The 137,357-nt window shown below is 38.5% G+C and overlaps 3 protein-coding genes, 1 long non-coding RNA gene, 1 other non-coding gene and 1 pseudogene across 6 annotated transcripts; 2 read left to right on the forward strand and 4 right to left on the reverse strand.

Moving 5' to 3' along the window:
• Positions 1 to 1,278: 1,278 nt before the first annotated feature.
• LOC114477893 (ATPase family AAA domain-containing protein 2-like) lies at positions 1,279 to 20,017 on the reverse strand (annotated as a pseudogene).
• LOC114478671 (small nucleolar RNA SNORA5) lies at positions 9,922 to 10,056 on the reverse strand. Its single transcript, XR_003675893.1, has one exon. It is a non-coding gene; the product is annotated as a small nucleolar RNA SNORA5 (small nucleolar RNA).
• A 17,562-nt stretch (positions 20,018 to 37,579) lies between the features above and the next one.
• On the reverse strand, positions 37,580 to 42,266 carry LOC114478328 (proteasome subunit alpha type-2). The gene is made up of 8 exons (XM_028471327.1): positions 42,172 to 42,266; positions 41,649 to 41,725; positions 40,876 to 41,008; positions 40,488 to 40,610; positions 40,337 to 40,418; positions 40,187 to 40,260; positions 38,432 to 38,489; positions 37,580 to 37,873 (listed from the first exon to the last, which is right to left on the reverse strand). The coding sequence occupies exons 1-8, from the start codon at positions 42,261 to 42,263 to the stop codon at positions 37,757 to 37,759; spliced, it is 756 nt and encodes a 251-aa protein (XP_028327128.1). The 5' UTR covers positions 42,264 to 42,266; the 3' UTR covers positions 37,580 to 37,756.
• Positions 42,267 to 43,295: 1,029 nt separating this feature from the next.
• mrpl32 (mitochondrial ribosomal protein L32) lies at positions 43,296 to 46,888 on the forward strand. The gene is made up of 3 exons (XM_028471328.1): positions 43,296 to 43,475; positions 44,325 to 44,506; positions 46,529 to 46,888. Exons 1-3 carry the CDS (start codon positions 43,379 to 43,381, stop codon positions 46,778 to 46,780), a joined length of 531 nt encoding a protein of 176 aa, XP_028327129.1. The 5' UTR covers positions 43,296 to 43,378; the 3' UTR covers positions 46,781 to 46,888.
• Positions 46,889 to 49,220: 2,332 nt separating this feature from the next.
• Positions 49,221 to 113,041, forward strand: dnah2 (dynein, axonemal, heavy chain 2). The gene is given in 89 exon segments (XM_028470712.1): positions 49,221 to 49,317; positions 50,938 to 51,013; positions 51,193 to 51,354; positions 51,612 to 51,846; positions 53,142 to 53,252; positions 56,704 to 56,942; positions 57,048 to 57,239; positions 58,411 to 58,568; positions 58,758 to 58,845; positions 59,004 to 59,209; positions 61,374 to 61,503; positions 61,628 to 61,810; positions 61,891 to 62,102; positions 62,196 to 62,342; positions 62,429 to 62,585; positions 62,755 to 62,864; positions 62,988 to 63,117; positions 63,258 to 63,446; positions 63,549 to 63,693; positions 63,782 to 63,974; positions 64,063 to 64,263; positions 67,602 to 67,758; positions 67,962 to 68,136; positions 68,793 to 68,956; positions 69,088 to 69,249; positions 69,417 to 69,520; positions 69,966 to 70,122; positions 70,286 to 70,368; positions 71,491 to 71,671; positions 71,751 to 71,889; positions 72,815 to 73,032; positions 73,187 to 73,279; positions 73,386 to 73,511; positions 73,656 to 73,766; positions 73,938 to 74,126; positions 74,936 to 75,048; positions 75,238 to 75,427; positions 75,513 to 75,693; positions 75,805 to 75,932; positions 76,029 to 76,181; positions 76,494 to 76,619; positions 76,729 to 76,947; positions 77,175 to 77,292; positions 78,975 to 79,111; positions 80,222 to 80,359; positions 80,889 to 81,047; positions 81,143 to 81,295; positions 82,541 to 82,632; positions 82,720 to 82,915; positions 83,317 to 83,541; positions 83,611 to 83,715; positions 83,793 to 83,981; positions 86,161 to 86,246; positions 86,380 to 86,510; positions 86,640 to 86,789; positions 87,809 to 87,877; positions 87,880 to 87,975; positions 88,059 to 88,219; positions 88,355 to 88,494; positions 90,730 to 90,862; positions 91,049 to 91,188; positions 91,357 to 91,567; positions 91,737 to 91,853; positions 91,975 to 92,116; positions 93,216 to 93,385; positions 94,001 to 94,117; positions 94,221 to 94,385; positions 94,584 to 94,706; positions 94,795 to 94,943; positions 97,001 to 97,067; positions 97,409 to 97,559; positions 98,954 to 99,102; positions 99,244 to 99,377; positions 100,377 to 100,521; positions 102,581 to 102,780; positions 103,013 to 103,139; positions 103,215 to 103,401; positions 103,551 to 103,699; positions 103,819 to 104,002; positions 104,146 to 104,336; positions 104,442 to 104,633; positions 104,886 to 105,070; positions 105,994 to 106,228; positions 108,467 to 108,618; positions 108,992 to 109,106; positions 110,171 to 110,347; positions 111,231 to 111,302; positions 112,368 to 112,518; positions 112,613 to 113,041. Coding segments are annotated over 89 exon segments (13,371 nt in total). The 5' UTR covers positions 49,221 to 49,309; the 3' UTR covers positions 112,768 to 113,041.
• On the reverse strand, positions 108,968 to 113,746 carry LOC114477973 (uncharacterized). 2 transcript variants are annotated; one of them, XR_003675800.1, is made up of 3 exons: positions 113,644 to 113,746; positions 113,452 to 113,559; positions 108,968 to 109,212 (listed from the first exon to the last, which is right to left on the reverse strand). It is a non-coding gene; the product is annotated as an uncharacterized LOC114477973 (long non-coding RNA). The 2 variants fall into 2 exon arrangements; XR_003675801.1 differs by lacking the exon at positions 108,968 to 109,212 and adding an exon at positions 113,318 to 113,356.
• Positions 113,747 to 137,357: the final 23,611 nt, after the last annotated feature.

A 137,357-nucleotide genomic window follows, 5' to 3' on the forward strand; every position in this document is an offset into this window, starting at 1 on the left:
TATCACCTTTACCTGCCTTAGGACAGTGGATGAAATTTTGCTACTGTGGGAACTCCTGCATATATGTTGACACTGTTTACTGACACATTGACTCATATGTAATGTTCTAATTCAAATAAATCAATAAATGAAATATACTGTATGTATGACTTGAACACAACAGCAAAGTGAATCCTGCATGAATCATTGAACCATAGACATAAAAAGACTGTATTAAACTATATACAGGCATCACTACTTGTGCAGAGCTGTATTCATATTAACAGAGTAGTAACGGATAAGCCACTACAAAGATATTCTAACTTTTAATTACACAAATACCAAATAAGACGACACATAGAAGTAAAAGTTGAGGAGAAAGTGATCGTGTACATCTCATGGTGTCGAGCTGCATGGATCCTGCCTAAGTTTCCCAGTCGGGGTCCTGAGCTCAAATGTCATTTTATTGCATTTTCCCGATTCGTTGCCAGATTTATCCAGGTTCCGAGTGCAATCAAACACAGCATACTTTAACAGCTGACTGATGTTAAATGTGAGATTAATAATAAAAAATCTAATTCTTAACTAAATATAGGTTTGTAATCGAATAGGGAAATTGGGCTGATTATCCACCCCTACATAAACTGTCCTCAATTTAAATAAAAAGTTACAGGTAGTCACAAAATGAAGGAAATTTAAAGTGAAGATCCTGCATAGACTGATATCTGTCACTTGTTGCTTGGATGTTGTGAGTGCTTTACTTTATATATAATTTAAACTCAACAAAAGAAAGTACAACACAATGTTGAAATAGCTTGCTTTCCCACTTAAAATCTGTGACCCGCCTGAGATCAAAGTGTTCCGTAATTTTTGTCCCTTGAACTAAAATGACTTTGATGCCCCTGAACGACTGTTAGCTCTTTCTTTCTTCAGACAATGTGAATTTCTTTCTCTCTTACTTTTTCTTTAGTCAGCAGAAGTCTTCCATTTTTTCCTCTAACTCCTGATAAAAACAAAACAAAACAAAACAAGAATTCAGCTTCACTTTAAATTCCCTTTGTCACCATTTTTCATGTGGATGCTAAATTAGTCTACGCTCCCTAAATAGTTGTTTCATGCACACTGCCAGTCTGCTTACCAAAGATAACCATATATGGGTACAAACTGTGTACGTCCATAAAATGTAATCATAAACTACTGCGAGGACCAAAGCTTCCTTAATGACGTCACCAACATTCGATTTTCTTTAATCGTGGAAAATGGATGAAAAAAAAACAAAACAGAATTTGCCTCCTAAAACGAAATTATTATCATTAAATATTGTTTGTTTAGTTTTTTTTTTAAAAAAAAACAAACTATAATATGACAGGAACTATACCCTCATATACAATTGGGATAATAACATGCATTAATACACAATATCTTTCCAAATTTGACAGTGCTGGACTACCTGTTACTCTGTCCTCCTCTACCTGGGCTAAGATCTCCATGGATTCCACATCTGTTAGTTCAGCTGGATTGTGCTGCTGTTCCATCTATTCTATGATTTTGATGACTTGGTTGTTTTCTCTCAGTCCTGCAGCCTGTTTGTTTTGTGTCTCACTGTCTGACAACATCAGAGTCACAGAGTGAAGAAAGTCACAGCTCTGCTTATCTACTTTTCTCTGTTTGTGGCTATTAGTGTTTTCATCCTTGATTTCCCAAAGGAAACCCTTGTGTGTTGCGGCGGGTCTTCTTCCATCCTTAGGTCCGTCACCTACCTCTGTTTCATCCTCATCTCCATCTTCTTCATTCAGAGCCCATCATCACCTATCATTTCTTGACTTCATCCTAGTTGAAACAATTCCATGCAACCAGCGATTCTTCAGACGCTTTTTCTGCTGAACTGCAAGAAAATAATAAAAAACGTCTTCTCAGTCTTGTGCTTTGCAGCCAACGACACGTTACCTGTCTTTAGGTGTTGACCCTGGGAGAAAAACTTGTGATGAAATTGACTGGAACTGTGGTTCCGAGTGGCTCATTGTGAGGGCTCATATCACTGAGCTTAGCCTTGGCAGGAGATTTGGGGGGTTTGGGGAGGACGTGATGGAAAAAGGGAGAGAACTGAGCAGTGGGGCAGCCTGATGACAGAAAGAAGCAAAACAATTCACTGGGATGCAACAATCGAACTGTAAAACTCCCTCTCTGTCTTATGTAATCATTGATTTCCATGCAACGCTGTTGGGTCCAGCATGCAAAATATAAAATGAATGCCGTGGAGACAACGTGGCTGTTTTTGCAGCAGCGTACAGGGTTCCCACCAGGAATTATTCACAGTGTAAGGGAATTGTGAGGTCCGGGCGAATCCCCACCCCCTCAGAAAATTTTGAAATTTATAATCCTCTGACAGCCAAATGTTGTGAAGTAAAGCTTAAGTTTTGTTACTGTCTTAGTTTAAAGCCAAAAGTTATTTGTTGAACTGGTGACGAGTCATGAGGAATGGACAGTGTTTGGAATAACGGCGTTTGGAATAACGGCGTTTGGAATAACGGCGTTTGGAATAACGGCGTTTGTTTTTCAGTAACAGGGTAATCTAACTAATTACTTTTTATGCCGTTACAACGCCGTTATCGTTACTGAACGCTAAATGCAGTGCGTTACATGCATTGATTGAATAAACTGTGATCCGAAAGCATCCCCGGCTTCTTACTCAATTGTAGTGAGGAGGTGGGTTATAAACAAGGTGAGCGAGTATGATTGGCTAAGGCGGCGTCATGTTTCATGGTAGCCAATCAGAGCCAGTGTTTTTACACATGTGCCAGCAAGAGGAGGCGGGTCAAAAACAAGGTGAGCGATTATGAATGGCTCAGGCGGCGTCATGTTCCATGGTAACCAATCAGAGCCAGTGTTTTTACTCATGTGCCAACACACACACACACACACACAGACACTACAGATTTGATGAATCAGCAGTGATGGTGAGCGTGGAGCATCTGATGAAAAGTTGTCATTTTTAAGGTGGCGATACAAACACTACTTTAAAGGATACATATCATGCATTTAAATCCTTCCTTTTTTACATATAAATCATGCAGTTGTGGTCTATATTAAGCGGAACTGCAATGCTTGGCTCCACAGACCCCTTTTCTGATGTGCTTCTGAGAGCAACTCGTTTTGGTGCGGCCTCTTTAAATGCAAATGAGACACTTCATTCCCCGCCCCCTCTCCAGGTTGCAGAGGTGACACTCGGTTCAACTCCACCCTGTTCGGCCATTTTTGTAGTTTGATAGAAGAGATACGATTATTTAGCGGCGCAGAAAATGTTTATTCACACGTTATTTACAAAATGTCAACAACAGAATACTTGTTCATCCAGCCTTACATGTTCGAGCCAGAGTCGGACCCGGCGGAGCGAGATGAAAATGAAGATGATGAACCTGCAGAACCCTAACAAGTGAGCTAACACAAGCACCAAGCTAACGCTAACGTCACAAAATGCATTTTAATACAGCCTTTTCGGAGACAAAAATGGCAAAATGAAATGACTAATGAAACCTTTAGACTTAAATTAAATCACGTAGGTCATATCATCAAGGATCTAAAACGAGCATACAGCGCTAATATATGAAGACGGTGCAACTGCTAATGCTAACAAAACAATGACAGGGACGTCTTATCATCACACTTTTTAGCGTTATTTACAGCTTACCGAAGTGTTCTGTTCGTCGTCTCCAAAGATAGAAGGAATTGAACCCTCAATCAGACAAAGTCTTTCGGCAAATCCTTCTTTATACTAGCGGAGGTTGCTGAAGCAGTCATCCTTGAAGTGCTTAGCGCACACAAAAATGACCTTACCCACAGTGGTGGGTACATTTCCGTAAAAAATAAAACTCAACCAGGCACTTTGAAAAGGTTCTGATGCTGGGAGACGTTGTAATGAAGCGTGTGGGTTACTACATCCAACAACCGAACATTTTGACTTATCCTCTCGTAACTTCGGCATCCTTGAGCTTGGACTACAAAATAAAAGCGAGAAATAAAAATGGCGGATTGCTCGAAGTGTTGGGCCTGGGGTCGATGTCCTAATTTGGCAGTTCCGCTGCAAATACTGTGACGTTATTGGTCAAAAAAACGTAATAGAGAAGAGAAAAATCGAAACAGATTGAAAAATATGACCAAAACAGAATATAAAGATATCAACGGAGCACCTGAAGAGACTAATTTGAACTTTTCTGTACTTCTAAACACTCTAAATATACAACAAAATGCATTTAAGGGCTAAAAAAGTGGATTTAGCATGATATCTCCCCTTTAAATTAATTGTGGTCAAAAACAAGAACGTGCGTGTGAAGTGTACATTATATCCAGGAGTGAAGACTTTGTCGACATCCGTTGTAAGCAACTCAACTTTAATGAAGCACCTCACGACACACGCATCTAAAAAAAAATCTGAATTATTTGACATACAGCAACTTTTTTTTTAACAGTAACGCAAATAGCTACTTTCCTTGGTAATGAGTTACTTTTATTATAGAGTAATTCAGTTACTAATGCAGTTACTTTTTGGAACAAGTAGTGAGTAACTATAACTAATTACTTTTTTAAAGTAACATTCCCAACACTGGGAATGGATTTAGAGAGTTACTCATGCTTGGTATAGGTCCTCCACTAATAAATACGGTACTCACAGACACTGTATGGACAAGAAATAACATCTTATTTAAAAGATTGATTCAAAGAGACTCACTTTTCAAATTTAAATGAGGTATTATGTGGGACCCACAATAATATTGGGACTGTTATGGACAACATATCTTAAAACCTTGTTGCGTTTTGGGCGGTAGGTGAGTCAGAGACATTAGATGAGGTTGTAGTCGGAGTTTGACTGCATTAGAAAGTAAACGAGGATCTGTTGTAACATGTTGACGCTTTTGTGGGAGGAGAACCAGAGGTTGGGTGGCATTACTAACCAGGAAACAAACCAGTTTGTTTATGTTAGATTATACCAAACAAAAATGAACACACCTTCAGAAGAATAAAATGGTTGTCATCGCCTCCTGCTTGCCAGTTTTAAAAGCCTATTTCTAGCCATACCAGGAATTCGAACACTACACAGTAATGAACCAACTATAAAGAGATGATGAAAACCAAACAAACCACTAACCTCTTGATCTGCAGGATTCTTTGATCTCCTCACCCATTTTCTCAGTCTTCATCCAGCTCATCTTTGATCATAGTATGTACAGCGTCTTTCAGAGCACAGACTCTGTGGCGGATCTGATGATCTGGAGGAAGTCCAAAGAAAAACATTCACATCTCATCAGTCAGATTGCAAACGGCTTACAAATACTTAGTTTATCCTTCACACCTGTGATGGGTGGTGCTGTACATAGAGTGTACCATATGTACCTGAAGGTTGTTTATCTGGATACTCCAGGGCTTTCAGCCAAATAAGATCCACGTCATGGAGAAACTCTTTAACCGTTTGGTACGGATTGAAGTCTACTTTACAGAGGACTGTTGACAAGTACTGAACTGACATGATAAATGAAGAATACAAAGACAAGGAAGAGAGTTATCACAAGGTAAGTTGTGAGAGTGCCTGTTAATGTGACAGAATACAAAAAAAGCATTCACATTTTAATCTTCAACTATTCTAAGAGGATGAATGTAAAAGCTTTTCTTTCTTTTCTATTAGTCGCTGTTAAACTGAAATGCTCTACTGATTATATTTTTGATTTGTTTAAATAGGCAAAATAGAGAAGACATAAATCAGCCACCTCCTTCAAATCCGTCTGCTTTGTAAAGGCCTTGAAATGCTCGTCTTGTGACAGACGATTTGTGACATCACGAAGAAAGACGAAAGAGGCGGAGCTCCCTCAGGGTGGCCTCTTCTTGCTCCTCTAATTGCTGGATCTCCTCCACAGTCAGCTGATGAGGAGGAGGTGGAAGGGTGACTGGGAGCACCTCTAAGGCATGAAGCACTGAGAAAAGATATTATTATTTCATTATTCATATCTGTAAGTGCAAAACTTACAGTAAAACATCCACATTCTCCCCAAGACATTACCCTACCTTAGCTTTCATGTGTACACTCATGGACTATATCAAATACATTGCATATACTCATAATGGCCCTCATTTATTAACTGTTTGTATGCTCAGATCTGTAATAAACTAACCTCAGCTGTCATTTACGCATAAGCAGACACACATTCAGAACAGATCAAAACGGAATACTAAAACAAATTAAAAGTCCAGTATTATGCTTTTTTTTTCACCCATCTCCATTTGTTCTAAAAACCCCAACAACATAGTATTTGAGGTATTTTTTCCCAAACTCGCCTGTTTTCTGGAGTTTTAGCCCTCTGAAAAGTCACTCTCAGTGCGCTTCTAAAATCAGCCTGTTTTTTGGCCCTTCATGCATATGCATGAGTGGGTGTAAACACATGCACTGCTTCAGGGTGTGTGTTCATCACATTGACTGTAAAAAAGAAAAGGATGGGACAATCTCCCAGGTGGAGTGAAGCTTTTATTTTTAGAGCTCCCCCTGCTGACTGGCTGCAGTATAGGTCATAACACTCTCTCCTCAATGGTAACAGATGGGATGTGGGTCAAACTGTAAAGTTAAAATACTTGTCACATAATTTATTTCCAAACCTAAACTCTGCTGTGATCGTTAGTTATTATCACCCTACATTGTGTTCAAGTGCTCATTTTTCTGTGAAATTTGTTTTAAACAAGTTATTTGAGGTTGAAAAACACAATTTTACATCATATGTGACGATTGACAGCCGCGGATCATGCATAGCTCTCTTTGTGAATAGCAGTTACGTCTTGAAGGAAAGCCGAGACGTGTGATTTTCTTTATTTTTAAATAGAGTATGTTTAGATATTTGAGTTGAAATATATTGTGGTTTTGTACTAACCTCTATGATCTGAACAACTCGAATTTCCAGCGGGAAAGATACTTAAGTTCTTGTAGTAGCTGGGCATAAGTCATTAGGGTAGTACGCTAAATGGGCGGGGCATCTTACCAGGGCTCCTCCCGCCGGACCCTACTGCACAGACTCTTGTTCCAAAATTGCAAGATGGCAACGCCCCTAAGAGCCGTATTTTGGCTTCAAGAACGTTGAGTGGGAACAGCTACAGTGCACGCCCACTGGTTTACAACAGCAGCAGCAGCAGCAGTAAATCAGTCTTCCTTCACTTCCTCACCTCTACTGACCACAGAACTAGTTCATTTAAGATGATAGTCCATTATTTTCTGACTTTTTACAAAATGTGAAATGACAAGGGAGAGAGGAAACAGAAGCTTTTCAACTTTGGTCCTCTGAATGAGGCCAAAGGAATGTATATCACTATAGCAAAACCATTATAAAGTCATTTTTTATAATACTGCCCCTTTAAACTAAACACATTTAATTTTTAAAAAGCTCACATTACAGATAGCACTTTTTCTGGTTTTGCTTTCACGGAATACTGTATAACCCACTGGTAACCTCTGCTACCGGAGCGCATGGATTCACCAGTGCTGCTATGGTCTGTCTTAGAGAATGAGTTCCTATTTCCTCCATACAGCAAATCACAGGGAACTGTAGTTTTAAAATATAAATAGCTCCTTAAACTTTTACCCTAACCAAGCTCCAGTATCCCTTATATTTTAAGACAAGTGTACAAGAAATCTAAAATAGCCACTTGTCAACCACTGACTAAATACAATGATGCGATTCGAATCTAGTAGGTCGACCTTTATTAACATTGAAATGCTGTGAACATTCCTACTAGGGCTGGGTGATATGGACCAAAACTCATATCTCAATATATTTTCTCAAAATGGTGATATACGATATAAATCTTGCTCTGGCTTAGAACACACTCATTGATACACCTCACTGTGCTTTACATACTGTTCTGAGAAGTAAAAGCAGTGACTCCTAAAACTAGTTATTTTATACAAAATAAGATATATATATATATATATATATATATATGCAATATTGTAATTTTCTATATTGCCAAAATAGAAAACTATTATATTTCCAGAAATCGTACCAAACATGCTAAATAGTGTTAATAGAGTCAACTACGGTTATCAATTTGCCATTTTATGATTAAAAGTATTGAAGTTATCTGAATGGTTTACACTGAAATCACACAAGATTTCCTGTAGCAAGAGTGACATTAGCCACTCTGCTAGACCTTCAGCCACCTGTTAAATGGGATAAATATCACGGAAATGTGTGATATGATCCCAAACCATTATTTATGAAACCTTTAACTAGCGCCAGTCGGCGAATCACATTAAAGTTTTGCAAACAAAATCCCACGAAGCTGTGATGATTAGAGGTGTGATGTTCTGCTGTGATGTGTCACCAGGTAAATTCATCACCAGTTCAGCTAACACACCACCACCTAAACCTGTCTTTGTACCAGAGTCTTTTCAGATTTCAATGGGGTCATGATAATCTGAACCACCTGTTCATCATATCAGAATAAAAGCACACTTTAGATGAAGCTCTGTATGTATTTCAAACCACAGATAACACCATAACTAGACCCTGAATGCAATTATAGGCAGAATTAGACAGATTTGTCCATTTGTCACACTTTCGAGACATTCAGTCACCCGTTTCCTGTGAAAAATGGCGTGTAAAAACATGATATTTTCCCAAAACATGCATGTGAGGCCCAATTCTGAATAAAGAGAGAAATAAAAGAAAAGGTTAAATTGCTTTCTCCATTTTAACATGTGAATTGCATAAACTGTGTGCCACCAAATCATCCCAGATAGGCTTTAAATATTCAAAGCTGGTAATTGTAGATGAACCTTGTCATGGTAAGCAAATAACAGTGTGATGAACCGCCAACATAGTTGACATTCTGGCAACCTGGTTATGTAACGCCAACATATTATTAACGAGAACAATCCAATTATTTTTGATGGTTTCACAATTATACTACAAAGTTAATAGACTATTCCAGCTGTTCAGACATGTCCATCCACTATAAGTACATTTGGACACTGTGGTGTTATATATTTGGCGTGATAAGTGCTTCAGTTGCATCATATATCTAAAACCAATTTGTCCAACCTTTCACACCAATTAAGTGCTGATGTCAATACGTGTTGTTAATGCTTATCCTCAAACTTGTATAATCTTAAAAGTTTGAAATGTTCAGCCACCAAAATGAGCCAAGTTACTGTCCAACAGTAACGGACTCATTTATTGCCTATCAGCTTTCTTTCTGGATGCTGGTGCGTTGGCAGCTGTGTTGAGAATCAGATGCTGAAAGAAGTCGCTTCTTTCTGTAATGGTGGGAACCTGAATGTGGAAAATCTCTCCGTACTCAACCCAGAACAACTCTGGCACCTAAGAGAAGGAAAGGAAATAAATACTGGTAAAAATGTCAAGTACACAGGGCGCGCGCCCCCCAGTGGCTGGAAATCCTTTCCTCTTCTCCACCCTGGACCTTGTCCCCAACACTCCACCCTCCTGTGTGTTCTGTGCTCCAACTACCAAGTTAAATTCCTTGTGCTGTTTTTTAAACTGTTCTTGGCGAATAAAATCCTTTCTGATTCTGAAATAATTGAAGTCTAATGGCGACCATGGCTGGTTTTCCCTCCATACCTCTATGCTGAGTTTGTCATAGCTGAGGCTACATGGATTCAGCTGCAGAATAGGAGCGAAGGCTGGGATGGAGCTGAGCAGGCTTGGGAAGGTGGCTTTTAAAGCAAGGCTTACAGTTTCCCACCACGGTCCAATTTGAGGGACATACAAGATGCTGGGAAAGGTTCGCTTGGCCTCAACAAAAATCTGAAAGGGATTAATAGAATATTTGATCAGAACCACATGTGCATTTCTGATGTAGGTCAAGCTGCAGACATTACACAATACATGATCAAAACTACCAAGAGCTGAAACTATTAGAGAAGTGATTTTGCTAAGCTGAATATGAAGCTCTCGTCAATAACACATTTTTATCCTCACTGTCACAGATGAAGAGCGGCAAGGCCCATGAGCTACATTTTATGTTCCAGCTATTTTGGCCAGTAGGGTCAACTAAAGGTGACACACTGAATTTGACAAAGCTGCAGAAATAGAGAACCACTCTACATGCCATGATGATGCTGCCTCTATGCATTTATGTTTGTTTGAACATCTTCTTTCACCTGTGCACAGGTTTCCTCTGGTGAAGTGGCAATGGATCCGTACAGCATGGCTAGGTCCAAAGAACTTCTCCAAGGCGTGGAAGACAACAGGAGCCAGGTGGGAGACCTACCCCGAACCTGGTCTCCCCAGCAGCAACAGCCTGGGGCGGTATGATGTGGGCTGACTCAGCACATTCCTAGAGGATGTAAGGAAGTTAATTTCAGTTAACTTTTTATATATATATACCCAAGTTCCAGAATGTTCTGTGGTAAGATCTGTATCAATAGGAATGAATCCATGTACAGGTTCAGAGCAGGCAGCTAAATGAGGGGATCACAAAAAATGCTCAATAGGTTTAACCACATAGAGTGATTGGTTTAAATTAGGGTTCTGTGGGCCCTGTTAGAGCCTGATATACAACAACTGTTAGCTCTTGGTTTTATGTTCACCTTCCATGCCCTACAGCTAGGAGGGTCTAGCGCTCCGTTTACTGGGCACATGTTGTACACATCCGTGTTGACTGGGAGTGGTTCAGTTGTAACTTGTATCTGGACGTGGAAGTTACAGATTTTTTTCTTGAATAAAAACCTAACGTGGAGTTTATCTTTGACTAACATTGGTAGCAGAGGATGGTGAGTAACTACAGAGTTCCGCCACCTAGTGTTGTAGTAGTCGTGACCGGTCTTGAGACCAAATTTTAAAGGTCTCGGTCTGAACCCGGATTTGGAAGAATTCTGAATCGGTCTTGTCTCGGACTCGGGCTGTCCGGACTCGGGATTTTCCTTCAAGACCGTTCGAGACCAGCACTAATTCCTGCTAATTTTAAACTTTTTTATAATGTGATAATAACAAGGAGAAGAAGGGGATAAAACAATCCTTTATTCATTCTTTAATCCACCCAGTATAATGACCGCAACCTTCCTTAATGTGACAGAGTGATGTGTGTGACACACTCACACACACAAGCAGGAGAGAGAGGCGGGACCTAAACATGTCCGCTAACTTGTTGGTTGTGAAATTTGATTTCACGAACCACAAAGAATACATTTGTAAAAGCACAGCAAAGAGGAAACACTCTGCATCGTGTAGGTGACCAGCCATGTTATTTCTTGGCAGAAATACTTTTAAACACTTGCTGTACATTCAGCTGACATAAAAATCTTGGTTTTCAAATATAAATATATCAGTAGCAGTAGTAGTTTTAATATTTTAGTTAATTTTTTCCAGGCACCTTTTTTGTTCATCAAATGATTTGAAAGAAACTAAAACTAAAGAGAGAATGTTATTTAACTGTCAAACCTTCTCATAATTTTATTTATTTATATATATTATTTAATTAAAAAAAAAAAAAAAAAAAAAAACATGTTTATGGTCTTGGTCTTGGTCTCGGTCTCGGCTTGTCTCGGTCTTGGTCTTGATTCGGTCTCGGCTCCCGGAAGTCTTGGTCTTGGTGCATTCTGGTCTCGGGCAAGTCTTGGTCTCGGATAGTGTGGTCTTGAACACAACACTGCCGCCATCAAATGAAGTCGGCATCTGGGCCAGAGTCACGGACTCTGTCGCTATCGGGCAGAGCACGGGAGACAACAATGGAAATTCCGGTAGACGATTTAAATAAATACACAGGAATTGACACTCTGCTTGGTAAGCTTGACAGTTAATTTGTTCCTAAAAGAAGAGAAAGACCGGATCTATGAAACATACACTGATTTTGACAGCATTGTTAATAAAGAAAACGTGTCCATGGCAGACTACATTATTGATTTTGACCAGCGGTGTTCACGTATGCGCAAGTACAAAATGGAGCTACCCAATGCAGTTTTAGTTTTTAAGCTGTTGGACACTGTGTGCTTAGATGTGACAGACAAGCAGCTGGTTTAACAGAGTGCATAGATTTAACATTTGCCTCGATGAAGTCCGCTTTGAAGAGAATATTTGGCGAAAAAATGAATGCTACAGAGGGAATCAGTCAAGAATCTGTGTTTGTGATGGAGCAGCGGCAGAAAAAAGCAAAACCTGGCAACAAAGCAGCAGCCCTAAAACTCCACAGCCCGGTATAAACCCACTGGACAAGTTCGGACGGCAATCAAAGTGTGCAGTGTGTCAGAGCACGTTTCATTGGGCCAAAGATTGTCCACACAAATGTGAGTGTTAATGTAACTGAAGATAAGACGGACGAGTGTAACATTATGCTTTACGCTAAAGAATCATCAACGGATGCAGGAATATTCATGACGGAATGCTTTGACTCAGCTATAATAGACACTGCATGTACAAGAACAGTATGTGGACAAGAGTGACTAGACAACTACATTAGTGTGTCCGGAAAGAAAAACAAAAAGTCAATGAGAGCAACAGAGATACAAAGTCACAGGCCCTTCAAGTTTGGGGATGGAAACGTGGTGTACTCTGTTAAAAATGTTAAAATACCAGCCAAGATTGGCAACACCAAGTGCAATATTGAAACCCAGTTAATATCCTCCTGCTTTTGAGTAAAACGTCTTTAAAAAGGGCTGGAACCGTTCTGGACATGAAAAATGAGTGCAGTGATGTTTGATCAAGCTGTCAAACTGGACTTTACAACTTCAGGACATTACTGTGTGAACATGGTGGATAATCATAGTACATGTCCTACAAGTGTTGATCAGGTATTAGCAGCAGCAGCAGCAGCAGCAGCAGCAGCAGCAGCAGCAGCAGCAGAAGAAGAAGAAGAAGAAGAAGAAGAAGAAGAAGAAGAAGAAGAAGAAGAAGAAGAAGAAGAAGAAGAGCTTACAAACAGAGACAAATGAACACAAACGAGAAGATGAAAGTTTAGGAGAAACTACATAAACAGTTGGGACATGCTTCAGCTGACAAGCTACATAGACTTTTGAGTAGTTCTGGCAACAAAGACAATGAGTGCATTAGCTTACCACAAAAAATAATAGGTCAGTGCGTGAAGCGTGTCAAAAATACTGTAAGACCAAACCCAAACCTGCTGTTGGCTTACCACTGGCTTCAACATATAATGAGACTGTAACGGTAGATCTGCATGAACTTGAGCCAGGGGTGTGGTACCTCCATAATATTGACCCGTTCACTCGATTTAGTGCAGGAAGTGTCCTGACCACCAAGAGGTCTTCTGAAATAGTCAAACATTTTATCCACGATTGGATAAGTGTTCACGGCCCAACACAAAAGTTGTTCAGTGTTCGAGGAGGTTGAGGACAAACGTGCATTTCCACCTGATGGGTGTGCACTCTGAAAGAGACATACAATGGATTAGTACCAAAAGCCAGGCTTGTTGCATGTGGATTTGAGGAGCTACAAGTTTCTGAACTACAAAAAGACTCTCCAACCTGTACCTGAGGCTCCTTGTGGCAGTGAGTTGTCAGAAAAATGGCAACAAGAACTAGAACTGTCTAAAGACATTTTCATCAAACCTCCCCCAGAGGCCAATAGCACAGGGATGCTTTGGAAACTGAAAAAATGTGTGTACGGTTTAGCTGATGTCTCATTGTATTGGTATAGCAGAGTGAAAAGCATAGTGATTGAAGCAGGGGCTGTCATATCTAAAGTTGACCCTGCAGTTTTCTACTGGTTAGACAGGGAAAAGCATGTAACTGGTATACTAGCCTGTCATGTTGACGATTTCATTTGGCGGGTACACAAATGTTTACTATGAATGTCATGCCTCACCTCAGATCCAAATTCAATGTAGGTTGTGAAGCTCTGGATAGCTTTTCATATGTGGGTGTTGATTTTGTTACTTCAGGAAAAAAAGTAAAGATTCACCAAGAGACATACATTCAGCTTATACCTCTTGATCGCTCACAGGCCACAGAGCCAAGCTCGCCCCTCACTGAGATAGAGAGAGATCTGATCAGATCCAAGATAGGGCAACTTTTGTGGGTTGGTAGCATCAAATCTCAAACAGGCTACAGTACAGACCATTAATGAAGCAAACAGAGTTGTGTGTAAACTCAATGCCAAATCAGTGGAGTTGAACTTTCAGCACCTTGGTAAAGACAGTAACTTAAAGATAGTTACTTTCACGGAAGCTGTCAAATGGGGGTACTCAGGGTGGACACCTTCTTGTTTTTATGGGTGACAATGGGCACTTCTCTCCAATATCACGGCAGTCAAAGAGAATAAAGAGAGTTGTCAGAAGTACACTTGCAGGAGAAACACTAGCAATGTCTGAGGGAATTGATAACGCCATTTTTATTTCAACATAGTTTTCTGAACTTCACAGTGTGCCAATTATCTGTGTCACTGATAACTTTTCTCTTGTTGATGCACTGAAGTCCACCAAGCTTGTGACTGAAAAGAGACTGCGCTTAGAAATCAGTTCTATCAAGGAGCTGATCCAAACCAAAAGGGATCAACAGGTGGTGTGGTCAGATACCAAAAATCTTGCAGACTGCTTAACTAAAAAAGGAGCCTCCTCAGCTATGCTGCTTAAGGCGCTCCATGAAGGACGGTGGGCTGTTGAGTGAAAACTTGAATGTGCTCTTTTGACAAATATTTCTGTTCATTAATGTAATAGTTAATACACACATTTTGTGAGGGTAAAAAAAAAAAAAAAAAGAGTGAGTTTGTTAGCTCTTGGTTTTATGGTCACCTTCCATGTGCTGCATCTAGGGGGCTCTAGCGCTCCGTTTACTGGGCACATGTTGTACACATTGTTGCTCTCAAATAGGATCAAAATCAGAAACTTCATTAATCCCTGAGGGGTAATTAGATAAGCAAAGAGTGGCATGTTTGAAAAAGCAATAACAGACAATATTTATCAGTTTTATGTTTTTAAAAACTTGCAATGCAAATATTTTAAAGAATGTCATGATGACACAATTTGGTTTTAATTTTAGATTGAAATAAATTGTCAGTGTCTGTTTTTAGTTTTGTTTTGCAGAGTGGCATTTTAAATAGTTAAACTGGTCTTATTTATGCTATTGTTTATTTTATTTCCTATTTTCCTATTGAGTTGAGAAGGTCATACCCAGAATAAATATGTGAGCAGGCCCAGAGTTAAAGCCAAACAAATGCATGATTTCCCTTTACAAAAATATTGTGCATCTAGAGCCCATTATTGTCATATTATGAACTTTGTCTATTGTCCCACCCCGATAACTGGATACTGGTACCCTTTCAAAAATTAAATATATAATTTTAGAAACTTTATTCTTTTGTTGTGGGCGGTGGTTGGGGACCCCTGATCTGAAGTGCATTCATGTGATGGGTTGCAAATTAATTTCAAGTTAAAAACAATTTCAACAAACACCTGAACGCGTGACATACTGGCAGAGGTGGAGGATTCCAAGTGGCAGATGTTTTGAGGTGAGAGTGAGAAGACTGTCCTTCAGAGCAGATCTCAGAGTCCTCTTCATCACTGAACATCAGATCATCCTCAAAAAGCCTACAGATCACCTCTGAAAAAACAAAGGATCAAGCTCATGGTAAATATTGTCCAATAGGGAAAGATAGGACAGATATAATCCAACGGGGCTTACTGTTTCTCTATTCAAAATACCAGGGCATTGATTTAGTAAAACTAAATGAAAGCAGACATGTCAGTCTAGGAAACTGATCTGAACAAAGACTAAATATTTGATAATTAAAAGCTTGAGGCTAAAAATGAGACAGCACCTTGTTCTCTTTTACTCTTTAAACCCTGCTCAGCATGTGGGAACAGTTGGCTCACTGTGTGCAGGATGCTCTGCAGGGGTGGATGGCAGGAATCAGGACTTTGGCAGGAGAACCTACAACCCTGAGGAACACATTTGACAACTTATAATAATAATAATGTAACCTTTATTGATCACTGTAGTGAAATTCTTCTCTGCAGGCCCATAAAAGAAGCAGCCCCTTAATACAAGAGCAAACGTACATCAAACACAGCAGTAAAATCAAGGTATGAAAAAAAGAGCAGAAACTAAGAAATACATCATTAAACTTTATCACATCAAGAATAAGTTGTTCTACATGCTTCACAAGAACAAAGAATTTTCTACTTTTTTTGGCTGAAGCAATACAGACTTTGTAAGAAGCCATGAGCATCAGCTGACAGACACACATGATCACTGTATAAACTTTGAGGGAAGGAGGTCAGATATAAAGCTGATGGAGGTATGTGTGGTGTGTACACGTCAGGGCGTGGAACCCCCCCGAAAAAAACAACAAACAGAAAAGAGTGCATTATGGAAGATCTAAGCTTTAATGCTGTGACTTTTTGATGAAATTGATTTGAACCACTTTTTTCAGTTACAAGACAATAAAAGCTCACATTAGATGAAAGCCATGCATTCTTTTTTTGTTTTATAGAAAATTCGTTGTTCGAAAGGGCATCAGTGTCAGAAATCACAGTCAACTGGTATGAGAGCATTACTGCGGGTTGTTTAATGGAGGTATAATAGCCAAACAAACCAAACCTAAATTTAATTTTTTCACCGATCACAAGACTGGACAGAAATGTTTGGCATACAAGAAAGAACAAATATCTGTATTTTTGTTAAGTGTTCAGAAGCTTAGGCCTGACAATCTGATTTTAGTATGTTGGTGTGGCAGGTTTAGAAGCATGGTTTACCAGGGGGGTTGGATGTTGAACCTCTCAAACACTTCAGGATAGAGCAGAGGGAACACCACCATCTCCTTCAGTGACAAGATGTGTCTGCTCAAACCTCCAATGCTGTCAAAGCGCACCTTAAAGCACAACAGTGCAGAATCTGTGTGTTAGGATCAATTCATCCTGATGCAATAGAATACACAATCCTAGACTATCTGCACAGGAAGTGTTAAACATGTGGCTACCGTCTTGTCTATGTGCATGGGATCCACATCAGCCAGACTGGCTCCGATTTACATCCTGCCTTTATGGATCCCAAGTCGGTCTTTTTTGACAATGTTCGTAAGCAAACCTCTACAGGAAGAAAAGTGTTGCCTTAGCTATTCTTAGATACATTAAAGATGCACCCAAAGACCACTTTATACCAATTTACCAGGCCCGTGCAGAGACCTCCAAAGGGGCAGGTGCTCAAATCAAAAAAGGGCAGATACTACTGGTACATATCATGGCATCTTGGCCAGTATCAGACAGTTTCATATATATATAACAAAAGTAGTAGTCATAGAAATTGAAAGAGATTTTTATTTTATCAGAATATATAAAAACAAACAACTTGTAGCACATATTTTAACTTAAGCAAAATGTTTTCATTCAAAATGAACAGAGAGCTCCTTTGATTTGAAGATTATCTATGACTTTAGATCTTACTGGCACTGCTCGGCTGAGGAGGAGAAGAGGGAAAGATTGTTGACTGGGGAGGCTCATGACAAGGAAAGAAAAAAACAAAAGTACATGAGCACACTGTTGATATTTTAGTATATTGTAATAAACCATTAATACCAAATGCTTTGCTAGACTTACAGAGCAGGACAGGAGTACATTCTTAACACTAGCAGCAAACTGGAACATGGAACTGCAGATAAAATAAGAACAGAGGAATCTAACTAAATGTTTTTCCCTAATAAAGATATATTAACATTCCTAATCAGCACTTTATTGATCACCTCATTTTATGATCTACCTTTATGTGTGTTTCATCACCTGTATAGTTTCTTCTTTTCCTCTTCTCTTGTTCTCCTGCTTTTCTATTCTTCTTCATTCGTGGTCTATTTCCAACTATACTTCTTAGTCCTTCAATTTTTTTAAAAGTATTTTTCCAGTGCCTTCTACTCTGACCTTTTCTTCTTTGTTTGTTCTCCATTCTCTTTGTTGCTTCTCTCTTATTTCTCATAAAACCAGTTTCCTGTTATTGCTGACTCCATATCTTCTTCACCGGACCTATCACTTTCTTTCTGTTCATCTAGGATTTAGAAAAGTATGAACAATGATAGACAATGTAAACAATTAATAAATCCTGAGTGTATCTTCATCTCAAAACGACCTTGAAAAACTATGTATTGTTGTTCTTAACGTTGCTCTTTTTAATGCAGCTGGTTAGTGATCCACTACCCTTAGCTGCCTCACGCAGCTCCTTCTTTTTTGTTGAATGTGTCTCTCTTTGCATGGCATCTTTGAACTAAAATTAAATAAATACATTTTAAGGAAGATTAATTAAAAAAGAAAGAAAAAGAAAAAGGGAAATGCTTAAGTAGAGCTAATGGAACAAAAACACAATATGACAGTGACTGACTAAAAACAAACCATCATCTTATTCATATCATATGCTATATGCATATCATATCTCATTCAACACGCATGGTTTGGTATGTGCAGGCTAATTTTACAAAGCCATCTGCTAGTAGGGCTGCACCTAACAATATTTTCTCAAACAATTATTTTTAAACAATTTCATCACTTGATTAAAATGTTTTTTTGTTTTTTTAACTCAAAGTAAATACCAAAAACTTGTGTGAGATGAAAATCCAAAATAATTTATTCAGCTTTTCCCTTTAAACAAACAATATCAACATAAATTGTTCTGCAGGGCATTACTTTGGAATTATTGTTTTTTTCAAAATGTCTCTTCTTTAACATTTCATAATAAACTACATTACACTTTTTTACTAAACACTAACAGTTTTTAACTAAACATGAACTATGTTTTTCCATGTTGGGACAAGTTATAAGTAATTCAAGTTTTAATAAAATTTAATTCCTTTAAATTATCGGATAAATCTTATGACATTTGTAACACAGTGGTTTGACCTGGACTCATTATCAAGTCTTATTATAATGATACATTTCCCATAAATCGAGAGATAGAAGTGGTCACGTCACATTTTCTGGTTGGTTTTTAAACGTGGTTTCCAGTCTAAGCCAACAGTTTGCTCCATTAGACACACGGGAGTCACCATCTTTAACGCTACCTATTGATAAGGTCAATAAATCGTCCCAGCCTGACTAGCTAATAAGTCAAATAACTTACTTACTGGCTCTTTGACTCCCTACAATGGCATTTAAGTTGTCAATTAGGGTCAAAGAAGCTCAAATGCAACCTGGTTAGGTTGTGGTGGTACTGGGCAGCCAGATTGGGTGGGAGGATCGAGGATAGAGCTCAAGTCATGTGACGCCACATTAGAAAATATGTTACACTATTTATTTCTAAATATTATTTTTTTATATAATTTACTTTATGATGGCAAAAAAGAGAATATATATCTTTTATTATCTTGAAAAAACAACAAAAAAAAAAACACTTGACGAAAAGGGCACTGAGGCCAAAGGGGCAGGTGCTCAGCACCCTCTGCACATGCTCATCTAGATACTGTACATTAAAGATGCACCCAAAGACCACTTTATACAGATTTACATCAATATTCCCTAACCCTTAGCCTGCACCAGGTGATGCTCTCACCTGCCGACTGATATGCTCTTGTTCTCACTCTCCGTCTGTACAAGAAGGCAATCACAAAAATTAAGCCTCATCTTGGACATATTTAATGTAAAAATATACAAGTGACTATTGACTGAAAAATGGTGTTAAAGTGTTGATTAGTAACACAAAAAGTCTATTAATGTACATTAAAATCACAGAGGAAGTCAGAGTCACAGACAGTAAACAAAGAGTAAACACTGATAAAGACAAAAAGCAGACGTCTTACCTCGCCAAACTGTTTCTGAGGGTAGAAGGAAGGAGTTCACAAACCAATTATAAAGCTAACCAAATAAATATAAATAAAAGTGATGTTATTTGAATGGACTTAAAAAAACAATGTTATTTTTTCCTAATTCAATGTGGCTACTCCATCTTCCCGTACGTTGCTCATATCAGGCCAGAAAACCGTGCTATTGATCTACTGATCAATAGCACTGAACATTTGACAAATTACTGCAGCAACAGAGAAATCAGTCTGCAGTATTTGAAGATGGGCTACAGAACAACGGCCAGCAGGTCTGAGCTGTCCGTGCCGTGGTAACGCGCCATCGCGGGCGCTCAGCCAGGACCCTTGCGCAATCGCTATGTAAATCTACTCATTAGCAGCTGGTCTGCGCTGCTAATGAGTAGTATCCAGCTGGAGCCCCGGAGAGGGAAGCCCCTGACGGATGTGACCCTGGCTGGACGAAAGAGACGTAGAATACCAGTAACTCTATCCACTGTTCTAGCAACTTGCAATGCCTCTTAAATGTCTGAGGCCTTAACCAGAATGGTATAAAAGATGAGTAGAAAAATGCCAAGAAATATTTTTATAGAAAAGTATCTAAATAGCAAACAAAACAAGCAGCATTGTTTTTTATGCACTTACCATCCTTTCATTGAATGTTTTTGTCATTTACAACCATAATTAACATTTAAAGCTGCACTTTGTAAGTTTTTTTGGGGCATCATTTGGTCAAAAATCCATAATCATCTTTCAGCCTATTGTAATCTAAAGTGTTCTGAGTGGACAGTGAATCTCTTCTTCTTCTCTTGGCCCTGTAAATTAAGTTTATAAATCCAGGAACGTGACGCTCCGAGAATCTGGATGTCAGCCAATCAGGATCTTTCTATGAACACGTGTGCTCCATGAGCTGTTTTGGGCGTTCTATTGGCTGCTCGACTGAAGTCTGGTGCATTCAGGAAGTAAACGTGTAATGACAGACGTTCCAGCATAAGTCCCACAACAGTTACACGGCAAATCAAGCAGAAAAAGACAGACTGAGGTCAAGAAGCAACAGAATAAAGTCACAAACACTGAGGAGGAACGAATCACTTTCACTTTATGTCCTCGCGGACCTCCGTGACTGCGGAGGGTCCGCCGCGCACACACACTGGCTTCAGAGGGAGAGCGAGAACAGAAGGAATAAATCGCATGTAAATCTAATTGGAGCTTATTCAAGGTGAATTAATTTTACAGTCTGAATGCAGCTGCTGCTCAGTCAGCTGTGTGTGCTTGTGGCAGGGGACGAGCCATCGGCAGCACCCGCTGCACAGGACAATAACTACAGAGTGATACATACGTTCATGTCAGAGTCTCTAAAACACCAGAAAAATCTCCACAAACACAAGATAAAGTCCCTACATTTGTCACTAGTCTATATTTGAGAAAAAAGTTGCAAAGAGCGTTCACAATGACACCGGTTTCGGTTTCAAAAAACGGAGCGGAGAAAGGATTCTACAAACAGCAGCTTTAACTTTGTAAGGAGGACATTTGGGATAGTGCTCTACAAACAGTGAACAGCAACGCCTCCTGGGCCAAATTAACAGTAATACAATTCAAGATCTTGCATCTTGTCCACTTCTCAAAATGGCTAAAACTAGTACAGTGCCCGTTGGAAGTACGTAATCATTTAGTGGTAGCCTAAGAAGAGCTGTCAATTATGGCCAAATGAGTATGTGTTGAAGGTTGGATGTACAAAGAGGTGTACATGCTCTGTACTCTGTAGTGTTCTGTAGGGGTTTATTTGTGGGTGCAAAGTAAAAAACGTGTGCAATTTCATGTTGCTTGTCATTCTAGTAAGCCGGTTCTGTAGTTCTGTCAGGGCTAAGATACTGGATAATACTCGTCCACATCATCATCATCCTCTTCTGAGTGGATCCCTGGTGTTTCCGCTGATTTCGAAGTGAGCCTTTTCTTTGACCAAGGCTGCAAAGTCTCTAAGGGCAAATGGTCACACGGCAGCAGAAGATTACGCTGTAAAGTTCTGGACCTGCCCCTACCCCTCTCAGGTTTCAGTTCCTAAACAGGAACTTCCTTGCTTACTTGACGAACCACTGTATGTACAACGTCCTCCCAGTGGTTTCTCAGTTTGCCTGTACTCCCACGTGGAGTCAAGTTCCTGACTAAAACACAATCAACAGGAGACAGGGTTGAGTATTTCACCTTTTGGTCATACAGTCTCTTACTCCGAACTGCAGACTTACATGCATTCTCTCTGGTGACCTCATAAGAATCTTTCCTGCCCTGTTTCCACTTCTGCATGTAATCATGATGGTTACTGTCACCCTGATCTGTGTTTGGGGATAAACTGAACAACATGTCCACTGGCAATTGTGGTGACCTCCCAAAAAGTAAGTAAAAAGGGCAAAACCCAGTCAGTTCAGATTTAGTCGCATTATAGGCATAAACAAGCTTGTTTAGTGAGTCTTCCCGTTACTCTTCTGTTTCTCTGTGAGTGTCTTTAACATTTGAATCAAAGTCCCGTTAAAATGTTCATTTCCTTGTGGGTGATATGGACTGGGCAAAAAGCTGGTTCTCAAATTCAAACCTGATCATGGTGAAGTCTCAGGGGAAACTCAAACTTTAAGGCAAAGTCATTGAAGCTTTTATTTGCTGCTGTTTTGCCAGACTTGTTCGTGGTGTGAAAAGATGTGGAAAAGCCAATTCCACTGATCTCAGAAGTTTATTTTTTTCTCCTGAATTAGTCTCATCTTTCATACTTTCTGAAACGAAGTGCTCAATAACATTAAACCCAATAATTGGACACTTCTGCTGCTCACCTTTCAGCACTAGAACAGGTATATGCAACTCTGAGTCGTTGGCTGTGCAACCAATAACTTGTGACAAATGTGATTAGCTGGCCTCTAGTTTCATCTTTTTTCCCAGTACATAAATTTGTAGTTCATTGCATATTTTTATCAGTTGTTCAACATTCAGTTCGTATAAAGCACCTTTGATTTCTACCTGTACTCATACATGTCAAGTATCCCATTTTGGTTGGGAAACTCCCGTATTTTACCCCTCTTTCCCACCATCTTCCCGTATTAGTATTTTCCCGTAAATATCCCGTATTTTAATGTAATAATAATATTAAAAGATGCCTTACTAAACTGAACGCCGTCACTAGCCTCGCGAGAACTGCCACCTGAAATTGCCTGTGTGACAGTTCTCGCGAGATTAGTGCCGACAGCGGCAACAAACCCGGAAACAACTCAGAAGAGAAATGATGAATGAATGAAACAAAGAACTCTTGTAAATACGTTGTGAAATGTAACAGAGAGTTTATCTTCCTAAAGAGCAGCAGGATGGGACACAGTTACACGTTCTGTTAGATTAATAATAACTGAGATTTTAACGTCTACCACAGCAAAGGAACCACGTAAGTCACCATGAAACATCAGCCAATCACAAGAGCCACAAATATGCTGCGCTTTAAAAAAGTGTTAAAGAATGTAAAGTCTGTAATAATGTGTCTAATAAGTCATTAGTGAATACCAGAGAACCACATGAGTGAGCATGAGAAATTAAAATGAAATATGTAATGAAAATAAAATGTTAATGTCTAACTTAAAGACAAGCAATGTGAAATGAACAGTAAATTTGCAACGTGTTGACTTGTATATAAACTGTAAGTATATTAAATAAACACGTGTGCTTCATATACACATTTATGTTTATATTTAGGCTGTTTTAAAATTTAGGAATTATTGCTGGGCGATATATCGAGATTCAAGATGTATCGAGTTTTCTTTTTGGCAATTATAGTCGTCGTTGTTTTACTTCTCAGAACAACATGTAAAGCTCAGTTAGATGGATTTCTGAGTGCACAAATTGATCAGATTTTGTAATAAATGTCCCTGTGTAGCATTTTGCATCAGCAAATTTAACCCAGAATTGTTTTTCTGGTCAGACTTTATTTGATAAAATTATAAGATTTATATCGAATATCACCATTTTGAGAAAATGTATTGAGATATGAGTTTTGGTTCATATGACCCAGCCCTAGTAGGAATGTTCACAGCATTTCAATGTTAATAAAGGTCGACCTACCAGATTCTGATCACATGACTGTATTTAGTAAGTGGTTGACAAGTGGCTATTTTAGATTTATTGTACATATATCTTAAAATATAAGGAATACTGGAGCTTGGTTGAGCGGGCGGGACGACTGGTAGTGGGCGCCTGAAAAAATCCAAAACTTGACAGGTAAGCCTGTACTTCCTCCAGTTCTGACTCCATTTTCATTGCCAATGACAGTTCAATGTGGGCGTCAATCTACTATGGGGTGTTGGCGCCCTCTAGGGGTGGTTGTGCGCACTAGAGATACAACCCGCTGCATCCGTTGACAGCCACGGTGTGTGTTTGGCGGTGCCTCGTGTCTCCGATGCATGGGTTGAATACAGTGGATGCTTTTAGTACAAAAAAGGGACAGAGAAGAAATGGACGTCCAGCTCCCTCGTTGCTTTATTCAAAAAGGACACACACTTTTCGCGCATTCGCGAATAAACACAACTATATGCACGTCCAGAAGCAGTCGATTCGACAAACCATCGATACGCTCATAAATTGCAAATTACACAGTATTTACTCTATATTAGTAATATTTCAGCAATTATAGAAAAATGATGATTATGAATATATATCTTTTTAACTCTAATTTACAAAGATTCTACTTTTAAACCATATATAATATACGTTTTAAAGTCATTGAATAAGAATTTCAATATTTTACCATTTTTCACTATGTAACCATTTTTAACTTGTCACATTAACACCATTATTTGTTCTATTTCCAAAATACATATATTTTGTTTTATTCATATTCATGGGTAGTTTATTGATAATAAACCATAATTGTTCAATTCTATTGTTACAGCTTGAAATAATCTTTGCAGATCAGTGCAAAACAGGTCTAAAATAAATAAATAGAAATGAGCAACACCATTTATAATCCAGACAGAACAATAACTACAGATGGAAATACTGTTTAATATAGTATATAATATTATTTAAAAAAACAACGTGCCAAAACAGGTTGTAATGAATGAATTCATCTTTATTTATAGATTATAGAAACTCATCAGACAATAAAGACGGCACAACCATTAATATGTATACAGATGTATTCTTTATATGTTTATGACAAAGGATACAAAAATACATTTTAAGGACACATTGTCATTAAATACCAGTTTTGATCAACATCTTTAAAAATTAAAAAAAAAACACACACAAACGCAATTATTGAATAAGTATAAAACTGCATTTTTCTACAGATTATAAGATGCAGTATATATTATACCTTCTTATGTGCTACATAGAAAAGTAATTCCAGCAAGTTCTTTTAGTCGTCTTTTTGACAAAACAACTGTTTTTCAGGAAATTTACTTTGATTTCCTCCCAGTCTTCTTCTGAGGAAGACTGACAGTTGACAGTCAAAACATGTCAGGAGAATAAATGAAACCTTAGCATCTATCTATCTATCTATATCTATAGAGCAAGAAATCTCTGTCTGTGTGTCTGTAGCTCAAATATCTCTGCGGTTCAGGGACAGACAGAGCTGAGACATTCAAATGGCTGCAGCTTGGTCAATGGTGTGCAACGTCAGATTTGTTTGGACGCCCCACTCTTGAATCAACAGGCTCAGTGAGATGTCATCAGCCCTAGCTCTACAGTGATGATGTCATCAGCCCTAGCTCTACAGTGATGATGTCATCAGTCCTAGCTCTACAGTGATGATATTAGCACTACAGTGATGTCATCAGATATAACATTAGAACATTGTAACATTGGTCCTACCTTAAAGGGGACATATGCTAAATCCACTTTTTTTAGCACTTAAATGCATTTTGATGTATATTTAGAGTGTTTAGAAGTACAGAAAAGTTCAATTAGTCTCTTCAGGTGCCTCCGTTTAGATATCTTTATATTCTGTTTTGCTCATATTTTTCAATCTGTTCGATTTTTTTCGATTCTCTTATTACGTTTTTTTGAACAATAACGTCACAGTATTTGCAGCGGAAACTGCCAAATTAGCGACATCAACTCCAGGCCCAACACTGGAGCAATCCGCCATTTTTATTCTCGCTTTTTATTTTGTAGTCCAAGCTCAAGGATGCTGAAGTTACGAGAGGATAAGTCAAAAATGTTCGGTTGTTGGATGTAGTAACCCACACGCTTCATTAACACCGTCTCAGAACCTTTTCAAAGTGCCTGGTTGAGTTTTATTTTTTTATAGGAAATGTACCCACATCTGTGGGTAAGGTCATTTTTGTGTGCGCTAAGCACTTCAAGGATGACTGCTCAGCAACCTCCGCCAGTATAAAGAAGGATTTACAGAAAGACTTTGTCTGATTGAGGGTTCAATTCCTTCTATCTTTGGAGACGACGAACAGAGCACTTCGGTAAGCTGTAAATAACGCTAAAAAGTGTGATGATAGATGTCATTGTTTTGTTAGCATTAGCAGTTGCACCGTCTTCATATGTTAGCGCTGTATGCTCGTTTTAGATCCCTTGATGATATGGCCTACGTGATTTAATTTAAGTCTAAAGTTTTCATTAGTCATTTCATTTTGCCGTTTTTTGTCCTCCGAAAAGACTATTAAAATGCATTTTGTGACGTTAGCTTGGCGCTAGCGTTAGCTTGGTGCTTGTGTTAGCTCACTTCTTATGGTTCTGCAGGTTCATCATCTTCATTTTCATCTCGCTCCGCTGGGGTCAGACTCTGGCGTAACATGTAAAGCTGGATGGACAAGTCTTCCGTTGTTGACATTTGTAAATAACGTGGTGAATAAACATTTTCTGCGCCGCTAATATCGTATCTCTTCTATCAAACTACAAAAATGGCCGAACAGGGTGGAGTTGAACCGAGTGTCACCTCTGCAACCTGGAGAGGGGGCGGGGTATGAAGTGTCTCATTTGCATTTAAAGAGACAGCACCAAAACGAGTTGCTCTCAGAAGCACATCAGAAAAGGGTAGAAAAGGGGCCTGTGGAGCTATAATAATGAGGAATTCAGACCCAAGCATTGCAGTCCGCTTTATATAGACCACAACTGTATAATTTATATGTAAAAATGAAGGATTTCAAATGCATGATATGTCTCCCTTAATACATTGGAACGTGTGTGTGTGTGTGTTCCTCAAAAATCTCTGCGGATCAGCTTCTATAATTACCAGTTTAGATAGTTACTGATGATAATAGTGGTGAAGTTAGATATCAATGACAGCAGACAAATTCATCAACTCTCAACAAAACATAATTTTCATTTGCCAATATTAAACTGAATCCTGTAGTTTTTTTTTTAAATTTTGCAGTCAAGAAAAGATCAGACTGACCTGAGACTTTCAACATGACTGCTGCTTGGTACAAGGGTGTGCGAATTCGGATTTGTTTGGACTGCAATGATACCTTTAATAAATTATTTCATAAATTATTTACAAATTCCGTGTGCATCTAAACTGACAGTTGTGGATTAATGACACTGAACGAGTCCGGAACGAGTCTGCTCCGGTCTAAGGAGATCCGGATCCGTGTGGACAACAAACTGGAATTGGAATAGATGGGGTTCAACTCCCTACAGTGTCCTTGCTAAAAGCCAAAATATATGAAAACACAATAGTTATTACTCTTCATATTTCACAACAAACCTAAACGTTCCTGACGTCCCACCTTCAAACACAACCTCATTTGGCCATCCATGAAAAAGCTACTGAACCTCCCACTTTTCTATAGCAATACATACTTCCTACAGGCACTGCACTAGTTTTATTCAAAAAGAAGACAAAAAAACTTGCTGTACTTTTTACGCAGTGGTCAAGAAAACATCACAGGGATCAGCACACGCCTCTGAAGAACACTGGCAGTTGACAGTCGAATTATGTCAGGAGATCAAAGTAAATTTCTTGAAACACAGTTGTCTGAATTATTGAAACCATAACGTAATATTTAAAAAGAAAAAAAAAAGACTAAAAAACTTTTTGGAAAATTTTATGTGGAAGTCAAGAAAACGTCAAAGCGATCAGCATATGCTTCTGAAGAAGACTGGCAGTTGACAGTTGAAACATGTCAGGAGAACAAATTAAATCTCAACATATTATTCAAAAGTAAGACGAAAAAACTTGCTTGAATTTTTTATGCAGAAGTCAAGAAAACATCACAGCCATCAGCAGACGCCTCTGAAGAAGACTAACAGTTGACAGTCGAAACATGTCACGAGATCAGTGGACATTTCTTGAAACACAGTTGTCTGAATAAATGAAACCTTAACACATTATTCAAAGATAAGATACAAAGAACATGCTGGAATTATGATACAGAAGTTAAGAAAACATCAAAGCAATCAGCAAACGCCTCTAAAGAAGACTGGCGGTTGAGAGTCGAAACATGTCAGGAGAATAAATTAAACCTCAACATATTATTAAAACATATGATAAAAAAAACTTGCTGGAATTTTTACTTGAAAGTCAAAAAACATCAAAACGATCAGCAGACACCTCTGAAGAAGACAGGCAGTTGACAGTTGAAACATGTCAGGAGATCAAAGTACATTTCTTGAGACACAGTGGTCTGAATAAATGAAACCTTAACATATTCAAAAATAAGATGAAAAGAACTTGCTGGAATTATGGTGCAGAAGTCAAGAAAACATCAAAGTGATCCAGCAGACGCCTCCTAAGAAGACTGGCAGTTGACAATCAAAACACGTCTGGGGATCAAAGTAAATTTCCTGAAACACAGTTGAAACCTTAACATATTATTCAAAAATAAGATGGAAAAACTTGCTGGAATTTTTATGCAGTGGTCATGAAAACATCAAAGCAATCAACAGACGCCTTTGAAAAAGACGGACAGTTGATAGTCGAAATATGTCAGGAGAATGAATGAAACCTTAACATATTACGTAGAAAAGTTCTGCTAAAATATGGATCTGGACCAGAATCTGCTCACAATTAGGTCTCACTTTTAACATCATATCTCTTTATCACCTGTAAAATAGTTGATTTTAACTGGCAACACGGCATTGCTCTGGTTTTTCGCAAATACAGCAGAGGTTGGACCAGACTACTGGGAATGCTGCACCAGTAAGACAAAGCCATCAGAACACAATTGAGCCTCAGTTCAAGCAGTTCCATGTGTTTCACCACCAGAAGAACCAGGAAACCAAACAAACTGAACCACTGGATGGCCAGTATGGCCAGAATGGTAAACAAGGCATTGTCCCTGGATTGGTCAATGGCCGCCTTGCCCTTCCCGGGCCCTGGATGAATCAGAACACAGAGAATGCTAATGCTGGGGATGGAAACAAGCACAATAGAGGTAACCAGGATGACCAGTATTGTGACAATAGATATGCGAGGGGAGCTTAAATTACACAAACCGCTGAGCAACAAACTAAGAACCCAGACACCGGACACCAGTACGTTCCTGATCCATATGCCGCGGGCGTTCTTGAACTTTCTGTAGACGAGCGGGTGAACCACTGCCACGTAGCGCTCAAAGCAGGCCAAGATGTGGAAACCTGTCTGTCCACAAAAGACGGTGTACGAAAAGAAACTAAAAAAGACCATCACTGTGACCAAATGGGGACTGAACATACCAGGGATGAACAGAACCAGGTCCATGGCCCCTATCAGCTCCAGGAACACCACATTGTAGGTCAGCACGTCCGAGTGAGTGCAGCCTTGGAAGGAGCGGTGCGGCCACCACCGTCGGTACGCCTGGTGCAGGATGAAGGTGACCAGCGGCAATATCAGGATGGTTCTGGAGAAGATGGAGGCGCTCGTAAAGACCATGTATTCTTTGAACCCAGTACAGGTGACGAAGGTTTGTGACGAGTTCACCGACATGTTAACAGCCGAGGGACACCTGAGGAGGACCAGAAGAACCGATTAGCATCCATTCATTCTGATTCGGAAACCAACCAAACACTTTCAAGATTAGAACCCTACAACATTTCAACGCTGGAGAACATGCAACAACTCACTCAAAAACACCCAACATGACGTGAAAAACCGACCAAAACCCTTTGTTCTTTCCTATGTTAATGCTCAGATCTGGTCATGGTTCTAATCTGACATTAATATTAATCATGAGGCCCTTAGATCAGACATAACAACAGTTGCCAGCTCTGATCTAGATTATAGATTCAAAGCAAGTTGACGTGTTTGGTCAGTTTTTTGTTGAAGACCTAAAAAATGATGATTAGGAATGAACATCCACCTGTAGACGCTGGCGACAAACTGAACTACTGACGCTCTGACAGACGTGCACTTGTCTCTGACAGACGTGCACCTGTCTCTGACAGAAGTGCACTGGTCACTGACAGACGTGCACAGGTAATGGATATGCGTCGGGATGCTGAATGGACATCGGAGCATGTTTGCATGTCCTAAAACAACATGATGAGTATGCATATGTCCCTCTTCAACTACACCAAACTCACCCTATTTTAACGTATTTTCATCACTTTTTCTTGCCATAACTTTGCTCCTTTTAATGCATTTGTGCTACATTACTCCCATTTCTGATTCTTCACCATCACATTTCAATGCCTTTTCTGTACATTTTTTTCACTTTCAAGACATTTTCAGCACTTATAAACCATTTCCACCACTTTTCCACCTAATGTCACATTAGTTGACCCATTATTGTCACTTTTAACCTTTTTTCACCATATTTCGTTATTATTTTTGCCATTTTAACCACATTTACCATTTGTCATGCCCATTTTTTGCCAGTTTATACTAATTGTTCCTAATTTTTAAGCCAACATTGATGCTTTGAACCTTTTTTTTTTTTTCCCCACCACAAATCACACTACAATGGCAACAACTGCACAAAAACACAACTGAAACTCACAAAAATACACATATTGTATTTTAAAATACATGACAGAAAAATACACCAAACGGTGGAAAAAAAAGCAATAAAACTAAACACATTTATCATGCGCATTTCCCATAGCATTAAACCAGGGAAATCGCACGTTATTTTACTTTGCACCCGCAACTATACCCCTTCATAACACTGCAGTGTACTGAGTATATACTTTGTACCTCCCACCTTCAAACACATACTAATTTGGCCATAATTGACAACTCTACTTAAGCCCACACTATATGATTACATACTTCCAATGAGCACTGTACAGTTTAGTTTAAAGCAGTGAACAACAAACATTGGGACAATACAGTCCAACAGGCAGAGCAGGCAGTAGCAATTTCCTTCCATCCATCCATTTATGACCCACTTGTTCCTTTTTCATCTCCAGCTCTCAAAGGCCCTCATTTATTAACCTTGCGTGAAAACGGATGTAAATTTGAATGCACATTTGGTCGTACGACAGAACCAGTGCTTGATTTATGAAGCATTTGTATTTGATAAATCCCAGCCTACAAATGATCGGGTGTTGATAAATGCGGTGGCTGAATTTGATCGTCATTAACACGCCCTTAAATCTATCTCGTTCGGAGAACCCGCCCACTGAGGTCAAACAAACACTGGCAAGGAAAGAAAGGAAATTCACACATCTATGGGGTGCCAAGTGTAAAAACTTTGTATAAAAGTTGTAGCTAACACATTTTCGCTATTTATCTCACTTTTCTCATATTTAGCACATTTTCCTACATTTAACACAACATTTAACCACATATATAGAGGTTAAAAAAGGCATGAAATCTAAATATTTAAATCTAAATCTAAATGGTATATGTTATATCTAAATGTTAAATCTATATCTAAATATTTAATCTGTGTGCAACTGTGTGTCCTTGGAGAGGAGTAGTAGGAAATCGACTCAGTCCTGCCCTGTAGATCTCTAGGTTTTGTGATAAAAAGGAAAAGATAAAAAGGATAAAGCACACTTTTAATTTGAAAGGCCTTCATTGAAATACAATTTAACAGGTTAATTTGATGAGATTTTTGCAGTGTGAGGATTGGCCACATTTTTCTGTCTTTTTCCCTTCTAATACTAATGACAGATAAATGTTTATTTGTGTGGAAAGCCTGATTTTATTATCTTCTTATATTCTTGCATTTAAGAACAATCAGCGCATCAGTTATCATCATCATCTGTCATCAATACGGTACATGTGAGCTCTAAAGTGTTACTGAGTGTGTGATATGCTGGAGGTTTGAGGGTAAGAATGCGAGGTAGTGTCTGCAATCCTGCAGAGCATCCTGCTTTAATACAGAGGAGACATAGATGTTTGCAGTGAAATAGAATCATCGACTTACTATAATACACAGTTTTAAATGTAAATAGTTTAATAGCCCGAAACTGAAGCCAAGCCTCATTTCTAAATATGTGTGGGAACAGTTTCTGGTATCCATCCTCTCATGTGCATTTCAACCTCCGCATATGACGCACACAGCTGCTCACCTAAGTCAGACATTTTGTCCTGTCTAGAACTGTTAAATTTGTAAATGTGAACATATTGAACCCCGTGTCATCCCCATGACAGTGTCAGATTGAATAGATTCTGTCTGGGGGTCTCTTTTACAACATTATGAGTCTGTGCTGCGTAAATTGTAACTTCTCGGGGCGCTGCACTTATTCCAGGTTCAAAAGCGCGTAAGAGAAAAAGAACTTAAGCCAAGAATTTAAGGAAAACGCCCACATTCTAGGGCTAGTGCATAACTGGGACGAAGGCGCTCAGTGACTGACTTAAGTGCAGGGGGAGAAAAGCGCGCAGCCAAAAACAGTAATAGTTTCACTCAAATCTGTATCTTCAAGGGTGTTAAAATCCACTCCTGTATTTGAGTCTGATTTTCTGAACAGATGATGAGGAGGTCTCTGCGGACCAAAGTGGAGAACAATGAAACGGAGAAAGAGAGCCAAGGTGAGGCTAATGTCTTTAGTTAATACGTTTGGGGAAATGTTTTGTATTGTTTGCATGTAAGCACAGTGGTTTCATTGAACATGTAATTTGTTTTAAAAAAAAAAAAAAGGTTAACCAGTATGTATTAGCAGTAAAACCATTTGGTTGGAGAACCATTGTAATATTGATGATGGCATTCTGGTGGTTCAGGTGTTTCAAGAAAATGGATTTTAAAAAAACAACAACATGATTGTGAAAATGATGGCTATATGGTAATTAGGCTGAAATAGTTGAAAAATACTGGTCCAATGATCTGCCTATCCATGCCAATGTTATGTTAATTTATTTTAATTAAATCTTAAATTAATTTTTTTGCTTACAGTCAATAAAACCTCAAAACACAGTGTCTTGGAAAATAGACTGGCACAATTGCGTTCAATTGAATCCATTAAATTGCATCTGTTTAAAGTATATCTATCTATCTATCTATAAAGCAAAAAGGTGTGTGTGTGTGTGTGTGTGTGTGTGTGTGTGTGTGCATGTGCGTGTGTGCGTGTGCGTGTGTGCGTGTGCGTGTGTGTTTAGGCTCTACTTCACAGATGCATCCCATTTGTCTAATTTTCTTTGCACCGTGTTGTGCCACAGTGTGAGTGTTGGTTCCTCCCAGTTCATCAACATTTATTATGGGTGTTTGAATTCAATCGTGTTGATATAATCTGTGAGTTGTGTTAACTATTAAACTGGAATCAAATACATGTTCTCTGTGCTCATTGTTCCTCTTTATCATACCCGTCAAGTTTCGGATTTGAAAATGAGGGAAATTTTCTGGCACCCACTACGAGCCGCCCCACCCGCCCAACCAAGCTCCAGTATCCCTTATATTTTAAGACAAGTGTACAAGAAATCTAAAATACCCACTTGTCAACCACTTACTAAATACAATCATGTGATCAGAATCTAGTAGGTCGACCTTTATTAACATTGAAATGCTGTGAACATTCCTACTAGGGCTGGATGATATGGACCAAAACTCATATCTCAATATATTTTCTCAAAATGGTGATATACAATATAAATCTAGATAATTTTATTTCGAATTAAGTCTGAGAAGAAAGAGAATTCTGGGTTAAATTTGCTGATCCAAAATGCTACACAGGCTCATTTACTAACAAACAGCTGCACAATATGTGCCACTTTTGTTTTTTTCTCTTGTAAGGGACAGCACGTGTGAGTGATATGTAATCTGTAATATGGCTTGTTATGAGGAAGCTCTGAGTTAGGACTCTGTTCTGAGAAGTAAAAGCAGTGACTCTTAAAACTAGCATTTTGATACAAAATAAGCTATTATATGTAATAGAAAACTCGATACGTCTTAAATCTCGATATATCGCCGAGCCCTAATTCCTAAATTATAAAACAGCCTAAATTAAAACATAAATGGATATATTAAGCATGTGTTTATTTAATATACTTACAGTTCATATACAAGTCAACATGTTGTATATTTACTGTTCATTTCACATTGCTTGTCTTTAAGTTACACATTAACATTTTATTTTCATTATATATTTTCTGATAATTTCTCATGCTAACTGGTGGTTCTCTGGTATTCACTAAAGACTTATTAGACACATTTATTACAGACTTTACATCATTTAATACTTTATAAAGCAGTGTATATTTGTGGCGCTTGTGATTGGCTGATTTTTCATGGTGACTTACGTGGTTCCTTCCGCTGTGGTAGACGTTAAAATCTCAGTTATTAATCTAACAGAACGTGTAACTGTGTCCCATCCTGATGCTCTTTAGGAAGATAAACTCTGTTACATTTCACAAAGTATTTACACCAGTTTTTTGTTTTTTTCACCAGAACGTCTTCATTCATTCATCTCTTTTCTGAGTTGTTTCTGGGTTTGTTGCCGCTGTCGTCACTAATATCGCGAGAACTGCCACACAGGCCATTTCAGGTGGCAGTTCTTGCGAGGCTAGTGACGACAGCGGGAAAATACTAATACGGGAAGATGGTGGGAAAGAGGGGTAAAATACGGGAGTTTCCCGGCCAAAATGAGATACTTGACAGGTATGCTCTTTATACAGTTTTAGTTCTTTTAATTTCCAAAGCACTACTATGAAAGAAACTAGAACTACTGATCTAAACACCACAGTCCACCACCGAAAAAGACTTCTATCCTCAGGGTTTGTGTTTCTTCAACAATCCGTAATTTACTCTCTAACTTCAGCCACCAGAGCGTGTCAGCACACTGTTTAAGGGAGATTAAAGGTCCCTTAGGAGAGCTCTTCTTCTCTGCTTTGTTGTTTACTACCAAACCTCAGAGTTGGAACTGTCGCCCAGATTTTTTTCCAGGTCACAACTGTTTTTTTTTTTAATCCTCTTTCTGTAACAAAAGAGGTTTACATCGACATCTTCAACTTTTCCTGTTTTTTGAGAGCAAGCAAAAGCAGCACAAGTTGTCATTTTGACTGAAAAAATTAATAAATGATCTAAAAAGCTGATTAAATTATGTAAAAAGCTGCTAAATGATATAGAAAGCTACTAAATTAAATAGAAAGCTGCTAAATGATCTAAAAAGCTGATTAAATTATGTAAAAAAAATGCTAAATGATCTAAAAAGCTATTCAATGATCTAAAAATCAGGCTGATCGCTTCATTCCAATTTAAAACAATGGAATGTTTACAGGCAGTGGGGCCGTGTGATATCATCAATCACGTGATTTCAAGATGGAGGAACACAGGCTCTAAAACTGTGAAGTAGTCCCATTTTTAAAAGTTAAAAAAACAAATACTGTGGTGTATACTGGTGTATACAGGTGTGAATGAGTTTGGTCCAGAATACATCAGTGAGATGTTAGTCATGTATGAACCCAGCAGGTCTCTCAGATCTATGGACACAGGTCAGATAGTGGAGCCCAGAGCTCACAGTAAACATGGTGATGCTGTGTTTAATTGTTATGCTGCAAAGAAGTGGAACAAACGGCCAGCAGAGCTGAAGTCAGCATCCAATGTGAACATTTTTAAATCAAAGTTAAAGGCACTTTTTTTCTCTACTGCGTATGGTTGAGAGGGAGATTTTTGGTCATGTTGTTGATGTAATGTGTTTGTTGATGATTTTAATTGATTTTACTGATGATTTTTCAAAATAAATTGCCGACTTTAATGCTCTTATAGATTTTAAGCTGTTGAATGTTTTCTGTTGCACTTTTTGATCATGTAAAGCACATCGAGTTGCCTTGTGTATGAAATGTGCTATACAAATAAATTGGCCTTTCCTTGCCTGATAAGTACATTTAGAAGATTTTAGGACATATTTGTAAAATCCGTGGAAGATAATTTAACGTTGCAGGTGCGGCTGGAACTAGTGATGGAACAAATGCTAATCAGAGGTAATGCTGTTATGTTTCATCATACCTGTAGGAAAATCAGCCGTCAGGTCACTCTCAGATGTTTTGCATTAAGCTCACCATACATGGCCCACAAAAACCTTTAAATATCCAAAGTAACACACACGTCAATATGCTTTATGTTGAAGGACAGTGTCTATTATTGTTTTAATCAATTCCACCAAAAATGGTGGAAAAGGTGGTGAAATTTAACCAATACCACAGATATTGGTTAAAAGTTGCAAATTATAGTGGCCAAAAACAGACAGAAAAAGTTGCAAAATAATAAATAAAAATAATGGGCATGACAATTCTTGAATGTGGTAAAATTGGTTAAAAAAAATAAACATGAAATATAACGAGAAGTGACAATAATCAGTCAACATATATGACGACAGGTGGAAAAGTGGTAGAAAGGGTTTATAAGTGCTGAAAATGTCTTGAAAGTGGAAACAATGTGCAGAAAAAGCATAGAAATGTGATGGAGAAGTGCCAGAAATGAGAGTAATGTAGCAAAAATGCATTAAAAGGAGCAAAAATATGGCAAGAAAAAGTGATGAAAACAGGTTAAAATATGGTGAGTTTGGTGGAGTTGCAGAAAAAGGGTAAAAATTTTCAAAAATGGGCTCAAATTGTTCAGAAAATATTCTTAGTTCCTTAAAGACATCAGGGGACCCGCTCCCAGTGTTTTGCGACCCCAAATTTGTTGAGAACCACTTTTCTATTGACTCACATCTGTAGAGACACATTAGCCAACGATCTACACAGAGACTACAAAGAACCATGGTGCTGGGAGTGGTCATCCACATGCCCACCTCCATCAGCCCGCATCTGGAACTCCCTGTCGTATCTGTTGCTTGGTCTGACTGCTTTACTTGAGGCTGTATTGTTGGCCGGCTCAGCCAACAATCCAGCACAGCAGCACTCTGCTACAACTTTTGATTTCTGACACCGTACACGTCATCAAAGGTCAAAGCTGAAAGCTGCTAGACACGACGGAAAAAATAAATCCTCGTAAAACCGCTAATTACAAGCTAACTATGGAATGTAATAAGACAAAATACACAACGGAGCGCGTTTTCGGCGGTGTTGCGTAAGTCAAACTAGTTCTTTAAAACAAATATGGATACAAAAGGGGAGTTTCTGGTGTCTCCTAGATTGTGTGACAGAGCAAATCCCACCACACTCTTTTAGAATAAAAGTCCACAACATAAACAATGGCAAAATACCAGCTCAACATTATTTTATTTAAATGTTTGACAGGTATGAGAAATACAAAGTTTCGAACTGAGTCTAGCATGAAAAAAAAGGAGAAAACATTACAAATTAAAGATAGATCCAAACTGCAAAATCTCCCTTTTCCTTTGAATCCAAGAAGTTATCCTACTTCTTCATGCAATGGTGTACGTTTAAAAGACAGGTGGTGTTATAATTTGAAAAAGTAAGCTTTAACTTTACTAGGATCCAAAGCAACACTTGAGATCTTGAGGTCTTCTCAGTCCACATTTCATTTTTATACACATTAGCCACATCTTATAGTTTTGTTTTATTTTATATTCAGTGTTCCAACTGACAGAAGAATTTTTTATATATCTGCTTATGAGACGTCAATACAACCGGACAGGCAACCTGTATTTTCATGTTAATGATCACAACACTAGTTAAGATACAGCCAGTTTTCAGGGTGTGACCTTGAATATTTTACACTGTGTTGAAGCTCAAGCTGAAAGATGATCTATAAAATGAGGCTAACGTGTCAAGTCTTGTATGAAACGTGACCTGAGTCCTATCTCCCCTGGTCCTACGTTTATGCAATGGCTGCCAGATAATCTTTGACTTCAGCTGGGGTGAGTCGTTTGAAGCCAGCCTCGTTGCAAATACCAACTTCAATGTTCTCCTCCGTCATCTGTCCTTCAAAGCTCTCCTGCAATAAAGAGGGATGTTAATTACAACTGCATCAAAAAGACAAATAGTCAGTTTGTAGTTATGACTAAGCATATTTGGGACAAGCTCAGAATGATTATTCATGCTTGTGTGTCCTCACGGCTACACTACTGCAACAGCCTGTTCAAATGGCTCCTCTCTACATCGCTGACCTAATCATGCCCTACAAGCTCAACTCCAAGACTGAGGTCGTCTGGACAGAACCTGTCGATGGTCCCACAAACTTGTTTTAAAACTGGTGAAGACCGATCATTCAAAGCCACCGCGCCCCGCCTTTGGAATTAACTTCCTTCAGTTCTATGGATTCAGTGGATGCCTTTAAAAGGACCTAAAAACCTACTGGTTTTAGCTTCTATTCTAATCCAACCTGACCTAGTGTTGTGTTTGTTATACTTGATTGCATGCTCTTAACTATTTTATTTATTTTACTACTGTGAAGCACATTGTGACTTTTGTCTGTGAGAGCACTACACAAATACATTTTACTTATATGATAATGATGCATAGAAAGATTTCTAAAAGTGCAAAAACTACTCACCTTTAGTGTCAGAATGGCGGTGTGAATGGCATCCTCCAGCTCCAGTTCATTGTTATATCTAAAGAAAAATAAAGTAATTAAGATTATAATAAGCATTATAAGTAGGAGTGGGTGATATGGAAAATAATTCATATCACATTTTTGTCTTTGTAAAATCACAATGACATGTTTATCGCAATTCAGATCATTTTGACTATTATTAAGTTATTTACCAGCAAAACCAACCAATTCACCTTAAAGTACTTAGTCATTGCCCTAAATGGAGAAATAAAATTACATTTACGATTTTTCCCCTACTTTTTTAAAGAAAACAGAAAGTACAAAGATGTCTCCAAAAAGTTTTGATTTTATTTGGTCAAATTAACCTTTATTTACCTCGTGCCAAAATAAAATAATAATTTGTAGTTTGAAAGGAGACTAAATTGTTAAAGTTCACATTAATAGCTGCACCACTTTCAAACACATTAACAAACATTTATTTCAGTAACCTGAAGAAAAATGTAAAATAATTCATGATTTTTCTAAATCTTTATGGTTCTTTAATAGCTATATATAGCACGTTGTTTAAAATATTTTTTCTAAAATATAAATAAAGTGACTCTTCAGGGAGGCCAAACTTCTTTCTTGAATAAAATACTTCTGTAAATAAAAAGATAGCATAGCACATTGTATGCAAATGATAAATCAGAGATTGATAAATAACGATAATAAACTGCAAACTTAAGACCTTTGTTAAACTTTGTTTTAAAACAAACAGTGCCACTTACATCCCTGAATACATGAACAAGCGTCACATTTTGGTTGATGTGCAGAATATGAAGGTCTGTTATTGAGGTTTAGTACTTTTATGTAACAACTCGTCCCTGGTTCCACTGGACCGTATGTCTCTAGCTGCAGAAAATAAACGTAATAGTTTGGGCTAATGATATCACCACTGTCAGCTTTAGTTTGTTGTCACTGTCTTGTTCTCTTTGCAAAGTGCTGCATTTCTTCCACTAGGCTGGATGCCTCTGTTCTAGATGCTGGAATAAGTTTGTTGTGCTGCTGCCTTTTGTTGCTTTAAACAAACCTTGCAGCTGCACTCGCTTGTTGCACGTCTGTCGCTACAACCCAAACCAATTCCAGACAATTGACGACACTATTCTATTACCATTATACCAATGTTGTTGCTGTGTGTGCACTGAGAGAGACAAGAAGAAGGGGGGAGCTACGGAATCTCACGGGGACAAAAAAATGCACCGTAGCAAAAGAAGAAAAAATTATTATTTCAATTGTCCACAACAATAAACTTTAATTCATCTTTTTTTTTTTTTTAAACACAATATATCGCCAAGGCCTAGCATAATGATTTATTAATTACAGTAAACGTATATGCCTACCATTTGTTAGGGGACAAATAGAGAAGAGAGAGAGAGAGAGAGAGAGAGAGGGGCAATCTCACCTGAATTACAAAATCGGTTTTAAAATATAAAATCCATAACCTCTAAAAGGTGTCGTGATAATCAGTTACAGTATATTCACATCACTTCCTCTTTACCACAAACCGGAGCTTAAAATATGTAAAAATGACCCCTAAAAATGAACAAATGTCACAATCAGTTCTTATTTCCTCCATTATTTGTTGTTCCAAGGATTTTCTTAATATTTACAAAGATGAGCACAAATGAAAAACAGAACAGAAACACCTTATCTTAAAGAGCTGGTAAATTAGGGAACTCGCTGAATAAGACTCATTTTTCTGTCTATCCAACATACCTTTTCTCCAGGAATGTTTTCCCATTAACGTAGTTCTTTCCCATGGCTGTGGCTTTCCATGCAAAATATGCACCCTGTATTAACAGCAAAATGAAACCTTTAATATCGTTACTCATAATGAGGGGGAAAAAAAGTAAGAGAGAAACGTACAGATGGATCAGACTGGAACAAGTAGGGATGGTCCTCATCCCACCCAGCTATCAGCAGTGATACACCAAATGGACGCACGCCACTAAAGAGGAACAAAAGATGAATAAATACACTCTAATCTAAAACATGATGAGTTTTTGTGCATACTCACCCTGACTGTGTGTACTCCTGCATGACAGAGGCCACTCTCTGGACAAGCTGGCCTGTGGGGATTGGCTCCTGGTAAACCAGGAAGTACTGCTGAGCGAGCTTCCGAGCTCGCCGCACCAAAACCCTGTCAAAGCACAGCACAAGTACATTTAAAACTATACGAGAGCTTAGTCACAACAGAGCCAGGGGTCCACAGCAAAAAAAAATAAACCACAAGCTCATTACATAGATCTCCAAAGCTAAAAAAAAAAAAAAAAAAAGTGACAATCGGGAAAGCAGCAACGCCAAGGAAGGATTTACACTTACAAATACTGAGTATAGTTTGAAAAGTATTATCTTTGTTTGACTGGAAGCAATACAGAACAAACCAATGCAGACAGACCACCCACCTGTAGTCTGGACCCATGCCACTGTACACCATGCCTATGTGCTTAGTGATGGGCTCCACCTTGTGGACGCTCTGCTCATCGTAAAGAATGGACTTTTGTTTTTTCTCTGTTGCAAGAACAACTCCATTGGACGCTGGAAAAAAAAGACAGCATCGTCACACTTGCTTAACATTCCCTGCAATCAAAGTTTCAACTCTATTTGTATGTATGACTTCTTTAATAAAGATAATAAAACTCAAATGTTATTTATCCCATGGACCTGCAGGCTTAGGGTACTTATAATAAATATGGTTGTTTCCTTATTGTTTATTAGGGAAACACTGCCAAATTAAACGATGCATTTCGAAATTAACTCCAACACATATTTTGTGCATCCCCCCAAAAGAAATTCCCCAAAAAAAGGTATTTAAAGAAGTTGGAAAGAATAGAACATGATACACAAAATAACTTTATAAAAACGCAAAATGACAACAAGAGGCACAAAAAATTCTCAGCCAAAGTACACAAATATAAAACTAAAACAGAAAGATTTAAAAAATACACAAAATGAATCATAAAGACAACAAAGATGCACATGGTGCATCCATAAAATGACCAAAACTTACTCAGAAAAACCCTTTGCACATTCAAAACCAGGCATATCATATAATATAATATAATATAATATAATATAATATAATAGATCAATGTCTGAGTCAACAGTTCATCTTAGTTTAGAACCTAAATACAGTATAATAATAATAATAATAATAATAATAATAAAAAAAACAAACCTTTGATACCAACTGAGGGAGCTCCGGCTGCTACAGCTGCCAGAGCATATTCGATCTGCACCAGTTTTCCCGAAGGACTGCAAGAAAAACACCAAATGCAAAGTCATTATAATGGAATACAGGCATTTACCGCGTTTTAATCTGAAACGCACGGTGAACTGCTGAGACAAAACTGAAAGTAAAACAAAAAAATTGCGCTACATGACGACTCTTAAACCACGTTTAATTTATAACTAATTTCATGTCGTGCGGTTATTAGTTTTCCCCATACAATAGCTTTCATATATATTGTCTCATTACAATGTGTCATTAAATACTCGTAACTAGCTGCCAGGCTAATGTTAGCCTATTTCATTCAGCCGGGGATGACAGTGCATCAGCCACAGAAACCGCTCAAACAGCATCTTAAAAGATCCACAGAACAAAGTACATGCCCGCATTGTCACCAAAGTCTTTAAATTAATCATAAATTAATAGGTTATGCGCTATTCAACCGACTTGTGGCTGTTTAAACAAAGTTTACCTGAAAGTGGTAAGAGAGAAACTGTAGCCTCGTTCCGCCATCTTGTTCTTCTTCTTCTGATGTGGAGCGTCTGCAGTGCCCCACGTGGACATCCACTATCCTCTGCTAGCTCACTGACGGAATTAGATATCTGCATTAAACTGTCATTACATATTTAAATATATTGTACTGGGTGTATGGGAGTTTAGGAATTTTTTTGCATTATTGTATATTTTAGTTATTATGGTATAAAATTGTTGTTTGTCCGAAATAAATAATTAAAAAATAATAATAAAAAGGGGTGGAATTAATAAAATAAATTTAATCGAAATGAATCAATTCAGAACGAACGTGTTGTACTTTTTCCGATTTGGAAACAAAAGTGAAATAGATACACAAAGAAAAATGTGTTCAGCAAATTTATAAATTAGAAAACATCGTAAGTGAAAAGCGTTGAAATACTTTTTGTCTGTATACAGTCTGTGAAGTAGTTTATGGCTTGTAATGGATTAAGATATTGTGTGAAATTATTGTAGAGATTCAATTCTCATGTATGAAAAACCTGGCCATGGCTTTTTTTTTTTCATTCATTTATTTATATATTTTTAAAGCTCAAAAGATTACTATTTATTTATTATAAACCCATAAAAGGAATTGCATCCATAATTTACAGAGAATCACACTAAATTGCCAATGCTCTGACATAACATATCACTCATATTTGCAAAGGCTTCATCAAAATGTACAACATGTAAAGGCCAAATGACAACTCGAAATAAAGCACTTTGTCAGCACTTAATGGTAAAATCACAAAGAGCCGAGGAAATTATTTTACACAAATCACAAGTGTGGAATTATTATAATTTTTTTTTTTTTTTTTTAAGATATCTGCAATTATGTATTAACTTGTTTTGTTCCTGTTTTTTCCCCAAATGCATCTTCGTCCTGTCAAATACTTTAATCTTTTGGTATTATTATTATTATTATTATTATTATTATTATTATTATTATTATTATTATTATTATTATTATTATTATTATTATTATTATTATTTCATTTACGTCAGTAAAGTTAGGAATGTTTACCGCAAGAGGGCAGTGACACACAAAACAAAGGTTTTCCAGCCCATTATTTAGCAGTCGAAGTACTGTTTGCTCGTCGCTTCCTGATGACGTGTTATTCCTGCGTGACCGTGAGTGTTTGAAGAGTCAAAACGCGGTGACCAACATGATGAACTTGTCTGCGTTAATTCACAGCCTGAGAAGCTCTTTGCTTCACATTGAAAGCAGACTGATACAGGCGGTCGGACTGGACACACAACTACGTGAGTTTGACAACAACGGGTGACACTGAAACCCGGAAACATACCGGAGACAGAGTAAATGTGTCTCCGTACCGCATACACAGGCTGTAATATCACCAAGTTTATCATTGTACCATTTATTATAGCTACTGTCTTTACCAGGGAGCAAATAATTATTTCTGGTTATTGTTGTCTCGGATTGTATTTACCGGTGATTAGTTTCTAGTGCTCGGAATTACTACAACATTTTTTTCTTAAAATTTTTTTTAATTATTATTATTATTATTATTATTATTATTTTTTTCTTAAAATTGTAATCATAGTACAAACTAATCACATGATCTAACCAGCTGATAGTGTGGGTCACATGTAATTACACTTCAGAAGTAAAAACTGACTTCTTTTTATTTATGTTTTAAATATTTTTATAACATTGTGTGTATTATTAAGTTGTATTTATTTATTTCAAAAGGTTGCCTCATTCAGATGTATGTATATGTTCATAACAGGAACTATACAATAGTAAAATAATATTCATAAACTTTTATTATGCAGTAGGAACTACACGCCGGAAAATGAAGCTTATTTAAACTTTGGAAAACAATAACCATGAATAAATATTTGCTCTCTGGTAAAGATAGAAGCTCTAACAACTGGTACAATAATAAACTTGGTAATATTACAGCCTGTGCATGCAGTACAGGGTCACATTCACTCTGTCTCTGGTATGTCTATGAAATGTTTCTGGATGGTTCCGGGTTTTAGTTTCACCCGACAACAACAACATTAACACAGTCACACCCTGACAGGAACTAGTCTTTGTCTAAGTTTCTCTGCTGTATAATCTGTACCACCGTTCCCTATGTACAGCACTGTGTCCGGCCCTAAGCGGCCCCAGCCTGCTGCCTCAGCTGGACCAGGAGCCCCACATCCCGGAGCAGGACCCCAAGCTTACTGACAGCATCCTATGGATGGCAGCACCCAAAAAGAGACGCACCATTGAGGTGAACCGCACCAGGAGAAGATCCGAGAGCAAACTGATTAAAGTTAAGGTAGGCATCATTACTTCTATATCATCATGGTGTAAAGAGTAGTGATATATCCTACTCAAGTAGAAGCATTGTCACTTGATTTAAATTGTTCTCAACTACAAGTAAGTCATACATAACATACTCAAGTACAAGTAAAAAGTAGCTCAACTAAATGGTACTCAAACTAAAGTAAAAGTTATCAGTTACTTTCACCCCCCACATTTATTATTGGTAACAAATCTTGCCACGGTTCCCTTGCATACGGTAAACATCTCATGTATAAACTTAAAAAGAAAGAGACAAAATCTTGCATAATTGGAACTTAATTTATTTTCACAAAGGCATCTGTATAAAATGAAAGGTTTGTCAAAATGTACAATTATTTTTAAAATAAAATAACACCAACGATTTCAATTCAAAATAAAAAAAAACTTTATTTTGAGAAAATAGCCAGCATTCAATAACATTTTGGCACATGCATTATGTTTAATCTGGTTGGTCAACTATCATGTGATGCATTTGATTGTTGTCTGGTTATTTAATTTTTTGTAGTTTCACAATGTCCGTTGATCATTTTACAACAAAAAAATAATAATAATAATAATTTACTCAGTAATGATTGAGAGTAGAAATGTAATGAATGACTTTACTTATTTTAAAACATACTTAAGTACAAGTAAAATTACTAATTTAGAAATAGACTCAAAAAAAGTACAAGTACCTATAAAAGCAACTCGATAACAGTAACGTGAGTACTTGTAATCTGTTCCTTTCACCTCTGTTTATCATCACCATTTTATCTCTTTTTCATCCTCCTGACATCCAGCCTACTCATTTCTGTCCACTACAGTTCACATTAGTTATTGATGTTTATTTTCACCCACGTTTATGTATTTATTTATTAATGTTTCTGTTAGCAGGATTACATCAAAAGTACTTTAGGGCAGTGGTTCTCTACTGGTCTCACTTCGGGACCCATATTTTGCCACGGTCATTTTTTTTTAGATTTCAACCAACCAAATATAGTTTTTCAAAAATTGCTGTTGAAAACACACACATAATCTTTTTTAAAACATGAATCTACTGTATATATTTTCTTGTGTAACATTCATTTCACAGCGTCAAAAGAAAAGTTTCTATCAAAATAAAAGACAATTCCATCACGAGAGACATCAAGTATTTATTTATTTTTGACCAGCCGTCTGCGATCCACCCAGTTCATGTCCGCGACCCACTTTTGGGTCCCGACCCATTAGTTGAGAATTGCTGCTTGAGAGATCTTTGACAATTTTTTTTTTTATACCAAAGATAGACCTTAGGCCCTGGAAAACTGCATAACATTTTGGACTGGATGCAGATCAATTAACTGATTCTGGATCAGTTTCAAAAATCAAATAATCCCCGTCTCTCATCATTAGTGGAAAAAATAAAAAAAACAATCTCTCTGTTTGTAATTAACCAAAGTTGATGAAATTTGCCTCTGTTATATCAGGTTGGTTTCTCCATTACCTTACTAAGCTTCATCCTGATCAAATCCAGATTGTGCATTTCATTGTGATTTAATATAATGGGGTGTCCATACATTTGGACCTACTGTATTGTTATTAATGGAGATCCAAGACATTAAAGTGTGAATGATCAGGATATCATGATAAACCATATTTTCTTGATGTTTTATCATTTTAACCTGCCTTTCTAATGGTTTGACAGCCAGGTGGAACTAAGTAAGGAAACATATTTAGGTTTTTTTTTCTAAGTTCCCTGCACCCTCCACTAGATAACAGAGAATACACTGTCCTCTCATTTCCCCCAATGAAAGGATTTATTAATGGCAAACATCACTAGCTAGTCATAGTCACAATATGCAATATATTATATTTATTTATTTTTTTATTTTTTGCAAGAAAAAACATGCCTTTTTGTCTTGCATGTTTACCCCCTGCACTATGCTCACTGTGGTTTGTCCTCAACACGTTAATTTCCTCAGGCTGAACTTGTTCTGAAATCCTTAATGATTACTGTGTGTTTCCTCTTCTGTCTCAGAACAACATCGAGCCGTGTCCAGAGTGTGGCCACCTGAAGCAGAAACACATCATGTGTGGCTTCTGTTACGCTAAAGTGTGCAAAGAGACGTCTCTGATCCGGATGCAGATCAAAGAAATGGAAAACGGCCCATTGAAGGCCCCCACTGTGGAGACTGTGGTTCTGTACGAGGGGGAAACGCCGCGGGAGCAGGACAAAGACAAGAGGATTGTGGAGAGGCCTAGGAAGAGGCCGGCCTGGTTCAGCTACTGATGTTTCCTGTGTGTGTGTCATGACATTTTTTTAAGTGTTAAAGGATGGAGTATGTACTCTGTACTTTCATTGGATCAGGACTGATGCTCAAATAAATGTCCAACAGAATGAAGCATCTCACTGTGAATTCATGGAACATTAAATCAGCATTGATAGAACAGAAAGAGAAATAGAAGTTTTGTTATCATAAACATTTTTCAAACTCAGAACCAAGTCAGGTAAATCTAATTTTGGTAGAAAAAAAAGCCCAGTAATACATCCTGTTTAAGAGTAAAGTATTCTTTATTCAACCAGGTACCCAATTACTGTATTCACCGACTTATTCAAACGGCACATAATACTGTACATTAGCATCCGCAGTGTGTTTATTCCAGCAGTGACAAACATCTCACTCACACTGGACCATCTCAGCCTCCTGAGAAGCACACGCAGAGCATCATTATATGCCACCTGCAACCTTTGCAAAGTTCCTTTTTTATAGTTTGCCCAAAGGTGCGCTGTGTACAGAAGTGTACAAATGATTTGAACAACATTATTTTCACTTTGTCCGTACAAAATCCAAATTTACGCTCCACTGTGTTCGCCTGGGCATACAGTACAATGTTCTACATTGTTCATGTCAGCATCATCAGACAAGTCCTCTGTGAAAATATACTCAAGACGGCAACACAGAAAAACCTGAAAAATAGTGCAATAAAGATAGAAAAAATAAATAAACAATACAATAATAGGAGCTCTACATAAATAGAAATATCAATGATAACTGGTCAAAAGTTTTAGAACACCACACTTTTTCCAGTTTTTTACTGAAATTTATTGTCATTGCACTCTGAAAGCATAGAACAAATAAGCAGTTTGAGTTTAAAAAGAAATGGAATCCATGAACACTACTGTTAATAATAATAATGCATCAATTTTATATAGCGCTTTATCATAGACACTCAAAGACGCTTTACAGAATTAAGGCATTATTCTTTCACTCCACACTTAGTGGTGGCAAACTACTGTTGTAGCCACAGCTGCCCTGGGGCAGAGTGACGGAAGCGAGGCTGCCATAGTGCGCCATCGGACCCTCCGACCACCACCAACACTCACACACACACTACGTTCATACTGTTCACCTGATGCTCATTAGGGTTTGGTACCACAGTATGTTCCCACACTGAAAAGTTGGAACACCTGTAGGAATGAGTATCACGCTGGGTGATTGAGTCTACCACTAAAGGAGGTGCTCAGACCCTCCACAGTCTGATTTTGGGGGCGAGAGGTGTCGTCTATGATGGATGTCAGCTTTGCTACCATCCTCCTCTCCCCCACCTCCTCCAGTGGGTTCAGGGAGCTACTATCCACAGCGTAGTGGATAGTAGAGGCTACCACAGAGTCATAGCATGTCCTAAAGGAGGGGTCTGCTGACCTGGGTCTCCTCAGGAGGTGGAGGTGACTCTGGCCCTTCCTGTACATGGCAACAGTGAGGTGGGACCAGTCCATTTAGTTGTTGAGGTGAACACCCAGGTACTGCAAGCTTAACAGTAATAGACTAATGTATTAACAACCTGGGTACGTCTTATTTCTCTGCTGTACAGACAATATTTTATTCTATGTTTTTATATATATTATATATTTTGTGGAATGATCTTGATTAAACTAAGTATGAATATAATGCAGTTCAAGAAAATGTACAGAAATATATCTTTGAAAAGTACAGCAATGAAGAAGGAGAATGTAAATCTCACAGATGTTGATGAGACCTGTGCATTTAGTTTTTGTTATCTTTTTTCTCGATTGGAGTATATTTGTATTGTCAATTGAGTTTATTTCAATAGATTTTGCAGTAGTTATGGTGAAGAGTGGGGGTAGGACATGACAAGCATAGGCTTCTTCCTGTCCCATGTCCAAATCAAATCTATTATGATTTGTTTATTCAATTCAATTCAACTTTATGTGTATAGCGCAAATTACAACAAAGTCATCCCAGTTTATTCGTTTTCCTTTTCATTCGTTTTTGTTGTTGTTTGTTCTAAATAAATAAATAAATTCCTGGCACCAGTCCGCACACGGCCAAAGACACCAGTTAAATACAACCATGAGCAGTTGATGAATGGTGTTTGAGCTATTTTAAATGGCATTTTAAAGCCATTACAAATAAGGATTTTAAAATGTTGGTAAACATTGATGTGTCAGGCTTATATTGCTCAAGTTAGTATCTAAATAGTTTTATAACTTTTAGTTTCTGTGCTTTTTTGCCAGTGCAATGACGTCTGGGAGATACAGTGTTCTGTTTCATTTAATTAAATAACATTTAATATCGTCATCTAACAAGTGTAATGGATCCATTCAGCCCAGCAGCTGAGGGCGGGGCTTCTCGCTCTGTTTATTCAATCCACTGCAAGGTCCGCACACACATACACGTTTCCTTGACGACCACACCACACGTTTCCATGGAGACAAGCAGACATTAGCTGTTGGTGTTAACACACACCGTAGAACTGATAGTTATACCTGGTGAATGCTGTGGCCTGAGAATTAACAATGGAACCGTAAGTTTAAAGTTTACACATTTACATTTACAACATTTCTTATTCGATGTTTTAACTGTAACTCAACAAATTGTTTCTTATGCTTTTTATTAGATTTTCTCTTTCTTTTTTTTTTAGTTATATTTTTTATCTATAGTTCATTGAAAAAAGGTTCGACATTATAACGAGTTTAAAGCTTTTCTAATGTCTGAAAATGAGTTGTTTATATCGGACATTAATCAAATAAGTTTGATGGAAATAATTACATTGACTTTACAGTGTTATTTTTCTCCAATTGATTTTTATTACATTTCATTTAAAACAGTCAGGCAAACACTACGTATTGTATGTTTAGCATGAACAGAGACCTAATAAATAACACAGACATAATAGACAACATACAATGTCAAGAAAATAAATCTTAGTAAGATAAAGAAAAATTCATTAACCTAAAATAACATCAACAATATAAAAATTAGATCTTTCACTTAATATCTGTTATGTTTACTTAGTTACATCATTTTTGAATAATTAGTCGACTTCATTTCACTCCATAAATTGTAGGGATTTAATGAATATAAAGTTGAAATTTATTGACGAAGCAAATGTATGGGGTCTTGAGAAATCTGTCTTTATGAATTAAGAATTTGGCTAAAATTAGTTGGACATTTACCATTAATTCTAATTGTTTCCTTTTTAGTTTGACACTGAAGGTTACACTATTGTAGTCTAAAGCAGGAGTTTTTCTTTTCTCCTTTTCAACCAATCAGAAATGATTTTCAGAATTGACACAGTCTTTACAGGTTTTTCACGGACAGGGTAAGTGCTAAGAGCTTCTAAGGTGGAAGCCCAATTATAGTGCATAGACTGAATAGTGACAGAAAAATAAATTCAACTGAATAGACTTTATAATGCATATGATTCAAAATTCAAGATTCAAGATTATTTATTGTCATGCCCTTGTACCAATGTACATCATCACCAGTGATTCAATTATTATTGCTTAGTGGAAGCTCAACTTCACGGTGCATTGGGATGAAATATGTATATAAACAATAAAGAAAAACAGAATACGGTATTTACAATATTAGAATAAAATAGAATTTTAAAAAATTAGCAAAAATAAAAACACAAGAGTAATTAGTGCAAGAAGACCTTCATATTATGTTAATAAAATGGTTCAATAATTATTGGAGTACTTTTATTATATGTATTCTTAAATATATATGCTTTAGAACTAAGATTGATGCATGTACATGTTCTTCTTCTTCTGATATCCTAAACAGTATACACATCATATATAACATCTTTAATATACAGCAAATGTGCCAGGGGGTTAAAATACATTCAAATACTTTGTAGGATGTACAAATATTCATGGCTTTTAGAGCCTTTTTGTTATTAGAGACACTAATAAATGTAATGTATAGGTAATTATATTATTATAAAAGTGTATAAAAGTAGGTTTCTAAGTAATTGCTGTATTTTTGAATATTAACAAATTGATTAAAAAATTTTTTTTATATATATATATATATATATATACATTTTCCTTAACATGCTTTCTAAAGAAATGGAATTGACAAATTTTGCCTACATTTGCCAGGTCCCAATAATTTTTTCTCCTCATCTTTTTCAAAGCCCGAGTGAGGAAGAGGAGTTGGGAAAGGAGAAATTCACAAAAAATGAAGTGGATCACTATGTGGCCATTCGGCTGGTAAAGCTCCGTCAGTGAACATCGTCGTTCATGTTTCTCCTTTAATCTACAACAGAATGTTATTCACTACACACGCACACACACACACACACACACACACACACATATATATATATATATATATATATACAAACAATGTTTTTCACCCATTTCTATTTTATCTGCATGTCCACTGGAAGCTGTTTATTCGTCTCGTGGCTCTGCCTGACGTAACTGAGGACTCATGGACAGAGGAGAATAAGAAGGCTGTGGATTCATTCATTGAGAATACCTCTATCACAACCATGGTGGTCTACATGCAACCTGATGGACTTCAAGTGCAGTACTCCATGCCTTCAATGGTATTTTTCTCAATTTTTCACATGCTTAGATGCTTTGTTTTCTCTAGTGTCTCCATTTATTCTCAATTAAGTATTTCCTTCAATCCTAATCTCAGCAAAAACGACCAGATTGTTGTTTATTACAATGCTTTTGTTTAGCATTCTTATAATGTCTATATGACACAACTGTTTCTGTATTAAAATCAATGCGCTCACTTCATTCATCTTCCTAAATGTTAATATTTTCTTATTTTCTCACGCAAAAATGTGTTCTTTAGGCACAGATGGTGGATATGTTGTGCGTCTTCATCCGGACATCAGGCTCCATGATAATAGCTGAAACATTCCATACAGCCGTTCAGTTTTGCACTGTGCGGGCTAACTTCTTACAGAGTCTTCTTCATGATATCACCTGCTTACATGCACCATCCATAGCTGCTGACGCCTGCAGGGAGAGGAGCTTCAAGGACGACTACACCAATGACATGCACTCCTACCTAGCGTACCTTACAGGTAACACACAGGAATGTATTGGTGCTGCATTTACAGTACACGGATAAACACCCTGAGCAAATGCTACTGATCACATCATCGGTCCATGTGCTGCTTAGAATGGGCTTAACTTATTATGTTTGATTTTATATACATTTCATACAGATAGTACAGATTAGAAGTACTCACATTACTGTAATTGAGTTGCCTTTATGGGTACTATTACTTTTTTTGTGTAATTTCTAAATCAGTGGTTTTACTTGTACTTAAGTATGTTTTAAAAGAAGTAAAGTCATTCATTGCATTTCTACACTCAACCGTTACTGAGTAAATTATGAATGTTTTGTTTTAAAATGATCAACAAACATTGTGAAACTGCAAAAAATTAACTATCAAATGCATCACATCATAGCCGACCAATCAGATTAAACATAATGCATTGAATGCCGGTTATATTCTCAGTTTCAGAGTTAATCAATTAAGCTATACATGGAGCCTGACAATTTTTTAAAAATTTTTGCATTGAATTAATTGCCGTTATTTTATTTAAATAATGATTTTATTTCATACAGATGTTAATTCATGAGATGTTTACTGTATGCAAGGGAACCAAGGTAAGATTTATTACCAAAAATAAACGTGTGGAGTGAAAGAAATTAGTAACTTTTACTTTGAGTACTATTAAATTGAGCTACGTTTTACTTGTACTGGAGTATTTTATGTAGGACTTACTGTACTTGCACTCAGTGTTGGGAGTAACTAGTTATTTCTGTAATATATTACAGTAATATATTCCTTTTTGAAGTAACTCAGTAATGTAACTCATTACAAAAGTGAAAAGTGGTAATATATTACTAGTTACAATTAAAGTAACTCAAGTTACATGCATATTTAATTTAATTGCATATTTGCTTGGTTTTCTCATTATTTGCAATTACTTGAGGTAAAAAAGATGATCTTTATAGTTAAGTTTAACTTATGGGGAACAAAAAAGAGCTTTCTGCTCCTGAAACAGCAGAAGTATTTGAAACAAAACTTACACTGATGTTGTTCAAACACTATCAGTGTGATATTATTAGTGTTCTGGACCAAAAGTAACTCACAGTAAGTCAAAGTAGTGTAATTCAGTTACATTTTAGCAAACAGTATTATTGTAATTCAAATATATACAATTTTTATCCCAGTAACTAACAATATAAATATATTACAAGTTTAGAGTAACTAACCTAACACTGCTTGTACTTGAGTACAATTTCAATCAACTAACGGTACTTCTACTTGAGTAGAATATATCAGTAATCTTTACACCTCTGCAGATCACTATTATAAGAAAATGGGCCTGACGGTTCTGTATATTCCCATGGAGGCTCAACAGTGGAGTGCAGAGGAGGCGGTCAAGGACAAGAAGCTTGTGCAGAGAATGGAAAGTGAGTTTGGATGACAAGAGATAATGTAGATTTTGTACATCTGTTTTGTACCTTGTCTGAGAATGGAATGTTTTATCAGACTTTTCTAAACTCTTATATACATTTTCTATACTCTTATCTCACACATTTTTCTTTTTGTTTCCCAAAATGTTTATTTTCATGTGTATTTTTTCATCCTCTTTTCAAATACCATTATCTGCTCTTCTTTGTTCCCACAATTGATTCTATGTTTTTGTGTCCAACTTCATTATTATTGGCCAGGCATCATAAGCTTCTGGGAACTTAATGTTATCATGCATGTTCTTTCTTTTTTTTTTGGAGGAAATCATACCTCCCATCAGGTCCAGCCCGTGGCATAGCCAAAAAGTTTTAATTCATTTATTTATTTATTTTTTTAAACATTTTTTTTAACTATATATATTTTTTAATTAATTAAACAATCAAAGCGCTGACATTATTAGCAAACTAAACTTGTTAGTATTTTTAATAATTAGTTAGTCTAGTTTTAATGAAAATAAAAAATAGTTTTACTCCCGCCCAGCAAATGGATTGACAGGTTGTCTGAGGCGTAACCCAGGGCAGCTCAGACCAGTGGTTTACTGTTTACTGCTGCAGCACATGGCGTCATATCTAAACAACCGACTAATGATCTGGTGCTCAGGGAAGAAAACAATGGAAAGAAGAGGAGGAAAACGTGGAAAAGCCAGAGGTAAGCCAGTGTTTGAAGATCCATGACAATTTATGAATCCAAGCTAGCAGAGCGACCATGCTAAGGCATGTTAGCAGCTAGTGCTAAACAGAAACAGATAAAATACTAGCATAACAAAAACATTAATTGCATGGCAACAGCGGTCTGTTCATTTATTTCATTGTAGTTCAACGACATTTTAGAACTATGTATTATTATGTACAGTACATGTAAGAAGTGACATCACAGTTTGTGTTTTATACATGGGGGCTTATTTATTTTTATATATACTGTATGTATATAAATGATTTGACATGATCTATAGATAGGTAAACCTATTATAGATGCAGAAATTATGAAGAAGAACGTTAATATTTCTAATTTAGCCGAGACCTTTTTACTTTTAATAAAACTGTATTCTATATGTAAACTTGTGTTTTATTAGTATTCTGTGTCAATCTACTTCATAAATAATAAATAACTTTCATCTACTTTTATCTGCTTTGTGCGGCATCTCAAATTTTTTTTTTTATATTTATAAATATCTAAATATTTATCAATTTCTAATCACATCATGCATGTCCTATAACTTGGTTTGATTGATAGACAGGCTAATAGGTTCACATTCTTTTTTCCCCTTCAGATTCACTGAGGAAATGTGACGATGTCATCGATTACTTAACTGGCAGGAAAACCAGGAGAATAAACTTGTAAAGCTGAACTGAAGGATGAATAGAATGGACGGGGCTTCTGTTTTTAGCTTTTGTTGGTTAAAGGTGCTTTATAAAGCACCACCAGAAAATGGACACTATTTATACAGGATAGTTTCTTTGTGCAATACCTCTGCGAACTGCAATTGTTTAAATTGACGTGTGTTCTTTACTGCAATTTCGGTATTGTTTTGTTGAATCTGGAAGTTTTGCATCTTTTCACAAAATGTGAATGTCAGTAGTGAAACATTTTAGTCATAAGTATTTAAATTTAAAAGAATACTTGATGAGCCAACCCACCACTATCTATCTATCTTTAATCTGTTTTGTTTTTGTGTAATGCCTTACTCTAATAATATTGATAGTATGTATTTTGAACGTGTTACTAAGATATTTAAATTGGCTTTTATTTACTTGTTAATGTTCTTTTATATGTGTATGTGAAACCTTTTTATCATAATTAAATAAAATGTCAAAAAAGTAATTTTGCTCATGTTTTCTCCCTATGTAAAGCATCTATGTGGATATGGTGAAGACCACTATGCAAGTGTTAGGAATTATTCTGATAATAATAATATAACAATGATGTAAAAATCAATTACTTGGTATAAAAAAACGGCATATAAGGGGGCGCCAAAAGAAAATCTCTCCTAGGGTGCCAGAGAGGCTAGGGCCGGCACTGCTTCCCATATGCGAACAATCACCAAATTTTACACAAAGGTCCAATTCCATGCCAGACTGGAAAAAAGTTAAAGATTTTTTTAAATTCACAGCAAATCAACCATATGTGTTACAGATATGTGATTTTAACAAAATGTAGCTCCAATACTGAAGAAACATTTGTACATTTAAACCAATTGCAAATTATGAAGTCCAAAACTCTCCACGACCCTGAAAAACAGGAACAAGTGGGTCTGAAAATGGAAGTCCAATACTGTAAAAACTGATTAAATCTAACTTTTCTCACAATTTTGCCTGAACTTTCTGAATTTCACTCTCATGTGAACAGTTGAAGTCAATGCAAAAATGGCATTTCCCAAAACATCAGTGTCACTTGTGGAGCCAAGAAATCATTGTTTAAAACAAATTACCAACATCTCCATTAGGACTGGGCATCATTTGGATTTCGATTCTCACTTTCGATTCCTGTTCTGAACGATTCTTGATTCCGATTCTTTGCGTTGTGCAGGTCAACAGGTCACAGATTTCACAGGAGAAATTGCAGTCACTACAGTCACATTCCTCTGAACGCACCTTATACAAACCCCGCGGAAACAAACTAGTGCGGACATTTAGGAATCGAAAAAACAAATTGAAATTCAAACATCTTCATTACGGTTCCAGAACCGGACGTTAGGAACCGGTTCTCGGTGCCCAACCCTAATCTCCATGCTGTCTAAATGCAATTGGTGTATTTTTAGATCTTTGTGGTAATAGGGGATGTTTTGAAAGCTTTTTGAAATCTGCCCTTAAATGTTAACAGCTGCTGTCTTGCACACAAGTGACTGGCTTAGTCAATTAGTGAAGCTACAAGTGACATTGCTAATGAGCTCAGCGGTTGACCATCATGAAATGGTTGTGGTGTTTGACTTTTTGATTTATTGGCTAATCATTGCAGCTGTAAAATTCTTATAATGCGAGAGAAGTTTTAAACAAATGTACCAGAGTTTTCTCTTGCTAATTACCTCAGTGACATAGAGCATCGTCTCATGTGCCCGAAATTGTGAGTTCAAGTTTCAAATTATGGTAAATTCACAATAGAATGTCACCTTTTTTTTAATCATCTTTCTACTTTATACCAGTTGGTAGAGAGCTTGGCCAAAACACTGAACCCTATATTGCTCTAAATGGTCGACTAGCACCTTGCATGGCCGCTCTGTCTCATTGATGTGTGAATGAGTTGATATCATGAACACTTTTTCATAAAGTCAATTTTACAATTAACCATTCACTCAGAATTTTCTAACTTAGCCTAAAACTGCCTCGGCCCTGACAATTGCTGAAGCAGCTATAATTTATTTCTGTTCTCTAGTCACTTGTTGTTTCTCCTTAGATGTTGTGATGATGTGGGTGGATCAGATCAAAGAGGCACTCAAGGACCAAGAGATTTGCAAGAAAGGGGACAGCTGTGGCCCACTGGATGAGATTGAATTCTGGAGGAATCGCTCCAACAAACTGTCAGATATCAGCAAGCAACTAGAAAAGCCTGCAGTCAGGAAAATCCAAAATATTCTACAACTTGCCATGTCTCCATATGTTTCACGCTTCAGCAAACTGACCACAGAGATACAGGTAAGAGATCTTATGAAATTAAAAATGTACAATCAAATTGGATTTCCTCTACCAAATATTACATATTAGCTAAATACTATTTTTTTTGTTATGTGTGCTGCTCAGGAGGGCTCTGTGGAGGCCCAGTCCAACCTGGCCTACTTGTCCATACTAAAGGAGCCCTGTGAAGAGCTCTCTCAACTCAAGCCAAGTCAAATTCCCTCAAAACTTAAACACATCATCAACCTCATCCGTATCATATGGACAAAGTCCAAACACTTCAACACCAGTGAGAGGATTGCAGTCCTCTTTCGTCAGGTACCTGGCTGTTATTTACCCACTCACCCCCTTAATCTGCCATATACAAGTTGGGTGACCCCCAACTTGTCTCTGTCAAGCCCTGCAATATACTGGCATCCTATCTAAAGGGGTTAACACTGCCTTATACCCTATGGGGGGGGGGGGATTTACTGAGATCTGAAATATACAGTAGGGTGCTCTTGCGTACCAAAATACTTTGGTGGCGCTGTTTCCCTACTTACTATGGGGAATGGAATTCAATAAGATTGCATCGCAAATCGATGCATGATCAAGATCGAGAATGTAGGAGAGCTGAGTGAGCGAAAGCACAAAATGACATCTAATGAAGTTGAATCGGAGCTGATAGTGAAATAAAACAACAGGTGAACTTCCTTGTCTGCTGCACAAAGCATTTAATTCAACTTTGAAACTACATCAACATTTTAAATAAAGCAGTGCCGTAATTTCCGGACTGTAATCCCCTACTTTTTTCCCACGCTTTGAACCCTGCAGCTTAAACAATGACGTGGCTAATTTGTGCATTTTTTCCAGTTTTACAAGCTTCATGTCGCCAAAAAGTTCAGTAGTGATCGGTGATCTGGACTCTGAGGCTGATGGAGAAGCTTACAAAATTAGAACTGACAGACGGAGACGGAGCGGAGATCAGAGCAGCCTAGATACAGTAAAAGTCAGCCAGTTTGTAATAGAAAGAAACAACAAACAGCATAAAGTTGCCAAATCACCACATTGGATTTGTTCAGAAGCGATTGCGTCCACATTCTGACTGAGAGTCCAGACTGGGATCACTCCGCGGTAACTCTTGGTAAGAAGAACGGACGAAGCGGTGTACCAGTCTTTAGCCGGTAAAAAGTGACCATAAAAAGCTGTAAATGGACTGATGTGTAGACGTGGGGCAGTGAGGAGGAGACTTCATGTAGTAAAGGAAACGTATTATTTGAAACATGGAAATCTCTGTTAAACCTAACAGGAGTACAGCAGCCCGCCTACCTGCCTGTCCTGATTGGCGGAGACATTTGAAGGTCACCCTTATCAGCCAATAGAATGTGGCCTTTGTGATGACGCGGCCTTTGTGTGGATTTTTCATAGAAAATTGCGGCCAATATAGTGGTGCGCTTTATAGTCCGAAAATTACAGTATTTTGTGACTTAAGTTTCGTCATATGTTCCAGATAAGCAATGAGATCATCCGCCTGTGCTTCCAAAGCATCTCTCTGGACAGAATATTTGAAGGTTTTGTCTTCTCCAGCAAGCAAATCCTCAATGACTGCATGCAGTGTTGTCTTGCCTTTAAGGAAGTTTACCTGCACACAGCAGAAATCCACCACAAGTAGGAAAAACCCTGTCACAAAACCTGTTTATCTGTATGGACTAAGATTGATATTAAATCTGTGACTATAAATTAACTAAATATATGGGAAGTAATGTTTTAATCTACAGATATTTTTTTTTGTCTCTGAATTAAATTGAGTGAATTTGTGATTCTCTTCTAAGCTGTCTTGTATTATTTCCCCCTCAGGCATTCTCCAACAGGCTGGGCCTTAGACCATAACAGCTTTTTTGTAGTAATTGATGCTTTCATTCAGAGGATCAAAGATCTGCTTGAGGTGAACTACTTTTTTCTGATAAACATACTGAGATGTTGGCATAGCAGTGTGACCTCCTTGGACTGTGAATAATTTAAAATGAAAATATGCACTCGGACCCTGGTGACTGTAAGCGTTGGTTTTCTGCAAATTTATCTGTTTATATCCTTTATTTTCAGGTGTGCGACTGCCAGCATCAGTTTGCACGTTGGGAGGATGGACAGCAGACATCTCTGCCATGTTTCAGTGGTTCCCAGGGCCAAGGATTCACCTGCAATCTTCTCGATATTGAAAAGCAGTTGCATCTTGGCCTGCAAGACTTGCGTTCTGTTGACAAGAGCATTCTTGATGTCATGGACAACACGTGGTGCAATAAATACAACAGGTTTATTATTTATTAACAAATCTTCTTTTTTTCTTTTTGGCTGCTCATCAGCAAATCGTCTACCTTCCTCTAACCCCATCCTCTGTATCCTCTTCTCTCACACCAACTGACTTCATGTTCTCTCTCATTACATCCATAAATCTCCTCCTTGGTTTTCCTCTAGGCCTCCCACCTGACAGTTCCAACCTCATTATCCTTCTACCCATATATATTTACTGTCCCTTCTCTGTGCATGTCCAAACCATCTTAGTCTGACCCCTCTGACCAAAACATGTAACATGTAACGTCCCTCTGATGTACTCCATTCTCATCTATCCTCGCCACTCCACAAGAACCACAACATCTTCATCTCTGCTCTTTCCAGCTTTGCCTCCTGTCTTTTTTGCAGTACCACTGTCTCTAAACCATACAACATGGCTATTCTCACTACCGTTCTGTACACCTTACATTTCATTCTTGCCGATACGCTTCTCTCACACATCACACCTCACACTTTTCTCCACCCATTTGAGCCTACACACGCTTCTTCGCCTCACCCTCCATTGTTTTGGACTGTTGACCATACAAGCACATTCTTTATCTCTACTCCCTGTAACCTCTCCACTTAACTTGGGTTCCTCTCTTTCAAACCCATGTATTCTGTCTTTCTGCGGCTAACTTACATGCCTCTACTTTCCAGGGCAAATCTTCATCTCTCTAGATGTCCCTCCACCTGCTCCCTGTTCTCAATAATGATCACAATGTCATCTGCAAACATCATACTCCATGGATTTTCCCTTTCTTACCTCATATGCCAGTCTGCCCATCACCATAACTAACAAGAAGGGGTTCTGAGCTAATCCTTGATGCAGTCCCACCTCCACCAACTCCTCTACAGAATTTCTCACCACTGTCTTACAGCATACATGTCCTGCACGACTCTAATATATTTCTCTGCCACTTCAGACTCCCTCATGCAATAGCACAGCTCCTCCTTGGGTACCCTGTCATAAGCTTTCGCTAGATCTACAAAGACACAATACAGCTTTCTCTGAACTTCTCTGTACTGCTGCTCACAAATGCTCACTTCTGCCCATTAGTCTAGCTTCCACTACACCTCCCCATAACTTAATTGAATGATTCATCAAATGTATTCCTCTGTATTTGCCACAACTGTGCACGTCTCCCTTGTTGTTAAAAATAGGCACCAGCACACTTCTTCATCCTCATGCATTCCCTCACTGTCTAAGATCTACTGTCACCTTTCCTAGACACTTCCCTACCTCCACAGATATCTCATCAGGACCAACATGTATCAGGGCCAACCTTTTCACACTTCATCCTCTTTATTGCCTACCTCACTTCAGCCTCACTATTCTGTGTTACTTCCTGTTCCACAACAGTCACCTCTTCTACTCTTCGTTCTCTCTCATTTTCCACATTCATCAGCTCTTCCAAATACTAATTCCATCTTCCCTTCACATGTCCGGCCTCTGTTAACATATTTCCATCTCCTTAATCACCCTAACCTGCTGCATGTCTTTCTCATCTCTAACTCTCTGCCTCACCAACCTGTGTAAATCAGTCACCCCCTCTTTACTATCCAACCTAGCATAAAAGTCATCGTGCACCCTTTGTTGGGCCATTGCCACCTCTACATTCACGCTACGCTGCTTCTCACTGTACTCCTGTCTACTCTCTTTCAGTCCTCTAGTTTCCCTCTTCTTCTTTCTATGTTTGCACTCCTGCACTTCCTCATTCCGTCACCAAGTCTCTTAATCTACTGTCCTTCCAGATGAGGCACAGAGCACTCTCCTTCATGTTTCCCTGATCGCATGAGGTGTAGTTGTCCAATCATCTGGAAGTACCTCCTGACCACCCAGAGTCTCAGATCCTCCCCGAAAACCACATAATGCTCTGTGTTTTTTCAGCTTCCACAACTTTGTTCTCTACTCTGCCTTTATCGACGTCATCTTCCTCACCACCAGAGTCATCCTACACATCACCATCCAATGCACTCTGGCTACACTCTCACCTACTACTACTTTGCAGTCACTGATCTCCATCAGATTACATTGACAATACAATATTCCATAGATGGCTTTTAAGTTATTAACGTGTGTGTGTGTGTGTGTGTGTGTGTGTGTGTGTGTGTGCGTGTGCGTGTGCGTGTGCGTGTGTGCAGGTTCTGCACATTAATAAAGACTCTGGAGGTTAAAATGCAAAATGTCATCACTTCAATCTTTAAGACAGTGAACACGGTGGAGGAGGGGGTGCGAACCCTGAGCATTTTTAAATCCATTTCCGGTCGTGAGGTAACTTTCTTTCAAACGCACACACACATGAAATCTTCACTCACACACAGAAAAGCTCACATAGGGATGTATAACTGTTGTATTCTGATCAACTTTCCTTTTTTTTCATTCGTCTCTAATGCAGGCAATTCGGCGCTCTATCGAGGAAATGGCAGAGAACGTATTTCATATTTTTAATAAAGAGCTCGGGATGATAAAGAAGACATTCTGTGATGGGATGAAGCTTCCTCCTGACCACATTTCCCCCATAGCAGGTCAGGCCCACTGGGTGACAGCCCTGAAGTCTCGCTTAGAGAGTCTCAATGAGGTGATTACTGTCTACACTCAACAAGTGAACATGCATATTTTGCAAATGTGGTACCTGCACGATATTTACTTTCCCTCCAGGTGCTTCAGAAGGCTCCCTTACCCGACTCTCATAGTCGCAAGCAGCTCATATTGAACTATGGGCAGATGATTTACATTTTTGATGAGACAGTGAAAAAGAGCTTTAGAGAGTGGAGCCAGAAGCTGGATGGAGAGTATCTCAACAGACTGGAGCAGCCACTGATGGTGCGCTGCAAAGACAATACTGCTAAGCTGGCAATCAACTTTGACAAGTAGGTCAAATTACACCAGGCAAAGAACATACAAGTCAAAAACATTTCTTTTTGTACTTTTGCCTGATTTCCACTTGTTTTATTGTCGCTTAGCATGTTGCTGAGTCTGTTCTCTGAGGTACAATACTGGGATCGTCTGAAGTGTGATATTCCACAGAATGTATTGGACATTTACCAGGAATGGGAAGACCTCAGAGGCCTGAGGGAAAGGGTCCTGCTGCTAATCAGAGAATATAACAGGTCTTAAACACACAAACAACACAGATAAATAACAACAAGGTTTCCATGTTTATCTCCCATCTATTTGATCTGTGACTCTGTGTTAGGATTAAAGACATGCTGACACCCAATGAGCTCGACCTATTTTGGGTGAAAATCAGTTTCCTTGATAAGAGGATTCAACCAGGTCTGACCAGACTCCAATGGCTGTCCAAGCAAGAAAGCAACAACTTCATCCGGGACTGCCTGCTACATGTTGGCAAGGTTGCTTCAAGTCATGTTATACCTTTGCAGACATTTCTAAAATAAGATTTATGGTAAAGGTGTTGTTAAAGATGAATGCCATTGTTTATTGAACAGTGAACACATGGTGCTGCCTTGGTTTTGCTTGTATAGATGACAAAGTGTGACTAATGTGTTCTCTAAATTTCAGGTCCAGCAGGTTATTGATAATTACAAAGTGTCCGATCTGTCCATCACCAACATTTGTCATCAGATTAGTGAAGCATTGTTGATTCACCTTGATGGAAAAACAGTGTACAGGTCAGGAATCACATCTCACTTCTATGTGTGCCTATAGAGATTAGAAAAATATATCAACATATATATACTGTATATTAATATAATCTTATTTGTTGTTGTTAACCGCACACTGCTGCCCTTCAGGAAATTGGAGTTTGAGGAACACCAGCAAGCTCACCAGCTGAAACAAGTAGAAGTATTGTCCTCAGCTCACAAAAGTATTGTTGATATCATGACCCACATCCACAGCATCTTTTCCAATGATGGTCCTGAGGTAGGAGCTTTATTTTCCTGAAGTCATAGATTAGTAGATGCATTCAAATTACTAAGTATTTTTTGAAGTTGCTCCAGAGATTCTTTGCATTTTTTGTGGCTTTTGCATTTATTTATTATTTAAATGTGACTGTTAAATAGGTCCATCAGCACTGGTTGACCTACATCGAAAAGGTGGACCACATGGTTGAGGAGGCTCTGAGGAGCAACATAAAGAACTCTTTAAAGAAATTTAACACAGCCATTAAAGGAGACAGCAAGGCATCTCCTGATCCTCTGTTCAAAGTCCTCGTGTCCCTCCGCCAAGCGTCTCCTCAAACCACTCCCAAAGTACCAGCCAACTCTTTGGTCTCGCTATGCTTAAGATAACACAGCTATACACATGTCCTGAGTCATTTTTTCTTGTCTGTTTGTGTCTGTGTATTTTAACAGGCTGAGTTCTACCCTGCTCTTGGAAAGCTTGCACAGATTGTTAACATTTTGCCTCAGCTCATCAACAAAATCTCTGTGTTTAAACGACTTTCTGAACTTCTTACTCATGAAGAATCCCATGGGAATCCCATTTACATGAACATAGGTTTGAATGGGCATTAAACATGCATGGATTAAATGTAAGCATAAAAGTGCCTTAATATGTACTGCAAATGTGTTCTTTGATTTAATAGAGAAGGATGAAGAAATAATAAAGATTCAGGCTGCAATTAAAACAGTGATGGCAGCCAATGCCAACCACCTCCAGGCATATTTAAAGACATGGGACAAATACAGAGACATTTGGGAGGTTAACAAGGATTCCTTTATACAGCGTTACCACAGACTTAATCCTACAGTGTCATCATTTGATGCAGATATACACAGGTACTCTCCAAAACTATTTGCCTTGCTGCAGGAGTAGGTTACTCTACCCCGTTCTACGCCTCATGAGTGCACTGTTATCAATTCCTAGGTACACAGAGAAGTCATACACCGTTCAACAAGAGGAGACCGTATTTAACATCCGCTTTGTCATGGTGGACTGTACACTGCTCAAGTCTTCAGTGGTGCAGCACTGCAGTGAGTGGCAAACCAAGTTTACCGAGCTGCTCAGTTACATCGCCAGCACCCGCCTACAAGAAGTTTTTGTCTCTCTGCAAGACAACGCCAAAAAGTAAGACATTAAAAAAACAGTTTATTTTCAAGGCTACTCCGATGTATAATACATCATGTATAAGTTTGGTCTGTGTATACTTTGCTATATGTACAAACATGCTTGAACCAGGGGCTCTCAAACTTTCTATATCCAGCGACCCCTTGCAAGGACACATTTTACTGCCATTTGTAACCCTAAATGTCAAAGGACTGACCTATTCTTTACTTTACAACTTAAAGGCACACTATGTAACTTTTGGCCACTAGGGGCACTAGATCTGTAACTTTCAAGTCAAGTGCCCCTAGTGGCCATAAGGGCTGCAGCATTGTCGCAAAAATTAACAAACAGTCCATTTGTTTGCTCACCTCAGAGAGCGACTATGTCATTTTGAAGTCCATCAAACGGACATGAAGTATAACAAAACGAGAGAACACTAACACAGATTCAAAGCACCCACACCCACTTTAACCATTTCAACTCAGAGCCTGTAGCTATAAAGTTGAGTAAAACTGGCACAGTGGCCCACATGTTCACAAACACTATTTCAATATGAAGTACTATAGGCCCACTCACCACTATTTGAAGGGCATACGACGAGCCTTGCGCTCCGTTAACTCATCCACGATGCTCTGTATGCCCATTTTCTTTGCTGTCTCATTCTCTATGGACAACATGGTAAGTCCACTCAGTCTCTCCTGTCCCACTGTGCTCCTCAACTGGTTTTATTAAGTTTTAACTTGGAGAATGAGCGGGACACGTGACATGTTGTTTACATATGTGACGTTTGAAAAATGGCAATGAATGAACCACTGTTAAGGCTCGAAAATAGTTCATAGTATGTAGAAAGCTTGTCACCTGAGGACACGGTTGCTTATTTAAGAAACTCACTTTAAGTACAGGTGATCGATTGTGGAACCAATGCAGCATTCCTGAAAACAAGTGGTCATCTGATGTACGCTCCTGGCCCGATGTTCAATGGCCAGACATTTATACATATCTGATAGAAAAACCCAGTGTATATACGAAAGAAAACCGAAAAGCATTAAGTCTCTAGATGCTTAGAACTGTTATGAATGGGCAGGTGAGCGGGCTGCTGTACTCCTGTTAACTAAAGTTTCCGTGTATTTCCACGTATTCTGATCAGTTTCAATGGATGAGTTTCCATCTCTACATTAAGTGTGCTCCTCACTGTCCCACGTCTGCATATCAGTCCATTTACAGCTTTACGTATATGGTCACTTTTTACTGGATCCAGACTGAGATATCGCTCCGTCCGCTCCCATGCACCATCGCCTCAGTAGTTCTCTGGTTGTTTTGTACCGAGCCTGTGCGCGCATGCACCTAATTTTTTATGCATACGTCACACGAAATGGGTCTATATAACCCCTGTATAAATATGCATGATGGGTGACTGCCCATACTCTGGGCGCCTCTGGGCACAAGTCATGGAGGGCCCGCCTTCTCCAGCTCCCCTGAGTCATGGTAGAGGCCCAGCTCCTTTAAGTCCTAACTCCTATCCGGGGGCATGCCACCACCCCAGCCTCCCCTGAAGCTCTGCTCCTGGTCGGGCCACCCGCCCTTGTCTTTTGATTGTGTATGCAGACAGTAGTTGACCTATAACTTCAGGATAAGGATGGGCTCTAAGGGCTGAGTCAGTCGAGCTGGGGTGCTTCCGGTCCCATGATCTTGCCAAAGATGGTCCATCTCTCCAAACTTACATGGGCGGTATTTCAAGAGGGAAGCCCTGCTCGGAGCATTGATACTGTCAAGCGCTGTACATTGGCCTGAGGAATCATTTAAAATAACTCATATGGGTCAATTCTTTAGGTCAAAAAGTCTGCGGTGTGCCTTTAAATATTGAAGATCTTTGTGCTAGAAATTATTTATATGAATGAGTACCGTATTTTTCGGACTATAAGGCGCACCGAATTAAAAGGCGCACTATCAATGAATGGGTCTGACTGGGTCTATTTTCATACATAAGGCGCACCGGACTATAAGGCGCACCAGTTTGTTATTATTATTATTATTATTATTATTATTATTATTAAGACGCATTAAGCAAAATAAAATAGCCAGATAAGTCAAACTTTATTCAACTCATTAAAAATAATTCTCAACATTGTTCAGGTTTAACACATAAAATACAGAACAATACACTCACTTTTTCTGTTCAGTATGTTGAAGCACAGTAGTTAATTTCATATATAAGGCGCACCTGATTATTAGGCGCACTGCCGATTTTTGTGAAAATTAAAGGATTTTAAGTGTGCCTTATAGTCCGAAAAATACGGTAAATATAAAATGAAACCTGTACTCGTCTAGTATTTAACATAAAATGTGTTTATATTTGAAAAAAATGTTTATGAAGAAACACGATTTTATAGAGATACAACAGTACGTCATGTCCATTATCCATATACTGTACATGTAAAGAATGTTTGTTTTAGTGGTGCATTGCTCCCCGTATTTAGTTATACACTTGTAATAATACAACGTAAATATATTTACAAAAAAAAAATCACAGATCCCCTAGCTGATTGGCTTGAGCAGTTAAAACAGAGTCTCTTATTTTCTTGGTCAGGACCCAAAAGTAGGTAAGGCCCTTTTTGAGTGACTCCCTAGCAGTATTTGCTTGGACCTAATAAAGAAAAAAGCATGGTTTTGCACTTTTTACAGAGGGTTTAGATTCCTGCAACTGTATAAGGTTATGCACAACAAAAAATTGTATATTTTTGGTTATATACCTAATGATAGTCGCAATATATATGCACATTTAATTTTTATTGTCTTTAAAAATGCCATATACAGCTAAAGTTTTTAAACTTTTTTTTTATACAAAACCATTGCCTAACTTGTATTTTGAAGATGCAGTTTTCAGTTATTGAAAGACAGTTCATTGGGAAAAAGAGAGAATAATTCCCCCTCCAGCAAAACTACCTGCAAGACATTAACTTATTTTTTAGTTGTTACCTTATTCATATTTTGTAATAGTTTTTTTTTTATTTAAACTCCACCAGTTTTGAACATTGTCTTGGGTTGGAGTCTCAGCCTGTTATAAGTGAAGGTTTTTGGGGCCTAAACCCATAAGATTTGGGAACCATTGAGCTAGAAGATACCAATGAGATTCAACAGGGTATTCAATAGCATTCTTATATATAATGTTTTTTGTGTTTATTCACATAAAAAAAAAAAAAACACACACACAAAAAAAGAGTTGGATGTGTATTTCATACTCTTTTGGGGGATTATTTATTTTGTAACAGTTGCTGTGAAATACATTCATTGAATCAATAGCTTTTTAACCAATAACATTAACTGCCACATTGTTTGTATGTATGACTGCTTTTATTTAGGCTCCAGCAACCTCCCCAAACACTGGCAGAGCTTAGCGATAGCCTCAAACTCTTGGAAAATCTCCAGGGCAATTTAGCAAAGACAGAGGCTCAAATCCCTCTCATTCATGGACAATTTGCTATCCTGGATAAATATGAAGTCATTGTGGAACAGAATGTAAGCACTCATTAACACACTTACAGATGTATTACATTCCATACTTTTTTGCACTTTAAGGTGAAATATATTTGTTTATTCTCTAGGTGTGTTATCTCTGCTGTGCATTTAGCTAATAAAACATACACACCATTCACATAGTGAAATCTGAAGGGTTTGTGCTGCATTATTTACAAATAACCTTACTACAATCCAACCTACAGGTTCAGGAAATGCGGCACAGTTTGGATGGAGAGTGGGTGTGGTTCCAACAGGTGTTGATTGACAGCGATGTCATGTTAAAGAAACATAAGGAGAAGCTCAAGAGCAGTCTCCAGCTCTCATCCAAGGAGTTCAAGAAGAAGATAGAGACCGCTGTGCAGGAGTTTAAAGCTGGAGGTCACACACACACACACACTTACTGTTTTACCCCTATTTTCAAAGCGTGTGTTTGTTGACATCTCTCCATGTTATTTTCTTTAATCTGGTCACTAAAGCAGAGGTAATCATGGTTAATCTCAATGTATAGATACAGTGATATATTTTCTTTTTATTTTATTGATGTTACCAAATTTTGTTGTGTTTATTTTGTGACATAGTTGAGGTTTTAATGGCAAGAAAAACTTAATGTAGCTCCTAGTTGTTGTTTCTTTTTTTTTTGCATTTGCCAAGGAGGTAATATTTTTTACTGGTGTTTATTAGTTTGTTTGTCTGGCATCAAAGGCACTGATTTTGACAACATTTTTACCAAAGATGGACCTCATGCTATGGAAGATTCCATCAACTTTTGTAGCCGATCTAATGACTATACTGATTCTGGATGAGTTTGAAAAATCACCCCACCGAGTATAATTAAGATCAGATTCAGAATACGCATTGCATCGTGATTTTTTAAATAACCAGTATGTCCATACATTTGGACCTCCTGTATTTTTAATAATTGGGATAGAAATGCTTTACAAGCTTTTACAGTGTGGAGAGGAAATAGAATATTTGGAATTTACTGTGGTTTGCACTCTGAGTGCTCTTGTTTCTCTTTACATTTTCATATCCAGGTCCATTTTACAGTGTCCTGAGTACGGAGATGGCTTTTGAGAAATTAGCAGAGTATCGTAGCCAACTGGAGGCTCTGAAAGAGGAAGAAAGCACCATCCTGAATGGGTTGGGCTTCTTCAAAATAGAACAACCCCCATCTAAAAGTATACGGATGCTGGAGAAGGTTAGAGGCTTCACATAGTTCTGACACAGTGTTGTTAATTATTTAAACAAGACACATTTACTCTCTATTGTTAGTGGATAGATATATGTGTTGGTTCTTATTCTGTGCCTGTATGCCAATGTGTGATTCAGAATATAGACCAATTGCAACAAGCGTGGGATATCACAGAAGAATGGAATCAAAACTGGAACACTTGGAAAGATGTTCAGTTTGTTTCACTACAGACGGAAAGCATGGAAATCAAAGCACAAGAACTGTTCACAAGACTGCATAAGCTCAAAAGAGACATAAAGGTCAGTGCTGCTACAAAGGGTTTGTGCAACAGATTCTGCTTCTGTGTTTCGTGTAGTCACAACATGCCACCATGATGTTAATATGATTTATAATTCCTTTAGATTGATGAAAAACTTCATCAAGCAAAGTAGAAAGTGTTGTCATTTGGAACCTGTTTTTAATGTAGAATAATGAGTGGGGCATATTGGAATTCTCCAAGAAGAAAATCAACCAATTCAGGCAGATCATGCCTCTCATTGGTGATCTGAGGAACCCAGCGATGAGAGAAAGGTAAGCCACCTGATTTATCTGGCATTTTACGCTTTAGATATGAACATGTTTATTATAACTGTAATGTATCAGATATGTCAATATGCACTAAACCTAAGAGGAAGTATGCACATTCATAACAAACAGATCTTCTTGATAGTCATCTTCAACAAACTGTTGCTACTTTTGCTACAAACCTGTTGCAATAAGAGCCCTGTTACAATGTTCTAAAAGGAGAACAGCTAGATCACTTCGTTATGGTCAATATAAAACAATTTTACCACTTACTTCAATTAGAATCCCTACAGTTCATTACATTATATTTTCAACATTCACCCAATAATGTTTGCTATGTTTATTTTGCATGTTAGTTAAAACTAACTAGATTCACAATTCAGTTGCCCTCGTTACTTCTCTCTGTAGTTTTAAGTTTAGATGTAATTCCTAAATGCAACATTTCTCCCAGGCATTGGAAACAGATCTGCGAGGAGCTGCAGTGCTCGTTTGATCACACCAGCACTGAATTCACCCTGGAGAAGATCATATCTCTCAGCCTTGACGAGTATGCTGACAAAATCTGCGAGATATCTGGTGCCTCCACCAAAGAACTGTTCATAGAACAGGTTCATTTAATTAATCTACTCTCACTCTCAATGTGTTTATTGCTTTCACATTATATGCAATTTATGTATTGATACTCTTAGGATTCTTGTTCTCCCATCTTGTCTAGCACACTCTAATCATCTGTGATATGTGTTCACTTTAGTCTCTGTTTTATATCCATAGGGCCTGGAAGATATAAAAAAGACATGGGAGGAAATAATTTTGGATATAGAGTCATACAAAGAACAAGGCCATTACAGACTTAAGTAAGATATTGACTTTTTTAAGAACACTTTGAGAAAATGACATTCTGCAAACATTTAGGAGAAGACAAAATGACCTTGAAATAAAAGTAGATTAAATAAGTTTAAGCTTTACCAATTTTAGATCTAGTTGTTAATATCATAAGGAATTCCAATGGTATTTATCATCTTAAGTTTTCCTGTTCATGACTCTCATTAGTGAAAATTATAATAATTAGCTAAAAGGGATGTAACGATTAATCGTAAGGCAGTTAAAAATCGATTCATAGGTATCACAATTCACATCGATACTGTGAAAATTGAATCGCAGTACTTTTTTAACCAGCAGAGGGCGCTATCCAAAAGTGTTTGCGGCGGGCGGAATCTGCTTATACTTTCTTTCTGGCCGCCTTCTACTTTTAAACATGTTCATAAGTGATTCCTTACCCCATTAGCACCAAAAAATGTCTGTAATATTACGTGAATATCTGTAAAAGTCACGTTTTTCCATTAGCTCTGTCTGCTAGCATAGCATCTCTTCTTCACTGCAAGATATCTGCATGCCAACCGACCACTGGGTTACCATAGCCCTCTGCTGGTCCAAACTAATATCTGACCTAAATACAGTGAAATTACTGTTTTTTTAAGTCCAATTGTTAAGGCACAAAATAAATTTTCAGTTGCACTTTTAAAAAGAACTATTATGCAGTTTTGCATTGTTTACTATAGAACCAGAATTTAAATTAATAGGCTTCTTCTTCATTTGTATTATTCCTTTATTTATTTCATTCAAGATTTATTTTTAGTTAAATTGCATTGTTTTGAATAGTTGATCAAGGGATTCTTTTGACAATGAAAAATAAAAGGAAAACAGTATAGTTTTTTATAGTTTTTTTACCCCCCCCAAAAAAAGGAATATTTTTCAGTCATCATTTTTCTGCAGTCCCATTTTGTAAAATAAATCGTGAAAGAATTGTATCGTGAACCCAGTATCGTGAATCGAATCGTATTGGGAGTTGAGTGAATCGTTACATCCCTATTAGCTAATATAAGTTAATCTGTCCTGACTCCTGAATGATCATCAGGTACAGACGTGTTATGTAGTCTGACCACAGGAATGATGGGCTGATGTGCTCTTTTATCCAGGAGTACAGAGGAGATTTTCCAATCCCTGGACGATAATCAAGTTATCCTCTCCACTATGAAGGCATCCCGGTTTGTTAAACCCTTTGAGGCAGAGGTGGACCGCTGGGAGCGCCAGCTTTCCCAGGTTCTCGAGGTCATTGAGATGATCCTCACTGTACAACGCCACTGGATTTATCTGGAGGTACAGGACGTGTAGTAGTTTGCTTTGTTTGGTGTCGTTGCATTGACTTACATCTGTGTTTGCTTTTCTTTTCCTAAAGAATATTTTTCAAGGTAAAGACATTCGGGAGCAGTTGCCTCGAGAGTGCGAAGAGTTTGAAGACATTAGTTCTAGTTGGAAAACAATAATGATTCATCTTAATCAAGACAACAATGCATTGAGTGGAACACACCAACCTGGTATGGTCATTTCTAACAGTACTTATAGTGTCCATGAAAGCTCTATGTGTGTGTGTGTTTGCGTGTGCAGAGATCCAATTGTGAATCAATGTTTTTTTTTTTACAAAACTACTAAACCCTGGCCCACTTGTGTCTGCCAGGTTCTGGCCTGGTCCCTTTGGTTTCTTTGGGGCACCAGGGTTACAACTAGTCTATTACAACTACTGTTGCAGAGTTATGAAATTCAGTGTAGAATTATTTGTTTCTTGTCTCTTTTACTGTGTCTGAGGTTTTGCCATGCTCATGAGGTGCTTTTATTTTGAAACCACTAGTGTTTCCACTGCGTTTTGTTGTTGCCTAACACAAGTAAGACTAACCCGGGGTTTCCACTGGATACGTCTCCGCTGCGCCACGGCACCGATCCGGTTTTTCACCGCTGTCCCATCCTGTATACTAAGCAGGATGGTTCAAAAAGGTTGTTCCCTGGCTCCAGATATGCAGGACTCACTAACAGTTTCACAGCTTAAGCTTTATACAGATATGAGAAAAAATCCCAACCCTGAAGGGAGAAAAAGGAGGGGGTCAGATGCCCAACAGTGAAAGTGGAGGAAGGCTGGTGCCACTGGTATCTGTCCTTGATAGTGTGTGTGCGTGTATATCTGCATGTGAGTTTGAGTTTGGCCTTCAGCAGAGACTGTGAGTTGCTGGCACTGTGGATACAATACAATCTGTACTGTTAATCTAACATGACTCAGCTGTTCAAAAGTGTAAAGAGTAATGCAGTCATTGTGTATTAAAACATGACAAATTGTACACATGAACACACATTTGATGATATGATGATGAATATAATAATTGCCATAGCTCCAGTGACGCGGCGGTGACATAACGCAGCGGAGCCGCATCCAGTGGAAATTGGGCCATCTGTGATTTCTGTGTTTTGAAGGCTTGCTCCAAAAGCTGTTAGAGATGAGCTGTAAGCTGGAAGAAATCCTGAAGGCCTTGGATCTGTACCTGGAGACCAAGAGACAGAGCTTCCCAAGATTTTATTTCCTGTCCAATGACGATGTGTTGGAAATCCTTGGACAGTCAAAAAATCCAGAGGCCATGCAGCCACATCTGAAGAAGTGTTTTGACAGTATCAGAAGCCTGAGTGTTCATAAGGTATTAATATCGAAAGTATTCCCATTTATAGCTACAGTTTGTTCATTTCAGCTTTATAGTCCGCTAAAAATATTCACAATCACTTCAACTCTACCTGAGAACAATGTGTGATAAACAAATAACGTGAAGTGTGTGTTTTGTGTCTGATTTTTAGGCTCAGGGTAAAACAAATGCTGATAAAATGTTTTCTGTTGATGGAGAGAATGTTCAGTTTTCTCAGCCCATCTCGCTGGACAAACCTGTTGAGGTACCACTCAATAACAGTTACTATATTAATCTAATACAGATTTGTGATAAAACTGAATTGTCCTACTCATACAGAAGATAACAATTATTTATTTTATACACAATAGGTTTGGCTCTGTGACCTGGAGAAGATGATGCAGATTACTCTCAAAGATTGCCTAAATGACTGCCTGGAAGATCTAAAGAAGATAACAGGACCACGAGACAAGTGGGTCAAAGCCTGGCCAGGACAGGTACGCAGTCTGCTTGTGTTGTATCATTTCAACTGCAGAATCTAAAAAACTTCATAAAGTGCTTAATATAGCTGCCAAGGAATTATAACAAGAAGTGGAGCTTATATTGATTTTTGTAACAGTCGTGTACTTTTTTGTGTGTAGGTTGTGATCACAGCCAGTCAGATCAAGTGGACCTCCGATGTCACTAAAGCTCTAAATATGTGTAAAGAGAGGGCTGATAAGACTTCCCTTAGTACAATGAAGATGAAACAGGTTTGCTTGACTGCTCTTCACCTGATTGAAAGTCGTTGAAACTAACTGTGTAGTTGTATATAGTCTTTCAAGTCAAAGCTTGTTTTTAAAGCCAGTGTCTGTGCAGTCACTCGCAGCCAATAATAACCGAACATGCATCCTGGACTCTTGTGTTAAACTGTTCTTTCCCAGATCTCCCTGCTGCAGGGCTATTCAAAAACCATTCGGGAAAACCTTCCTGAAGTGCTGCGTCTTAAAATCGTAGCGCTGGTTACAGTGGAGGTCCATGCTCGGGATGTTATTAATAAGCTGGCCCAGGCAGGCTGTAGTGACATCAATGCCTTTGAGTGGCTATGTCAACTGCGACTCTACTGGGAGAAGGTAAGCTCTGCGGGAAGCAAACAACAGTAAACAGGAGACAATCCAGACAAAAGGACAACTACAAGATCAAAATTAAATTCAAATGTACTGTATACAATCCAAATTACAAGCAAAAACATGACGTGCTAGCTTACTAAACAGTATCTGTCTTAAGTTTCTTTTAAAATGAAGAAAAACGATATTATTTAGAAAAGTGGTTTGAAAAAATCAAATGACATTTGTAACAAGAGCACTCAGAGATCACATACCTTCACCAAGCACCAAATCTCCTCTTTGCCAGATATGCGCAGTTATCATTACACCATGAACATTCACACTTTAGGCTTGTAAGGAATTTTTATCCCATTAATAATGATACAGTAAGTCTAAATGTATGGGCACCCCAATTTTCTTTTTTAAATATCAGGATGAAGTGCTCAATCCAGATCTGATCTGGATGTACAGTACTTTGATTGGTTAATAGAATAACCAACCTAATATACCTGAATAAAATTTCATAAAGATCGATCGATTAGGAAAAAAAAAAAAATTGATAAGAGATGGGGGTCTTCCCCTCCAAAATTTAATGGAATCTTCCATAACATCTATATTTTGTTAGAATTTTGTCAATATCTCCATGTTCTTATTATCTCCAAGGTATTGGATAAATATACACAGTTTTAGGTTGAATCAACCTCAGAAAGTTTAAGAAATGTTTAAGCGACCTTCCATCTTTTATTGATCGGTCCTCATTAACTGCCTGAGATACATTTTTGAGATCTGTTTACTGTTACACCATGACTAAACTTGTTGATTCACTTTTATTTTAGTCCCAACCTGGTGGACTCAACTGCATAATCCGACAAACCAACACCAGTTTTAAATATGGCTACGAGTACCTGGGAAACTCTGGAAGACTTGTCATCACTCCACTTACCGACAGGTCACGATCAAATAATCGGGAGACAAAAACATGCAGTATCACCACTGGATTGGTCTTTTTCTCTTTCTTTTTATGTGGTTGATAATTGCACAGTGTTCAAACCCAAATGTAATTCCATTGTATGTAATCTCACTCACTCTCTCTCTCTCTCTCTCTCTCTCTCTCTCTCTCTCTCTCTCTCTCTCTCAGGTGTTACATGACCCTGACCACAGCACTACATCTTCATCGAGGAGGTTCTCTTAAAGGCCCTGCGGGAACTGGAAAAACAGAGACAGTGAAGGACTTGGGCAAAGCTCTTGGCATGTATGTCATTATCGTCAACTGCTCCGAAGGACTGGACTACAAATCCATGGGGCGCATGTACTCAGGCCTCGCTCAGGTAAGAATAAACTGCTGAGAACACAAGTTAATAACCTAAAAATCTAACATGTTTTTACCAGTAAGTTTCTGTCCTTACTGAGCAGACAGGAGCATGGGGATGCTTTGACGAGTTCAACAGAATCAACATTGAGGTGCTGTCAGTGGTGGCACAGCAGATCCTCTCCATTCTATCTGCTTTATCAAGAGGAAAGTCCAAATTCCAGTTTGAAGGACAGCAAATAAGTCTGGTCAGGTCATGTGGCATCTTCATCACCATGAATCCTGGTAGGAAACAAAAGATGTCACATACTCTTGGGTTGTTTTCCTCATGTACAGTCAGAAGGAAATATGTCCCAATTTCAGAGAAATAGTTTTTTGGTGTTTGTCTTTCTCTAGGTTACGCTGGTCGCACTGAACTTCCTGACAACCTCAAGTCAATGTTCAGACCTATCTCAATGGTGGTTCCAGATTCTACTCTAATAGCTGAGATCCTGCTGTTTAGTGAAGGCTTTACCAATTGCAAGGTACAACTAGCAACCAATCAATGGAGTGCTTCATTTGTGGAGAATTGAACTGAAATAAATATGAAGACTGGTTTAACGCCTTGTTTGTCCTCCTAGGTCCTTGCTAAGAAAGTGTTCACCCTCTACTCCCTATCGATGCAGCAGCTGTCTAAGCAAGATCACTATGACTTTGGCCTGCGTGCTCTCACCTCACTGCTTCGCTTTGCTGGAAGGAAGCGCCGCACATGCCCTAACATTGTCGATGAAGAAGTGGGTCTCACTTTTCATACCTTTTCTTCTTTCACCTCCAATATCCTTGTTTCCTCAAGAGATAACAATGACTGGTCATTATTATATCAGGTTGAAAAAGCAATCAACAGAATATCCACACACCGAAACACCAAAATGATCACTATCACTTTAACAACGGTACTGTCATTGATCAGAAAGAAAGAAAGAAAGAAAAAACAATCTCCGCCTAAAACCCCACACTTTAGATGATTTCAGCTTACTTACCTCGACTAAGGCAGCCTCTGTTAGAGTGGAGTCACGAATACTGTGCTTCTGTATCTCTGCTCTCAGATCCTGCTTATGGCAATGAAGGACATGAACATTGCCAAGCTGACCTCTGTTGATTTGCCGCTGTTCAACGGAATCATGCAGGACTTGTTTCCTTCTATGGAAACCCCCAATATTGAATATGACACGGTGAGTAGATTCAAGGCAGCACTGAAATACAGCATTCTTCCAAATTATTGTATTGCATACATCATATGATTTCAGCTGCTATTTGCCTTATGCTTCAATTTTGTTGCAGTTAAAGAATACTATAGAGGCGGAGCTTCATCGGAATAATTTGCAGGTGACACCGTTTGCAATGACCAAAGTCATCCAACTGTATGAGACCAAAAATTCCAGACATTCCTGTATGCTGGTTGGTAAAACAGGAAGTGCAAAGAGCGTCACCTGGAGAACTCTGCAGGGCGCCCTCACTGCTCTGCACCAGAAAGGCGTGCCGGGTTTTCAGCTTGTCCAGGTGGGTGTGAATGAAAAGGGGAACACTATTGTTTGAAAAAACGACCTGCAAAGATGATGAATGTGTACTGTCAGCTTTCCTCCCAACATTAACTGTTTTGAATCCTTTCACCTATAGGATTAGAAACTCAGGGTGTGCATTGTATTGATGTTGTACAACTGTATCTGAGAACTTGTTTGTGTCCTTCTTAAGTCCCCCTTCATGTCTCTATCACTACTGCTCGACAGGTTTATCCTCTCAATCCAAAGGCAATGAGTCTGGGAGAGCTGTATGGAGAAAATAATCTGTCTACTAATGAGTGGACTGATGGTGTTCTGTCTTCCCTCATGCGATCTGCCTGTGCAGGTACTGGTACTACATACAATGGGTTTTTGAAGTATTAAAGGGGCAGTATTATGAAAAAAATCACTTTATAATGGTTTTGCTGCAGTGATATACATTCCTTAAGCCTTATTTAGAGGGCCAAATTTGAAGAAGTTCTGTTTCCTTCCTCTCTTGTTATTCCACACACACTGAAGCATATTTTGTCTGACTCACAATCACAATAGCCACTTAAATAGCCATGAGTTTGACTGTAATGTGCAGTTTTTTGGCTGAAAACAATAACAAGTGTGTGGATAGCAAAATAAAATTGCTATGGTAATAAAGCTGTGGCATAAAGTCTTTGTCTACAGACATGCCCACTCATGCATATGCATGAAGGCCCAAAAACAGCCCATTTTTAGAAGAGTCACGAAATTTACTTTTCAAATGACGAAAAACTCCAGAAAACAGGCGAGTTTGGGTAAATAAACCTCAAATACTATGTTTCTGGGGTTCTTAGAACAAATTGAGATGGGTGCAAATTAGGGATATAACAATTATTCGTAAGGCAGTTAAAAATTGATTACTGGTATCACGGTTCATATCAATACTTTTTTTAAACAGCAGAGGGCGCTATCTATTTATCCGTCTCGGAATCGCCTACTACTCTTAAACATGTTCATAAATGATTCCTTACCCCTTTAGCACCTACAGAATATCTGTAATATTACTTGAATGTCGGTAAAAGTCAAGTTTTTTCTATTAGCTCCGTTTGCTAGCGCATAGCATCTCTTCTTCACTGCTAGAATAGCTGTATGCCAACCGACCACTGGGTTACGAGTGCCCTCTGCTGGTCCAAACAAATATCTGATGTAAATATAGTACAGTGACTGTTTTTTGAAGTACAATTGTTAAGGCCCAAAATACCTTTTCAGTTGCACTTTTAGAAAGAAAACTATTATGCAGTTTTGCATTGTTTACTATAGAACCAGAATTTAAATTAATAGGCTTCTTCTTCATTTGTATTATTCCTTTATTTATTTCATTCAGGATTGATTTTCAGTTAAATTGCATTGTTTTGAATAGTTTATCAAGGGATTCTTTTGACAATGAAAAATAAAAGGAAAATAGTACAGTATTTTCTAGTATTTTCCCGAATAAAATAAAAGAATATTTTTCAGTCATCATTTGTCTACAGTCTCATTTTGTAAAATAAATTGTGAGAGAATCGTATTGTGAACCCAGTATCGTGAATCGAATTGTATCGGGAGTTGAGTGAATCAATACATCCCTAGTGCAAATAGCATAATTCTGGACCTTTAATTTGCACACATCCTAATCTAGAACAAAGCTTCACAGACTGTGTTGTAGGGAAATAGTACTTCTAAGTGAATAACCAATTGATGTGTTTTTTTTTTGTTTCTTTTTTATAAAATTGAAAAAGCTTTCCATCAATTCTTAATAATTGAAGCAAAAATCACTACTTTAAAAAAAAAAAAAAATACAGATTCTCTTTTTTTGACAAATCTTCTGGCTCAAATTTCAAACTATTGGAAGTAAAAAACATGCCTCCATGGCAGTACCGGTAGTTAAGTCAATAAAGATACAACTATTTAGTTATAACAATAGAATTTGTATCTGTCCCTAAAAAGGAGCAAGCAGGTCAGAAAATGGATGACTGGATACGTGCATGTCACATTCTGTATCTCTTTCTCACATGCTAGATGAAAAACCAGCTGAAAAGTGGATTGTGTTTGACGGGCCTGCGGATACGCTGTGGATTGAGAGTATGAACTCTGTCATGGATGACAACAAGGTTCTTACACTTATCAACGGAGAAAGAATCTCCATGCCTGAGCAGGTGGGAAGCAAACAACGGACAATTTAGGCTTCATTGTATGAAAAGCCACAGGTTGCAATGATTACCTCTGTCTCTGCTGAGCTCACATGCCCCCATCACGCTGTGACCGTAAAGCTGACAGTGCCAAACGAAAAAAGAAAAAGACTTTTTTTGATGACACAAAAACAGGAAATAATGTAATGTATAGTCTGGTACACAATTAGTACATTACTGATGTTGGTGCTTTGATGTGTAAAGAGTACTGATATATCCTACTCAAGCAGAAGTACTGTTACAAGTAAGTCATACAAAAAATACTCAAGAACAAGTAAAAAGTAGCTCAATTAAATAGTAATCAAAGTAAAAGTTACAAGTTACTTTCGCCCCCCACGTTTATTTTTGGTCATAAATCTTGGCACGGTTCCTTTGCATACAGTCAACATCTCATGTAGAAATTTAAAAAAGGAACTTATTTAATTTTTCACAAAAAGTCATCTGTATAAAATAAAATGTCAAAATGTACAATTCTTGCACTAATGAATTCAATAAAAAAAATCACAGGCTCTAAGTATAACTACATTTATGAACTCTAAAACAGTGCCATGCCAAATGTACCATGTGGGAAACAACAAAATATGTAGAAACCCCAACCCCAACAAATTTGCTGGGGGTTGATCAGAAATGGCACGACTAGTTTATGAGACTATAAAATAGAAATAAAAAAATAATCACAAAATTTAATAATTTACTCAGAAATGGTGGCGTGTAGAAATGCAATGGATTACTTTACTTCTTTTAAAACGTGATCAGCTAAAGTAAAATTGCTGATTCAGAAATACTGTATACCCAAAAAGTGCAAGAGCCCAAAAAAGCCACTTAATTACAGTAACGTGAGTATTTGTAATCCGTTACTTTCAACTTTGGTTGTGCTGCACTTTGTTTACAGGAATAACTGATGTTTCGCTGTTGGATTTACAGCTACCAAAAGACTACAGATGCTAAATCATACACATTCAGTTTTGATAAAAAATGTATATAATAAGTTAATCAATGTTCATTGTATCTCGGTTCAATTCTATTGGCATCAAATTTAAATGAGCCAGGTCAATTGTGTGTATTTTTTTGTTCTAGGTGTCTTTGCTGTTTGAAGTGGAGAACCTGGCAATGGCTTCTCCAGCAACAGTATCTCGCTGTGGAATGGTCTACAATGATTACACAGATCTGGGATGGAAACCCTTTGTTCACTCTTGGATGGACAAGCGGCACAAAGTATGATGATATTACTTTGAACAGACAGGTCTAGAGCATGGGTGGCAAACTCATTTTAGTTCAGGAGCCAAATACGCACCAGTTTGATCTCAAGGGGGGTCGCAGATTATAGATGGAGAAAATGTGCAATTTCAACATTACTGTGCCCGAGTTAACATTGCAACATATAAATGATACAGTATGTCAAGTTTGTAAGTGACAGATATCAGTTGGTTCAGGATCTTCACTTTAAATTTCCTTCATTTTGTGATCCATTTTTTTTTATTATTCAATTTGGGGAAATTTTTATGGAATAATTTGGGAAAAATAGCTGGATTTTGGAAAAATTTAGTTTTTTTTAACAATTTGTGATTTAAATGACTGCAGACGTGCGACATAAGCATTGGAAAACTGTGAGCTCTTCAAATATTGTTAACTTTCATTACATTGGTGTGTTTGGAGAGACTAATATATCTAATCTAATGTTAAATTTACACAATGATGCAGCAGTTTGACTCCGTGTTCATTTTTCTGCCTCCTTTCTTCAAAGGCTGAAGTGAATCACTTGAAGCCTTTGTTTGAGAAATACATAGAGAGCACAGTGAACTTCAAAAAGACCCATTGTAAGGAGCCGATTCCCACCACGGAGATCAATAGTGTCATCTCCCTCTGCCGCCTCTATGAATCCATGGCTAACCCTAGCAGCGGGGTATGAAACATGGGCAGCATTTTGCCTTCTATAGTCCATATTTCATACCTCCAGTGACAACTAAATAAATAAGCAATTGCTCCACTTTTCCTTAGGTGAACACATCAGACACTGAGAACTTGGGTAAGATGGTAGAGCTGTGGTTCATCTTCAGCCTGGTGTGGTCCATCTGTGCCTCGGTTGATGAGGACGGCCGCAAAAAGATGGACAACTTTCTACGAGGGATGGACGGAACCTTTCCCTCTAAGGTTTCAGTGTACCATCATTTTAATTTACAAGTTAACGACATACATTTTGTTTGTGAGCATTATTTAAAGGGGCCTGGCGCCCTGTCCAGGGTGTACCCCCGCCCAGCGCCCTATGAGAGCCGGAGATTGGCACCGGCAGACCCCCACTACCCTGTTAAACGGGAATAAGCGGGTATGAAAATGGATGGATGGATGGCATTATTTAAAGGTGCAGTCCACGACTTTCAGATCCCTCTCTCCCCCTCCTTCGCCGCTGCTGTCTTGCCCTGCCTCCAAACTTGCCAAAGTCCCTCCCTCAGAGGAGCTAACAAGCTCACGTTAATCCGACAGCAACATCACAGTAATATAACATGCTCTGTTAAAAAAGCATATTATACTGCAGCACTTCTCTCTTTCCAATGTGCACACACCTCAGGCAGCAGCAGCAACAATACAGTGTCACTTACAGCAGCTCACACAAAGGCTGCTGCGCGCACATGAACAACACATACAAATCAAACATAATGTAAATCAAGCAGCAGTAATTAGCTTTCAAGCAGAAAAGTCACCAATTCCATCTTCTACTCTTCCAGACCATACACTGTAAAAAAGACGGCGCTCCAGCCCTGGAAAGGGGCGGGGCCTGTGAGCAACAGATGTCAGACAGCCCATCAAACACAATCCTGGCTTTGATTGGTTGTTTTTGCTCGGTCGCGGTGCATTCTGGCAATCTGCCAAAGGCTGCAGGAGCAGCAGGGGGGACTCAATGAGCCTGTTTTTTCCACACAAACCACTAGTTTCATGTAAAGCTGTCCTTACATAGTGACAGCTTCAGTAAATATGACAAAAAGTCACTTTTATGAGAGTTGCAGACTGCACCTTTAATCTAAGTAGTCTACACATCATTAGTAATGTTCTCCAAATGCATCTTGGTGCAAATCCAGGCCTTAAATAGTGAAGGTGGGATGACAGGATAGTGTGATAATAAAGCATCAAAAGTACAAGTTGTATCATGAAAGGGAGGTGTCGGGTAAAAAAAAAACCCAAAGGATCTACTGCACACCAGGTTGTTATGTTTTTTTATGGGTTCTATTGAGTCAGAAAGGTCATTATCCAGCTAATGTGGTTGTTGCATGCTTGAATAGATTAACTTTTGTTGGAATAACTAGAGCATTTTAGGTGCATGAATATTATGATTCAATGTTTTCATTTCTGCAATCCCATTTCATCCAACAACATGTGTTGGTTTTGTTTGAACTCTTTCAGGACACAATATATGAATATTATGTTGACGCAATAGAACAAACCTGGGCTTCATTTGAGGACAAACTGCCAAAGGGCTGGCGCTACAGTGCTACGTAAGTTATCCAGTGACTATCATGAGCTACTATTCTGTGCTACATGTTTAACATGATATATATAGATCACTCTCTTTCTCCCTGCAGTGCCCCTTTTTACAAGATTATGGTCCCTACAGTGGATACTGTGCGCAACAACTTGCTGGTTAATGCCTTGGTGTTGAATCAGTTCCCAGTGCTGTTAACTGGACCAGTTGGTACTGGAAAAACCTCAGTAGCCCAAAGTGTTCTGCAGGGTCTTGATAACGAGTGGTCTGCCCTGACTATCAACATGTCTTCACAGGTAGGTGCTCCATGTAGGTAATCTCTGTTCTATTAGAATGACAGAAAAGCATTTCAATAATCCTATTCTACAAAAACAAAAAATAAACAAAACACTATTCATTTTTTATACGAAACCTTCTATTTAATAAGAACTAATTAGTTTACAGCAATCTATGAACAGAATCAACATAATGAGTATGTACGCATTTGGTAATCAGCATCCAGGCAAACAGTTCTCCACAATATGTAACCAATGGCTTATTATTGAAGTATTTCTTAATAAACAGATAGTAATGGTATTCTGAAAAGGGCTAATTTACCCCATTTCTTAAAATATTTTGGACACAAGTTGATCTTAAGTGTTCAAAGTGAAAACATTCTTGTTTGTTGATGAGTCCATCATCTGCCCCATGACTACAGACCTCCTCTAATAACATCCAAGCGATAATAGAGAGCCGTGTAGAAAAAAGAACGAAAGGAGTGTTTGTTCCAGCTGGTGGGAAACGCCTGTTGTGCTTCCTGGATGACCTCAACATGCCAGCCCACGACCTCTTCGGCTCCCAGCCACCTCTGGAACTGCTGCGCCTCTGGATTGATTATGGCTTCTGGTACGACCGCCAGAAACAGACCCAAAAAGTTGTAAAGGTAAGGAAAGGTGCAGGTGCACTTTTATGAACTGTTGTTTCATTCAAATATGTGTGCTGTGTACTTCAGGACATGTTCTTGATGGCAGCCATGGGGCCTCCTGGTGGAGGGAGGATGTGCATCTCTCCCCGCTTACAGAGTCGATTTAACCTCATCAATTTGACCTTCCCAAATGTGAGCTGACCTCTCTAGTCTTTATAAAAAAAAACATTTTAAATTTCCCCTCTGAAACTTTATCTCCCTGTGTCCAGGAGTCCCAGATTAAATGCATCTTCAGCACCATGATTAACCAAAAGCTGCAGAGCTTCAGGGAGGATGTGAAGCCCATTGGAAACATCTTGACCCAGGCCACCTTGGAGCTGTATAATGCTGTCACTGCTTGTTTTCTCCCCACTCCAGCCAAGATACACTACCTCTTTAACCTCAGGGACATCTCCAAGGTGCTCAAAGAACACAGTGATCAAAGTGCCGACAGCTTATCAAGCCTCACATCAGTAACATATTACATTGTATACAAAAAGGCATTAAAAACATTATAATATATTCATAATTTTATGATTACATTTTACCATATCAATGAAGTAATATATACAATTCCAGAATAGACAATTCAGACAAGGACAATGGCAAGCATAAAAAAAGTGTTCTAAATTCTCGATCACACGTCAGTAGCGTCTGCTGTTTGGCGCCAGAAGGGCCTGTACCTATCGCTGCATTGACGTGACCAGATTGTTGATCTGTCTCTGTAGAATTTTTTCCCACCCAGCCACTGTGCATTTGGGGGCTCCTAGTGAGTTGTTGGTGGGTGATTCTGCTAATGTACTCATTGATCAAGAACCTACCAAAGAAGTTTAATGGGGTTTAAATCGGGCGAGTATGGGGGCCAAGTCTAACACTGTAATGTTGTTGTTGATCAGACAGTTCTGAGTGATCCTGGCTGTATGTGGACAAGTGGTTATTGTGCATGAAGATCACATGACGATGTTGGCATATGCTAGTGGCAGTTGTGGCATCTTTGCTTTGGACAAACTTTTTTTTTCCTACCAGGCTTTTTATAGCCAGGGGTTCTACTTGAGAACAAGAAAACATGTTATGATCATCACCAGGGCTGGAGTGGGACTCATTTTCAGCCCTGGAACTTCATACCTCAAACCAGCCCACTTTAGATCAAAACATATTATTATAAAAACCATGTTTTAACCTTACATGTTGAGTTTACAATAGCAAGCTGTTCTGTAAAGTCTTATATTTCAGTGGATTGTTCTAAAATACTTCAATTCAGTGCAGGTAAGGGTTGCTTCAAAATGTAGAATTATTTCAAGATGAGCGCATATCTCCAACATTAGCCTTTACAACACATCCTTTTCAAAAAATCAGAATCTACGCTTATCAATGAAGGCAGTGGTTACAAACCTTTTCTGCTGTACCCTACTTAGAAACATGAAAAACTCTCAGGGCCCCCCATTGTGACAAAATGCTAAAAATCAAAAAAAGGGTAAAAAAAAAAAAAGTGCAACCTTTTTTTGAAAAACAAACAAAAAATTGGACTACTCAGGACTATTTTTAAATCTCATAGAAAATACTATACATTTTGCAATCACATATTTTAGAACAGTAATACAGATCTTTATTAATACATTGCAAAGAAAAAACATTTTCTATTTTTCATAATTCATTACATTTATTTTATATCTGCATCACTTATAAGAGAACTAGAATGGATGAACATGAGATCTTTAGACATGACCACAACACTAACTTCAGCTATAGTTAATCACCTGCTTCATTTATTAAAAACAAGATGGCAAATCATATCAAATGCATAGATAATGCATTTATTATTCAATATTAATTATTCAGACAAAGTGGGTTTTAATTCCGATTTTTATTTTTATTTGAAAGCATAATTAAGTACGGATTCAAGGATGATGGGCTGTGGGGTGCAGGATTTCAATGTGTCCCTGCTCCAACACTTCTGATATCCTGAAGTAGCTTTGCTAAGGAGTCTCCCAGCTGTGTTGGAGCAGGGACGCATTGAAAACATGACTGTGTTTTATATATATATATATATATATATATATACACATGCGCACTACCGGATAATTATTTTTTGCTAAAAAAATAATAATTCAGTTTTGTTTATTTTTGTTTTCAAAGTGAACAGGACACGTGTTTTATTAGTTTACTGAATTAGGTTAGGGTTGCATGCACATATATGCTCATAATTGATTTCAGTACAAGGTAAACTCAGTCCGTGACACCGGCCCTCGCAGCCCAATCATCAGACCGGCCCACCGGGAATTGTCTAGGTCATCGCGATTAGCCACTCAGGGCCTGATCATCACACTCCACTTTGTGGATTAATCCAGGAGTGGATAATGTATCAGATTTATCAGTTTTACTCAGGAAATATTGACTATTACTCAACACTTAGTATTTTTTTAAAATCTAATTTTAATGTTTATATACAAGATGTTGTACATTTACGTATGTTTGTTGAATTTTTAATGCATTATTGTATTTATTGCTTACATGTGTAGTATTTTTTAATCTGCTTAATTAGTAGTTATTGTGATATTGTTAGCTGCTTTTCTTATCTTCTTGTGACCTGTTCACTAGGTGTTTCAGGGCCTGCTTAGAGCTCATCCAGATTTCCATGACACCAGAAATGCCATGACCCGACTTTGGATCCATGAGTGCTTCAGGTAGTAACACTTTTTTTTTAATGTGTCAATCATATGGTTTGCACTTGAACACATCATTATCTCTCCCCTGTGGCTGACGAAAAGCAGATTTTGTAGTAGTTTTATGATGTACCTCTTTTATAATCAACTCCAGGGTTTTTGCTGATCGACTTGTCAGTCACAGAGACATGGATGTATTCAATACCATACTGGAGGAAAAACTCGGATCCCTTTTCGATGTGACTTTTCATGGCATCTGTCCAAATAAACAACCACCAATATTTGGTACTGCTCTACTGGGCAAAGATGTGCCCAATGTATCTACATGTGCCCACTATGTATATGAGGTAAGGGATTGTGTTATATCAGCTTAACGTCTTTCTTTGTGTTTGCTTTTGTTTGTGTGGAATTCAGGTGATTTCATGAGTGACTCGTCTGTCTATGAAGACCTTCTAGACATAAAGGGTCTGAAGAAGTTCATGGAAGTTCAACTGGAGGATTACAATCTGGCACCTGGTGTTGTACCCATGAACCTGGTGCTGTTTAGGGATGCCATTGAACACAGTATGTCTGAGCACAGGACATACAAATAAACATCGTATATATCATGCACTTTCCTCCTCAGTACACACTGATGCCAATGTGCTTGCAGTCTGTTAGCACTTAGCTCCAATGCATTCTGCCTTCTATATTGGAGGATGAATCAAAAGTCAACCTTTATTTAAAAAATGCTAAGAATGCTATGAAAAGATTTGTTGCTAAATGTATGCATAATTAGGGATGTAACGATTCTCTCAACTCCCGATACAATTCGATTCACGATACTGGGTTCACGATACGATTCACTCACGATTTATTTTACAAAATGGGACTGAAGAAAAATGATGACTGAAAAATATTCCTTTAATTTTGGGGGAAAAACTATAAAAAACTATACTGTTTTCCTTTTATTTTTTATTGTCAAAAGAATCCCTTGGTAAACTATTCAAAACAATGCAATTTAACTAAAAATAAATCTTGAATGAAATAAATAAAGGAAAAATACAAATGAGGAAGAAGCCTGTTAATTTAAATTATGGTTCTATAGCTAACAATGCAAAACTGCATAATAGTTCTTTTTCTTTTTAAAAGTGCAACTGAAAATGTATTTTGTGCCTTAACAATTGGACTATAAAAAACAGTCTGCACTGTATTTACATCAGATATTAGTTTGGACCAGCAGAGGGCGCTGGTAACCAGTGGTCGGTTGGCATGCAGATATCCTTGCAGTGAAGAAGAGATTTTATGCTAGCAGACAGAGCTAATGGAAAAACGTGACTTTTACAGATATTCACGTAATATTACAGATATTTTTGGTACTAAAGGGGTAAGGAATTCATTTATGAATATGTTTAAAGTAGAAGGCGGCCAGAAAGAAAATATTAGCAGATTCCGCCTGCCGCCAAACACTTCTGGATAAAAAAAGTACTGCAATTCAATTTTCACAGTATCGATGTGAATCGTGATACCTATGAATCGATTTTTAACTGCCTTACGATTAATCGTTACATCCCTAGTATGAATGAGTGTGTTTTCCTCCTCAGTTACCCGTGTTGTCCGGGTGATCAGTCAGCTCAGAGGAAACATGCTGCTGGTTGGCATTGGAGGCTCTGGAGACAGAGTTTGTCAAAGATAGCTGCTTTCATCTGTGAGTACCAGGTATTTCAAGTAGAAGTCACCAAACAGTACCGCAAACAGGAGTTTAGAGAAGGTGAGATCAAACACACAACCGCCATACATCAAATCCAGGAAATATCAGAATCATATCCATCATGTGCTTTTTCTTTTTGTTAGACATCAAGAAGTTGTACCGTTTGGCTGGAGTGGACAACAAGCCCACTGTTTTCCTTTTCAATGACATGCAGATTGTAGACAAGTCCTTCCTCGAGGACATTAATAACATCCTGAGCTCTGGAGAGGTTCCAAATCTTTACAAGCAGGAGGAGTTTGTCGAGGTTTGTAACTTAAAACTGTAAAACAAACTTTTGTTTCAGCAAAGGACTTTTACTGGTTGGCTCCGTCATTGAAAGAAAAAAAAATTATTAAAAAAATCTTTCTCACATTGAAATAAGTCACCGGTTTGCCTGCAGGTGTGTAACGCCCTTTCAGACTCTGCAAGGAAAGACAATGTCCTGGAGACTCCTGAGTCCTTGTTCCGCTACCTGATTGAGAGAGTCAGGAACAACCTTCACATTGTGCTGTGTATGAGCCCAGTGGGAGAAGGATTCAGGTGCGTATGCTCTGGTGCAAAATATCCAAGTTAACATCATCATCAGATTTTCATTTACACACAGGCACACATGCATCATTTTTGTAGGTTAAACTGTCACATGGTTACATATAATATGGTAACAACATCTTCAGAACAACAACCTGACTGACTCCTATCCATCTGGCTTCAGACGTGACCATTCCACGTAACTGCACTCCTGTCAGTCACAGAATCACTGCGACTGGCTAGAGCTGCTGTTCAGTCCCCTGTCCTACTGTTGCTGGACCTGTCTGCTGCCTTTGACACCGTGAACCATCAAATTCTCGTCTCCACACTTTCTGAATTTGGCATCTCAGGATCTGTCCTGTTGTGGTTCAAGTCCTACCTTCACAGTGTAATGACGTGGAGAAGTGTCTGGATCACATGGCTTATCGACAGGGGTACCTCAGGGGTCAGTGCTTAGTCCCCTATTCTTTGCATTATAGACCACCTCACTTGCTGCAGTTATCCGCTCCCATGGCTTCTTCTACCACTGCTATGGTGACGACAGTCAGACTGGCTGATATCTCCACATGGATGAAGGAACGCCACTTTCAACATTGTCTTCTCCGCTTGTCTCTTAGTTCAACCACAGATCAGTGCCCGGCTTGAATCCAATCTAATTGTGTCCACAAACGCTGCCAGTAATCTGGGTGTCAAATTTCTCAGTCTTGTCAATATGCCTTCTATAACATCAGGAGGATCAAACCCTACCTGACACAACAGGCCACACAGCTTCTGGTACAAGCCCTCTTGATTTCATGCATTCACTACTGCAACTCCCTTCTTGTAGGCCTCACTGCGTGCACATTTAAACCTCTGCAGATGATCCAGAATGCAGGAGCACGTCTGGTCTTTAGCCAACCCAAAACAGCACATCATCCCGCTGTTTAATTTTCTTCACTGGCTTTCAGTAGCAGCTCGAATCAAATTCAAAATTCTGCTTCTCGCTTACAAAACAGTGACAAGTGTGGCTCCTGCATGCATAGAATCTCTCATCCAGATCTGCACTCCCTCTCACCCGCTACGCACTGCCTTTGAAAGATTCCTGGTTTTCCCAGCCCAGCATGGCTCTAAACCTCTAGCTAGACTCTTCTCCTCTGTTGTTCCCAAATGTTCCCAAAATAAACAAAAAAATTAAAACACTTATTCTACTAGATGGCAGCACTTGCGGCCAAGCAAAATTTAATCACATTTTTACTCCAGTCTAAATTCTTGCTTGTGTTGTACATCACTTTGGAAAAAAGCATCTACTAAATGAAACTGTACAATAGTAGGATTGTAATTCAATTGACAAGAACTGTAAACTTGAATTTTCCCCACTGTTATATGTGTAATGGCAAGCCCAGGCAGGAAGTAAAGGTAGTCTGGCAAACTACACAGCATCCTCTGCTGAATTTTTGGCAATTCTCAACTGTATGTGGAGAAAAAAAAAGCACTTTGTATCTTTGATAAAAGCATTTTTGGTGTTTTCTGGTGCTGTTGCAGGCTGATATTAGGGCTGGGCGATATGGCCTTTTATAAATACCGCGATATTTTTAGGCCATGTCACGATACACGATATATATCTCGATATTTTGCATTACCCTTGAATTAACACTTTGATGCACAAAATCACACCAGTATGATGATTCTATATGTCTACATTAAAACATTCTTGATCATACTGCATTAATATATGCCAATTTTAAACTTTCATGCAAAAAAGGGGATATCACAACTAAGTCAAAGTTGACATAACTGTATTTATTAAACAGTGAGTGGCTCAAACATAAAATTGTCAACAGAAAGTGCACGTTCTGTGCAAAATTGTCACAGAGACATTTCAAAACAAGACATTAGTGCAGGATGCAACTCACATGGCATTTCAAAACACAAAATTAAAGTGCACTTTTTGTACATAATGCCACTACAATATTTTAAAAACAAATAGTGCCCTCTTGTGCATGATGTCATTAAGATGACATTTCAAAACAACACTAAATTTAAGTGCACCTTTTGTGCATAATGGCCACTAAGATATTTAAAAAAAAAAAAAAAAAAAAAAGTCCGCGAGTTTAACGGTATGGTCATTTTCAACACCGCACAGACTACAAGCTGCGATATATCGAGTATATTCGATATATCGCCCAGCCCTAGCTGATATCCTTCTTTGCAGACTGTGTTCCCCCTGAAAATCTGACTCAGTTTTGTAATGGATTGCTTGCATAATAGGAATCGCCTCCTCCAATACCCTGCACTGGTCAATTGCACCACTATCGACTGGTTCTGTGAATGGCCCAAAGATGCTCTCCTGGAAGTAGCTGAGAGGTACTTGGATGGGCTGGACTTGGGCCCAGTGGACGGGGTAAGGCATACACATACAGAGTGAAAAGAAGCGCAGAAGTGAAAAGATGAAGAGGATCTATAATATAAAAATAAAAGTCATTTTCAGCACTTTAAATAACATTTATATTCTTATGTGACACTACATGTTATTTTAACTTTTCTACAACAGTGCACTTTACATCAGCAAATATTTTCTCTTTGATAGATCCAAACAAAATTGGCCAGCATTTTTGTCAACACACACCAGTCTGTGACTCAGATCTCCGAGAGGATGAAGATAGAGCTGAGAAGACATAATTATGTCACACCCACCAACTACCTGGAGCTGGTGTCTGGATACAAAAAGTAAACTTTATTACTATTACTTTCTTGCACAGTTATTCTTGCTTGAACATAATTTTTTCCCTCATACACAGAGATGCATCAAAGGGTGTCTTACACATTGCTCTTCATTAATTTCAATTAGCATCTGTTACTGATTGTCTGTAATCTTAAAGTTTTGTTTGAATCCAGACTCTTGGCTGAGAAACGTATTGAGTTAGGGGAGCAAGTTAGCAAGCTGCGTAACGGACTTCTCAAAATCAATGACACCCGCGAGAAAGTGGAGGTCATGACTGTGGAGCTCGAGGAAGCCAAGAAGCAGGTGGTGGAGTTTCAGAAGGAGTGTAACAACTACTTATCCATCATTTTACAACAAAAGAAAGAGGCTGACACGCAGCAAATGGTAAGATTTTCAAAGTCAAATATGGACTTGATTCCAAAGAGAAAGAAATGTTTAATGCTAGATAATCAATAGATAAGACAGATATATTGATTATCGAAATATGAAAGGAGTCAGGAGTTACTAAATCAATAAGTTGTTCATCTATGTTAATTTGTCTGCTTCTGTTTAGATGGTTAGTGCTAATAGTGATAAGATTGCAGCCGAGGAGTTAGAGTGCAAAGCCTTGGCGGAGAATGCACAGAGAGATCTGGACGAGGCTCTTCCTGCATTAGAGGAGGCCATGAAGGTATGTCACCTCTCTATAATATGTGCTCATGTGCTCAACATCGAGTGGTGGCCAGCATTTTACATTATTTCCAACTTAGTGCCATCCTGACATACATCCTTGATGTTCTTTATCCACAAAGGCTCTGGAGTCTCTGAATAAGAGGGACATGACAGAGATCAAATCCTATGGACGACCTCCAGCACTGGTGGAGACTGTGATGCAGGCGGTTATGACCCTCCTGGGCAGGGAGCCTTCCTGGACAGAGGCCAAGAGGCAGCTTGGTAAGAAGTGGCAGCACTGAAAATACAATCAATGTTTGAAATTATGCAATATTTGAAAACAAGGTAGTAACTGTGGAGACTAAAGGCCACATTCACACTGCAGGTTTTGATGCTCATTTCGGATATTTTTGAAAAATTGGATTTTTTTGTGTGCTCGTTCATATTACACATGTAATGCATCTTCTATCAGTTTGGAATATGAACCAAATGCGACCTTGAAGCGACCAAGTTAAAAGTTTGGTGCATAGGTGGCTTTACCGGTGTCCGTGAGGAAGGGAGCGAACAAGAGTGTGTGTCCGGAGCAGGTCTAGCAAGAAACTGGACATGATAGTGTCAAATACTGTAAAAGCTACAGGTGTTTATCCCAGAAAAGGAGTCCCGCGTCCTGCTTTCCAACTGCTATGGCCCCGGAGCAGGAGTTTCAACTCTTCCTTAGAACAGGAAGGGTTAACAGTGCACATGCAGGAATACACTATGTTTATGGGAGTAAATACGGAGGCATCTCATCTTGGTTTGTGAGTGACACTGATAATATATAAAATATAATGAATGTTAATAATTTTAATAACTCACTCACCCTCCACTTTTACTTTGTTTCCCCCCTCCCCCATTGCTCTTTTTTGGATGCAGAATTATGACGTTGTTGCATTTTGATGATGCGACCTGGCCGTTCAGACAGCAGTCACATTGCAAAATATCGAAAACTAACCTGATTTACTGTATATCCAACTATGAAAATGGCTTGGGTTGGATTTGAAAATATCGGAAATGTACTGTTCACATTGACATGAAAAAGAAAAACAGATACATGTCACAGGCCTAGTGGTAGGGCAGTGATGGCCTAGTGGTTAACCCTAACTGCTCCCTGGGGGCGACACTTGTGGCTGCGCACTGCTCCTCATCAATGAGTGATGGGTCAAATGCAGAGACCAAATTTTTTTGTATGTACCTGTACAAATATGACAAAAGGGCTTCATTCATTAATTAATTAATGCGGGGGAAAACTCTGAATTGACCTGCAGTGTGAACATAGCCAAAGTGATCTCAAAATGTTCAATTCGTAGCACTGTCAAACTTTGTGTTGAAATATGTCTGCTAGGAGAGGCTAACTTTATCCAAAAGCTGGTGAATTTTGACAAGGACAACATATCAGACAATGTTTTGAGGAAAATGGGTCAGTACTGCAGGCAAGCCGACTTCCAGCCTGAGATCATTGGCAAAGTGTCACTAGCTGCCAAGTCCCTCTGCATGTGGGTCAGAGCCATGGAGGTGAGTGGATGTCTGTCTGCTCCCATCACACAAAACTTCATGTTGAATTCGTTATAGTAATGTTCATTAGAGTAGAATAAATACCAGTAATAAATAAAAAAGTTAAGACATGGTGGTACATTTGCTCAAGTGGTTTCATGAGCTTCAGGTGAGTTTCTGCTGATGTGGACATGTCCCAGCTCTTACAAATAGGGCTGGCCTATTGCACCCCCCAATTTTTTTTTAATCTTTTTTAAAATAATAATTTTAAAAGGTATGATAAACCCTTTACAATCACTGTACATGTTTTCTCCTAATTGAGCATAATATATACTATACCTGCTAATTGTCTGCCCATATTTATATTTATTTCATTGTGTTGATTGCACATTGTGTTCTTTGGTTAAGATTTGTGTTAATGACTAGTAAAACAAAACAGGAGTAGTAGAAATATTATATTATATTATATTATATTATATTATATTATATTATATTATATTATATTATATTATATTATATTATATTATAGTGTATTATTTGCCGAGGGCAACAAAAAGGCTAGGGCCAGCCCTGCTTACAATGCTAGAAAAACACAAAATCTCTAGATGTGTACTCAAGTGTTAAATCTTCCTCCAGTTATATGGACGTATCTTCAGAGTTGTAGAGCCAAAGCGAGCCCAGCTGAATGCAGCCATGACCCGGCTAAACGAGAAACAAGCAGCACAGGCTGAAGCCCAAAACAAACTTAAAGAGGTGCAAAACTCCACACATTTCCCTTCAAACCATTCAGAGTTGAGAATCATTTCCAGCTGTGTGTGCACTGCTGTGTTTTTATGTATGTGTGTAAATGGGACAGGTGGCAGAGAAGCTGGAAGAGCTGAAAAAGCAACACACAGAGAAGCTGCTCACGAAGGAGAGTTTAAAGAAGAAATCAGAAGAAATGGAGCTGAAGCTGGACCGGGCTGACAAACTGGTGTCGGGGCTTGCTGATGAGAGAGTCCGCTGGGAGGAAAGAGTAACTGTATGTCACACACACAAACACACACTAATTCATTGTTTTTATTAAAAAAACTAGCTTTCAGTAAATGTATACAACACTTTAGTTAGTTTAGTTTAGTAGTAATCAAAATAGTAATGGAAAGATACATTTTTTTTTCCAATTTTGATTCATCAAATCTAAATTCTCTTGAACAAAGTGACCCGTTCGTGTGTTCTTTAGGGTTTAGAGGAAAACATGGGCTACCTGGTAGGGGACTGTTTGCTCGCTGCATCCTTCCTGTCCTACATGGGACCCTTTCTCTCTAACTACAGAGAGCAGCTGCTTGCCATGTGGATGAAAGAGGTCAGTGATAAAACTCATGCTGTAGACAAGAAAAGTAATGTCTGCCAAGGTAACAGGTTTTTTTTTTTTTTTGCAATCTGCCCCGTAGGTGCAGGATTTAGAGATCGCCTGCACACCGGGTTTTAGTTTTGTAGTGTTTCTGTCTAAGCCCACCGCAGTGAGGGAGTGGAACATCCAGGGTCTACCCTCGGATGCTTTCTCCACTGAGAACGGAGTCATCGTCACCCGTGGAAACCGGTCTGCACATCTAACACACTTTAAATTAAAACATGGAATCCTATACTAGCTTTTTGGTTACAGTACTGAGTATTCTCAACTAATACTGGGACTTGGGTTTTGTTTTGCATCATGGGTTTTGGTTATTATATGTGCCATAAACACCTGGCGAGGGACTACCAAAAATTTGCCTTTTGGCTAATTTGGTTACATTTACCAGTGACCTGCCGTGACCACTAGGGTTGGGTAGGCACGTTACAAATCGAGACCACCAATGACAATTTAAAATGTTTCTGCTGGGAAGTGTTAATTCAATTCAAATCAGCTTTATTTGTATAAAGCAATTTACAACAAAGTCATCTCAATTCGCTTATCAAAATATAAAATTTATAATCAGAAAGAAAAACCCAACAAGATCCACATAAACAAGCATTTATCCATCTAACAAAATCAACATCGTAAAACACCATTAAAGAAACATAAACAATTAATTAATAAAGCCTCCATACTCTCCCAACAAGATATATCTCATGACATGGCAGCACATCCGTTGTTTGTGTTGGAAACACAAAAACACGGAGAAAATAACACCAACAACAACTCGGAACAGCCTCAGTGAGGAGCATCAACAAAGTCAATCCTTCCTTTTGTTCCATTCACTGTGAAAAGTATGAAATATTTTCTGACCTTACCTTTGCTGAAGCTCTGGTAACTCAGGTGTTGGTCTCCCATCTTTTAAAAGCTGTCGTTTTTCCTCAAAAAAAAGTTTCTCTATTGTCTTTAGCGCTGTCATGCTGCCTGTAGTGTTATCCCGCCCACAAGCTAGAGAACGTTGCAGCAGTGGTCACGTGATATCAAATCACTAATGCACTGTAAACTTACGTATAGCATTTAGCATAGCACAGTTATGTCCAAAAGCAGCTCTCTACGCTGCCATTGGACGTAAATGGTTGTCATCTTGGGGACCTGACTGCGCATGTGCAAACACATAAAAACACACTATGGGAACAGAGGCAGAGCAGCAAGAGGGGGCGTGGCCTCCTCCTGCCTTACAGCGGAGTAAGACGGTAGCCATTCCAAGAAATAGCGCTGTTTAGTAATTTGGGCTATGAAACGCACAAAATGCGGACACTTTCAAACTTATAGGTACTGTAGACAATTGGAAATGGAAAAATAAATCATTTATAATTATATTATAATTTAAAAAAATTATCAAAATATCAGTTCAACCTTGGTTAGGCACTGCCTACCTTGCCTACCCTGACGGCACGTCACTGACATTTACATTTGTAAAATGTTGATCAGAGTTGGGTTCAATTACATTTTTCAATTACAATTATGTCTTCAATTATCTATTTTTCAATTACAACTCAAGTTTGAGCACGGTGACTGAGATTTTTTCCAATCAAAATTACAAATATTTTCCTCCTAAATGTCAAATACAATTACATTCTCCATTACAATTAATCACAATTACTGAGTCTGAAATAATGGGTCAGTTTTGACCCATGTATTAAATCAGTTGTAAAATACACAAAAAAATTATTATCCATCATCCAATTTGTTTTTATTCTCTTGGCTACCTTCTTAGGCTTCCTAATGAATGAAAATATTGGTCTTGATATATTTGGTGTGGGCTTCTGTCAGTATACCACTGGATTTCAAATTTTTTTAAATGATGAAATGATCCTCAAGAACTGACAGGTAGTGGGAAAACCTGATCTGAAACATATTTTAATAATTATGTATGTGTAAGCTATAGAACTGCAACATGGTTGCACAGGTTTACGTCTAATACAATTGTAATTGACAGCCTTTATATAATTTCCATGTCAATTACAATTACAAAGTCAATTATCTGAACTCAATTACAATTCAATTACTATCACAACAGCAACAGATTTTTTCAACTACACGATTACAATTATAATTGACCCCAACCCTGATGTTGATTAATGTGCATTGTCCCACAAAATTAAGAATTGAAAGATAATTTAAATACATAAAATCTTATATATTATTTAAATTATATCTTATTGTTGTTTATTTTTTTTCCTTCTTTTTCTTGTCATATCAAGTTGGCCACTGATCGTAGACCCTCAAGGTCAAGCCCTGAAATGGATTCAGAATATGGAAATGAACAAAGTAAGGGAACTGCATTCTTTGCTATGCCCAATTTCTTTTCACACCCTGACAATGTCAATGAAGATTGTTTTGCTTTTTCAAAGACAGTTTATCTTTAAAGTTTACAAATAGTTTGTATATATGGCCCACTTTCCTTTTTCATAATTTTGTATTATTCTATTATAAGTATTTCTACAATGATTGCTCTTAGTTGTATCCAGAGCACATCAATATCATGTGCACTCACAAGTAATACCTTAACTAAGTATATTTAAGCTGACGCATTTGATGTTTCTAGACGTGTGTTTTTTTCTTTGGTTGTGTGGAAGCAGCTGATGTGTAGCTTCTCTCATTGTGTGCAGGGATTGAAAGTAATTGATCTCCAGATGCCCGACTATCTGCGGGTGTTGGAAAGTGCCATCCAGTTTGGGAATCCTGTGTTGTTGCAGAACATTCAGGAGGATTTGGACCCCACTCTCAACCCAGTTCTCAACAAGTCTCTTACACGCATTGGTCAGACCCACTAAAAAAACACACACACACACACACACACACACACACACACACACACACACGCGCACACACACACACACACACACACACACTCGCTCTCTCTCATACATGAATTAATGCAGTAATACATTCACAGCGGTGAAACAAGACTTTTATACAATTTTCAATTAACAATATTTTTGCAAATCGCCGTGATAAAATAAAAATCTAATTATTATCTCTAATCAGGTTTTCCTATAATATTGTAATTATACGGTACAATGTGACTTAAGTCAGTGTCACATTTTGGCTTATATTAGAATATTGTAGAGTTAATCCAGTGGTGGAAAACATTTATTCTACCTTGCAACATTTTTTGTTATAGACATTAAGAATCAACTTCAGAATTGTAGAATAAAAGCCTATATTCAAGCCACTTACTGTGTATCCTTTATTCCAGTGGTTCCCAAACTTTCCACAGTCTCGTACCCATTCAGACTTTTAAGCGGAAGCCCTGTACCTCCTACTCCTGCACACTTAAAAAACATAATAATGTAATGTCATATACAATTTAGCCCTATAAGGAAAACTGTCTCTGAATTTTATCTATCCTGCTGAGGAATAATATATACTGTAAATTCATATTTGAATTTCCTGAAGAAAATGCAAGTGAGGATACAGGTGCTGGCCTGCATCATTGAACACTGCATTAGCATTAGCCTAGTGTTAGCATTAGCTTAAAATTAGAAGATCATTAGCATTAGCATTCACCTAGCATTAGCATTAACATAACATTAGCATTACCTTAATATTAGCATTAGATAGCATTAGCTAAACATTAACATTAGTCGAGCATTAACATTAACATTAACCTAGCATTATCATTAACACAGCATTAGCATTAATCTAATGTTAGCATTAGCTAGCATTAACTAGCATAGTTAGCATTAGCATAGCATTAACCTTAATCTAGCATTAGCATTAATGTAACATTACCCTAATATTAGCATTAACTAGCAGTAACTTAACATTAATATTAGCAGAGCATTAACATTGGCATTAACCTAGCATTAGCATTAAGATAGTATTAGCATTAATCTAATGTTAGCATTAGCTAGCATTAACAAACATTAGTTTAGCATTAGCCTAGCATTAGTACTAGTACCCCCTATGACAATTTGCATACCCCTGGGGGTACCTGTACCCCACTTTGGGAACCTAGGCTTCACTCTAATGATGTATCTTTTACTGTGACACACAGTAACCTGTCATTTAACTGCAGTAGCACCTTAGGCGACCAGTCATGTTCCAGAGGTGCCATGCAGGGCTACTCAAGCCAGACTTCTAGCTCTCAAAGTTCAAATCTTCTCCTGATCATCAGTTTTTAGCTTTATTTTTCATGTGTTTGTGTCCAGGCAGCAAACTACTGATGAAGCTGGGTGATAGAGAAGTGGAGTACAATCCTGAGTTTCGATTCTACATCACCAGCAAATTGTCAAACCCCCACTACACACCTGAGATCTCCTCCAAAACCACCATAGTCAACTTTGCTGTGAAGGAACAGGTGGGTCAGTGACTTGCCTTTTTAGTATGTTAAAAACAAGGCATAGTAGCTGTGTGTGTGTGTGTGTGTGTGTGTGTGTGTGTGCGTGTGTGTGTGTGTGTGTGTGTGTGTGTGTGTGTGTGTGTGCGCGTGTGCGTGCAGGGTCTGGAGGCTCAGCTGCTGGGAACTGTTGTGCGTAAGGAACGTTCAGAGCTGGAAGAACAGAAAGACTCGCTTGTGATCAGCATTGCCTCCGGCAAGAAAAGCCTGCAGGACCTGGAGGATGAAATCCTCAGGTAATCTTGCTGACACAATGTTAATGTTTTCACTTTAAACAAATATACTTATTCATGATTAATGATTTAGTAAGAGTACAGACAAGATTTGTCTCCAATAATCAGTGACTGCATGTTTAAAAATATGCTCTTCAAAATTATAACTTCTAATGCGTTGTCTCCTTTGTGTTTTAATCATTACGATGTTTCTGAATTTATGTTATGCTTATTCAGGCATCATAGGTACGGTAAGTGCCAGGGTTGAGGTCAATTATATTTGCGTAATTGATAATTAATTACAATTATAATTTAAACAATCTGTTTCTTTAGTAAAATGACTTTGTAATTGTAATTGCCATGAAAATTCAATGAAAATGGTCAATTCTAATTTAACTTTCAACTGGGGAACCATGTTACAGTCCTACAGTATGTACAGTTCTACACATATGTAGTTAACAATTATTAAAATATGTTTCATATTAAGCTTTCCCACATAATACCATTTAAAAATATATATAAATTGAGGGGTATAGAGACATAAAAAAACGATCAGATGCCCACGTCAAAAATATTAATACCTATATTTTCATTTATTAGGAAGCCTAACAAAGTAACCAATAGATATGGAAGAAATTAGATGATAGATATTTGTTTATAGCGTATTTTACAGCTGATTTAGGACCCATTACCATAAGAGATGCTAACACAAGAGAAAGGTTAACTTTTACTAGGTCATTTTTTGCAGGTTCAGTAATTGTGATTAATTGTAATTTAACTTTAGTAACTGAGAACATAATTGTAATTGACTTTCTGAGGATACAAAATAATTGTAATTTAATTGTAATTGGGGAAAAATGCTGGTCACTGTAATCGTAATTGAACTGTAATTGAGCATGGCAAGTGAAAACGAAATTGTAACAGAAAAATGTCATTGACCCCAACCCTGGTGTGTGCTTGGAAGTTTGTTTTTATCTCTGTCATCTGTATAACTCTGTGTTGCTGTCTTGTGTTTTATACCAGACTGCTAAATGAGGCGACCGGCTCACTGCTGGATGATGCTCAGCTGGTCAATACCCTGCAAGCATCCAAGGCAACTGCATCTGAAGTTACAGAGCAACTGGAGAGCAGCGAGCAAACTGAACTGGAGATTGACTCAGCAAGAGAGGTCTGTTATGAGGAGGCTGACTTTTATGATCAATTAAATCCATACAATTAGCATCCATGGCAATCTAAACTGGATACACCAAAGCTAATATTTATATTGACTGCTCAGAGTTGGAGAATTCCGTTTAATATAGATTAATAAATCCGATTTGATTGGTTTTATGTCTTTAGTAGGGAAGTAACAATATCTAAATCTCACAGTTCGTATAATCTCGGTACTTACCTCATGGCACAATAACTATTGCAATATTGTGGGAAAGCTACCGGTTTTACAGGCAGGCACACAGTTTGGAGCAATGCTAACAATAACAAGAATATTTTGACCTTATTTATTGTCATATTTTTAGATTTATGACATTATGAACTGAATACTGCCTACTAACAGGTACCGATTCTAAAGGCAACACAGGAATAGAAACAGCCTATGTAACAATAAATTCAATAATAATAATTTACAAAAAAACAGCCAATGAAATCTAAGTATTGCAAACTGCCTTATTCTGTGTTTAGGTAAAACCCTAAATTGCTCCCAGTGGTTACCCAGCAGTGTTGGGAACATTACCGTATTTTTCGGACTATAAGTTGCACTTAAAATCCTTTAATTTTCTCAAAAATCTACAGTGCGCCTTATGTATGAAATTATTATGTCAAAATGTTTTAGTACAACTTTGGTAAACTATGAAGCTGCACCACTTAATGAATTTTTGGCGCTTCAGGGCTACCGTAGTCAGACGCCTGGTGGAGTGATATGTACCTGTACTGTGCTTCAACATACAGAACTGAAAAAGTGAGTGTAATGTTCTATATTTTATGTGTTAAACCTGAACAATGTTGAGAATTATTGTTAATGAGTTGAATGAAGTTTGAGTTATCTGACTATTTTGTTTCGCTTAATGAGCTAAACAATAATAATAATAGTATTATTAATAATAATAATAATAATAATAATAATAATAATAATAATAATAATAATAATAATAATAATAATAACAACAAACTGGTGCGCCTTATAGTCCGGTGCGCCTTATGTATGAAAATAGACCCAGTCAGACCCATTCATTGATGGTGCACCTTATAATCCGAAAAATATGGTACTTTAAAAAAGTAATTAGTTATAGTTACTCACTACTTGTTCCAAAAAGTAACTGAGTTAGTAACTCAATTACTCTATAATAAAAGTAACTCATTACCAAGAAAAGTAACTATTTGCATTATTGTTAAAAAAAAAAGAAAAAAATTGCAGATTTTTTAGATGCGCGTGTCGTTGTGAGGTGCTTCATTAAATTAGAGTTGCTTACAATGGATGTTTACAAAGTCTTCACCCCTGGATATAATGAACACTTCACATGCACGTTCTTGCCTTTGACCGCAATTAATTTAAAGTAGCATTTGTATCGCCACCTTAAAAATGCCAACGTTTCATAGGACTGCTCCACGCTCACCATCTCTGCTGCTTCATCAAATCTGTAGTGTGTGTGTGTGGCGCAGGTGTCAATAACAAAAAACAGCCGTAACTGCGCGACGTCTCTTATTTCTTAATGTTATCAGGGAGCTTGGTTGTAAATGCTTCCTTCATAGGGTTGTTTGTTTGACACAATCCTTGTGAAGTAGCTTCTCATGTTGCTTGTATTTCCAGTACACTTGCAGTGTTTACATGTTGTCCACCTACTGTATTCTCGTTTATGGTTTCTTAATGTGGTGAAACCAAAATGTTTCCACACCTCTGACTTGTAGACGCTATACCATGCACAAATTCTACAAACTCCTCCGTTTCTATCTGGCTCTGCAGGCTGCCACCATCCGCCATGTTTCCTTTCCCCTCTAAGCTTGCACTGTCACACGCCATTGGCTCAATTTGTAAAGTAATATGGTACTTGTAGTTTACTCTGAACGGTCCGCTACAGCCAACCCAAAAACTTATTTCATACCGTAACATGACCATGGCGATAACGAGGCATTTGTTTGAGGCACATCGCGGTATGGTGATATCGTCACTACTGTGACATTCCTCGTCTTTAGTGGAAAAGTCCTAAGTTGATTTGTATGTTCTCCTTTCACAGGCCTACCGCCCTTGTGCCAAACGAGCCTCTATTCTCTTCTTCATTCTTAACGACATGAGTCGCATTGATCCCATGTACCAGTTTTCTCTGGACGCTTACATCAACCTGTTCATCCTCAGCATTGAGACCAGCAAGCGTAGCCACAAGCTGGAGGAACGAATCACTAACCTCAATGACTACCACACGTATGCGGTCTACAGGTGAAACAAAGTCTTTTTAGAAATTGTGTCTTTGGTTTCTCTAACCATATAGGGTTTTTTTTTACCAAAGCAAAGAAAAGTCATAATAGACTCAGTGCACATATTAAAACTACCTTTTAGTATAATATTTTATTGTTTTTTTTGTGTGGCGTTTCACTTTTTGAGTAAATTCTTTACAAACTTACTTTTGCTTATCTGTTCTGCTGTCAAACCTTTGTGATTTTTCCTGCAGGTACACATGCCGTGGTCTGTTTGAGGTTCACAAGCTGCTCTTTAGCTTCCAGATGTGCACCAAAATCCTTGAGGTGGCCGGCAACCTCAACCTCAACGAATACAACTTCTTCATTCGGGGAGGAGTTGTAAGGAACACCAACATCACTCAGACTCAAACTCTTTTTTATTTTATACCAATATATTCATTCTAATGTTTCTAGGTGCTTGATAGGGAAGATCAGATGGATAACCCTTGCTCTAGTTGGTTGGCGGATTCCAGTTGGGACAATATCACTGAACTCGACAAGCTGTCCAACTTCAATGGCATCATGAAGTCTTTCGAGCTGCATCCACGTGACTGGAAAAATTGGTTCACCAGCTCTGAGCCAGAGAACGTCCCAATACCAGGTCTGGATGTGTGCTTGGTTGTGTTCCACTGTCTAACACTTCATAATAGTTCTAAAAAAAAACAACACAAGATACATTTTGCTTAGAGGGTAAGTAGCCATGTAAATTCTTTTGACAGTAGCTGCTTCAATGCATCCTTTACTTTCCAGATGGTTGGGAGAGTAACTGTAATGAGCTGCAGAAGATGCTTATTGTGCGCTGTCTGCGTCAGGACCGTGTCTCTTCCTGCGTTACTTCATTTATTGTTAAAAATCTTGGCCCAGGCTTTGTGGAACCACCTGTTCTGGACATGAAGAAGGTAAATGTCCATGTTGTCCTTTTTCAATGAAAGTAAGGTTGTCCAATCTTGGACCTGGAGGACAACAATATTATGTTATTCCTAGTTTGCTGACTTACTTCCTAATGTCTTCTCTTCAGGTTGTGGAGGAATCCACGACCTGTACTCCTCTGATCTTTGTTCTGTCTCCTGGGGTTGACCCTACGGGAGCTCTGCTGCAGCTTGCTGAAGCCTCTGGCATGAACAAACACTTCCATGCACTCTCACTAGGTCAGGGACAGACCCCATTTGCCAAAACCATGATAGAGGAAGGCGTCAAGAACGGTAGGAGATAAAACCCTCAACTTTCTTTTAAGGTTTAGGGTTTTCGTCATTTTCTTAAAGTCATAGTAGCTTTGAAAAGTTTGTTGCTAAATGTGTCTTTCAAGGAGTTGCACAGTTTCACCCTGCATTCTTTCTGTCCTCAGGTGATTGGGTGTTTCTTGCCAACTGCCACCTTTCTCTTTCATGGATGCCGGAGCTTGATAAGCTGATTAAGCAGCTACAGGTTCAGAGTTGTCACCCTAATTTCAGACTTTGGCTCAGCTCCTCACCACACCCAGAATTTCCCATCACAATTCTGCAGGCTGGTATCAAGATGACCACTGAGCCTCCAAAGGTGCATAAATATACGTATATGAATAATTTTAATGACACAGATTGTATTTTTGTGTTTTGTATTTTGGACTACCTTTGATAACACTCTCCATCCTTCCGTCCTCAGGGTGTGAAGGCCAACATGAAACGTCTGTACCAGTTGGTGCCGGAGGCTCAATTCAACCGAAGCTCTAAACCTCACATCTACAAGAAGCTCCTGTTCTCCTTGTGCTTTTTTCACAGCATCCTCCTGGAAAGGAAGAAATTCCTGCAGTTGGGTTGGAACATTGTTTATTGGTTTAACGATTCAGATTTTGAGGTAAGAGCCTCATTTTTGAAAGAACAACATTTGAAAGAATAAAGGGAAATAGTAAAATACTTTTTTCTTGATAACATAACCATCAATATATTGCTATTTTTTGTAGTATGTATGACTAAAATAAGTGATCAATAGGATTTCTTGTGTACCTGATAATTTATCTGCCAGTATTATGGTCTAATTGGTAAATATATATTGACAGATTCATTTGAGTATTACAATTTAATTTTACATTTTACATTTTTTTCTCAGGTAAGCGAGAGTCTGCTGAGTCTGTACCTGGATGAGTATGAGACGATTCCCTGGGATGCACTGAAGTACCTCATTGCTGGAGTTAACTATGGAGGGCATGTCACTGATGAGTGGGACAGACGACTACTGACCACTTACATCAACGACTACTTCTGTGATGCTGCCATTAACCAGCCTTTTTTTCGGTGAGACTTTGGTGTGCTTTTTGCCAAATGTTGGCATTTTAGGTGTTTTGTATAAAGGCATTTTCTTTTAAAAAAACAAAATCAAACAAACAAAACAAAATAAAAACAGACATGCATTAGAATATGCTTCTGTTTTTATAAACACTCTGAAGTTGTGAAATCACATGTGGCTTTCTGGCATGTGCTCCCCGTCACAGTGTAGCATCTTCATCAAGAAGACGGTTCAGTACCTGTAGAGAAACCTCATCTTTTTTCTTTAGTTTGACTAATCATCAATAAAATAACAATAGGTAATGATTGAAATCTATATAATAAGTTTGCAACCGCTCACTACATTATCATTCAATCTGAAAAACAGATTCATTAAGGATTTTAGTTCAAAAGAAACCAAGATCTTAAAAAAGGGATTTAGGATTAAACTGAAATAGCATTGTCTTCCTGTTACAGAAATCTGTTACATGTTGTACATGTATTCATTACAATTCAATTCACTTTATTTGTTTTTCAAGAGGCAATTTAAAACGTAGTAATCGATCTGTCTTTCTTGTTAGAAATGTAAGATAATATCATCTGATGACTATTCTATATATATGTTTGTTAATCAAATTTCTGTAAAAATAAAGAAGCAAGTCTATATAGAATTGATCTTTTTCTGTTTCTTCCCTTACATTTCTTTATAGCGTTTGTATTTTGAATTATAATTTAACTTTTTTGTTTTGTTTTTATTTTATCAATAAACAAAAATTAACTAAGTTGCATTAAATGCATCATGCTTAAAATATTCTCATTTACTTGGAACTGATTACATTCAGTAATCATATTCACAAAGGTAAATAATTAAATACCCATATAGTCATTTCATCTTTTCATCTGAGTAATAAGCATTACATTTTATTAAATGGGCTTTTGTTTTTATTCCTCAGGTTATCGAGTTTGTCAACCTATTACATCCCTTCTGATGGTCCACAGTCTACCTACAAAGAGTTTATCAACATGATGCCTCCTGCAGAGCACCCCGAGGTGTTTGGACAACATGCTAATGCCGATATTGCGAGACACATATCTGAAACCAGAATGCTTTTTGACGTCCTACTTTCCCTGAGGCCTCAAGAGACCAACAGCACCAGCACTGGGGCCCAACTGAGCAGAGAAGATAAAGTAAAGCCAATACGTATTTAACAACTTTCTCTTTTAGCAGGAAGTTTTCCCACACTTACAAAAACTGATAGAATCTTGTCAATGTTTACCAGTATTAGGTTTGATTTGAGTGAATACATGGCAATGCATGCCGTAAACCAATCAGAAACCCAGCACTAGTGTTTAATCTGACTGCAGCTGGTTCTAACATTTGTGTTGCATGAGTAGGGACGAGGCAGCTCGGTAGTGCAGTGGTTTATACTCCTCACTCACAATAAGAATGTGTTACTCTGACTGAGATTGCCTGTAGGAGTCAATGAGTGTGGGAATGGTTTTACCAGCCATACCGGTACACCCAATGTGAGCTGAGGATAGGCACCAGCAGACCCCCCACGAACCTAAATGCAGGATTAAGCGGGTGTAGAAAATGATTGGATGGATTAGCTTGGACGACGTGAAACCCTACAGACACATGAAGCAAAACAAACTCTAAAAGTCCTCTTTTCAATCTGCCATTTAAAGCCAATTGACAAAATACTAGAGCTGATTAGCTGCAATCTGTAAGAGGTGAACCAACATCAGTGACGTGCCGTGACCACTAGGGTTGGGTAGGCACGTTGCAAATCAAGACCGCTAATGACAATTTCATATGTTTCTGCTGGAAAGTGTTAATTCAATTCAAAGCAATTTTAGTTGTATAAAGCAATTTCCAACAAAGTCATCTCAATGCGCTTATCAAAATATAGAATTCATAATAAGAAAAAAAAACCCAACATGATCCACATGAACAAGCATTTAGCCATCTAACAAAATCATCATCATAAACACCATTAAAGAAACATAAACAGTTAATTAATAAAGCCTCCATACTCTCCCAACAAGATATATCTCATGACATGGCAGCGCATCCATTGTTTTTGTTGGAAACAGAAACACGGAGAAAAATACAACAACAAAAACTCGGAACAGCCTCAGTGAGGAGCATCCACAAAGTCAATCCTTCCTTTTTTTCCATTCACTGTGAAAAGTATGAAACATTTTCTGACCTTATCTTTGCTGAAGCTCTGGTAGCTCAGGTGTTGGTCTCCCATCTTTTAAAAGCTGTCGTTTTTCCTCAAAAAAAGTTTCTCTATCATCTCTGGCGCTGTCATCCTGTCTGTAGTGTTATCCCGCCCACTCGCTAGAGAACATAGCAGCAGCGGTCACATGGCATCGATTCACTAATGTACTGGGATCTTACGTATAGCATTTAGCATATTGCGGTTACGTCCAAAAGCAGCTCTCTACGCTGCCTTTGGACGTAAATGGTTGTCATCTTGGGGACCTGACTGCTCATGCGCAAACACGTAAAAACACGCAATGGGAACAGAGGCAGAGGAGCAACATGCCTTTGGCAGGGGGCGTGGCCTCCCTCTGCCTTACAATGGAGTGAGACTGTGCAGCTGCTCAAGGAAATAGCGCTGTTTAGTAATTTGGGCTATGAAACGCACAAAATGCAGACACTTTCAAACTTATAGGTACTGTAGGCAATTGGAAATGGAAAAATAAATAATTTCTAATTATATTGTAATTAAAACAAATAATCAAAATATCAATTCACCCTTGGGTAGGCACTGCCTACCTTGCCTACCCTGACGGCACGTCACTGACCAACATATGGATTGTTTTAATATTTAAATTGAAATTATGTCTTTATTTGTGACCCTTGAGGCTAGTAGTAAGTATAGCTTTGTTATTGTATAGTTTTTGATTATTTTGCTTTTTACCTTTCAACTCCTTTTTTGAAATTTCAAGCACTTTTTTGCTCTTAGAGCTGATATGAAGCTAGTGCTGAAAGAAACATGACTGACCACTACCATCAATGTAAATTTCTCTGAAAATCGACCTCTGTGGATGCGACCTCCGTGATACAGTCTATTAATGAAATAATAGACATTTCCATATTTACATGGTCATACCATTTATTTAGCTTTATTGGAGGAAGTCCTGCCAATAGCTGTTTTAATTTGAGCTTTTTTTGCAAACCAGAACAAATGTTGAAATGCTGTTCATTGTGTCATTAGATATAACCTTTAAACATTGATAACTGAATGAACCAGGCCTATAAAGTATGTAAAGGAGAAAGATGAGTGTCCTAAACTAGAGACTCAAACTGTTTTAGTTGTAAACTAAGAAATAATATTAGCTTTTATCACTGTCATGGGGGTGTAACAGTGCACACATGAATGTTTGTATGTGATTAATTGAATGTGTTGTTAGGTATTAGAGCTGTTGGCAGATATCCGTGGAAAGATCCCAGCACTCATTGATTACGAGGCCACACAGTCCCAGCTCCAGGACGACACGTCACCTCTTAATGTGGTTTTACTGCAAGAGATCCAAAGATATGACTCACTGCTGGACACCATCGTGTATGAACTCTTTATTTGTTTTGATTTGGGAATCAGAATCTGCTCGTCTGGGGTGATACACTGCTTTATTAAACTGTTCAGGTTTTAATCTGGACAACTGTAAAAAAAAAACACAAATACAAATAAAAATGCAAATAGTTTTTGTTAAATGGATGTTACTATTGTACAAAAAAGTTGCTTTTGTTTTGTATTGGATTATTTTTTGTAAAGGAATTTAAATTCAATGTGTTAAAGATTACATTATTTTGTTTTCAAATTGAAAACAAAGTTTTAACTTCTTTAAGATACAGCATACTGAGCTGTACATGTGATGTAATTAATCTACTGTATGTTTAAACTGTGTGTGTGTGCGTGTGCGTGCGTGTGCATGTAGATCATCACTGGTGGAGCTGGAGAAGGGGATCAAAGGCTTTGTGGTGATGTCATCCAGCATGGCGGAAACATTTAACTGCATCTATGACGCGCGGGTACCGAAGCTGTGGGAAAAGGTGCCGACACTCGTTTCCAGGTTTTAAAAATGAACAGATGTTTGTTAATACACTTAACACTGGATGCTTTTCTTCAGCTGCTTCAGGCGTAATCCTCATATTTGCACTGAAATAGAAATACACACGCATACTTGATAAAAACTTACTTCTATTCACACTTCTTTTTCACACCAAATAGTCCTTACCTCAAATTTCAATTGATTGGATGAAATGAGTTCCGATTGGATTCAGTTTTTAAACCAGAGGTATCAAACTCATTTTTAGTTCAGTTTAGTTTAGTGAAGGCCTAGTTCAGTCCCAAGTGGTCCTAACCAGAAAAATACTGTATTATTGTATGATATTGTTGATATGTAAACATATCTATATACATTTCTTAATGTGTAATGCATGCATTTATAGATATTAGGACCTGAGCTATTTGTTAATTTACCAAATAACTAATGCACGTGTCAAAATTAAGGCTTGCACTTCTTTTTCCACCCATCATTGCATCTAAATTTAATAATTTAAAAGTTAAAGATCAAAAAGCTGTTGATTTATGTCATCGTAGCCACAATTAACCATGTTTTTTTTTTTCAGCAAAGTTGCGGGCTTTTTAAAAAATTGCATTGCCGTACTGGTTTAGCGGAGTTTGCTTGATTTTGCGTTAATAGTTGCGATCGCAACATCGCAAAATCCTGGAGGGACTGAAATAAGATTTACCTTTTTGTAAAAATGGGTGTGCCTATCATTTTCGACCCCGTGTAGCGTTATTAATGGGTGGAAATGTCTTCCAAGCTTTTAAAGTGTGAATGATCATGGTACCATGGTCAGAAATTGGAATCCCTGATCCAGATAACTACCAATATCAGGCAAAGAGAATATTTAGCATTTGGCAAAAGTTTGCACTTTCTGCTCTTGGTATTCCTGCATTTTCTGCAGGCAGCCTGCCTCATGTGCATCACACAGCACTGAACTTGTGTCATAATGTGAACCTGCCAAAAAAAGCACAAATAACTGTAGATGTCTCCCTCTCTCTCACCCCCCCACCTCTCTCTCTCTCTGTGTGTGTGTATCTCACTCAGGCGTACCCCTCACTAAAGCCCCTGGCATCCTGGACCAGGGATCTGTGCCTGAGGGTGGATCAGTTTGCGCGCTGGGCAGCTACAGCCCAGCCCCCCACCCTCTTCTGGCTTTCAGGCTTCACCTTCCCCAACTGCTTCCTCACTGCTGTGCTGCAGTCGTCTGCCCGACTAAACAATGTGAGAATCCCAAAACAGACGCTGCACTATTTTCACTGTCATCAGAAATATTACCAATGTGACTTCAGCACAGAGGTGGACTGGGACAAAAATGTAGTCCTGGCATTTTCTGTCCAGACTAGCCCACTACATTGTCAGAGTCAGTAATGCTCAATATGTGGCTCTTTATGTCTCAATTTTAATTAACATTTCCCCAGAAAACCTTAAAAGGGCCAAACCTTTTAAGCCCTTTTTACCGATTTACATTTTGCAACTTCCTCTGTCCCATGTTTGCCCTTTTTCAAAAAGTTCTGACACTTTTTTCAGACTTTAGCTACCCTTTGCCAATAAATATCCCTTTTTTCCTATTATTTGTCGAATTTTTACACTTTGTCCTTTCTTAAAGATTTTGTTCACTTTTAATTCAAATGAACCAACTTTTGCCCAATAAATACGACTTATTTCATTTTTTTTACCTATGTTTTGCCTTTTTTTGTTCCACATTTTTGACCTTTTTCACTAATGTTTGCCACATTCTGCAGTTTTAAGCTACCCTTTGTCATTCCATACCAACTGGTTCCTCTTTTTTGCCCATGTTTTGGCCACTCTTGAATATTTTTGGCCCATTTTAATCACTGTACACTCTTTTCTTGCCACATTTTTGCCACTTTTAGATCATTTTTGGCCACCTGTCTACCTCCAATAGCTCGTAAAAAAAAAACAAAACGTAGCAGACCGGCCCACAGGGTTGAATCCCGGTATGCCAAATGGCCAGTCCACTTTTGCCTCTGACACAGTTTGTCATTTTAACTGGATTGAATGTTGCTGTTAGCTTTAACTCCATCAGCATTAACTTACCAGTGTCCATAAAGGCAGAGTGTAACCCTAGTGTGTGTTCCTGCAGGTATCCATACATAAGCTGTCCTGGGAGTTCATTGTGTCCACTGTAGATGACAACCTCCTCATCCCACCTCAGGTGACCCCTCTTTACACTACATCAGCAGCCATTACAGAACTCTCTCTGAGGCAACAGTGTCATTACTTTTCATTTTTAATCAAATATGAAGCATTTCTGCCTCAAGAGGCTGAATGTCAGGGTTGGATTCAATTATAATTGTAATGGCGTAATTAAAAAATTTGTTGCTGTTATAATCATAATTTAACTATAATTGAGTTCAGATAATTGACTTTGTAATTGCAATTGGCATGTAAATTGTATAAAAACTTTTTAAATTTAAAATTAATTAAATGTAAACCTGTGGAACAATTTTACAATTCCTTGGCTTACACATACGTAGTTAAGAAATATTAGAATATGTTTCATATCAAGTTTTCCCACTACCTGTCAGTGAATAATCAAGAATTTAATAAAAAAAATGAAAAAAAATATTGAAATCAGTGGATATGCTGACAGAAAAATGGCTCAAACGCCCACAGCCAAAAATATTAAAACCAATATTTTCATTGAGTAGGAAGCCTAACAAGGTAACCAAGAGATGAAAAACAAATTGGATGATGATATTATTTTTCAATTTAATTTAAGACATGGGTCAAACTGACCCGTTATCATAAGAAATTAGCTTACAGAAAGCTAACACAAGACAAAGGTCACGTTTTTTCAAGGGGGAAATAATGATTGTAATTGTAATTGGAAAAATATCACCATAATTGTAATTGAGTTGTAATTGCTGCTGCATGTGCATTCAAAGCACTCTTCATCACACTAAATTTGACTGAGCAGTGAGTCTTTTACTTATTTTGTTTTTGTATCGCCTCAATTCTTATTTTTCTTCTTTTTATTTTCTGAGACGTTTCCAAGACTAACACAAACTGTTTTCTTTCCATTGCTATTCTGATCCCTCCTTCCTGTCTTTTTTTTTTTTTGCTTTTGCTTTTTCCCCTAAAAATAATTGTTCCTCCTCTTTTCGGTGTTTATTCTCTGTATTGGTACAAAGATACTGTAAATGTTTCAATATCAGCCTTAAGGAAGTTTTGTATGTCAGACTTGTAACCTTTCTTCTTTGTGTGGCACATGCTGAAGAATGGGGTGTTTGTCAGAGGTTTGTACCTGGAAGGGGCCGCTTGGGACAAGAGGAACTCCTGCTTGGTGGAAGCTGAGCCCATGCACATGGTCTGTCCCATTCCCACCATCCACTTCAAACCAGTTGCAAAATGCAAAAAGGTGTCCAAGAGTGAGTCGGCCTACCATCAAACAACTTTTTCTGTCTCCCTCGTCCTTCCACCTTTACTTCCTCAGCTGACCGTGGTTGGTTTGTGTGCTTTCAGGTATGTACCTGTGCCCATGTTACTACTTCCCAGTGCGAGCGGGTGGAGCAGACCGAGCTTCTTTCGTGGTCGGTGTTGAGCTAAACTCTGGCGCTGTGAGCCCAGATCACTGGATCAAAAGAGGAACGGCTCTTCTGCTGAGCCTGGATAACTAGAAAGGCATTAACAGCCACACGTACTGTGTTTAAGATGTAATCTAAATGTAATTCTCCACAGCTGTATCTGTTTTATTTTCAATGTTTTCAGATCTTACAACCAAAAGTGGAAAAAACTCACTGTTTTGTGTTTTCTCCTTTTTTCTCGGCTATTACATGATCTTACATTCCTCTGTGTCAGAGCTGCTTCAGTTTTTCTACGCTGACCCCGGACAGACACAGATACTTAGCATCCATTCCTTAATCTCACACAAGAAACTGTCCCTTCCAGTGATTGTTGACGTATTATTTGCTTAAAATACTTAACTTCAAAAAGGGTAATTAAACATGTGTATAAACAGGTGGTGTGTGTGTGTGTGTGTGTGTGTGTGAGTTCACGTTTGTATTTTTAAATAAAAAGCCTAAATATTTTATTTACAAAACGTGTGATTTAGAATAGAAGTCCAGGTTAGTGCTGTTGGTGCTGCTGATGATAATTAATGTATGGTTGTTGAGTGGTAACCACGTTTCCTGATTCCTGTTCGATGGATGCTGGGGTGGTTTTTTTTTTTTTTCTCAGAACAAACAACTTTGATCTGACTTTGTTTCGCTAAAATCAAACACATGGAACTTTTAGTCAGCTGATTAAACATTCACCGTCACCTTTAAGGTTGCTGTGTCAACATGTCTGCAGAGGAGACTTACATAGTTGTTTGAGTTACTCCATTCAGGGTTCGCAATGAAGTGGAGGATAGCATCCAGATTGGCCTTACCAACATATGGTTCTTTGTCCTCTGGTGACAATGATTTCCACTGTAGAAAAGCATCAGTCACACACACACACAAAACCAGAGTTTAAAGATCACAGATGATTCCTGGAGGAACAAACTAACTTACCCGTTCAGCGAGGTGTTTGTTCACCACAGCGCTTGTCCTCACGCCCAGCTCCGCCTCCGCAGACTTCCTGTTCTGTTTCAGGAAGTGCATGAAAGCATTGAGGGGCTTTTTAATGTGTGGCTCCTCTGTCACCTTCTTCTCCTTTCTGAAGGAACAAATCACAAATACACACTGTAAGAGCACGGTCAAGAGTCAGTCACAAGGAATACATGGAGGATTAAAACAACTCACTGTGAGACTGGGGCCTTCACTGGGAACTCTGCACTGGGGGCACTGGTTGAACCATCAAACCAAAGTCATTCCCATTCCTACAAAGTTAAACATAAACTGAATCAGAAATCACGTCTGTGTTTAATCTCATCTGTTTGTTAGTTTACTTACTGTCCTCCAAAAGTGGGAGTTGTATTTTTCCTTGGATTGTACATTGGAATTCCGTAAACCTGGAGACATAAAAACACATGCATGTTAGACACCCCGTCATGGTTTCAATACAAAGATCTACCAAAATAGCGTACGTGTGATCATGATGGGCTACGTAGAGACGATTCTGTTGGGCCCTGTACTGGTCATCAATGACTGTTTGGTCCTGAAAATTTTGGGCACAGTCACATTATTAAGGAGAGAATTCTACAGAAGTACAGGAAGGGTCCAGGTTCTTACCTCTTCAGTAAACTCCAACAGTTCTCCAAAAAACAACTGTTCATCAAAAAATTCTAATTCTAAATCAGAAATCTCCTCTAGGATCTGAGGGAAGAAAGAGGCTCAGTGAGCAGATCAGTGACATCATGTGTTATTAACAGGCTAAAGCAATGTAAGTATTTAGATCAGGGATATTTACTAGCATTTTACAGTCATGCAGAGAACCACAATAATAATATACAGAATGATCTCAAGGATGGCATCAATCATCCAAAGTTAGAGAAAGAACAACTGAACCAAAGTGTCCTCTTTTAAGAGAACCTAACCCCAAAATCACTTTTTCTGCTGAATACAGAAAGTTTATTTTGGTCCAAATCTCAACATTGTAGTCAAAGTATTTTAATTTGTCATATTTTGTTGTAAAATGTCAGAGTGACTGCCCTCATTGGATTATAACCCACAATTACAATTGATTTTTACTATTGGCTGAAAACAAGATCATGTGATGTTTTGGGACCATCTTGCGTCACAAACAAGCACTGTTAGCCCCGCCCCTTTTATAAAAACTAGCACCTGTGGGCTCTATGATCTGTGGTGAGTAGGTTGGATTGAGAGAAGAGTGAATAGAGAGGTATACTGAGTAATGGTAGCTAGTTAGCATAGCATAGATTGTTCATTGGAGATTTTATAGTATAGACTGGGCGTGTCTTAACTGCTCCAGGAGCCCCGCCCATAATCAAGGCATATTTTTGAATTTCCCTCCTAGTGGCAGGTCAGGAGGAAGCAGGTGTTTAGTTACTCTTTAAGGAGAATGTTTCTATAAATAACTGAGGTAGAACTTCTCCTGGGAATGTATCCAAATTTCATATCACAAAATGTTGCCATAAAAAAAAAAAAAAAATTCAAAGGTTCACAAAATAAAATCCAGTAAACAAAGTTACAAAAACGCGATGAAATTGTCCCTCTTGCCGTAGTAGCTCAGAAGCTGCAGTGTTTACAAGATGGATGTTTCGCCAGTTGTGTCGTGATGAAACAGCGACCGACCAAACTGTCCTTAGAACTAATGTTTTTCAACATATCAACTGTATTTGTTGTGAAAGTCTCCTCAACACAATTGAAGGCGTGTTCTTTGATGTGCAATCAAAACTATCTAATAAGAACGTGGGATATATACATGTTAGACAGTTGTTAGACACTCAGAAAATGTTAATATGGGTTTCCAAAAGCAGGTGGAGATCCAATTCGTCGATCAGGAAGATGGTACCAAAAGATTTCCATTCGCTTTTACCTGTGCTTTGACATTCTCCCTTCCAAGAGGTGTTCAGTCTGAGGAAGAACTGACAGGCATCCTCGTAGGTCACTGGGCTTTGGCAAAGTGTAATGTACAGTAAATAGTGTTATTCAAAAGGATTGATTTTTTTTCCCAAGAAAAAAAACAAACATAGGATTCAGCACTTGGTACATGTTGTAAAATGTATTGTTCTAAGAAAACTATTTTGATTCTGAGACCAACAAATGGATGTCTAATGTGGGGAGTAGAGTTATCAATGTCTTTTACCTGTGCTTGAATGCAGTCTGCAGAAAGATTGATCATTAATTGTTTTTCATGTTTGGCATGCATGCTCTTTTATTGCAACACTGCCAATAGTGCTCAATAGTCTTATTTAAGTTTACGTTGAGTCAAGATGTTTTAATAAAATGTTATTTCAAACTGTCTGAATGGTAGAGTGTGTTAATACAATATAACTAGCACATCTGCAGTGTTTGGAGGTGTCTCCTATGAAGATAAAGTATCAAGTTGACTAAAACTACATTTTGCTATATATATACTGTATATATAGCAAAATGTCACAAAAAACACACATTAAGAGAGAAAAATACTTAATATTACCAGCAACACACAAAAATGACAACAAAGAAACCTTGCTACAAATTACACAAACATAACAGAGAAACATTCAAAATGACATAAGAAACAGACTGAGATGGAAAAAACAAGGATCATTCTCCTGGTCCCACATCAGGAGGGAGATGACCATAAATAATAAAAACTATAGAAATAAATCTATTTAGGAAGCACTAAATACTGTTTATTTCCACTTATTTACAAAATGAGATTATTTAAAATGTGTGTTATCACTCATTCATTCCGTCATTATGATCTATAGTTGTTTTTTCATAGTATTCTGAGCAAAATGTAGTAGTTGGACACAAGGGGGTAATTGGATTCAGAAATGAGAGAAAGGGGGTACTTGAGCCAAAAAAGTTTGAGAACCACTGGTATATACTACTACTATATACTATATTTGTTCTTACTTGTTTATGAGTTCAATGACAATAAATGTGGTAAGTTTGAAAGCAGTTATGTAAGTGCAATTGTCCTTATTTATTTGTTCAAAGCTACACAAAACCTGTTTTTGGTGTATATCTATTTTGGAGTTGTAGCCCCCCTGGAGAAAAATGCACCAGCCGCCACTGCCAACACCCCCCAAAAAATATTGTTGGAAAGCTAAAGCAGTTGTTTTTTTTTCATAAGGAGCTCAATGTCAAAACAAGGAAAACATCAATATTCCCTTTACTTCCTTTCCTTGGCTTTCACAATAAGACCCCAAGATTTATGCTATACACACCAGCTGATCCGATTAGGACATCCCATTAGAAATATGGTTTTAAATGATACAAATAATACACAAGGTAAATGATATCAACCAAAGATGCACATCCAGTTTAATATAAAAAAGCTTGGATTTAATTCAACTTAAAAAAAAACTTTTATCAAGTCCAACAAAAAAGGCTTTAATGGTGGCAGCTTTTGGCCTGATTGTGGTATCTTCCTCATTCTGTCTCTCCATCCTAGTGGTTAAGAATAGTTGGCATGCTTGATTAAAAAGCCAAACGGGCCATATATGGCCTATGCACCGTAGTTTGCACATATGCACTGACTAGTGACTTCCAATAAAATACAAGTGTCCAATAGACACTCGCTGAAACTAAAAACATGTAAATGTGATGGGATGAGTCCAGAGTTTGGTCACACGCTCACAGGTTCAGTTTCGCCCATGATAAAAGTGAGGGTGTAAATGTACTTCAAAGAGCCAGATATGTTAGAGTGAAAGAGATCTTAATGATAGACACATCATCATGTTACAGCCTTATTCCAAAAGGGATTAAATTCACTTTTTTCCTCAAAATTCTACACATAATACCCCATAATGACAACTTAAAAACGTTTGTTTGAGATTTTTGGCAAATTTATTAAAAATAGAAAAAGAAGAAATCACTTGTACACAAGTATTCACAGAGATCAAGCTCAAAATTGAGCTGAGGTGCATTCTGTTTCCACTGATCATCCTTGAGATGTTTCTACAGCCTAATTGGAGTCCACCTGTGGTAAATTCAGTTGATTGGACATGATGTGGAAAGGCACACATCTGTCTATATAAGGTCCCACAGTTAACAGTGTATGTCAGACCACAAAACAAGCATGAAGTGTCTGTAGACCTCAGAGACAGGATTGTCTCAAGGCACAGGTCTGGGGAAGTGTACAGAAAAATATCTGCTGCTTTATAGGTCCTAATGAGCACAGTGGCCTCCATCATCTGTAAATGGAAGAAGTTTGGAACCACCAGGACTCTTCCTAGAGCTGGCCGTCCCTCTAAACTGAGTGATCGGGGAAGAAAGGCTTTAGTGAGGGAGGTGACTAACAACCCGATGGTCACTCTGACAGAGGTCCAGGGTTCCTCTGTGGAGAGAGGAGAACCTTCCAGCAGGACGACCATCGCTGCAGCACTCCACCAATCAGGCCTGTATGGTACACGGCAAATTCAGCATGGTCAAATTAACTCCCAGTGAGTTAATTTTAACCCTTTTCAGGGGTTTATATGCGACAACACCAGAAAGTGTTAAAGTCACACTTTTTGCTGAGTTAAGTATTAACTCCCAAGCTGGTGTTAATAAATACTCATAGTTATTTTTTACTCTTTTGGAGAGTGAACTCACTCTGCCATGGAGTAAAACAACCAAACACACTATTTGAGTGTTAAATTTTTGCTTTCAAAGAAATAAAATAAAAAATAGACAACTAATGAAATTCTGAATATTTATTCATGTAAATGTTAACTTTTTAAACATTTTGCATCACATGACAATATGGTACAATGTAGAACAGTCCATCGTCAAAGGGTTTGAAGTATCTAAGATTCTCAATCAATGAATTTTCTTCACTTTGGTCTTAACGGTGCTGCCCACAACAAATGCCTGGTTTTCATACATTACAATTTGCCTGATTCTTTTAAACAAAGGCAAGTCATTGAACATTCCAGTGCATACGAAAAGTCCGGTTTGATACCATGTCCCATAACTCTTGATCCATTTTGTCACAGCCACGTCTGTTGTCATTTCCAAGTGCAATGCTTCACATAACAGAACACCACTTTCCAACTGACTTAATGTTTGCATTTTTGCAGATTCAAGTCTACTAAAAGTGAAGTTTTCAAAATAAAAAGCCATTTTCCGTTGATGTTGTTTCACTAAAGATTTAGTTAAATTTTTAAAGTTTTTCACAGATTTCTTAAACGTGTAATGTTTAGCTTCAAAGCGCATACACCAAAGGTGTATCAAAGGACCAACTTTTCTCATACATCTGGGATAATGTGTCATCAGATGATGTTTTGGTATGAGCCTTTTATCAGGAAACAATTCTTTGAACATATTATGATGATCACATATCAAATGCTTGAGAAAGGTCACCATGCCATCGGTAACAATAGGTGAAAAAACAATATTAACGATCTGTAACAGAAGGATCAGAAATAACCAGTGTTCATTTTCCCTTTCCACAACATCACCAAAAATGAGAGGGGTGTTACGAATTAGACAAAGTGTTTGAATTGCATTCAAACCCAAATGCTTAGACTTATCTAAGACTTTTAAGCCACTTGGCCTGTCTAGAAAACCATAGTTAAAACTTTGAATTCTCTCGGTTAGTGCATTGATGGAAATGTAGCCACTTTTCAAAAGGTATTGGAAAAACAACTTGAGCTCATACTGAACAACGCCTTCCAACAGGTCATGCATAATGTCCACAACAAAATTATCTGTACTGTTAAAGTAGTGCAACGAGTTGAAAACAGTCCTTTTTTACCCCATAAACAGGTTGTGCATCGTCATCCTGTAAAGCTTTACAGTGTTCTGCATGAAGCTCTTTGGAGCGAAAAGTAATTCCTGGTTCATCCTCAGTGAATTTGACCTGAGCCTCCTCTTTTGTTGTCAAACAAAATCTGCACCAATATGTTGCACTGAAAGACTGAACAAATCCTAATAGGCGATTCAATCCAAGATTGTCTCCGGTAATTTGGATTACCGTTCCAAACAATGGTTCATCCAAAAATGGAAGTTTTATGCCATCTGTTTCCAAAACCTTTAAATCGCTTATTAAAGGTTTCAGTATTTTCTCAAAACCATATTTTTTCAGATCTTCGGTGTAAAAAAGAGAAACAAGGTGAATATTCATGAACACAGAATTGAACTGTTAACGCAGTGCTGTATTTTTCCATAAACATCAGACTCCTGCGTGAGAGAGACATTTTTCAAAACTGCTTCTTGAGCTTGATACTGAACATCATTGACAACTTCCTCCATTGAGTTGACTATTGTTTGCACGGTATTTTCTGGTACACCTGAAGCTTGAAGTTGTGCAATAATTGACCCACACATATTCATTAGAGAATGTGGTGGTGAGGCTGTCTGTAACAGAGATGTAGAGGTTGATGGCTCATCATTACAATATATTTCCAACTCAGATTGTCCTTGTGCTGCTGGGTTTATTGCAGTTGGCCTTTCAACATGTTTGTAATCAAGCAGATGCCTTCTGAAACCACTATATGTGCAAAATGAACGTTGGCTACCTTGTTCTCCACATTTTAGCCGCAGGTTTGGAGATGGAAACAACGCATGCTGGAATTTTAAATGTTGGAGAAGAAATGAACAGGTTTTCTGCTGTGTTTTACAAACAAAACAAGTAAACATTGTTGTGACAAACTTAACTGAAATCCTCCTTTAAAACAGGTCAGTCATTCATTTCGTGTAGCAGTCGGGTTCGCAGCTCCTTCACCCGTGGTGTTTCTTTTGTGCTGCCTACATCGATGTTGTACACAGTGGTTTGGATGAATGTGTAAAAACCTTTAAGTGCTTCCTCGTAGGAAACACTGAAGACGTAGTGGGCTTTGAAAAGTGAGTCAAAAGCAGCCAGCGTTGTCTGGGCAGCACATGGAATGGCCTTGTGGTCCATGATGATGAAGAATCTGGTAATCATCCTCTTTGTCTCGCCATTGCACAACAGGAAGGGTTGTGTCAAATCAACAGTCTCCAGAAAGGTAGACAGACTTCTTCCTTCCTAAAATGGGAAAAAGGTCATATTCAACATGAATTTTATTAAATACACTAAATTCACAAACAGAATCCAGATTTTAGAGACACCCTATGTGATTAACTGTGCACCCATTTGGTTGTTACTCTTGACCATAAAGAAATATTTTTAGTTTCAAACCACAATTGGGGAATTGAAACGACTGGTGCGTTGCTTAGGATTACATCAGGTCACCTACCTTCATAAATTTGATGAGATGGTCGGCTGCCTTAGCTGAGCTCATCTTGGTCACTTTTTTTTGGCCTCCTGCAGTTGGTGGAAGTAAGTGTAGGAGTAGTAGTAGAGATGTAACATCACTGTCCCAGCCTTGAAAAGAAAAGTACAAGACAAAGGTCTTAAATTAGAGTTGTTAAATGCATGGTCAATAAATGGTTCTATGTCCACAATTTATACAAAAACAGCACTAAGAAGAACAATATTAAAAATTGCAAAAAATACCAGATTCATCTGCAGGATCCAAGGTGGCCAGTAGCTCTTTGAGATGGACATTTGGAGGAATACTTTGGCATTCAGCAATCACTTTGGCTTTGAAAAATGTGGGCCACTTGGAAATGAACTTTTCGGAAACACTCTCACCAAACATCAAGGAGAAATCTTGTTCTATCTGTAAAACACAGATCATTTATGTACATTATAATTCAATTGAGACATGTACAGTATATATCGACATAAAATACTTACTAATCCAGGTGTGTCAAGGAAGCAAGGAAATGCATCAAAGACCGAGGAGGCTTCTTTTTCACTATGGACAAGTTTCTGACGATATTGAAATGTTGCCTTCATCTTCTCTTTGATAAGGGTTGTGTCTGTTGAGTGGGTGATCATTGAGAGTGCTTCCATGCACTCATCACCGCTGAGCTGCTCCACAGTACTCAGGGTCTGTCGCTTTGTGGTTGGGCTAGCCTGCAACTTTGATTTAGGATCTGCAGGGCTACCTTCAGAATTCCGTGTTTAAGTTTTGAGCCTCCATGCTAAGAATCCAGTATTGCCATTAGGATCATAAAAATGCTCCTGATCAAGCAAACAACAAAACAAACAAATACAAAAGTGAGCGTTAATAAAATGATGACCAGGGAAAGTTAAAAAAAAAAAACAGAACAAACTCACATATCCATTTCTTGAGAATGAATCTTCAAGATGTGGGAACAGTGCCACAATTCCTTTTGCATAAGATACCCGTATACATTTTGCTGGAAGTCTTCTGTTAAAAAAAACAAAACAATGTTTTGCATGTGCACTAATCTCTCTCTCTAATTTACTATAACTACAAATCACTATACCCATATGATTCTGTCATCTCTGTGGCCAAAATGTTGACCATCAGTTTACGGGTTGCAATGGATATTCTTTTATCTCGGTCATACTCCTGAAATATTTTTTCCCCTCTGGATGGGACCTCAGAACATTTTCCACCGTCTATAAAACAGAAAAACAACATTTTCACACTTATATTCCACTGATCTGCATAATTCTAATCTTAAAATCATACCTGAAAAAGAAAAAAAAGAGGCATGTAAAAGTATGAAATAAAGTGTCCAATAAGATCACAGCTCACCATTCTACTCGTGATGGTTTTTGTGGTCAGAGCTAAACGAGCATTATTATCTCTGCCCAGAAGGTATAATGATCAGTTGATGTGTTTGTCTGTCTGTCTGTCTTAGTTAGCAACATAACTCAAGATTGGGTTTTGGATGAAATTTCCAGGAAACATGCATGAACAAGTGATGACATTATGACGTGTGGATGCAGGACTTTTGTACGAAATATTTTGTCAATTGTTTGCACCATAACTCATAAATTGATGGGGGGATTTGCATGAAATTTTCAGGAATCCTGTGTGACGGGCGGCACAGTGAACAAGTGGTGAAATTTTGGAGGTGATTCGATGCAGGGTTTTTTAAAGGAATATATTGCTGTTCATAGGTATGGAACTGAGCCACACGGCGGAGGTCTGCGCTCTATGAGTGCTTTTCTACTTATATTGTTTAAGATCTAGGATCACTGATAAATGAATTAGCCCAAATACAATACTATGCCATGTCTGCAGAACATTTACAAATTTATTACAACTTAAATTTAAGTAGTGTTTAATACCTGTCGTGCTTCATTGCGGCCCATTTCTTTAAAGGACCCACTCCTCTTTTTTGTTGATGGCAGAATGATTGTTGCATCCGATTCATTGCCTGACGCTGATGAAAGGTAGTCTGGATATGAAAACTGCGATACTGGGGACATGGGTGATATTGGTGATGACTCTGTGGAAGGCTGGGGTGGTGCAAATGAAGAGGATGCTGGGGCATCATTTGCAATATGCAGTTGAATGTCTAAAAAAGAGAAGTATCAATAGAGCCATCAACACTTAAAGACATATTAAAAATAAAAAAATACATCATACACAGGTATTTACCCAAAACCTGGAACTGTAAGTCCACTTTGAAATCCTTCACCCCAGATTTTATCAATTCATCAAAGATGTCTTCATCCACCTCTGTGCCGGTGTCATCAGTCAGATAGAGTTCAGCACCGGTTTCCAATTGCTTTTGCAGAGTGAATTTATTTGTTACTTGGGGAAAAAAAAAGAAGCAAATATAGTCACCATTACATTTAGAGACATAATACGGTAGCCTAGATCATTTTTCATCTCTATCGTCTACCTATGTGTCATGAATGAATATTTAAATGTACAAAATCAACAAAAACCTTCTTTAAGAAATGAATGGAAATTAAATATTTCTTCAATGCTTGGTACTTTGATGAACCTCTTAACGCCTCCATTCTCCACTTTGACCAGCATTTTCTGCACAGTATAAAGTAGAAAAAGTTTTAATGCATGCATTGTAAAGTCAAACGAAGTGGCTATTGTTCCGATGCATCAGAAGAGCAAGAACTCCATGGAAAAAACAAGGGACTACCGACGTGCGCCGCTGATATGCCTGGATAAAATGAACACAGATGCGATGTCGAAGTCTATTTAGTGATCCGTTTCTTATTTATTTAGCATCAAATGGGACCTTGTAAATAAAATAATACTCCAAATATCGTTTTTTTCGGAAATTGTAAGCAAGCACCATACGCCACCATACATGTACTTTATGCTAGCGCACGACATGCTCACTAAAACTGTGAGGGGCTATTTTTTATTTAACAAATAGATCGATAAAATGAAGTCAAACGAAGTAGCTATTGTTCCGATGCAGCGGAACGATAGACCCAGGTTTAGAATTGCCCTACATCACTTGAGGCGAGCAAGAGCTCCGTGGAAAAAACAAGGGACCACCGACGGGCGGTCAAACAATGTTTGACCCGTTTTGTACTTTTAAGCAATCATGTTACGACTAATGTTACACAGACACAGTTAACTCAAAAAACAAGTAAATACTCACCGAAAGACGACAAACTATCTCCGATAAATGCGTTGTCAAAAATGGCCTGTCCAGCTCGCAATTCTTCAAGTGCTGTCTCAGACGAGGCGGGGCTTCATCAGTAACTCATCAGGTGTTAGCGGGTCTCATAGAGTTCAGAGTTAAAGACACAGAGCTACATTGACTGACTTTAACTTGGCAACACTTAATGGTTTCACTCTCAAATCCAACCCCAACTCTAGGACATATTGGAGTGAAAAGCAGTAGACAATAACTCAAATAGTGTAAGGTTAACTCTGCACCCCTGGAAAAAACCGCAACACTCAGATTTTAACACTTTGAAATTTGCTGTGTAGAGTGGCCAGATGGAAGCCACTCCTTAGTAATGGGCACATGGCAGCCCGCCTGGAGTTTGCCAAAAGGCAGCTGAAAGACTCTCAGACCATGAGAAACAAAATTATCTGGTCTGATGAGACAAAGATTGAACGTTATGTTTGGAGGACACCAGGCACCGCTCATCACCTGGCCAATACCATCCCTACAGTGAAGCATGGTGGTGGCAGCATCATGCTGTGGGGATGTTTTTCAGCAACAGGAACCGGTAGACTGTAACAATAGGAACTATTGTTAAGTTGTTTGGGGAAACACGGACGGGTTATGTGGTTACACACGGACGGAGAAAGCGGCGTGTTACAGCCCAGCAATGTACCTGTGTGCAAGTTGAATAAAAGTTGAGAAAACCCAGTCGGGTTGAACAGATATTCTGTGGTCGTTTGTCTGACAAGAGCAGAATATAACATGGTGGCAGCGGTACCGGACTTCTCCTGAGTGTCAGAGGTTCCACAGCAGTGACTCCGTGGCTGCAGACCGACTTCACCGCAGACCGACCTCACCGCCTTTACTATGGATGGGTTAAAACCACCGCAATCTTTGTGCTTGGACTCCGGAAACCTGTCGAGGTCGTGGAAGATCTGGAGGGACGAGTTTGTGCTTTATGTGGATTTAACGGTGGCTGCCGAAGATGAAAAGAAGAAAGTGAAGCTTTTCAGCTATCTGGTCGGTGAGAGCGGGCGGGAGCTACTCGACACGCTAATGGGTGATGTAGCATATGATACATGGAAGTTGAGTGACATTATTGAAAGATTTGACCGTCACTGCAACCCTGCTATTAATGAGACTGTGGAACGCTATCATTTCTTCACAAGAGAGCAAGGTGCTAGTGAGAATATTGACAGCTATATTACGGAGCTGAAGTTGCTTACCAAAACGTGTAATTTTGGGACACTAAGAGACTCACTCATTCGAGACAGGATTGTGTGTGGACTTATTAATGCAAGACTGAGAGAAACTCTGTTGAGGGAGAAGAATCTGACCCTGGACACATGTGTGCAGCTTTGCAGGGCAGCAGAATTATCCCGAGAGAACAGTAAAGCCATTACAGGACCAAAGATGGACGAAATACATGCATTTAAAGGAGAAACGCAACGCAGGAAAAATCGTGAGACAATAGAATGCAAGTTTTGTGGAAAAACACACGAAAAGAGTAAACAGAAATGCCCAGCATATGGTAAAAAGTGCAAAAAATGTGGCAGAGACAACCATTTTGCAGCCAGGTGTAAGGTACACACGGAAAAGAAGGAAAAATATGTACATAATGTAACCGAATGTGAAAGTGATGAATATGAGGACATTCTTTGTGTTACTGTAGCAGGTACTGAGAGTGTGAATGCTGTAGAAAGCAAAGTAGATAGTACTCAGCTCTTTGCTGGCATGCTTCTTGGTCAAAATATGATACAATTTCAGATAGATTGTGGTGCAAGTTGCAATGTCATCCCAGTTGACCTGCTTAACCCAGACACTAAACTAGAACCCTCAAAGACTGTTCTACTTATGTACAATAAGAGTAAGCTAAAACCACTCGGGAAATGTAAAATAAAGATAAGAAACCCAAGAAACCAAAAACTTTACCAGCTTGAATTCCAGGTGGTAGACACAGGACACACTAGGCCACTGCTAGGTAAAAAAGCAAGTGAGGCCATGAAACTGATAAAGGTGCAGTATGAAAATATTTTAGCATTAGACAGTATTGTAACAACAGAAAGACCAAACAGTGGGCAGTGGTCACTCGACCAAATTAAAACAGAGTATGCTGAGGTGTTCACAGGAGACGGCTGTCTTCAGGGAGAATACAAAATGGAGACAGACAACACTGTAAAGCCTGTGCAACTGCCAAAGAGACGTGTTCCTGTTGCCATGATGAAACCACTGAAAGTAGAACTACAGGATCTACAACGTAGGAACATCATCACACCTGTGGAGTGCAGCACAGACTGGATCAGTGCAATGGTGGTGGTAACGAAACAAAATGGGAAGCCCAGAGTGTGTATTGATCCTAGACCACTGAACAAGGCGCTAAAACGCAGTCACTTCCCATTACTAACCATTGAGGACATACTCCCAGATTTGTCCAAAGCTAAAGTTTTCACAGTCTGTGATGTGAAGAGTGGTTTCTGGCATGTCAAGCTAGAGGAACAGTCCAGCTATCTGACAACTTTTGCAACCCCTTTTGGTCGTTACAGATGGCTGAGGATGCCGATGGGGATCAGCACAGCTCCTGAAATCTTCCAGCGAAAGCTCACACAAGCACTGGAAGACCTTCCTGGTTTGTACATCATTGCTGATGATGTGTTAATCACAGGTCAAGGTGAGACACAGGAAGCAGCAGAGGCTGATCATGACAAGAAACTGAGATTGTTCCTGGACAGGTGCAAACACCAGAACATCAAACTGAATGCAGACAAGTTCAAACTGCGTAAAAAGGAGACTGCCTATATTGGACATCTTCTGACGGCAGACGGACTAAAGATTGACCCAGAAAAGGTGCGTGCAATCAACCAGATGCCAAAACCAACAGATATGAAAGCTGTTCAAAGACTACTTGGTATGGTGAACTATCTTGCAAAGTTCTGCCCACACCTCTCTGACCAGTGTGAGGTGTTGAGGCAGTTGACACACAAAGACTGTGAGTGGAACTGGACTGAACAGCATGACAACGCCTATATGAAACTGAAAGAAACCATTGCAAATGCCCCTGTGTTAAAGTATTACAGCCCAGAGGAAGAACTGACAGTACAGTGTGATGCGTCGGACACAGGTTTGGGGGCAGCGCTTATGCAGAAGGGTAAGCCTGTCGCATTCGCAAGCAGAGCGCTAACACCAACGGAGCGAGGATACGCTCAAATAGAGAAGGAGTTTTTAGCAATGGTTTTCAGTATGGAAAAATTCCACCAGTACACGTATGGCCGCAAAGTTACAGTTCAAAGCGATCATAAACCTTTAGAGACCATTGTTAGAAAACCACTTCTTAGCGCTCCTAAAAGACTTCAGAGAATGATGCTGCGCATTCAAAAATATGATTTAGATGTGGTATATGTACCGGGAAAAGAAATGCTGCTAGCAGACACTCTGAGTAGGGCTTATCTTCCTGAATGTTCAACACATGGTTCAGTAGAAGCTGAAATAGAGACTGTCAACATGATACAACACCTACCTATTTCAGAAGACAGACTCGGTGAAATACGTGTTGCAACAAATGAAGATAAACTACTCCAGAACCTCATCACATTGGTTCTGAAAGGGTGGCCGAAGGACAAAAAACAAGTGTTGAGTGAAATGAGACCATATTTTTCATTTCAGGAGGAACTGAGCTATCAGGAAGGGATTTTGTTCAGAGGTGAGCGAGCTGTTATCCCTGGCGCACTAATAAGAGACATCATTAAGCGTCTACACTCCTCTCATCTTGGTGTTGAAGGATGTCTACGTCGGGCTCGAGAATGTGTCTACTGGTTGGGCATGAACGATCACATCAAAGGTCATGTGGCCAAGTGTGATATCTGCAGGTCAGTAGATTCCAAACAGCAGAAAGAGACTCTACTCCCACATGACATTCCGAGAAGACCATGGGAAAAAGTGGGTACAGACCTGTTTTCATTTAACAACAAAGATTACCTCATTACGGTGGATTATTATTCAAATTTTTGGGAAATAGACTATTTACCTGATACAAAGTCCACTACAGTAATAAAGAAACTGAAAGCCCACTTTGCCCGTCAAGGTATCCCTGTTTGTGTCATCTCGGATAATGGGCCACAGTTCTCCTCATATGAGTTCCAAAGATTCAGCAAGCTGTGGGAATTCAAACACAAGACCTCCTCCCCAGGCTACCCACAGAGCAACGGCAAGGCTGAGTCCGCCGTGAAGACCGCTAAGAGACTGATGTTTAAAGCTAAAGCTGCTAGTCAGGATCCATATCTCGCAATCCTGGATCATCGCAACACACCATCACAAGGCCTGGACACCAGTCCAGCACAGAGGTTGCTCAGCCGCCGCACCAGGACACTTCTTCCTACAAAACCAAGTCTTCTCATGCCAAAAGTCACACGAGCGCGTCAGGACCTGAAAAACAGACAACTTCGCCAACGTTCGTACTACGACAGGTCAGCCAGAGATCTCGAAACACTTGAGACAGGTGACTTTGTGAGAATACAGCCGCTGGATCACAGTACGGTCTGGAGAGCGGGCAGGATACAACGACAGATTGATCAGAGATCCTATGAGGTCCAGCTGGACTCAGGTGGTGTCATAAGGAGGAATCGGAGACACCTGAGACGCACTCAAGGGGCAAACCTAGATGATCTGATCAGTAATACTCCTGACCCCCATCACTCAGAGGCAGACCCTCCACGCGCTGTCTCTGACGAAGCTGCTGGAGTTGACCCTAGCGAAACACCAGTCACCACCAGATCGGGTCGCACAGTGGTGAAGCCAAAACGCTACGAAGGCTTTACAACCTAGTTTGAAGAAAAAAAAAAAAAAAGAAAAAAAAAAGGGTAGGAGTGTGTGAAATAAATACAAAGTTCATGTTGTGTAATAAAATTGAAGGTTTATGTTCAGAGTGGTAAATTCACCAACTGTTTTATTATGCTGTCTTTGAGATAAAATTCCTTAAGTTTTTGATTTCTTTTGGTTTGTACCTCATTACAGAAAACTGAAAGTAGGTTACAATTTCAGGTATGCAAATAAAAAGGTACAATTTGAGTTTATTACTGCCAAGAAACTGTTTCAGTTATATGTTGAATGATTGAGTTGTATATGTGTTATTTTACAGTGTGTGAAACATCTAACTTGTCAAAAGAGAAAAGATGTAACAATAGGAACTATTGTTAAGTTGTTTGGGGAAACACGGACGGGTTATGTGGTTACACACGGACGGAGAAAGCGGCGTGTTACAGCCCAGCAATGTACCTGTGTGCAAGTTGAATAAAAGTTGAGAAAACCCAGTCGGGTTGAACAGATATTCTGTGGTCGTTTGTCTGACAAGAGCAGAATATAACATAGACTAGTCAAAATTGAGGGAAAAATGAATGCAGTAATGTATAGAAACATCCTGGAAAAAAACCTGGTCCGGAGCGCTCTTGACCTCAGACTGGGGTGACGGTTTATCTTTCCACATGACAACGACCCTAAGCATACAGCCAAGATATCGAAGGAGTGGCTTCAGGACAACTCGAAATGTCCTAGAGTCGCCCAGCCAGAGCCCAGACTTGAATCCCATTGAACATTTCTGGAGGGATCTGAAAATGGCTGTGCACCGAGCCTCACCATCCAACCTGATGGAGCTCAAGAGGTTCTGTAAAGAGGAATGGGCCAAAGTGGTCACAGATGTGCCAAGCTTGTGGCTTCATATTCCAAAAAACCTGAGGCTGTAAAATCCCTTTTGGAATACGGCTGTAACATGATGAAATGTGGGAAAAGCGAAGCGCTGTGAATACTTTCCGTATGCACTGAAGAAAGCAATAACACTTTGAATAATATATATATATAGTCAAATACTGTATGTTGTGTTTTTTTTTTTTGGAGGAGGAGGAGATTTATTTTTGCTGCAGTGCTGTGTACAATATTTTTTTCTGTTATGTACTTATAGCTAATCACGAAATAATGCATTTTCTATGGTTGTTTCTTCCTTTGAAAGGCATTTTTGCATCATTAGATATTTTGGTTATGGTTATACAATTACAATTGGTTTTAACATAAAGTGGAATTCTTTACCCTCCTGTTGCCACTCTGGATGACAAACACAGTGATTCAGGGGCGACCGTGGCTCAGGTGGTAGTGGGTCGTCTTCTGATCGAGAGGTTGGGGGTTTGATCCCAGTACCTGACTATGTGTCGAAGTGTCCTTGGGCAAGACACTGAACCCTAAGTTGCTCCCAGTGGTCGACTAGCACCTTGCATGACAGTCCTGTCCCACTGGTGTGTGAATGTGAGAGTGATTGGGTGAATGAGCTGATATGTAAAGCGCTTTGAGACTGCTTCAGTGTGGTGATAAAGCGCTACATAAAATCAAGTCCATTTACCAAGTCCATTTAGTATTGCATCGAAAGCAAAAGACAAGATAGAGAGTAAAAACATGCATTAATGGTTTGTAAACATTGGCTCAGGAAGCTGAGCTGGAGCAGGCGGAGTTAAAAGTGTTTCTGAACCGTATAGTGGACTCACCTTTAAAGATGCTCAGGTTGTTGTTTATTTTGGTATTGACAGTGAGGATGGACAGCATACAAAACAGTGCATCAGAAAACCATGAGGGCATCTCACAAATTTATATCTTGTTTACATAATTCTGACACGCTGCTTGAAAGTAATATGTATCTCTTATATAAGTTGTAAAGGATTATCAAGTTTAAAAGTAGAAAAATAATTCTGAAATGGAAACTAATCTTCAGGATATCTCAAGTAGGAAGCATTCACCACATTGTGACACATTAGAGTAAAAATAGAAACAAGTCTTGATATTCAGCACATTGCGAGGCACACGCACACACGCACACACGCACACAATGATGATGATGGCACATATTTTGGCATCTTGTGTCCATCTCCTCTGAGACACATTCTCCTCGAGGAGACCGTGGTGTGAGAAAACATTGGTCTTAGCTAAAAAACCTTAAAAGTAGATAATACACAAACAGTTACAACCATCTTCACAGCATGCACTGTGTGAGCAGAGGAGGCCGCAGTCTGGTTAAATCTTCCTGTGAACTTCAGGAGAACAACCTGTGGAGGAAGGAGAGCTACCAAGCCTGCTGGATAAGCCTGGTCTTGGAAACAAGACCTCAAAACAAGTAAGTTTTTCACATTTCTATAAACAACCTTATATCTTTGCAGAGAAGAATGAAATGTTTTTCCTTGTGCTCTCTGTAAGCATGACCTGAGACTAGATAAACATATCTAGATATTAAGATCTAGAATGGCTTAGAGTTGAATCATTATGGAATTAGTGAAGCAACAATATTGATGCTATTGAAGGGTCTAGCAAACACAACACACTGAATTGAAATGGTAGGATTTAGGCAAGAAACAATGCATTGCACAAAGTTCTAATGAAAATTAAAAAAAAAAAAGTAACTTATGGCGTGTTCACACAGAAGGCGTCAGAAGCGGCAGGTTTACATTCACCGACTCCAACGCGCTTCTAGGGAGCGTCGGGTGTCCCATTTTGAAGCTTTTTGCGCAGCGAACGCTTTTGACGTGCATACAGCGCTTTCAATGCGGCTGACGCTGGAGTTGGGATTGTTGAACTTTTGGGGCATATCGCGGTTCGTCGACCGATCAGGAGCGTTCCCCAAACGTGAAGTATTCAGAATAATGAGAAGAACAAAAAAACACTAACCGGAGGCAAAGGCAGATGGACAGGCTCTTTTGCTGGAATAGAGCTCCTGTAGTTGGGGTCCTGGTAGGAGATGCGAATGCCAATGTCTGAAAGCGACTCTCGTCCGAGCGCAGCTCTGGTGAATCCAGAAACGGTGCCGAGGAGAAAACAAAGCCAAGCCACTCTCTCGATAATGTAGAGCCGATGAACGGGAGTCGGAGGCGGCGTGTTCAGCAAGGAATACTAAACTTTATTCTCCATGCAAAAACACTTCTCTATAACCCTTTAACATCACAGTGCACATACTGAGTCACAACAAAATACATCCGACCGGAAACAGCCTACTCAACACAGTAATGTTCTCCACCACTTCACAGTCACTGGGTGAATTATGAACGTAACTGATCGCCACAATATCATCCATTGTATGAATACCACCGGCAACAGAGAAGCCCCTCCCCTCGACGCACGTCCTAAGCATCTTCGACACTGGTGACAAGAGTCTGTATTCAATGAGTACAAGCGTCCAACTACTCACGTGAGGCACAATTTTGACGTCTGAAACGCGTTTGGTGTCAACGTACCATTAGTGGGCCGTCAACCCGAAGAGGGCTGGTATGGTCTGCTACATTTTTTTTTTTTTGATGAGCGAGTGGAGGCAGACATGGTAACAAGTGGCCAAAAATCATCAAAAAAGTGGTAAAAACATGGCAAGAAAAAAATGTAAAGTGACTAAAATGGGCCAAAAGCAGTCAAGTGGCAAAAAAAGATGGTATGTAATGGAAAAGGGTAGCTATAATGGACAAAATGTGGCAAACAATAGTTAAAAAGGGCAAGAATGTAGAAGAAAAAGAGGCCAAATTAAGGGAAAAAGGGAAAGTGATAATTATTGGTATTTACAGCTTATTTGGATGAAAAGTGGTCAATCAAAATTAAAGACAGTACAAAAATATGGATAAGTGTCAAAAAGAACTTGCAAAAATGGACAAAAAAAATGAATATTTATTGGCAAAAGGAAGCTAAAATCTGAAAAAAGGGTCAAAACTTTTTGAAAATGGGACAAAGGAAGTTGCAAAATGGCCTAAGAATATACATTTAAAAGGAGTTAAAAAGTTTCCCCTTTTAAGGTTTTCTGAGGGAATAATAATTCAAATTAAGACAGAACCACATGTTGATTATCACTGACTTAATAACAGCTTCTACATGGTGTCACTGATAATGTAGTGGACCGGTCTGGACAGAAAATGCCAGGGCTGAATTTTGGTCCCAGTCCACTCCTGAAGGGAAGTTATCCTTTTTCATTTTACAGTGTATGCTACATTGAAATAAAATGTCAAGAGTTGGACAAGAATCAACCAACAACACGTTTTTGTACCCAAATATATTTGTTTTCGGCAGAAAAACTTGGTTATTGGGTTCAGTTACTCTTTGAGTTAATGGCTAATGATCTTTTTACCACTGTTGAAATGATTTACTATAACATTGTTTCTTAGGCTGATGCTGTCAGAGATGGACAACCTTCGGAAGGAGCGGTATGAGCAGCAACAGGTGGTCCAGACTATGATGCTGACCAGTGACTTTGGAGCCGTGACAAAGTACCACACACAGCTCCTCTACTCTCACAGTGACGCACACTGTTCCATAGCCATGTTTGGTGTCACGACGCAGCCAATCGGGCTAAAGGAGGAGAGTCAGGGAGCAAATGCACAGGAAACTGTTCAGGAGCTCAGCAAACCAGACCAAATCAGAGAGAGCTTCAGAGCTGCAGCTTTGATGTCCTCACCAAGCCTGATTACAAACCGGGTGCAGAAAAGGGAGTGATAGGCAATGAACATGTTGAATGCATGATCTAACAAAGAAAATCATTATTTACTTAATAATACAAGTCAGCATACTATTTGCCATGCTTTTTCTGTTTCCAATATCAATGTACACACATGTAATTATATATCTGGTGTACATATGTATGTGTTCATATAGATGAGTAGTTTTGTGCTAAAGACTTTATACACATTTCTGTGTTTAATAAAGATTTTTGAGCAGTTTGACGAAAGACATTTTTCCTACTGGCCCACACACTTTGAGGCAAACACAGAGCAATCTGATCTCAAGTGGGCCACTTCCACATATATATATGTTACGACCCCCTCTAGGATGTGATATCAAGGCTTGAGGGGCCGCAACATAAATAGGACGCCACACAGAAAGCAAGGGTTATAAAAAGTATTTAACAAAATCTTGAAAGTAGCAACAGAACAAACTAAAAAGGACTGGAGACCCTGGCCAAACTAAACAAAAGTAGGGCGGACACTGGGCCAACCCTATGCAGGGCCATCGTCCCAGCGTCCACCCTCTAAACTACAAAACATACAAAGGACTAAAACTACCTAAAGACGAAAACAGGACTACCAGAAATCTCCGGTCCAAACTAAAATAACAAACTTACGAAGAACTCCAGTGGGGAGCTGAAGAACTCTCCCCACATGTCTGCTGCTGGTCAGTTGTTGTGCCTCCCTCCGTCTGGTCCTCTCAGCCCTTTATACATCTCCTCCTCCCTCTCCTACCTGATTGCTGATGTGAATCAGGTGTGTTAGGAGAGAGGAGGAAGGAAAGGCTGAGAGGCCCCTTTACATTTTTCACTCTGATTCATTGCTGCCATTTGCTAAAATCAAAAAAGTTCATATTTATTTCTCATTAATGTACACTTGACAAAAAAAACAAAACAGAAATGTAGAAATTTTTGCAAATTTATTAAGAAAGAAAAACTGAAATATCACATGGTCGTAAGTATTCAGACCCTTTGCTCAGTATTGAGTAGAAGCACCTTTTTGAGTTAGTACAGCCATGAGTCTTCTTGGGAATAATGCAACAAGTTTTTCACACCTGGATTTGGGGATCCTCTGCCATTCTTCCTTGCAGACCCTCTCCAGTTCTGTCAGGTTGGATGGTGAACGTTAGTGGACAGCCATTTTCAGGTCTCTCCAGAGATGCTCAATTGGGTTTAAGTCAGGGCTCTGGCTGGGCCAGTCAAGAATGGTCACAGAGTTGTTGCGAAGCCACTCCTTTGTTATTTTAGCTGTGTGCTTGGGGTCATTGTCTTGTTGAAAGGTGAACCTTCGGCCCAGTCTGAGGTCCTGAGCACTCTGGAAGAGGTTTTCTTCCAGGATATCTTTGTACCTGGCCGCATTCATCTTTTATTCAATTGCAACCAGTCGTCCTGTCCCTGTAGCTGAAAAACACCCCCATAACATGATGCTGCCACCACCATGTTTCACTGTTGGGATTGTATTGGGCAGGTGATGAGCAGTGCCTGGTTTTCTCCACACATACCGCTTAGAATTAACGCCAAAAAGTTCAGCCTTGGTCTCATCAGACCAGTGAATCTTATTTCTCACAGTCTGGGAGTCCTTCATGTGTTTTTTGTCAAACTGTATGCAGGCTTTCATATGTTGTGTTCAAGACCACACTATCCAAGACCGAGACTTGCCCGAGACCAGAATGCACTGAGACCAAGACAAGACCAAGACTTTCGGGAGCCGAGACTGAGTCAAGACCGAGACAAGCCGAGACAGAGACCAAGACCATAAACATTTTTTTTTTTTCAATTTAAAAAAATGTATAAATAAATAAATACAATTTTGACAAGGTTCGACAGTTAAATAACATTCTCTCTTTAATTTTAGTTTATTTTAAATACATTTGATGGACAAAAAAGGTGCCTGCAAAAAATTAACTAAAATATTAAAACTACTACTGATAAATTCACAATTATTCTACATATTTGAAAACAAGATTTTTATGTCAGCTGAATGTACAGCAAGTGTTTAAAAGCATTTCTGTCAAGAAATAATGATTCTTGATTCTGATTCTTTGAGTTGTGCAGGTCAACAGGTCACAGAGTTCACAAGATAATTTTTTTGTTTGAAAAGGCCTTTACACAGGTTATTTTTATTAATTCACTTAGTTCATATACTGTAGTTTAATTTGGTTGCTGTAATGTAACTAGGATATTCAATTAACAACAAGTTGTCAGCAGTGTAAAAAACATAGAGCTACAGGTAGATGTGAAACTAAATAAAACAAACTCAAACCCTGGAACAGTCATGTGACAAATTAATCAATAGTTATTGTTGAGAATTATTATTATTATTCTGGATACAGTGGAAACAGAAACTATAAAAAATAATTATATTGTGAACCTGTTTATATTGTGGGGAACATATTATATACATAAATGTAATTTGAGTCTAAAGCCACAAAAAACACCACTTTAAAAAGAAAATAGACTAATATAAGACCTCTTTACAGTTATTTGAGTCATTCTGTGCTAGTGCAACTTGTGGTGATGACGCGCTGGTGACGACATAATCCAAGATGGTGGCGGCCCGGACTACAGCTGACACTATGTAATAAAAGCCTTAAAAAACATGGATATAATGAAAAGAGTGGATGGACAGATGCATAAACATGCAGACTTTTACATAGACACACACGGAATTATTAAACACACACATGGACTTATTAAACAATCACGGACCTCGGTAAACACGGTAAACGGAACAGGCTGCACCGGACGGCTGACACTAGGACTCAGAGGCGGAGTAAGTGTGTCCCCTATCCTGCATTCACAGGCTGTAATATCACCAGTTTATCATTTTACCAGTTGTTAGAGCTACTGTCTTTACCAGGGAGATAATATTTATTACTGGTGATTGTTTTCTGGAGTTTTACTGGGATTTTTTACCTCTGATTAGTTCATATCTCCCTTGCGCTCCACGGTCCAAACTGACTCCATAGCCAGACACACACACACACACACACACACACACACACATTAAGGAAGGTTGCGGTCATTATACAGGGTGGAGTAAAGAATGAATAAAAGATTGTTTTATCCTGTTCTTCTCCGTGTTATCACATTATAAAAAAAGTTTAAAAATAGCAGGAATTAGTGCTGGTCTCGAAAGGTCTTGATGAAAAATCCTGAGTCCAGGCAGCCCGAGTCCGAGACAAGACCGAGTCAAAATGCTTCAGAGTCCAAGACGAGACCAAGACCTTTAAAATTTGGTCTCAAGACCGGTCTTGAGACCAAGACCAGTCTCGACTACCACAACACTATCTTGCACTGAGGATAGGCTTCCGTCGGGCCACTCTGCCATAAAGCCCCCACTGGTGGGGGGCTGCAGTGATAGTTGACTTTGTGGAACTTTCTCCCCTCTCCCTACTGCATTGTTGGAGCTCAGCCACAGTGATCTTTGGGTTCTTCTTTACCTCTCTCACCAAGGCTCTTCTCCCACGTTTGCCTGGACGGCCAGGTCTAGGAAGAGTTCTGATCGTCCCAAACTTCTTCCATTTAAGGATTATGGAGGCCACTGTGCTCCTAGGAACCTTGAGTACTGCAGGAATTATTTTATTGGCCAGATCTGTGCCTTGCCACAATTCTGTCTCTGAGCTCCTTGGCAGTTCCTTCGACCACATGATTCTCATTTGCTCTGACATGCACTGTGAGTTGTAAGGTCTTATATCAACAGGTGTGTGCCTTTCCTAATCTTGTCCAATCAGTTTAATTAAACACAGCT

The sequence above is a fragment of the Gouania willdenowi genome, chromosome 16 (assembly GCF_900634775.1).
Source record: "Gouania willdenowi chromosome 16, fGouWil2.1, whole genome shotgun sequence".
Classification (NCBI taxonomy): domain Eukaryota; kingdom Metazoa; phylum Chordata; class Actinopteri; order Blenniiformes; family Gobiesocidae; genus Gouania; species Gouania willdenowi.

Bases quoted from the DNA above. Each gene is read 5' to 3' on its own strand.
- LOC114478328 (XM_028471327.1), bottom strand. From the start codon at position 42,263: ATGTCCACGTGGGGCACTGCAGACGCTCCACATCAGAAGAAGAAGAAC. The intron at 41,009-41,648 runs GTTTGTTTTTTT...TTTTTTTTCCAG, and splicing joins TCCCTCAGTTGGTATCAAAG to CGTCCAATGGAGTTGTTCTT. The intron at 38,490-40,186 runs GTATGTTGGATA...ATTTTTCTTTAG, and splicing joins AAAACATTCCTGGAGAAAAG to ATATAACAATGAACTGGAGC.
- mrpl32 (XM_028471328.1), top strand. From the start codon at position 43,379: ATGATGAACTTGTCTGCGTTAATTCACAGCCTGAGAAGCTCTTTGCTT. The intron at 43,476-44,324 runs GTGAGTTTGACA...CCCTATGTACAG, and splicing joins CGGACTGGACACACAACTAC to CACTGTGTCCGGCCCTAAGC. The intron at 44,507-46,528 runs GTAGGCATCATT...CTTCTGTCTCAG, and splicing joins GCAAACTGATTAAAGTTAAG to AACAACATCGAGCCGTGTCC.